At 39.7% G+C, this 144,179-nt stretch overlaps 6 protein-coding genes and 3 long non-coding RNA genes across 13 annotated transcripts in view; 8 read left to right on the top strand and 1 right to left on the bottom strand.

Moving 5' to 3' along the window:
- Positions 1 to 7,272, top strand: part of LOC117482065 (stress-induced-phosphoprotein 1-like) — a 26,775-nt gene extending 19,503 nt beyond the window's left edge. For both annotated transcript variants that reach the window (XM_034130054.1, XM_034130053.1), the window contains exons 8-16: positions 626 to 716; positions 831 to 972; positions 1,407 to 1,511; positions 1,865 to 1,952; positions 2,363 to 2,396; positions 2,560 to 2,634; positions 4,056 to 4,158; positions 4,241 to 4,380; positions 6,716 to 7,272. In XM_034130054.1, coding sequence (XP_033985945.1) covers positions 626 to 716; positions 831 to 972; positions 1,407 to 1,511; positions 1,865 to 1,952; positions 2,363 to 2,396; positions 2,560 to 2,634; positions 4,056 to 4,158; positions 4,241 to 4,380; positions 6,716 to 6,851 — 914 coding nt within the window. In that variant the 3' untranslated portion in view covers positions 6,852 to 7,272. The remainder of the gene's footprint in view (positions 1 to 625; positions 717 to 830; positions 973 to 1,406; positions 1,512 to 1,864; positions 1,953 to 2,362; positions 2,397 to 2,559; positions 2,635 to 4,055; positions 4,159 to 4,240; positions 4,381 to 6,715) is intronic.
- Positions 7,273 to 18,366: 11,094 nt separating this feature from the next.
- On the top strand, positions 18,367 to 35,441 carry LOC117482098 (B-cell receptor CD22-like). 3 transcript variants are annotated; one of them, XM_034130102.1, is made up of 6 exons: positions 18,367 to 18,742; positions 18,841 to 19,101; positions 33,923 to 34,010; positions 34,107 to 34,164; positions 34,400 to 34,497; positions 35,235 to 35,441. In XM_034130102.1, exons 1-5 carry the CDS (start codon positions 18,544 to 18,546, stop codon positions 34,493 to 34,495), a joined length of 702 nt encoding a protein of 233 aa, XP_033985993.1. In that variant the 5' UTR covers positions 18,367 to 18,543; the 3' UTR covers positions 34,496 to 34,497; positions 35,235 to 35,441. The 3 variants fall into 3 exon arrangements, with proteins under 3 accessions (XP_033985993.1, XP_033985992.1, XP_033985991.1); XM_034130101.1 differs by lacking the exons at positions 33,923 to 34,010; positions 34,107 to 34,164; positions 34,400 to 34,497; positions 35,235 to 35,441 and adding exons at positions 19,722 to 19,809; positions 19,909 to 19,966; positions 20,482 to 20,668 and having other exon boundaries at positions 18,506 to 18,742; XM_034130100.1 differs by lacking the exons at positions 33,923 to 34,010; positions 34,107 to 34,164; positions 34,400 to 34,497; positions 35,235 to 35,441 and adding exons at positions 19,722 to 19,809; positions 19,906 to 19,966; positions 20,482 to 20,668 and having other exon boundaries at positions 18,508 to 18,742.
- LOC117482124 lies at positions 21,764 to 23,518 on the top strand. Its single transcript, XR_004555835.1, has 3 exons — positions 21,764 to 22,256; positions 22,416 to 22,473; positions 22,586 to 23,518. It is a non-coding gene; the product is annotated as an uncharacterized LOC117482124 (long non-coding RNA).
- Positions 35,442 to 38,805: 3,364 nt separating the features above from the next.
- On the top strand, positions 38,806 to 53,278 carry LOC117482061 (B-cell receptor CD22-like). Of its 2 annotated transcripts, XR_004555821.1 has the most exons (11): positions 38,806 to 38,961; positions 40,246 to 40,602; positions 40,693 to 40,905; positions 41,035 to 41,388; positions 41,915 to 42,139; positions 50,088 to 50,354; positions 51,212 to 51,299; positions 51,396 to 51,453; positions 51,688 to 51,785; positions 52,516 to 52,607; positions 52,849 to 53,278. XR_004555821.1 is itself a non-coding variant. In XM_034130048.1 (10 exons), the coding sequence occupies exons 1-9, from the start codon at positions 38,907 to 38,909 to the stop codon at positions 51,781 to 51,783; spliced, it is 1,713 nt and encodes a 570-aa protein (XP_033985939.1). In that variant the 5' UTR covers positions 38,806 to 38,906; the 3' UTR covers positions 51,784 to 51,785; positions 52,516 to 53,278. The 2 variants fall into 2 exon arrangements, 1 of the variants encoding a protein (XP_033985939.1); XM_034130048.1 differs by having other exon boundaries at positions 52,516 to 53,278.
- Positions 53,279 to 62,511: 9,233 nt separating this feature from the next.
- On the top strand, positions 62,512 to 80,921 carry LOC117481990 (B-cell receptor CD22-like). Its single transcript, XM_034129935.1, has 13 exons — positions 62,512 to 62,566; positions 64,133 to 64,480; positions 64,607 to 64,834; positions 64,978 to 65,307; positions 66,071 to 66,295; positions 67,741 to 68,007; positions 69,164 to 69,433; positions 74,297 to 74,557; positions 76,172 to 76,432; positions 77,309 to 77,390; positions 77,485 to 77,545; positions 79,996 to 80,219; positions 80,337 to 80,921. Exons 1-13 carry the CDS (start codon positions 62,512 to 62,514, stop codon positions 80,413 to 80,415), a joined length of 2,691 nt encoding a protein of 896 aa, XP_033985826.1. The 3' UTR covers positions 80,416 to 80,921.
- An 8,513-nt stretch (positions 80,922 to 89,434) lies between these two features.
- On the bottom strand, positions 89,435 to 92,542 carry LOC117482115. Its single transcript, XR_004555827.1, has 4 exons — positions 92,458 to 92,542; positions 91,199 to 91,278; positions 90,780 to 90,818; positions 89,435 to 89,693 (listed from the first exon to the last, which is right to left on the bottom strand). It is a non-coding gene; the product is annotated as an uncharacterized LOC117482115 (long non-coding RNA).
- A 3,055-nt stretch (positions 92,543 to 95,597) lies between these two features.
- Positions 95,598 to 112,603, top strand: LOC117481989 (cell adhesion molecule 3-like). Its single transcript, XM_034129934.1, has 11 exons — positions 95,598 to 95,712; positions 104,355 to 104,482; positions 104,619 to 104,709; positions 104,850 to 105,062; positions 105,192 to 105,545; positions 106,045 to 106,269; positions 108,712 to 108,978; positions 110,677 to 110,764; positions 110,861 to 110,918; positions 111,154 to 111,251; positions 111,758 to 112,603. The coding sequence occupies exons 1-10, from the start codon at positions 95,598 to 95,600 to the stop codon at positions 111,247 to 111,249; spliced, it is 1,635 nt and encodes a 544-aa protein (XP_033985825.1). The 3' UTR covers positions 111,250 to 111,251; positions 111,758 to 112,603.
- A 6,174-nt stretch (positions 112,604 to 118,777) lies between these two features.
- On the top strand, positions 118,778 to 131,163 carry LOC117482046 (basement membrane-specific heparan sulfate proteoglycan core protein-like). The gene is made up of 12 exons (XM_034130020.1): positions 118,778 to 118,882; positions 120,167 to 120,523; positions 120,664 to 120,876; positions 121,006 to 121,359; positions 122,262 to 122,486; positions 124,119 to 124,382; positions 125,177 to 125,437; positions 126,307 to 126,567; positions 127,500 to 127,581; positions 127,676 to 127,736; positions 130,185 to 130,408; positions 130,526 to 131,163. The coding sequence occupies exons 1-12, from the start codon at positions 118,828 to 118,830 to the stop codon at positions 130,602 to 130,604; spliced, it is 2,436 nt and encodes an 811-aa protein (XP_033985911.1). The 5' UTR covers positions 118,778 to 118,827; the 3' UTR covers positions 130,605 to 131,163.
- A 3,390-nt stretch (positions 131,164 to 134,553) lies between these two features.
- Positions 134,554 to 136,746, top strand: LOC117482117. Its single transcript, XR_004555829.1, has 4 exons — positions 134,554 to 135,270; positions 135,392 to 135,449; positions 136,214 to 136,311; positions 136,406 to 136,746. It is a non-coding gene; the product is annotated as an uncharacterized LOC117482117 (long non-coding RNA).
- Positions 136,747 to 144,179: the final 7,433 nt, after the last annotated feature.

Here is a 144,179-nt window from a genome sequence, read left to right as displayed (position 1 = left end):
ATGCCAGTGAAAGACCCTCATAGTTTAGAGCACATGTGTCAAACTCAAGGCCCGGGGGCCAAATCCGGCCCTTGGTGGATTTAATTTCGGCCCGCAGGATAATTTCTAATTACTATTAGATCTGGCCCGCCGGTATATTGCACGCACACCTTCACTCAATCCTGAGGGTCTCCTCAGCTCAGAGCCTGACCCCAAACATTGATGAACTTGCACCCAAGATGAGATGCCAAGTATCTGGCTTGAGCTAGCATCACAGAGCAGCACACTGAGTTTACATGGATGTTTCCTTCTGCACTTTCTTTCTCACGACAACAGGGCATGTTTGGTTTTTTCTTTGAGGGGAATAGTTTTTTTGAAGCTGTTGTTGGCCTGTGGAGAAATGTAATCATAAGAAATGACTCTGGAAAAGCTGATTATTTAATGTTGTTTTTATAGGCAATAATTTAAGCTTTGTTAGTTCCAGGTTTAATATATGCAATAAGTTCATTTCAATACGTTTTGCAATAAACATTGAACCAGTCCGGCCCTCGACTAGTACCCATTTTTAAATGTTGGCCCACTGTGTATTTGAGTTTGACACCCCTGGTTTAGAGTGTAAATGTGTACCTGTGTGTACTCTCTCCAGTGCAGGGCATCCAGATGTTTGGACAGGCTCTGTACAGCCGGGCGGTGGACATGTTTACAGAAGCCATCTACTGTGACCCCAACGACCACAGGTCTGACCTTTGAACTCAAACACACTAAACCCTATCACGTCTCTGTCCTCTGTCCCCTTCAGATTCACTTTGCTTTTAACAAACATCTCGTCTGTCTGTCTGTATCTGGCTCAGGTTCTATGGAAACCGCTCGTACTGTTACTGGTGTCAGGAGCAGTTCTACTCCGCCCTCTCAGACGCTTGGAGGTCCATTCAGCTGGCTCCTGATTGGCCGAAGGGGTACTTCCGTAAGGGGTGTGCTCTGATGGGGTTAAAGGTCAGCACCTGCTGTTTAACACACATATAAGTTTCAACAAAAAACTTAAAATTGAATTTCTGTGATTTAGCATTTGGACCTAAATTGTATTTTAGTAGGTCGTCCAAGGAGGTTTTGTTTTTGTTTGTTTCATTGTCTTGTTTGTCAGCAGTATTACATCAAAACTACTCTCCTGTTTGTGTCGTAAAAACCGAATACATTTTGGACATCATTTGAATCATGGCAAAGATAAACCCATTACAGTATATTTCGCTTTTGTTTACATTGGCAGATAAGGCATCTGGCCTTGACCGAGGTCTGAGTGACCCTTACATTTTTCTTTTATAAACAAACCTGGGTATAAATACAGCACACTGTAATCCTTTCCGATGTGGTGTATGTCGTTAGTTTTGTCACATTTCTAGACGCTGATGTGTGTATATGTGTGTTTGCAGAGGTACATTGAGGCAGAGGCGGCCATGGAGCAGGTGTTGAAGTTGGATCAGAACTGCAAGGAAGCTTCCAGTAAACTGTTCACCTGTCGAGTCCTGCAGCTCATGGTGAGGAGGCCCAACAATCAGCCCTGTAGTTATTGTGTGTGTGGTATTGAGATGAGTGATGTAAGAACACTATCAAAACAACATTATGTCAAGAGCATAGATTGTTTTGTAGCTTTGATAACTAGTATCAGGCTGTTTAGTTTAGATCTACAGATTAGTGCACCATTGCTGGGTGTTTCGCGAGGAGTTGATTTCTTTTCACAATCTCATACCGGTTACATTACCAATTAGTGAGAGCCGAGTTGTCCAAATTTTGATTAAGTATCTGTTTTCAGGTCATTTGAAAACATGAGGAAACTTCAATGCACTGACTATGTGAGATTTTAATGTATTATTTGATTGTTTTACTCTAGGAGTTGGGTTTTGAGGAAGATCAGAGTAAAGAGCTGCTGGAGAAGTTCACCACAGTTCAGGCCGTCACCACCTCACCTGAGGCCCAGAGTAAGAGCTACAGTACCGCATCTGTCCACACCTGGGCAGCATTGCTCTGTTTCACTCATATCAAGATTTAATAATCAAAGATTCAAAGGTTTTATTGTTATATGCACATAAACTACAGTGTAGAAATGGCAATGAAGCTCCTCCAACGATGCAACATATATTTTTATATAATAAAAATAAAAATAGTGTAAGAAGTCTATATATCAGACAGAAATAGCAGGAACACATTGACAGTACATAGTGACAGCAAGACTTTAAGTTATTTACTTTAACCACAAAATAATAATGTCTGTTTAAATGTCCCACCCTGAATTACCATGAACTCTTAAAGAAATGTTTTTGTTGCATGCTTCCAAGTAGTCTTGATGAATAATTACATGATTTCTACTTCCTGTTTCTCTTAAATTCAGCTCTGAAGCAACAATCACAGCAGGACCAGAGTGGGTATGTTGTGTGGCTTTCTGTTAAAAGGACATATAAATAGCATCGATAATCTTTTAGTATAACATGCCATTTTGAAAATAAAAAACGATGTATTTTGAACTTGTCTCATATTATCCTCTCTGTTTAACGTCCTGTTCTCTCTGCTGCCTTCCCTTCCCTCCAGGAGCTGTCACTCTCTGTGGGTCGGGAACGTAACGGTGGAAGTAACAGAGAAAGACCTCTTGGATCTCTTCAAAATGTAAAACACTGTGTGCAAATGAAGGAATTCAGCTTTTAGGACTATTGAACAACACATTCAGGCAGTCAACTAAAGTCATAATAATAATAGTAATCAATTGTATTTATTATGCACACTTTTCTTTTGAAAAACAGTGCTATCTAGTTAAATCAGTTCAGCTACACTAACATGCGTGACTCATGTACCCATGTTTCATTAATGGTAAAATAGCACAAACTGTAAGAGCAGCAGTAGATGCAGCTACTAATGTTTCTACTCCAACTGTTTTCATACTCTGTGTTTCAGAAACAGTACATCTTAATAATCAGAACAAAGGACATCTGAATGATGCATCACAGCTGTACAGTCACTAGGGAAGATAGAACTGTATTTAATAGTAGTAGTAGGAGTAGTAGTAGTAGGAGGAGGAGGAGGAGGAGGAGTAGGAGTAGTAGTAGTAGTGTAGTAGTAGTAGTAGGAGTAGTAGTAGGAGTAGTAGTAGTAGTAGTAGTAGGAGTAGTAGTAGGAGTAGTAGTAGGAGTAGTAGTAGTAGTAGGAGGAGTAGTAGTAGTAGTAGGAGGAGGAGGAGGAGTAGGAGTAGTAGTAGGAGTAGTAGTAGGAGTAGTAGTAGGAGTAGTAGTAGGAGTAGTAGGAGGTAGTAGTAGTAGTAGTATAATAAGGAGTATAAGGAGTAGTAGTAGTGGGAGTAGTAGTAGTACTAGTAGGAGTAGTAGTAGTAGTAGGAGTAGTAGGAGGAGGAGTAGTAGTAGTAGTAGTAGTAGGAGTAGTAGGAGCAGTAGTAGTAGTAAGAGTAGTAGGAGTAGTAGTAGTAATAGGAGTAGTAATAGTAGGAGTAGGAGTAGGAGTAGGAGTAGTAGTAGTAGTAGGAGTAGGAGTAATAGGAGTAGTAGTAGTAATAGTAGTAGGAGTAGGAGTAGTAGTAATAGGAGTAGGAGTAGTAGGAGTAGGAGTAGTAGTAGTAATAGGAGTAGTAATAGTAGGAGTAGGAGTAGTAGTAGGAGTAATAGGAGTAGGAGTAGTAGTAGTAATAGTAGTAGTAGTAATAGGAGTAGGAGTAGTAGGAGTAGTAGTAATAGGAGTAGTAGGAGTAGTAGGAGTAGTAGTAATAGGAGTAGTAGGAGTAGGAGTAGTAGTAGTAGTAGTACTAGGAGTAGTAGGAGTAGTAATAGTAATAGGAGTAGTAGGAGTATTAATAGTAGTAGGAGTAGTAGGAGTAGTAATAGGAGTAGTAATAGGAGTAGTAGGAGTAGTAGTAGTAGTAGTAGTAGTAATAGTAATAGTAATAGTAATAGGAGTAGTAGTAGTAGTAGTAGGAGTAGGAGTAGTAGTAATAGTAATAGGAGTAGTAGGAGTAGTAGTAGTAGTAGTAGGAGTAGGAGTAATAGTAATAGGTTTGATGCTCTCTGTTTGCATGGTGGCAGGTTTGGAGAGGTAGAGAGCATCCGAGTTCTTCACGAGCGTTTCTGTGCCTTCGTTAACTTCAAGAATGCGAACATGGCCACCAGAGCTCTGGAGAAGCTGCAGGTGAGAGACGGCTCTTCTTCAGAAGGACACACTCATTATGGTGATGTGTCTGTGTCCTAACGGTCTGTTTCCTCCCGTTCAGGGGGTGGAGATGGGGGGCAGCCGGCTGGTGATGAGGTACCCCGACCGCTGGATCCAGCGCACCCTGCCCCCCCCACAGAGGACCAACAGCAGCCTCAGCTCCAACTCGTCAGAACCTCAGCTGAGCGTAGCCGCCACAGGGTAACAAACAACTGACTCATAGCATGTAGCAAGGGACCCCCACTCTGATTCCAAAGATTCAAGATTTTTGAATTTTCTTTTTCCAAATCAAAAATATTTTTATTTAGTTTCGACAATCCATAAGCAGTGTTTGTCATATAGTAATGGTAAACATAATATATACCAATACAAATGAGCCATTGGTCTGTGCTGATTGTATGTACAAAAGAAAAAAAAACAACAACAAGAAAAACACAAACAATAACAACGACTAAAGTAATCCCCTACGTTCACTGCCAGTGATCCTTAAGCAGGGTGTCCGCGGGGTCTTAAAAAGTATTAAAAATTGATAAATCAATTTAGCGAAAATGAAGGCTATTAAAAAGTATGAACCGGCATTTTCCAAGGTATCACATTTTGTAGCTTGTTTTCAATAAGTATATAAATTGTCCAAAGAGGTTGTATTCTACAGTCTGCCTGAATGTAATCATTGCGTAGGTGTGTAGTGTGATTCTGTGTAGTTTATTTATGGCATCCCGTTGGATTTGACGTCATCTGAACAGGACATCGCACGCTCACTGCTTGATAGCGCGCGATGGTCCGTTTACGCCGGTTGTTAAACAACATCGTTATGGGGAAATGCAAGTCTGCGTCCAAATGGTTGGAAGATAAGGAGGAAGGACAATCAATACTGTATATAGTAAATGTGAGGTAAAGTGTGTCGCCAATGTAACCGGTTAAAACTCCAAGTGGCGATGAGGTCTTAAAATGTATGGAAAGGGTCTTAAAAAAGGTCTTAAAAGGTATTACATTTGACTTCAGGATTCCTGCATATACCCTGTTAAAGTCCCTTACACACCAAGCCGATTTCGGCCGTCGATAGATGTCGATAGATGTCTGGCCGTCGATGAGCGTCGTGTCGCCCTACTCAGATTGGTGTGTGTCGCCCCGTCGTGTCTTTTCGGCTGTGCCGACACCTTCCGCCGCCGATTCGACATGTTGAATCAGGAGGCCGTCGGCCAAAGAAATCACTCTGATTGGCTGTTCAGCTTAGCGAATCAGTGCATGAGAAGCGAAACGGAAGTGAGGGACCCAAACAAACTATTAAGAAGGCAAATCTGAGATAAATTTAACTCCAGCTCTCGACACAGGTTCAGGAAAGCCCCATGAGCTTCTCGCTGTAGAGTGAAAATGGAACGCACACGCTATTTGTTGTTTGTTTATATCACGCAGTCTGTTCTTCTTCTCTCGGTGTATCACGCAGTCTGTCTTCCGGTTGTTGCCTCTTTTGAATGACGAATACACACTCCCGCCGCCTGCTGGTAAGGAGAGTTATTGCCACTCACGCATGCGCAGTTCGTACGTGCTACTTAGCCGTCGGCTGAAGTCTTTGCGGTGTGTTCCAGTGCGACTGTTGGCCAAGACGCAGGAGACGTGAGGCGACACAACAATCGTGTTCCGTCGGGACGTGTTCTGTGGTGTCAGTTTGGTGTATAGGCCCCTTTAGAGTCGTTTAGAGGTTCAGAGAAAAGAGATGACGTCCTGGTTAACGTGAGGGTAAAGATTATTGTTGACAGGTCTGTGTGAGGTACAGAAGGTGACGTTTAGGAAATGTATTGTGATCATTGATGGTCTTCACAAGATAGATATCCAAAGAGGATCAGGTCCAATTCAATAAAACACGAAACTGACTCTAAACAGAAGGACAGCACTAAACTGTTTAAGATAAGATAAGAAGATACTTTATTGATCCCAATTTGGGAAATTGTTGCGTCGCAGCAGCATAAAAAGACAAGGCATTGTACATTGGAGAAATTAAAAGACTAGAAATAAACAATCCAAAATGTAAACGTCTCAAATTGAAATAAAATAGCATTAAAAAGTAAAAAATATACATTCCTCAAGTCTTTCCTACATTCAAGGAGCCTGAATGTTAATCAGAATCATTCGAGGGACATTAACATTGTCACAACATATTAACCCTCCTATTGTCTTCGTTTCCCCCCCCTTACTTTTGGTGTACCGGGAACACCATGGGTGTTACAAAGTTGACTAAATCATCCAAAATTCAATGAAAGTGGTGATCAGCAATTTTATATGTTCAAATGTCTACTGTGAAGGATATCATAAAGCCTTAATGCATCGAATGTAAAACAAAAAAGTTATGATTGATGAAAGTAGTAAATCGGTCAGATTTGACCCGAAGACAACAGGAGGGATAAATAAAGAGGCAAGCTAATACAATACAAACTCACTCTGAGGGAACATTGAGATTGTAGCCTTTGCCGACCATTCACATGCTCAAAACCCCCAAAAGCATTATAATAAATGTAATTTTTCTGTGACCGTGATGCAGGTCCAGACAGTGTGTCCCTATCGCCGGAGACGAGTGCTTCTACTGGCGGACCATGGGCTGTTTCTATGGCGACAAGTGCCGCTTAAAACACATACCAGACCATCAAGGTCGAGACAAAAAGACATGGCAACCGTAACTGTCCCAACACAACCCGAAACCAAAGAAGGAAGAGGATCACGGAGGAGAAGGAGGAGAACACTGACAGCTGAATGTGTGAGGAAGAGAGACATTATGGTATGTTCAGGGACATGTGACTCTGAAGAATTTCACAGAGACAAACCTGCTGAAATTCAACACAACACTTTTGAACTCTTTGAAGGGATTAAACGCGATGATGAACACGAAGACCCTGCTCTGTGAGGAATATTTCATCCAGAGGATCTTCAAAAGGACAACTGAGTTTGGTTGGAGCATTTTGGAAACACTATCAACACAAAGCTCAGTGACTTTATCTCCTCACTGTTGAATTGCTTTAAGGTCAAGACAGGTATTTTCTTAGCTTTTCAATAAATGGTTTTAAATATGTGGACAAAACAATAAACAAATGAAAAAATGAATTATATGTTTTTCGTGTTCACTCAACATCTTCAATAGTTTAAAAGTAGTTTCAATCTAACTTCTACATCAGGAATTGCAAGAATCTCGCAGCTGTTGTTATAATTCTTGCAATGAATGTGGAACAAAATGAGTAACTAACGCTAACTAATGCAGAGTCGCATACTAATCTGTTGGTGCTTGTCAAAGTATTAAGTTACCCTCCAACAGGAAGTTACCCTCCAAAAGGAATTTACCCTCCAAAAGGAAGTTACCCTCCAAAAGGAATTACCTTCCAACTGAAGTTACCCTCCAAAGGAAGTTACCTTCCAACTGAAGTTACCCTCCAACAGGAAGTTACCCTCCAACAGGAAGTTACCCTCCAACAGGAAGGAGTTTTTCTTAAAGCATATTCAAGTATAAAGCGTAATTGACCTACATTTGATTGATTTTGCTGACTTATAACTGAACTTACGAGGCAATATACCTCTAGTGAGCGGCCCAGCCCTTCGTATATTTTTCTGTATGCGGCCCTCAGTGAAAAAAGTTTGGACCCCCCTGATCTAACTGTTTGAGGGGAATTTGTCCCAAAACGTGTCGCTTCCCTTAAAGAAGGAGCTTCAATCGGCTGAGAGTGAGACGGAGTTATCGTTCAGTCTGAGGATCAAGAGAAGTTAAATGCCGCAATGAGCAGCTGCTGGATCATTTATTAAGTCCTGGCTTCCATTTTTCTTTCAGTTTTCTTGTTGATTTGTCAAAGAGTTTACAATAACACCTGATCCAGTGGTACTTGCAGACATTGTATTCTCCCCCGTCCTTTTGTTGTGTTTTATCATTTGATGCTTTGCTATTCTACGGATAAATAGTTACAACCTATAGGAATCGTTCTACATTTAATCTGAAACTCCTCAACAGGAACAGGATTGACTAAAAACACGTCCTTCAAATAGTATTTTATATTCAGTTTGAGCATTGCAGGTGCCTTCAGACCAAGACAGATCTCTTAAGTTGTGTTTTCTTGAAGCGGAAAGCCGTGCCAGGTTTGAAAACACTGCCAACCACAATCAACACACCCCGACCACATCCTTCATAAGTTGATGCACATTATTCGCTTCCCTCCACACGATATACCTGATAATGTGTTTTAACAGACATGAGAGCAGCAGCTATGGGACCATCAGCAGCAACCGGTGGATTTGTTGTCTTCTTTCTCTCCGTGTCAGGTACTGTACATCTACTCTAACACTTTAGAGCCTTTATCACACTAACTCTGATCATTTGAAGATGTCTAGAGGAAGATTGGTTTGAAATCAGTGTACAAACGTTCTAGATTGAATGTGCAATGAGATGAAGTGTGTTGCACTTGTCCTTCTGTTTCAGTGTTGTACACCTCACTGTATCCTTTCACCTGGAAAAGGCACATTTATCTAATTCCAATGCCGGCGCAGTGACCTAAATCCTATTCTATGGATGTATCAATCTACACATTTTGACTATAGACAACTAAAAAAGTAGATTTTGTGATCCTTTCTGATCCATAAAGAAAAAGGCCTCTTTTCAAGTGTTATGTAACATATGTTAGAGCAACTTCCATACGATGTGAAAGCAGCAGCATGACTGCATAATGTAAACCAATTTGATGACTGGATTAAGAACACATGCAGTGTCTTCCTCCAAATGTTATGTTGGAAACCAAACTATTCAAAGACAGAACCAATCTATGAAAAATATTCAATCTCTCTGCTTTAAAAGTTGCCTTATCTGTAAGGTATGCAGCATATGGTATTGCACTTTTAGTATTGGGTAAACTAGGTTTAACTTACTGATTAAAATGTAACTATATAGTCTGAAAGGTCTGACCTTCAGCCCAAAGTCGCCAACAACAAGCTTTACACTTTTTTCACCTCATTAGTTATAAGGATCTAAGAATGTCAGTGCTTCATCCTCCAAGAAAACAATTATATCCGGTGTTAAATGATGAATAGAGCTTATAAATATTTAGATGTCGTCATCACAGCTCAACCTGAGACAATTCCTTGTAGAATATAGTCACTGACGTGTGAAGTGAGAACATTTTAAGAAACAAAATATAGTTTGTGCTATAATATATGTTTTAATTCGACAACGTAAATCCCCGTTTTGCTTTCTAGCTACAGTTCAGCAGAAATCAAAGTGACGTCAAGTCTGCAAACCACACACACACTGTCTGAGTCTACGCTGAGGAACAGACAGGAAACAGGCTGTGGTGCAAAAAGATTATTTGCATGCTAAGATATTTCTTTGTTTTTGTTGTGATAAGTGTTGACGTAAGAGGGTATAAACAAGCATCATTTAGATCAGTGATCCCAACCCGTTATCCTATCACTGAGAAAACTGTCCACCCTTGACTAAGTGATGCATTTTATGAAAATGTCCCTTATTTATTCAATGCATAACCATAACAGTGTAGACAACCGAATGATCTGTACAACCCAACTATGAGCAGAATAAAGGCAAGTCTGTGAAGTGTAGTTAAATATTTCCTGTCAATATTGTATCATGTATTAAGTATTATGCAAAATCCACTTTCTCATGTCTCTTCTACATCAACATGTGTCCCCTCTTCTCCATGTCTCTTATACATCAACATGTGTCCCCTCTTCTTCATGTCTCTTCTACATCAACATGTGTCCCCTCTTCTTCATGTCTCTTCTACATCAACATGTGTCCCCTCTTCTTCATGTCTCTTCTACATCAACATGTGTCCCCTCTTCTTCATGTCTCTTCTTCATCAACATGTGTCCCCTCTTCTTCATGTCTCTTCTCATCAACATGTGTCCCCTCTTCTTCATGTCTCTTCTACATCAACATGTGTCCCCCCTCTTCTTCATGTCTCTTCTACATGCAGCATGTGTCCCTCTTCTTCATGCTTCTCTTTCTACATCACCATGTGTCCCCTCTGTGGAAAGAGACTCTGAAAGTTTTCAGGAAATAAGATTCTCTCTCTTTTTTGTCCTGATCCATTTATATAAAAACCTGTCTGAAAATGAGCTGATCATATTTTGGCCACTTAATGATGTCATTACGATGTGTTGGCTTGTGTAACCATTAGCCAATCACCAGCCAAGTTGTCTTAATGTACATTATTTAATTTCATATATTCTGTTCTTTGTACATATCTATTTCTATTTACATGTATATAGACTTCTGCCACTACTTTTTAATTTTGTTATTTTGGGCGAGATGGGAAAGGGCGATGTGGCAATTGGGTGGAATTGGGAAGGGGCGAGATGGGAAAGGGACGATGTGGCAATGGGGGCAATTGGGGAAGGGGCGAGATGGGAAAAGGGGCGAATTTGGGGAAGGGACGAGATGGGAAAGGGCGAATTGGGAAGGGGCCGAGATGGAAAGGGGGCGAATTGGGAAGGGACGAGATGGGAAAGGGGGCGATGTGGCAATGGGGCGAATTGGGAAGGGGCGAGATAGGGAAAGGGGTGATGTGGCAATCGGACGAATTGGGAAGGGGCGAGATGGGAAGGGGGCGATGTGGCAATGGGGCGAATTGGGAAGGGGCGGATGGGAAAGGGGCGATGTGCAATGGGGCGAATTGGGAAGGGACGAGAGGGAAAGGGGCGAATTGGGAAAGGGACGAGATGGGAAAGGGGCGAATTGGCAAGGGGACGAGATGGGAAAGGGGCGAAATGGGAATAATTTAGGGCCGAATTGGGAAGGGGCGAAAATGGGAGACACCGTAGCTTTGTGCATATACAATAAAAACCTTGAATCTGTTTGCTTTGGTCTGTGTTGCAGTGGTACAAAGCAGGAAGGGTTACATTTCTGTTGAGATGTGTGCAGTGAGAGGATCAACAGTGGACATACGCTGCAGCTACAGAGCTCCGTCCACAGGGAAGAGAAGCTCCGTCTCAGTGAAGAACGTCCTCTGGTTTACTGACACTCAGGAGGAGGGACCTGTGGACCTGAGCTCAGACTCTGAGTACGCAGGGCGAGTGAAGTATTACTGCGACAAGACCACCTGCACCTTAAGGATCTCAGACCTGAGGGAGAGCGACTCAGCTGAGTACAAGTTCAAATTCAAGGACAAACCCAGCAGGAGATTCACCCAATCAGGAGTCACTTTATCTGTCACAGGTAACACTTTTTGTATTTGTAAAATGTGCGCCATCTAGGAAACATTTTAGGAAACCTCAACTTTAGTTTCAAGTTTCAAGGCTTTTATTGTCATGTGTACATAGCTACAGTGTAGTTATGACAATGAAAATCGTAGGTCACAGGCTCCTCCAACAGTGCAACACAATAAAACAGATAAGATAGTGCAAGTAAGATTTTCATTGTCATAACTACACTGTAGCTATGTACACATGACAATAAAAGCCTTGCATCTTGAATCATTGAAATTGTGTTAATTATTGTGTGTTTATCCTGCTCCACAGGGCCAGATGTGCAGGTGCAGGTGAGCAGATTGTATTTTTCCTGGGTAGAGCTGCAGTGCAGAAGCTCCTGTCATCTACCTGATCGTCCTTCATTCATCTGGTACAAGAACGGACAGAAGATTCAGGAGGAAACATCTTCCTCTTATTCAGACTACTTTCATGCTGCAGACAGTTATTCCTGTGCTGTAAGAGGACATGAGGAATTCCCTGCTCCTTCAGTGTGTGAGTTTACTGCAGTCTTTAATCAACATGACGCCACCTGGTGGAGCTTTTTCACAGTTTTTACTGATTAAAAATCACTTTATATTTCAGGTATCAACAGTCAAACCTGCAACAGAGTGACTTACACTGAGAGAAGCATCTGCGCCCCCAAAGGATCCTCAGTGGATATTTCCTGCACGTACAGCAGTAATAAAGATGATGTTAAATCTAAATTCTGGTTCAGTCCTGAGCGTAGTCATCAGGGACAGAATCCCTCTCAACCTGAGGACCTTAGTGAAGACCCCCAGTATGCAGGTCGTGTTCAAATCACTGAAACATGGAGAGGACGCTCCACTCTGAGGATCTCTGACCTGAGAGACTCAGATTCAGCTCAGTATCTCTTCACATTCAAAACACCAAGCTTTGAATGGAGGAGTGATTTACCTGGAACAACTCTGACTGTCACAGGTACTGATCAACACACACTGATTCAGAAAACCACTGTTCATTTAAAACATGTTTGAAAAATGAGACCTTATGATGATGTTCGGTTAAATATGAGTTGGTGTTTGAATTAAATTATTAAGGCTTTTGTTTCCATTTTGGGTTAGGTTTTTATTTTATTATGATATGTTTATTGGCATTATAGTTGTATTACAAAGCATCCTACAGTATTTATTAAAGAGTTACTTAACTTTAATGTATTATTATTAGTGCTATACGGTATTTATAAATGGGTTTTATAAATTGAATGCGTTATTTTTATTTATTTTGTTATCTATTATTATTATTATTACTATGATCAATATTGTACTTTATTACTATTATTTCTATTATTATTATTTATTTTTTTAGTATTATTTTTACAATTCTTTGCTATTTATTTTGATTATCTTCCTCAGCTCTGCAGGTGCAGGTGATCAGAGTGACAGAGTACCAGTTCTCCACCTATGCAGAGCTGCAGTGTCGCAGCAGCTGCAGTCCGGCTGCCGGTCTCTACGTCTGGTTCAAGAACCTTCAGAGAAACACGATGGAGGAAACTTCTAATTATGCAGATTTCTTTTATTCCGGAGACAACATCTCCTGTGCTTTCAAAGGACACGAGGCTTCCCGCTCTCCATCACTGTGTGAGTTTAAACACAGAGTCATTAAAGTTCTCCTATCATGCAAAATGTACTTTTTGATGTCTTTTATACATAAATATGTGGGCCTGGTGTGTCAGGGAACTCACAAAGTGTCAGAAAACAAAGGCCTCTCTCTTTTCCTCCGTACCCACATCTCTAAAAACGGGGGTAGAACGGAGCTGATCCAGATTTGCGTCCGATATGACGTAATATCAGCAGCTACTGACCCAGAATCAGCAGTTCTCTAACAGGGCTGAAATAGAGGGATATGAGGGATGTCTAAAATGCATGATCTGTTTGGTATTTTGAGCAAAACACATCATAGACATGTTTTTTTATATATTTGAGACTCATAATATATGCCCAAAAATAGCATGATAGGAGATCTTTAAAGTAGATGTTTTGAAGTGGGGTTGTATCAAAATCAGAAATCCTTTACTTGTCCCACAGCAAGGAAATTGTGTGTGTGTGTGTGTTGGGTGTGTGTGTGTGTGGTGTGTGTGTGTGTGTGTGTGTGTGTGTGTGTGTGTGTGTGTGTGTGTGTGTGTGTGTGTGTGTGTGTGTGTGTGTGTGTGTGTGTGTGTGTGTGTGGTGTGTGTGTGTGTGTGTGTGTGTGTGTGTGTGTGTGTGTGTGTGTGTGTGTGTGTGTGTGTGTGTGTGTTAAAGTGAAAGTGAAAGTGAAAGATAAAGATAAAGAAGTACTTTATTGATCCCAATTTGGGATAATTAAAATTTCAAAGACAAGAAATAAACAATCCAAAATGTAAACATCTCACATATTATTAAAATAGCATTACAAAAGTAGAAAATAGACAAGTTGAAAAAAATTATATGTACAGTAACAAAATATAAAGCATGATATTATAAATACATTAAGTGTGTAAAGAATGGAATATTAAATATTAATTGGAATATAAATGTAAAATCATAGAAATAGATGGCGACTCGGCATGCCCCCAATTTAGAAAAACGGACAAATCAGTGCAATGCTATGGACAGAGACAGCATGCCTTTATATGAACACTTTAGAAAGATGTTCCTGCTGATATTCAACTTGAACACTTCCTACAGATGGAGCATCTTATTTCAGACAGTTTGAAACGCGAGGGTCGTGATTGGGTCGTGATTGGTCCGTGATCGGCCCGTGATCGGTTCGTGATGAAGAGCCGGCCCCCAGTCTGACTTGATACCGCCCCTGTGATAAATACATTTAATTATTGTGAAGCCAGCTGCAATGGATCATTGATCCACCAGGGGGTGCAGTGGGGTTCCACACTGGAGCTCATGTGAAATCAACTTCGATACAGTAAACTGGATGTACAGTATGTCTGGTACTAATGTATAGCGGATCTTTGTTAAGATCCATATGTCACGGATAGGATCATAGTCTGTGCTAAATAAGACATGTAATCATTTACAAAACATCACCATGTTGTTATTTAACAAAATAATGTTGTTTAGTCGAAAAAAACGAACGAGAGGAAATGCAGCCGGCTCTCCCGATTTTTAATCCTAATTTAATCATCATCTTCACCACGATCATTTATGTTTATGTTCGCCGAATTGACAAGAAATCACTGACAAATATGAATATTCTGTATTCAACTTCATTAAAACGATCAGGATCCCTGGGTGTTATTTTTCCCCACAATGAGAAATAGTCAGAAAAGCAGAAAAAGAACACTCAAACCGAGAGATGAGTTATTATTACAACGTGACTTCACTATTATTTAACAACTGTTTTTATTGGGTTCTTTTATTTGGGGTTAAGTATAGGTGAATTGCACTAATGTGGGAAGATCGTGATGTCTCCTCCGATCTGCTTCATGATCTTCGTTCTCCCGCTGTGTAGATTGGGGGACCGCCGTCCTCTGTCTTCAATGTTCGACATCGCGGGAACAGAGGATTTCGACATTCTGTATTCCTTGTTTACTTCCTTAAACCTTTTCTCCTCCTTATCTCTTTCATGACTTTTTATTTAATGCTTTATAACAGCTGTAATAGTTTGTTTAGAAATCCTAGAAACACTTTTACGGCAGCTCTCATTTACGGTAACTCCTTCTGACGTCATAGCTACCCACGTATAATATATAAACAAAGTCTTGGCTTTCAGAATATGAAACTTTTATTTCCAAAATCACACGATAAATACATTTGTGAAGCTTGTAAAGGGAAGATGACAGGCACCTCACTCGCAATCTGCTCCTCCGCAGCGCCGCCCACCTCCCTCCGGCTGAAATTATGAATGTACAGTAAGGCATAGTAATCATAGATAACACGGCAGGGTCCGTTACAGTTTGTTTTCATCTGATTTCAAATAAACAAAGTCTTGGCTTTCAGAATATTAAACTTGTTTCGGCAAATTTAGATGATAAATACAACTATGAAGCTTGTAACGGCATAATTACTTAAGCGGAGAACGGAGTAATTTAACGTTACAGCAGGCATAACAACAGCCGGTGTTTATTTTATTATTATATATAGTCGTTATTCATTTGTTTTAAAGCTCAATAAGGAAGATTTAAACTTTCACACACGTTGACCGGTGAAAAACTCTGCCCGGTTCCCTCGGCCCCCACCACGTTGAATAAACAGAAGGCTGCTTTTGTGGAGGAAGTTACAGCGCTACGTACAGGCTCGGCATATGTACTGCAGCTTTTTCCAGCGGTATCCATAAATCTCTTAATTTTGACCTCAAAGTGCACCAGATTGATGCATTTAACTTCAATATAAAGAAAAACATCTTCTGTTGTAACAACAATAACATTATAAATAGTAACATAGCTGATCATGGTATTGCACATTTAGCTTTCAGTGTTACTGACCTGAGATGTTTTTATTACATGAATTAAGGTGACTGAGGCTTTTTAACATAGACTTTGTTTGCCTACATGTAAATGGGTGGCATTTAGTACCTACCCCCCTCTGAGTGAATACCTGTTAACTTCACATCTTGTCACAAACTTTTTGGAAGAAAAGACTGACCCAAGATATCTTGGTTTGATTTGGAGAAGGCTTTTAAAGCCTATTGTATACTAACTCTTCCCGTCAAGAATATGAATAGAACTTAGATAGATCACTTTACATTTCTGCTAATGAATAGCTTAGCTACTTGGCACTAAGAGTACAGATATGTCTACCCTTTCTTTTCAGAGTGTAATATCTGCATTTTCTCTTTTGGTTTGAATAGGAGAAGGGCAATGGTTATCAATGGTGCTTTTAAAGCCTATTGTATACTAACTGTGTGATTTATATTGCTTTTCAAATGCATATAGGCCCCCCCATTTACACTGCACTTCCCGTCAAGAATATGAATAGCACTTAGTTAGATCACTTTACAGATCAGGTTGGACCAGCCCTTCTCTGTCGCTACTCTCTGCAGGTCCGCTCCATTTCCTACTTACTGCAGATCAAAAAAAGCTAAAAATATGTATTTCTTAATAAACTAAATAGGCCACCATTGGTAGCAGTTCTCATTATATACTTCTCAGTAACTGCTCCCCTTAAATGAAATGTATTCTGTAGATTTTGGGGATTCATTAATGCATTTATTGCCATCACCATGCTTTTTCAAGACTCTTTTAAATTCTATCATTTTATAAGGACTTTTCAATGTTCGACATCGCGTGAAACAGAGTATTTCGACATTCTGTATTCCTTGCTTACTTCCTTAAACCTTTTCTCCTCCTTATCTCTTTCATGACTTTTTATTTAATGCCGGTGTTTATTTTATTATTATATATAGTCGTTATTCATTTGTTTTAAAGCTCAATAAGGAAGATTTAAACTTTCACACACGTTGACCGGCGAAAAACTCTGTCCCCACCACGTTGAATAAACAGAAGGCTGCTTTTGTGGAGGAAGTTACAGCGCTACGTACAGGCTCGGCATATGCAGCTTTTTCCAGCGGTATCCATAAATCTCTTAATTTTGACCTCAAAGTGCACCAGATTGATGCATTTAACTTCAATATAAAGAAAAACATCTTCTGTTGTAACAACAATAACATTATAAATAGTAACATAGCTGAACATGGTATTGCACATTTAGCTTTCAGTGTTACTGACCTGAGATGTTTTTATTACATGAATTAAGGTGACTGAGGCTTTTTAACATAGACTTTTCCAATGTCTGAGTGTAATATCTGCATTTTCTATTTTGGTTTGATAAGGACACATCCTGGGGATTGTGTTTACAAACATTGACCATACCGTTCACCATCCCCCACCCCCCTACTGTATGTTGATTTTTGACTGTTTGCCTACATGTAAATGGGTGGCATTTAGTACCTACCCCCCTCTGAGTGAATACCTGTTGTACCTGTCCGGGGCTAAGCCCATAGGACGATGCTCTGATGTCATCACCCTCGCACATTTGTCATATGTTTACAAAAAACGATGTTAACACTTTCTCGTTCTAAATATATGCTATATTTAGGGTCGATATGTGTTGAATTTACTTTAAAATAGCAGATCACTGTGACTGGATATAGTTTGGCTTAGTGAACGTGTGTCTCTTCCTCCGCGGCTCCTCCGTGCAGAGAGTTTGCAGCGGTGTGTGTCAGCAACGTGCAGTCAGGGGAGGCACGGATTGGCCGTCGGGAGAGTCGGGACTTATCCCTGGCCAGCTGTGAGTTCCACAGAACGGCCGGACGCCAACGACCCGGTTTGCTTACGGCCGACAACAAAATATTGATGTGTTCAAATGCTCTTCTAAACAAAACTGAAAGTCCATGAAAAGCTGTCTTCCTGTTTCTGTGAAGGAAGCGCCATCTCCTGGTTAAATCCTGAAATTGAAAATCTGGCAACGCCCTCTTGGAAAATAGTGGGAGGGCTTAACATTCCCAGATACTGGTCTTTGGCAGGTCTTAGGCAGGTAACTGGCAGGTAGTAGGCAGGAAGCAGTAAGCTGGAGTCTGAAATAAGATGCTCCATCTGTATGTGAAGTGAAATGATCCCAGAGTTTCAGGATCAGAACTCTGGACTGCGACTACTGGGAACGATCAGGCCATGATAACGTTTTATCCACAAATTATGAACTAATCATTGAACTAATGTTCAAATATATTTTGTTCATTACATGACAGTGTTTATGTTAGTTAATGTTAACTTCTTCTCCTCCAGATGCTCCAAAGCTCCCCTCTGTGAGTCCCTCTGCTGAGATAGAGGAGGGCAGTTCAGTGACTCTGACCTGTAGCAGTGATGCTAACCCAGCAGCTAACTACACCTGGTACAAGGAGAATGGAAACTTTATATCTCTGAATAAAGGACCACAGCTTGTCTTCAGCTCCATCCAGTCCTCTGACTCTGCAGAGTATTTCTGTACAGCTGAGAACGAGCTGGGGAGGATATCTAAAAAACGTCTTTATCAATGTAAAATGTGAGAGAAACAGCACCTTTTTTAAATGTAAAACAGAACTACTGAGTGTCTTAAAACAGTTGAATTTCTGTAATAACATTTAAACATTTATCTTCCAGATGTTCCAAAGCTCCCCTCTGTGTCAGTGAGTGCCTCTGCTGAGATAGAGGAGGGCAGTTCAATGACTCTGACCTGTAGCACTGATGCTAACCCAACAGCTAACTACACCTGGTACAAGGAGAATGGAAACTTTATATCTCTGAATAAAGGACCACAGCTTGTCTTCAGCTCCATCCAGTCCTCTGACTCTGCAGAGTATTTCTGTACAGCTGAGAACGAGCTGGGGAGGATATCTAAAAACGTCTTTATCAATGTAAAATGTGAGAGAAACAGCACCTTTTTTAAATGTAAAACAGAACTACTGAGTGTCTTAAAACAGTTGAATTTCTGTAATAACATTTAAACATTTATCTTCCAGACGCTCCAAAGCTCCCCTCTGTGTCAGTGAGTCCCTCTGCTGAGATAGAGGAGGGCAGTTCAGTGACTCTGACCTGTAGCAGTGATGCTAACCCAGCAGCTAAATACACCTGGTACAAGAAGAATGAAGACTCTCCAAAAGCTTCAGGACAGATCTACAACATCACTGACTTCAGAGCTGAACACAGTGGGAGTTATTACTGTGGAGCCCAGAACAAGTTAGGACGTAGTAACTCCACCTTACATCTGAGTGTTGTGGCAGGTAAGTCATACTCATGGGAGTCATGTACATGACTTAAAGGTCACATATTATGCAAAATCCACTTCTTCCTGTCTCTTCTACATCAACATGTGTCCCCTCTTCTTCATGTCTATTCTACATCAACATGTGTCCCCTCTTCTTCATGTCTCTTCTACATCAACATGTGTCCCCTCTTCTTCATGTCTCTTCTACATCAACATGTGTCCCCTCTTCTTCATGTCTCTTCTACATCAACATGTGTCCCCTCTTCTTCATGTCTCTTCTACATCAGCATGTGTCCCCCTCTTCTTCATGTCTCTTCTACATCAACATGTGTCCCCTCTTCTTCATGTCTCTTCTACATCAACATGTGTCCCCTCTTCTTCATGTCTCTTCTACATCAACATGTGTCCCCTCTTCTTCATGTCTCTTCTACATCAACATGTGTCCCCTCTTCTTCATGTCTCTCTTACATCAACATGTGTCCCCTCTGTGGAAAGAGATTCTGAAAGTTTCAGGAACAAAGATTCTCTCTCTTTTTGTCCTGATCCATTTATATAAAAACCTGTCTGAAAATGAGCTGATCAGATTTTGGCCACTTTATGATGTCATAATGTTTTTTTGGCTTGTGTAACCATTAGCCAATCACCAACCAAGGTCACACATTGGGATAACACTGGGTTTCCTCCTGTTCATCATCATCATCCTCTCTGCCTATCTGCGGACTATGTGAGCTTTACTATGACTATACTAACTAACACTAACAATTCAGCAATTATAATAAAATGTTTTAATTGTATTTGTTTTTTCACCACCACTATCAAGAAGATACAGTTTGACCAATCAATGGCGCAAGCTCAGACAGAGACTGAACAGCATAGCACAGGTGAGAGGAAGAGTTGAAAGATGTATGCTATGCTATGCTAGCTCAATGGCTGTAAGGATGGAACATTTACTGGGTTGGTCTGAGTCGGAAAATATATTATTTTAAATGTTCTGTCGCGCTATCATAAGGTTCTTGTTTTAATCACATATCTCAGCAATGAATTGTAATATGTTTGATCTTCTGAGACCTTACTCTAGCTATTTAATTGAACTGTTCATATCTTACACTGCACTGTAACTTTTATTCATGTATTTTATTATCTTTGATTTTTAATGACTGTTTTTAAATGCCATTTTCTTAATGTCTTTCATTTTTGTAAAGCACTTTGAATTGCCTTGTGTTGACAGGTGCTATATAAATAAACTTGCCTTGCCTTATCAATTGTATTTATATAGCACTATATTGTAATTTACACATTTATCTCAGGGGGATTTACATGCATGCTAGCACGCTAAACTGTGATGGTAGACACTGTGAACATTATACCTGATAACATGTTACCTCTCTTGTTTCAGACCCTGCGGCCCCTCACCTGCCCTCAGTTTGTCCACACAGTGTTTTCTGCTCTGACCAATCACCTGACCCGTATCATTCGTACACGCTGGAGTGCTGAATGCTCAAAGATTTGATTTGAGAAAAGTTTTTATTCCCACAGCAACATTGGAAATAAAATCATTGTTATGAAAACAAATATTTTTGCAAATCTTTGAGCCTGTCTTCATTTTTTCAAGAGAGGCTTGTCGGTGTGTTGCACAAAGTCTAACTTCGTCATACTTCCTGCTTTCTTACAGTGAAGACACTTTTCTGCCTGCTCTCGCCTCTGCTTCATTTTTCTGCAGAAATTCTTATTTATCTTCTCCGAAAACTTCAAGCGCCGGCTCCTGAACATTTATTAATACATTTTTGTTGATGTGGCATATTTAAACACTTTTACGATCACCTCAGTCCAATTAACTATTTGTGTCTTACACAGCACTGTAACTTTATAACTGTATTTTATCTGTCTAATTTAAGCATATTTTTTAAGAATGACAAATAGTCCAAATTTGAGGAAAAAGTCAGAATTTTGATAAAAATTTCCCAAAAGAAAATATTCTGACTTCCAAACTGAGCTAAAAATCTGAATTCTCTTTTGTAAAAATGAATAACAGAGCTGGATAAAAAATAAAAAATTCAACCTGAAACAACTTTTGATGTACTTATTTTTAGTTAGCAAAGAAATAAACGTAATACTTCATTCAAATTGTATGGGAGAGGATAAGGACATCATGTGAACATTTTTGGTTGACAAAAAACGTTCTGATATAGAGAACCGCAGTGACGCGTCCTAAAACCCGGAAGTAAGTTAGCATTTTTACCACTTCCGGTTCCTTCGCCAAAAAGCAATGCAGTTTCTCCATAGGATTTTGGAAAATAGCTGGAAATAAGGTCTGTGGTTGAGACACATTGAAGAGACGGATCACCTTTTGTTCTACGACATTAAATACATCAGCAGTGACCCCACTGGTGATTTTTGAAGAGTTTACGTGTCTGACGATGACGAAACGATGGTTGTTACCAAGTGGCTGAATAGGACTACAGAAGTTGTGGAGGTCGTTGTACGTCATTACACCGAACACGTAAAACACTCCCGCTAAGGGTAGACATGTGGAGATTATCCGGCTGAACAAAACGTGATCCGTCTCTTCAATGTGTGTCAACCACAGACCTTATTTCCAGCTATTTTCCAAAATCCTATGGAGAAATCGCATTGCATTTTTGTCGAAGGAACCGGAAGGAGTTTACTTCCGGGTTTTAGGACGCGTGGCACTCTATTGAAAAAAGTCAGAATTCTGAGAAAATGTTAAGAAAATTCAGAATTCATCTGAGAAAAAGTCAGACTTTGTGAAAGAAGTCGGATTTCTGAGAAAAAGTCTGACTTTTTAGAAAAATGTGATTCTGAGAAAAAGTCATAATTCTCAGAAAAAGTCAGAATCTTAACGGTTAGAAACTCTGAAATGCTTCTTTATACCTTCAGTGGTCCAGTTTTTTTTAATGCATTATTTCTGCAGGGCATTACAAACACCAATGATGTTTATACCGATCTGAAAATGAATAAGAAGATTTAACATTTTCTGTCAGAATCTTAAGGGTTTACTGAAAAAATGATTTATTAAGGCAACCATTAAACTAATGCATGTCTTTCTGCATTTCTAGGTAAACCTATAATAATAATAATTATTGTAGTCATAATTGTGACGCTGCTGGCTCTGATCCTGATAGCTGTTCTTCTTCTGTGCTGTTGCAGGAGGTAAACAATTTCACCTTTTAAACAATTTGTCTTTGTGGACATAATGTAAGACCTACCTTACATCTCTCAGTTCTGTCTTTTTTGTAAGGCTATTAATAGCGTTGTAAGACTGTAAGATTTCTAAATCATAAATTGTTTTGCTTGACAAATTAAATCCAGGAAGAAGAAAACTCTGGACTCCCCCAATGAAGCGAATGACCCTGTGCACAGTGTGAAGGTTAGAGAATCATGAAAGAAATGTGGTTTATTAAACTTATAATACATTTTTAGATAAAATCTAACAGAAAGCCTGTTTTAAATTGAGTCATTTTGTTGTTTCTCCCCATCAGCTGGACTCTGGTCCTGAGTACCAACATGTCTCAGGCTTCAAGTCCATCTCAGCAGCACAGACTGAAGACTCTGAGCAACAGGAAGAGCTAATGTGAAGCATCACATTTTACACCATGCACTGTTTATTGTAAACATTTCAAAGACACCTCACCAGATGGCACACTTTAGATGTTGCAGTGGCTGATTAGAAGAAACAGAGAGCTTCCCTAATAACTTTTGTTAGTTTGAACATCATTTCAGTCCCCTCTCACTCCCGCAGGAGGCGCCACTGTGCAGAAAGTTTTAGACAAAATGTTTCTGAACAGGTAAATATATTTGTCAAGCCGAAAGCACTGAGAGTGAACAACACAGCTTTCACAGGTTGGAGAGGAAAGAGCAGAATATGTGTTAGGAGATGGAGAAAAATCATCTTCAGAGTCACAGTATGACTCAACAACGTTTACAGTGCTGTGGAGTTAGCTGAATACTAGTCTTGCCATGAGACTAATATTTGAAAGCTTTTATATTGTCCATAATGGTAATTTGATGCAACCTAGGTCTGGTCTGCACTGTAAGCCAGTTTTTATAAATAACATTGCATATGTGAATATTTCTGTCGCCCTTGGCTGAATGTATTGTCTGTATGAATTATGATGCTATCAGTACTGTATAGAATAAATCATCCATGTGATGTTTTAACACTCTGTAAATCATCTTAAAAAATACATTCAATTTGATTGCAAATTGATGTGCTGATGATCAGTAATATCTTTCCCACTTACAGTTCCTTAAAATCAGAACCTGAATCCTTCAATGTTGAATAATTACCCATCTCTATTATTCCCTTTATATTTAGAAAGCTGATGTAAATAAACTCAATAACTTTTGAGCATAAATGACATTTTATACATGTAATAATCTGGCTTCAGACTGCGTCATGGTTCTGAAGTGAAGACTCCTGTGAAACTAGCACATCATTATTTACTGTTTATTAAAGGGGACCTATCATGCAAAATGCACTTTTGTACGTCTTTTATACATGAATATGTGTCCCCGGTGTTCCAGGGAACTCACCAAGTGTCAGAAAACACAACTCTCTCTATTTTCCTCCATACCCAAATCTCTAAAAAAGGGGCTGCAACGGATCTGATAAAAACTGATCCAGATTTGAACACTTCACTGACGTCACAGAAGTGGCGCTACGGCTATTGGGCCAACTCTACCAATCAGGGGAATGTGGGGTTGGGCCACGGCCGGCCATTGCCGCTCGAAAGCGCTGGAGACGTTGTAGTACATATGCCAGGCCTGTAAGTGGCGCTGTAGTCTGCCACAAAAGCAGTGAAGAAGACTTCCCGCCCATAGTTACCATGGTTACCCTTCTGTTTATTCTCCGCTGTGACTTTCTTTCTCCCTCCCCGAGGCAAGCGTTTGCTCCCGCTGCTTTAATTCAATGCAATCCCTCCCCGTCGAGGCAAGCACTGTAATTCTCTCCGGTTAGTCCACCAGCAGATGACAAACACCCACCTCTCCGCCTCTTCCAAGGAACGAGGGGACCGTGCGGCAGAGTTTCAGTTTCAGTTTCTTTCGCCGGTCAAGATGTCCGTTAAAGTTTAAATCTTCCGAACAAAATTAGAAAAGTGCCGGTCAAAGGTCTTCTTTGTTATTTATTGAGCTTTAAAACAAATGAATAACAACTCTATATAATAAAACACGGAGGACGGAGATCTCTTTTTCTCCCCCTCTTCTGACAGCCCAGCAGCTGATCAGAGCACGCCTCCCCTCTCCTGCAGGGGGGCGTGGTCAGCAGAATCAGACCCGTAGACAGCAAACAGCACATAGAGCGAAATGAGGCATGGCTAAAATGCATGATCTGTTTGGTATTTTGAAAACATATAAATATACCTTATATAGGTATGGCCCTACAATATATCATTTAAATATAGCATGATAGGTGTCCTTTAAATCTGTGTTTAACTCATGCCTAATCCCTGCACCTTGTATGTGTATACATGTACATCTAAATCTGCACCCAATTATCCAAAGTTACTTAATTATATTTAAACATGTATGTCCATTACTTCAACACTGTTTGTTATGTGAATTTACTGTAACCTCATTCACTCGATGCAAACTGCATTTTGTTGTACTATAACGTTGACTATAGTCTAATCTAATTATCTGTAAGTGGACGGCATCTTCACATTCAGTGAGGCACCAGGAGTTTGTTATTTGCCAATGATTAAAATACAGGATTACTCTCACATCTGGACATTTCCATCACAGAACATTACAAAGGTTTGACTGTAGAGGGCAGGGGTACATCTTTACAAAACATAATCTGAATATAGTTTCTCATGTGCTCTGTGTTTGTGAAAAAGGACCCAATGTGATAAATTAGTGTTCGAGATTACTGTTATTCTTTCAATCAGGAGAGACCTATTTTTGTCCGTAAAGAACATATATTGACCCATGCACGATATGATAGAAATGTTAAAAGTCTTTGGTGATAAGACCCCAATCCTAAAATCGTATATCTTGAGGGCATAGTGCAGCCGTGAGTATAATAGGAGTAGGCATTGGTGGTGATGTTGAAGATCTTTATTGATGAGGATGTGGATGAAGAGGATGCTAAATATCTGGATTGATGAGGTGTGGTTTTTGGATTGGCTCAACCTGGGCACTGGATATGATGACTTGATGTCTGAAACACCTGAAATCACACCTGACTGCAGGAGAGGGGAGAGCAGATGTAAAGTTTGACTGCAGCACAATGATTGGCTGCTGGAAATTGTGGTAAAATGTAATTAAAAGTGGACGCCCATAATTAGCTGATTATATGCAGTAGGATGAATACTACGGATGAAAAACAAATTCTTACTTTAATGATGATTTTTAACAATAAACCAACCATTCAGCGTGTTTGTCCATGTTTTTACACACATTGTGGCTTTAAGGATGGCAATGTTGAGCTGTCAGTCAGCCATTTTCATACTGTATATGTTTACAAGTTAATGCATTGTTTGCAAAACCACAGAGTTCTTCATTTTAACTATGTTTACCGTCTCTTGTATCTTGTAACTGTTAAGAGGAAGGAAGCAAGGGCAGTTTTTAACACGTTGACCTCTTTTTAACACAGCTGTACGAGTGACAGAGAAAACACCCTGCTCGATGTACAAACGTTTTTTGGTGACTCACTGACAAACAGTATTTCTCCTGCATTTGATCGACCTGATGGTTTATCAGAGACGTGAGGAGCAGCTATGAGTCTACCAGCAGCAGCGAGAGGATTTCTCGTCTTCCTTCTCGTTGTACAAGGTACTGTACATCTACATTTATATTGTAAGATAGTTGATGCAGCTCAGAAATACAGAGTGTTTGCACCATTTGGCATGGTAAAACCATGTCTGTGTTGATGGAAATAATGACTGTAAATATTACAAAACAACACTTTTTTTTTATTTAAATAATTGTTAATTAAAATGAATCGCTCTGTTGAACTTCCTCTTTCCTCCTGCAGTCCTCACCACTTAACTTTAGCAAGTGTTTCTCAGCATTATACATTCAGCAGCTGTATTTGATAATGTAATTCATATAAGAAACTTACGGTAGGAGTTGCAACGTGGATAAAAGTCACTAATGAATAATCATCTGACTTCAATCTGCCTGCGCCCATCAACGGATCGCTCTTTCTCTCTTTATGGCGGCCACAGTTTTGGCCCTAGGAGGCCGACAATTTGCATGAAGGTCAAGTGTGTGTGAAGGTGTGTGTCCGTGAATGCATGAACGTCTGTTTGCATGCATGTACATGATCGTAGCTTTTGCATTTTCTTCATGTTTGGCCTCCATTGGACGGTGAAAAGTGTAAAGACTAACTGGAAACAGGAAGAGAGATCTGGGTATGACATGCAACAAAGGCACCGGGGCGATCACAGTAACAAGTTAGTGCTGTAACTCCCTATCAACGCAAGGTGCTACATGCAGCTTTCTTCAATGATAAGATCTCTCAAAACTCTACACTTCAGGCATCACCAACATAAGGATACACAAAGTTACTGCATCGTAAAGATGGGGACATAGTAATATTTATCTGACAAAACAAGACTGAACATTGGATTTATGTTAAGAGTCATTTAGAAACATGACTTTAAATAAATACTCATGTGGTTTAGTGGATATTGTAGCTTTGATAAATATCTCATTTCTGCAGAGAAGCCAGATGCTTTCTTTTACCTGACAATGAGGAGACCTAGGTGCAACATGCAACATTTGTGTCGACTTTTGCAAGCAATTAGCAGTCCAACACTTAGAAATAACCTCTCTGTCAGTCATTTGTTATCTTAATATCACACGCCTCAATGTTCTGCTTTTCTTTGAAGTTTCCATTCACGCCCTGCAGCAGCCTGATCACTGAGAGAAAAGCAAGCCAGGAAAGAAGACTCTTTGTTCTGATCCACACCCTCTAATATGTTATTCTCATCTTTTTCTAAGGTTCAAATTCAAAAAAGTATTTATCTGAGTATTTATCAGGTAAATAATGCGTTAAAGGTTAAATACACTGCAGCATGATGTCCAACGTCAACATTATATATGTTTTTGATGCCTCTGTTCACTGGAAACAATATTAAGACTTTTTAAGTATAAACCCAGTTAGAAACAAACATCAGAACATTCCTGTCTATTTAAATTAATATAATATGAAATGATAAAAAGATGTGTTTGATAAAGCTAAGAAAGTCTGACGAGTCTGATGAATGTTTCTGATGTGCTCTGTGTTTCAGTGGTTCAGGGTCAGGGTGGCTGGGGAGTGACTTACTCTTCTACTGAGATCTGTGCAGTGAAAGGATCAACAGTGGAGATAAGATGCATCTTCACATACCCATATAGATGGAGAGGCAGAGTTACCACAGTGGAGAAAACATTCTGGTTTACTAAACAGAAAGGTGGTGAACCTGTAGATCTGACCACAGACTCAGAGTATGCAGGTCGTGTAGAGGATCTCTGTGAAAACAACATCTGCACTCTGAGAATCAGAAACCTGAGAGAGAGCGACTCAGCTGAGTACTGGTTCAGGTTCACAACAAACCAAGCAGGTGGAACATATTTTGGTTCACCTGGAGTCACTTTGTCTGTCACAGGTAATATTTTCATTCATGCCAATCAGTTCCAAATGTTCAACTTTAAGAAAACAATAATATAACCATCATGTTCCTTCTTCACAAATACAGATCTCTCGGTGCAGGTGGAAAGCAAAGATTCTAGCAGAGCTAACCTGACGTGTCAGAGCAGTTGTGATTTACCTGATAATGATTACGTCTGGTACAAGAACCGTGAAAAGATTCAAACAGGGACATCTTCTTATCTTCAAGTCGACTTGAGTTTTCTAGACAGCTATTCCTGTGCTTTGAAAGGATATGAGGACTCTCCCTCCCCTTCAGTGTGTGAGTTCACTTCACTACCTTATTCTAACATAACACCATCTGGAAGCCATAGCTAACTGTATGGGTATGTGACTTCTCATCAACTCTGGTAAAACAATGGTTTAAAAATCAGTTTGAATGTTTCAGGTGTCACTGGTCGAGACAGCAACACGGTGACTTCCATTCAAGGTAGTATCTGCGCCCCCAAAGGATCATCAGTGGACATTTCCTGCACGTACAGCAGTAATGAATGCATTACATCAAAGTTCTGGTTCAGTCCTGAGCGTAGTCATCAGTGGCAGAATCCCTCTCAACCTGAGGACCTTAGTAAAGACTCCCAGTATGCAGGTCGTGTTCAGATCCTTGAAACAGAGAGAGGACGCTCCACTCTGAGGATCTCTGACCTGAGAGACTCAGATTCAGCTCAGTATCTCTTCAAATTCAAAACACCAAGCTTTGAATGGAGGAGTGATTTACCTGTAACAACTCTGACTGTCACAGGTACTGATCAACACACACTGATAAAAATACACCTACACGTTATACCTTCAAATACAGTCCTCGCTCTCACGTCATCAGCCTCGCAGCTATTCAACAATGAATATGTTTACGAAACAAAAGTTAACATTGGCACAACATGGAAGTCAGAGAAGTGCATCGTTACTTAATGTTTATGTCACAATAATTGTGATATATAATTGTGATTATCACTTTCCCCATGGTCCTGCTTGATAAGGTGTATTCAGTCACTTGTAGTTGCATTTCACTTTCCTTTAGCTTGATTACACGGAAATGGGAATTGAAAATGGCACTTAGAGAAGTAAAGGGAAAGTTTTGATATCGGAAAAGGTGTTTATATTCCAATATTTTAAGATGTAAACAGTTTAATGTGACTATTAAAAAAGATTGTTCTCTTCATCTATCAGCCCCCCACCCCTTACATAACAAATCCTGAGTAAACTGCTGGACCAAGTGATGTAATATTGTGTCATTTCAAATGTTTCTTTTTCTCATATCCAGCTCTGCAGGTGCAGGTGATCACAGCAACAGTCCAGCAGTCTGATACCTATGCAGAGCTGGAGTGTCACAGCAGCTGCAGTCCAGCTGGTGTTTCCTACATCTGGTTCAAGAACAGAAAGAAAATCCCCAAAACAACGATTTCTTCTTATAAAGGCTTGCTTCACCACGCAGACAGGATCTCATGTGCTCTGAAAGGTCATGAAGTCTTCCCCTCTCCTGCAGTGTGTGAGTTTACTCATAAACACACACACTGACATTACAATGACAATTTCAGAGGATTCTTCTGAATCTGAATGCAGATGCCGCAGTTATATATATCGAAAAAGAAAGCTTAACTACAGCCAGTAAATAAGCCATCTTAGGTAAAGAGACACACAGAAGACATAGATTTAGGTGGAGACCTCATTTTGAATAAAGAAGAGTTACAAACAAAACTAAATATCAACAATAACAGTAAATCCTTTAGGCACCAAGATACCCCACAAAGAAAGATATCATAAATGAGGTTAGCTTTAAATTGTTCTTCATGTCATTCAAGGTTGCAGGTGCAAGATGAGAATATGTTGATTTTTGCAAGCTCTGTAAAAACAGCCAGCTCCTGCAACGTAATGTAATCATGATGAGAGCCCACAAGATAATTTAAGGAGGTGAAATAATAAAAGCAGCAGCTATGAGTTGAACTGCAGTGGATTTGTTGTCTTCCTCCTCTCTGTGAGACGTACTGTATCTACATTTATATTGTAAGATAGTTTAAACACTTTAGAAATACAGCACCATTTAGCATGGTAACACTATGTCTGTATGGATGGAAATAATGACTGTACATACAGTACCTACATTAACAAACTACTCATGCTTTAAATAATTGCCAATTCATCGCTGTGTTGAACTTCCTCTATCGTCCTGCAGTCCTCAACATAACTTTAAATACATGTTGTTCAGTTGCTGTTGTAGCTTTGATAAATATCTAGACATTTCTGCAGAGATGATGCTTTCCTTCTGTCAATGAGGAGAGATATAGCAGGTGCAACATACAGGAAGTAATCAATGTTTTTGTCGACTTTTGAAAGCAATTAGTCCAATGCTTAAAAATAAACTCTCTCAGTAATTTGTTATCTTAGTTTTACACGCGTCAATGTTCTGCTTTTCTTTAAAGTTTCCATTCACACCCTGCAGCAGCCTTTCCACAGAGAAATACTCAACATAGCAAAGAAGACTCTTTTTATGTACCACACCCTCTAATATTTATTCATTTATTTTGTCTAAGAAATAATGTGTTAAAGTTTACAGTTTCAACACGTGGTGCATGTTGTCCTGCCTCAGTGCACTAACATCACTGACTCATAACTCTATACCTCAGTTCACTATGGCATCAAATGGAAACAACACTAAAACTATATTCACAATATATTTAACCCATTAAGGTAAATTATTATAGTATGAACAATGTAAGAAAAACCTTTAATACTGAGTTTTGTAGCGTTTCCCCCAAGCTCCTCAACCCAACAACAGGTTAAGGAGGTGAACAAACAATAAGGTAATTAAAAATAAGTAAAACAAGGTTCTCATACAGAGAGATGTACAACATTATAATAATCTTCAGTAATACATTTTAGTTCGTAGTGATTACTGTAACATCACAGTCTTCATTCGTTGCCCTGTATCGACTACAAATCAAGTGTACCTTATTGTGGTGTAAAGTTTAAATGTTGTGCACCTTTTGGACAAAGGTTAAATCCGTCCAACAAACATGCATTTTGCCAAACCATGTTCGAAGTCCTAAATGCAGCTACAGTTCATTCAGCATTCAATAATGTAGATACCCTTTGTGCTAATCTAGTGAGAAACACATTTTTTATATTTCTCTTTCAGATGCTCCGAGGCTTCCTTCTTCGTCAAGACCCTCTGGTGAGATAAAGGAGGGCCGTTCAGTGACTCTGACCTGTAGCAGTGATGCTAACCCAGCAGCTAACTACACCTGGTACAAGAGGAATAGCAATGCAGACGTTCCTCTTCTCAGTGAAGGACCACAGCTTGTCTTCAGCTCCATCCAGGCCTCTGACTCTGGAGAGTATTTCTGTAGAGCTGAGAACAAGCTGGGGAGCAGCACATCTGCAAACATCCTTATTGATGTGAAATGTGAGTAAGACAGTTTATTAAAAGTTAACAAGCTTATATCTGTCTAGTTGTTTCAAGAGAAGATGTTACTTATCATCACTACTTTCTTCAGCTCAGCTTGCTTTACATTACATGGGATCCAGGGAACAAGTGGGTAACAAAAAGTGAACTGGCCGTAACTTCTAATCACATTTTATAGAGTTGCTAATGATGACATCATTGAGGAACGACTGTTCAATATTGTTATATTTAACTAATATTTACTGTTATTAACTTTACGAGGCTATCTCTAAATCCTTAAATTCCATGACTCAATTAATAGTTGTGACTTGATTAAGTGATGCACTAAACGGCATTTAACCAATGACAAATCATTACTTTATTATGACTAAAGAATTCAGAAATACCCATGAACAATTATTTACAGTACATATTAATTCATGTACATAATATTTAACAGTTGTTTCTCTATAATGTAATCATTAGCTACACTGAAAAATGTGATTAGGAAATACTCAACAACTGTCTGTCAAGTAGTGATTAAATTCAAGTGTACCTTATTGTTTACCCTTTTTGCTATCTAGTGAGCAACACATTCTTAACTTTGAATATATAAATTTGTGGCCAAATTTCATGATCAGGTCTATCAGGAAATATTTTAATCTGCCATCTTTGCAGATGTGATAACACCCTCTCTCATGGAGCAGGGTTTCTATTGTAGATGGAAGTGAAGTGAGCTTAATCATTGTGTTGCTGCTTCTGGTTTGTTGGAGCCATATGCCCAAAAAAACTGGTTTCTCTCTTTTGTCCTCCAGATGCTCCAAAGACTTCCTCTGTGTTAGCGAGTCCCTCTGCTGAGATAGAGATTGGCAAATCATTGCAGCTGACCTGTAAAGGTAGCGCTAATCCAGCAGCTAACTACACCTGGTACAAGGACAACCAAACACTGCCTGGGGGGTCAAAAGACATTTATCAACTTGCCTCTATCACCTTAGATGACAAAGGGAACTACCACTGCCAGTCTAAGAATAAGTACGGCCAGATCAACTCTACATCAGTACACATAGATGTCCAATGTAAGTACAAAACATCAACAACTCAGTCAATATACATGTGTTGAGTAGAGATAGTGATTGTTAACCTGTGATGATCTTTCCCTGGTAGAAACATTTCCTAAAATAAATTCATGAAGGACGTCTATCACCTTTTGATGTCTAACATATTCACATGCCATGTGTACGTTACAAGAAGGTTTGTGATCCCTTGAGTCATTCCTCTAGTCCATGCCAGCTTGGAAGCAATACCTCTAAAAAGAGTTGGATTTCATGTAATGCTAATATGTTACTGTTACTTCAAAGGTTTCATTTGATTTAGTACAAAATGCCTCTGTGTTTGATAAAGGAATTACACTTTATTGGCTGCAGCTGAAGGATTTGCGCCATTCGTGACATGAGCTCTCCATACGTTACTCCGTGATTTGCCTACTTGGCTTTCTTTATGTAAAAACATTTTTCATTTTTCTCGTTTCATTTGTTTGGTCCACTTATGTCTGCTGAGAGAGTAAACCAACGTTTCAATCAAATAAACTGTGGCTTTAAACTAAGGATACGACTCGAGCTAAGTGGCACAATCTTTGCAGGAACAAAGTACACATCGTAGGATCAAGAACATGTGTTTGCTGCTAATAGATTGATTAACTAACGATTTTATCAATCTCCTAAAATATTGCATGGTACAGAATCTAGATTGCAGTGCTCAGGTCAAAAACAAGGCCTCAAGTGGATATATCCTGCAGTATGTAGGCTTTTTTGCCGTAGATGGTAGTTTCCACTGCCAAGTTGGGCCCCTTCCGCACACCTTGATGATATCAAGTGGGGAATTAGTAAAATACACTTCTACACATCTCCTCCAGATGCTCCAAAGCTCCCCTCTGTGTCAGTGAGTCCCTCTGCTGAGATAAAGGAGGGCAGTTCAGTGACTCTGACCTGTAGCAGTGATGCTAACCCAGCAGCTAACTACACCTGGTACAAGGAGAATGAAGACTCTCCAAAAGCTTCAGGACAGATCTTCACCATCACTGACTTCAGAGCTGAACACAGTGGGAGTTATTCCTGTGAAGCCCAGAACAAGTTAGGACGTCGTAACTCCACCTTACATCAGATTGTTGTGGCAGGTAAGTCATTTCGCACCACAGGACATCCCAAGAGGCACAGCAACTTCCAAGTTCATATCATACATGTGGAAAAGTCTCCGAACAACTACAGTTCTTTGAAGAGCCAAGATGCAATTTACTGTTACTATCTCTGGACAGAATTTCTACAACACTCCCTCCTTCACATTCACAACCTACTGCAGCTTTAGGAGATTTTTAGCAGTTTTAATGCAGCTTTTGGACCCAGATTCAAACCTTAAAACATCCATTTGTATATAGATAGTCAAGAGAGGAGGCAAAAACACAAGGGTCTCGGGTTCAAAAATCAGGATGGGGCGGACAAACACAAAGTCAGGAAGTAAAAAGAGATTTAACACAAAGTGGCGAAGACCTTTTAAAATAAAACACAAAACTAAAAAAGGTGACCGAAATGGGAAGTTGAAAGAATGTAATGTCCTAGGTTCAGTGGACACAGATTTGGTTTTCAGTCTATGACACACGATGTGTAGACTTTCTGCTGTTCTGATAGCAATGGGGAACTCCTTCTACCAGTGTGGAGCCAGGATAGCAAACAGGCGTGTGTTTGTTGAGGGGTTCCTGGATCCCACTCACAGTTAAAGTATCTGACAACTGTTTACCTCCTTTTCTAGATACATCCCCAATGATCGTGAACATCACCAGGTTCTCTGTGGTGGTTCTGGGGCTGATTCCTCTGCTCCTTGTCTGTCTCTGGATGAGGTGAGACTTTTAAACTTCTGCATTGACATTTATCATTTGGGGTACTTAGAGTAACACTTTTACTTATTTATCTGACTATGTTTGAACACAATTCAGGAAGAAGAAGACTGTGAGCTCCACCTCTGAAGCGAATGAACCCATAGAGACTGTGGAGGTGAGACAGTGACAGATCCAACTCCAGCAAAGTGATATTACAGAATTGTTAATAATTGTGTTCACAAGGAGAATGTAAATATGCCTTGCTTCTTGATATACAATTACCAATATGTATTAATCCTCCTGTCATTCGTATCAAAAGAGAAATATATAAAACAGTCTTTCCTTTATTCAAAGGTGTAATTGTATCCAAAGGACTTGAACGTTCATCTTTTCTTGTCTCTACTCTTCAGTTGGAGTCTGGTCCTGATTATACTAACCTCTCAGACCTAAACATGGTCTCTGCAGAACAGGATGAAGAACCAGAGGAGCAGGAGGACCTGGTCTGAAGGTCAGCCAGCTATCAGTCAGCAGCATGTGCTGTTGAGTCATCTTTTAGTTAATTCCTATCTATTTGTGTAGACATATATGTTCAAATTTTAGACGTTATAGGTCTTTCAAAACTCCTTAATGCGTAATAACGTTTTCTGACGGGGGAAAACATGTACTTTTTGTCCATTGCTGACATTGAATTGACCGGACTTCCATCGGTGGATTGATTTGACGGCACTGAGTCCCTTGATCAGAGCGACCAAAGCAAAAAAAGAGCAGACCTCAGAATGTTTAAAATTGTCCAATCAGCATAGAGTATTCAACAAAGACAGTTTATTTATATAGCACCTTTCAACACAAGGCTATTCGGAGTGCTTTACAAAAATTAAAAACATAAAGAGCATTCAGAAATAGTGAATCAGCAACACATTAAAAATAGTCATTAAAAAGCAAAGAGAATAAAATAAACATGCTTATATAGAAGAAGACAGGTATACAAAACATAAATAAAAGTCACAGTGCAGTGTGAGTCTTCAGTCTGGATTTAAAAATAGCAGTTTAGTCACATTACCAAGTTTGACCAAACATGCCTCCTGTAATTTCAGCAAGGACTTTAACACAAATTGAATGGCAGTAAAAAGGCCAATAAGAAGCTACATGTGTCGTAAAACAAACTCAAAACAACTACTCAGGTCCATTACTGAGAAATAACTCACTAACGTTTGCTCATGCTTTTCTTCTGCTGCTTTAAACCAGAGGGAGACTGACCTGGATGGAAACAGAAGGAAGTGAAACTTTGAAGAGGAAACATTTACCTTCAAATATAAGAGTTTCATTGTTAGTGGCAGGTAGGAGTCAGCAGTCACAGACAGCAGGAGATTTACAGGCATGAGTAGATTGCAACTTGTTATACTGTAAATATAAACACATTTTACTAAAGTAATGTGCATGTGCTAACATCCATCATCAAGAATGCCTATCATATTTATAGCATTCCTTCATTTTGTATACATGTTGTAGTCAAAAGGTTATAATATTAGTAAAGTTGGGATAAATGAGGAAAAAATGAAATAAAGAAGGCTTATACATATTAGGTATATATGTTGATATACATATAGGCATACATCTGCACAAACCTACACACACACACACACACACACACACACACACACACACACACACACACACACACACACACACACACACACACACACACACACACACACACACACACACACACACACACACACACACACACACACTTCCTCTTTCAACAGAGTCTTAACCTCAGCATCTTGTCCTTCAGCGTAGCACAAGCCTTATTTTATGTGTTTTTGGAAATATTATTATTATTTGTCCTTATGAAATATGTTTAGTCATAGATCTTGTAAAGGGGTATGCTCTTGGTTGCTTTCTCTTTTTTAAAGTGGACCTATCATGCTATACTTGAATAATATATTGTAGGGCCATACCTATATAAGGTATATTTATACGTTTTATTTTTCAAAATACCAAACAGATCATGCATTTTAGCCATGCCTCATTTCGCTCTATTTTGCTTTCCTCCACCCTGTCTTTGCATGCGCTGCAGCTGACCACGCCCCCCTGCAAAGGAGGGGGCCGAGTTACGAGCGTTGTGTTACCATGCTGTTACCATGCCACGGCAACCTCTCATTCCCCTGATAGGTCAGCTCCGTCGTCCTGACGTCAGAGAAGTGTTCAAATCTGGATCAGTCTGTATCAGATCCGTTGCAGCCCCGTGTTTAGAGATTTGGGTATGGAGGAAAATAGAGAGGGTTGTGTTTTCTGACACTTGGTGAGTTCCCTGGAACACCGGGGACACATATTCATGTATAAAAGACGTACACAAGTGCATTTTGCATGATAGGTCCCATTTAAATTGATAAAGTATTTTTTAAGTTGTGAATTGTCTTTAAATTCTGAATGAGTATTTGTAAATACTTTTGCAGTCCTTTTGACCAAACCTTTGTCACATTGTCCATATTATACATATATGTTTTCATATTGAGTTGTATAGAGTATGTCTAATCCATCTGTTTTGCCCTTTCGAGTGTGCAGTGTCTGTTCTCTCAAAGAGCACTTAGCTGTTGTGTTATCATTAGTCCATTGTATTGCCTATGTGTTTTGTTTACAAAAAAAGGGTGTGAAATAAAGAAGTTAAATGAAAAACCTTTTTAAAGTGTATTTATTTATAAACCATCAAACCTTTTCACTGGTAACCCCCAAAGTGTCAGACTCTACCAACCATCATTAGTCTCAGTTAACTCCAGGTCCCAATGAGGCGTGTAGTAAAATGTGAATATTATTGACCTCTGCTGGTGACCAGTAGGTGTTACAACAACAAACAGACTAGTTAGTCTAATAAACTCTGGTTTAGGCCTTCAAGTCCCTATTAGAATAACCACATAATTAAACATTTGTTCTACTGATGTCTTACCTTTGAAACAAAGCAGTGTTGGGAGAAGTACTCAGATCCTCTACTTAAGAAAAACTAGAAATACTATGAACTTGATCACAAGTTAAAGTTAGGAATTGAAAATGTGACTTGAGTAGAAGTACAGAAGAATCAGTCAATTGTAATTCCAATATCAAACTAAAAGTACTCATATTGCAGAATTGTCCTTTAACAGGATTGAATTAGCAAAGTATTTTAGAATATTATAATTGGGTTTTTATCCCCAGTGTACTATTTCAATGTTAAGCAATTTTTCAAGTACTCTTGTCGTCAAGTAGCACAGTACTGTATCATGTCATATCAAGTGTTTATATGTAAATAGTAGCTAAAACTGATAATAAATGTAGTGGAGTAAAAATTTAGCTTTAAAGGTCTCCTATTATACTATTTTTAGGCATATATATTATAGGTCTCATATATATAATAACATGTCTATGAAGTGTTTTACTCAAGATACCAAACAGATCACCCATTCTAGTCATGCCTCAAACCCCTCTATTTCAGCCCTGTTACTAAAGTGCTGATTCTGTGTCTGTAGTTTTAAAAAATAAAAATAAAGAGAGGAGAGCTCATGCAGGAGAGTTCTACTCAGATTCTCAGCTAAATGCTGCCGTGATTTAACGCCATATTATGATCCAAACCACATCAAAGATTATTTCTGAAACAGTATGGAGCTCAAATGCTTTTTCTCTCTCAGGTTTACCACAAGGTGAGTTCCTTTAACATCCTGCTTCTTTACACATACTCTCTCCAGTACAGGTTAGCTCTGAGTGCTAGCTATGCTAATGTCAACAAAGACCATATTACTTCCAAAACAGGCCGCGCATTGTTTCTGATAGGAACGTTTCTGATAGGGCCGTGGGCACATTTTTAGTAATGTCGTCATGACGCAGCAAATCTGGATCAGCTCCGTTGTACCCCCGTTTTTAGAGATGTGGGTAAGGAGGAAAAGAGAGAGTGTTGTATTTTCAGACACTTTGTGAGTCTCCTGACACACCAGCGCCGCGGCACATATTTATGTATAAAAGACATCAAAACGTGCATTTTGCATGATAGGTGACCTTTAAGCTCTACTGTTGAGTAACCCCACAGAGCACATTTTTATCAGGTGGTTTGTTTAATACTACTGGATCATCTATCAACAAGGATGTGTCATGTTGACAGATAGTACGTTTCTCACTTTGCAACTTCTTTCTTTCACCTTATTCAGTCGTTTTATCTCAGTATCTATACAACGATGCAACTATTTTTATGGCGTTGTTCTCATGCAAAATGCACTTTTGTACGTCTTTTATACATGAATATGTGTCCCCGGTGTTCCAGGGAACTCACCAAGTGTCAGAAAACACAACCCTCTCTATTTTCCTCCATACCCAAATCTCTAAAAAAGGGGCTGCAACGGATCTGATAAAAACTGATCCAGATTTGAACACTGTCCTGACGTCAGGACAGTGGCGCTACGGCTATTGGGCCAACTCCACCAATCAGGAGGAGACAGCCACGGCCATAGCCGTTCGAAAACGCTGGAGACGCTGTAGTACATATGCCAGGCCTCTAGATGGTGCTGTTGCTCACAGAATCAACCCTTGCAAAAACAGAGCTAACATTTTTCAAATTGAGCGAAATGAGGCATGGCTAAAATGCATGATCTGTTTGGTATTTTGAAAAAAAAAAAAGTATAAATATGCCTTATATAGGTATGGTCCTACACTATATTATTCAAATATAGCATGATAGGTCCACTTTAATTTTTATTTTGGGGATTTACAGTAATTCATGTTCTCATGCATAGTGATAATGTAAAGAGGAAGGAAACCAGCCGCAGAAGGAACACACTGCCTTCAAATACCATATCCTCCTTATTTCTGTAGAGATGTTTTTGGTGATATACTGATAGAGTATTTCTCATGTGTGATCTACCTGCAAATCTAACAGAGACGTGAGGAGCAGCTATGAAGTTAAAAGCAGCAGCGAGTGGATTGGTGGTCTTCCTTCTCTCTGTGCAAGGTACAGTACATCTACATTTATATTGTAAGTCAGTTAATGCACCTCAGAGTGAAAAACAGAGTGTTTGTCTATGTGGATAGAAATGATGACTGTACATAATTGCATTAGCAAACAAAACATGCTTTGAATAATTGCAAATTAGAATTCATCGCTCTGTTGAACTTCCTCTGTCGTCCTGGAGTCCTCAACACTTAACTTTAGCGAGTCTTTTTCCGCCTTAGAATACATTTAGAAGTATTTGATAATGTAATAAATCAATAACATAACATGAGCTTGTGTCATATCTTTAGTGTTTTAAGAGATAACTTATGGTAGGAGTTGCAACGTGGATAAAAAGCGTCACTAATGAATACTTTTTTAATGAACAATGAGTCAAAGGAACGAGGGGTTGCTTGTAGAAATGAAAAGACAATAATAATCACCTCACTAAAGTTTAAGCTTCTTTTAGATTATTGTTTTGCTTTTATGGCAAAAAAACAACTTTACTGTTTTTCAGCTGCGCCCTGCAACTGAACGCTCTTTCTCTCTTTTATGGCGGCCACAGTTTTGTTCCTGCAGGTCAAGTGTTTGTGAAGGTGTGTGTACGTGAATGCATGAACGTCTGTTTGCATGCATGTACATGATCGTAGCTTTTGCATTTTCTTCATTTTTGGCCTCCATTGGACGGTGAAAAGTGTAAAGACTAACTGGAAACAGGAAGAGAGATCTGTGTATGACATGCAAAAAAGGAACCGGGGCGATCACAGTAACAAGTTAGTGCAGTAAGTCACTATCAACGCAAGGTGCTATATGCAGCTTTCTTCAATGATAAGACCTCTTAAAACTCTACACTTCAGGCATTACCAACATAAGGATACACAAAGTTACTGCAGCATGAAGATGGGGACATAGTAGTATTTATCTGACAAAACAAGACTGAACATTGGATTTATGTTAAGAGTCATTTAGAAACATGACTTTAAATAAATACTCATGTGGTTTAGTGGATATTGTAGCTTTATAAATATCAAATTTCTGCAGAGAAGTCAGATGCTTTCTTTCACCTGACAATGAGGAGACCTAGGTGCAACATGCAACATTTGTGTCGACTTTTGTAAGCAATTAGCAGTACAATACTTTGCTATCTTAATATCACACGCCTCAATGTTCTGCTTTTCTTTGAAGTTTCCATTCACGCCATGCAGCAGCCTGATCACTGAGAGAAACAGAGACTGTTTGATAAAGCTAAGAAAGTCTGCCTACTGACGAGACTGATGATTGTTTCTGATGTGCTCTGTGTTTCAGTGGTTCAGGGTCAGGATGGCTGGAGAGTGACTTACTCTTCTACTGAGATCTGTGCAGTGAAAGGATCAACAGTGGAGATAAGATACAGCTACGCATACCCATCCAGATGGAGAGGCAGAGTTAACACAGTTAAGAAAACATTCTGGTTTACTAAATGGAAAGATCTTAAACCTGTAGATCTGACCACAGAATCAGAGTATTCAGGTCGTGTAGAGGATCTCTGTGAAAACAACATCTGCACTCTGAGAATCAAAAACCTGAGAGAGAGCGACTCAGCTGAGTACTGGTTCAGGATCACAACAAACCAAGAAGGTGGAAGATATTATGGTACACCTGGAGTCACTTTGTCTCTCACAGGTAATATTTTCATTCATGCCAATCATTTCCAAATGTTCAACTTTAAGAAAACAATAAAATAACCATCATGTTCCTTCTTCACAAATACAGATCTCTCGGTGCAGGTGGAAAGCAAAGATCCTAGCAGAGCTAACCTGAAGTGTCAGAGCAGTTGTGATTTACCTGATAATGATTACGTCTGGTACAAGAACCGTGAAAAGATTCAAACAGCAACATCTTCTTCTCATCAAGTCGACTTGAGTTTTCCAGACAGCTATTCCTGTGCTTTGAAAGGATATGAGGACTCTCCCTCCCCTTCAGTGTGTGAGTTCACTTCACTACATTATTCTAACATAAGACCCTCTAGTGGAAGCCATAGCTAACTCAATAGGTATGTGACTTCTCATCAACTCTGGTCAAAATATGGTTTAAAAATGAGTTTGAATGTTTCAGGTGTCACTGGTCGAGACAGCAACACGGTGACTTCCATTCAAGGTAGTATCTGCGCCCCCAAAGGATCATCAGTGGACATTTCCTGCACGTACACCAGTAATGAATGTATTACATCAAAGTTCTGGTTCAGTCCTGAGCGTAGTCATCAGGGACAGAATCCCTCTCAACCTGAGGACCTTAGTGAAGACTCCCAGTATGCAGGTCGTGTTCAGATCCTTGAAACAGAGAGAGGACGCTCCACTCTGAGGATCTCTGACCTGAGAGACTCAGATTCAGCTCAGTATCTCTTTACATTCAAAACACCAAGCTTTGAATGGAGGAGTGATTTACCTGTAACAACTCTGACTGTCACAGGTACTGATCAACACTCACTGATGAAAATACACCTACACTTTATACCTTCAAATACAGTCCTCGCTCTCACGTCATCAGCCTCGCAGCTATTCAACAATGAATATGTTTACGAAACAAAAGTTAACATTGGCACAACATGGAAGTCAGAACAGTGCACCGTTACTTAATGTTTATGTCACAATAATTGTGATATATAATTGTGATTATCACTTTCCCCATGGTCCTGCTTGATAAGGTGTATTCAGTCACTTGTAGTTGCATTTCACTTTCCTTTAGCTTGATTACATGGAAATGGGAATTGAAAATGGCACTTAGAGAAGTTAAGGGAATGTTTTGATATCGGAAAAGGTGTGTATATTGCAATATTTTAAGATGTAAACGAATAACAGTTTAATGTGACTATTAAAAAAGATTGTTCTCTTCATCTATCAGCCCCCCACCCCTTATATAAGAAATCCTGAGTAAACTGCTGGACCAAGTGATGTAATATTGTGTCATTTCAAATGTTTCTTTTTCTCATATCCAGCTCTGCAGGTGCAGGTGATCGCAGCAACAGTCCAGCAGTCTAATACCTATGCAGAGCTGAAGTGTCACAGCAGCTGCAGTCCAGCTGGTGTTTCCTACTTCTGGTTCAAGAACAACAAGAAAATCCCCAAAACAACGAGATCTTCTTATAAAGGCTTGTTTCAACTCACAGACAGGATCTCTTGTGCTCTGGAAGGACATGAAGTCTTCCCCTCGCCTGCAGTGTGTGAGTTTACTCATACACACACACACTGACATTACAATGACAATTTCAGAGGATTCTTCTGAATCTGAATGCAGATGCCGCAGTTATATATATCGAAAATGAAAGCTTAACTACAGCCAGTAAATAAGCCATTTTAGGTAAAGAGACATACAGAAGACATAGATTATAGTGGAGACTTCATTTTAAATAAAGAAGAGTTAAAACGATAGTTACGTATGTAACTACGGTTCTATGAATACTGGATGACCGCCAGAGGCGGTGCTTTAGCACTGGATATCTTCTGTCTCGTGCATGCGTAGGTCGAATATTTATATCAATAAAGTCACGTGTGACCCCGTATGACCCCGGAAGGTATAAGTTCCGGTGCTGTCAACGGGCTCAGTCCTATGGAATCTTCTCGCAGAAACACGAAATTCCGAGTGACCAAGAACTCTGGCGGTCATCCAGTATTCATAGAACCGTAGTTACATACGTAACTATCGTTCTATTTCATACTTACTGACCGCCAGAGGCGGTGCTTTAGCACTGGATGACCTATATCAACAGAGTCACGAGGAAGTCTGAATACTCACCTATAAGGATGGCCTAGACGGACTCTGCAGGAGGACCACACCCAGCGGGTGAGGGGCGGCAACATTCACCCTGTAATATCTGGCGAATGTGCTCGGAGATGCCCATGTGGCCGCAGCACATATGTCCTCCAGGGGCACACCTCTCCAGGTCGCCCATGATGTGGAGACACTCCTGGTAGAGTGGCACTTTACTCTAGGTGGCAAGGGACGGTCATTCGCCTTGTATGCCTGGGCAATGACGTCCACGATCCAGTGGGACAAGCGCTGTTTTGAGAGCGCACAGCCCCTTCTAGGACCACCGTAACACAAAAAGAGCTGCTCAGACTGACGCATGTCAGCAGTAGTCTGGACATAAGCTCTAAGGGCCCGCACCGGGCATAGGAGTCTCGACCTCTCTTCCCCCTCTCCTGATGGGGGGTCAAACCGTGCCAGCTGGATAGGCCGATTAAAATGAGAGCGTGCCAGCACCTTAGGGAGGAACGCTGTGTTCGGCCATAAGGTGACACCTGAGCCATCTGAGTTCCACCTCAGACACGAGCTGTTCACAGACAAGGCCTGAAGCTCGCTTACACGTTTTGCTGAGGTGATGGCAAGAAGGAAAGCAGTCTTGACTGAGAGCCACCTCAGTTCTGCCTGTAACAAGGGTTCAAAGGGAGGCGAGCATAGGGCATCCAGCACCAAGGGCAGATCCCATGTAGGAGCCCTTGGGATGTTCGGGGGGCGAAGCCTCAGTGCTCCCCTTACAAAGAGGGATACCAGCCTATGGCTCCCCACTGTGCTGTTGTCAACCCTTGAGTGTTGAGCTGATATAGCAGCCACATACACTCTGACGGTAGCGGGACACCGGCCGTCGTCCAGGAGGGACTGCAGGAACTCAAGGATAGTAGGCACCGAGCAATGTACTGGGTCCTCATTCCGCCCTTGGCACCAGTTAGAGAACAGTTTCCACCTGTTCTCGTACTGCTTACGAGTAGATGGTGCCCTAGCATTGAGGATAGTCCTCCTGACAGGCTCTACGCAGTCGCTCAGCAGTGGGTCGGGCCCTCCAGTGGCCAGACCCACAGCTGGAGGCGGCCGGGGTCGGGGTGCCATATCCGACCCTCCAGCTGAGACAAGAGGTCCCCCCTGTTGGGGAGACGCCAAGGTGTCCCGCAACAGAGTCTGTGCAGCAGGGAGAACCAAGTCCTGGCTGGCCAGAAGGGGGCCACCAGAAGAAGCCTGTGGCCCTGATGAAGCACTCTGAGGAATGTTGGTAGGATCAGGGGAAGGGGTGGATAGGCATAGAGAAGGCACCCTGGCCATGAATGAGCCAGGGCGTCCTGACCCAAAGGGCTGGTCTTCTCCATCAAGGAGAACCATAGGAGGCAGTGGGTCGAAATCCTCGAGGCAAAGAGATCTACCTCTGCCCTGCCGAAGAGACCCCAGATGTTGGCCACCACCTCTGGATGAAGCCGCCACTCCCCTGGTGGAGGCTTGTGACGGGAGAGGAAGTCTGCGACTTGGTTCCTCTCTCCGGGCAGATACATTGACCGTAGGCTGGCCAGGCAAGGGGCTGCCCAGGTCAGGAGAGTCTGGGACACCTCTAGCAAGCGTGCAGATTTGGTGCCCCCTTGATGGTTTATATGATAAACCGTTGTAGTGTTGTCCGAGCGGACAAGCACATGCCTCCCCCTCAGGTATGGCAGGAAGTGCCTGAGTGCTAGGTGCACAGCTCGTAGCTCTAGCACATTGATATGCTCTGTGCAGTCCAGAGCAGACCACAGCTGTCCTGTTTTGCCACACCGCACCCCATCCCGAGAGGCTGGCATCCGTCGTAACGGTCTCTCTGCGGAAAGGGACGGAGCCCATGGCCACGCCCCTTGACATATACGACCTCCTCCTCCATGGGGATAGAGTGGAGAGGCACTGTTGTGACACCCTGATTTTTCTGTGCCTGTGCCACTTGGGGTCTAAGTGGAGGCCGTTCAGCCATCTCTGAAGGGGGCGCAGTGACAACAAGCCCAAGGGAACGACAGTTGAGGCAGCTGCCAGCTTGCCCAAGAGGCGGAGAAACAGGATATATGCCAGAGACCTGCCCCCTTTGAAGAGGGGAAGAAGCTGGAGGATGTCGTCCAGGCGCTGAGCAGATGGACAGGCCCGCATAGTGACTGAGTCCAGAGCCACCCCAATGAAGGTTAGGCTCTGAGAGGGGTTCAGACAACTCTTCGCCATGTTCACCTTGAGGCCTAGCCGGGCGACATGAGAGAGAAGGAGAGCCGTGTCCTGGGTCGACTGCAACCGGGATGGTGCACAGATTAGCCAGTCGTCTAAGTATGGCAGAATCTTCATACCCTGAGACTGCAGGGGCGAGAGAGCTGCCGCGACACACCTGGTGAACACCCTTGGGGAGAGGGAGAGTCCGAATGGAAGCACCCTGAACTGGAAATGACGGCCTCTGAAGGCAAATCGAAGAAACTGCCTGTGATGAGGCACAATAGGCACATGAAAATAAGCGTCCTTCAAGTCGATGGACGTGAACCATTCCCCCCTGGCAACGGTACGAAGAACGTCCGCTGTGCTCAGCATATGGAAAGGTAAGATCTTCAGGAATTTGTTGAGTTCCCTCAGATCGAGGATTGGGCGAAGTCCCCCGCCTTTCTTCCTTATCAGGAAGTAGGTCGAGTAGAAGCCCCCAGGTTCTAAGATGGGGTCCACAGGCTCGATTGCACCCTTGGCCAGGAGGACTGACAGCTCCTGGTTTAGGGCGACTTCTTTTGTCGGGTCGTTTATGGTGGTCATTTTGACCCGGCTGAAGACTGGGGGGCGGCATCGGAACTGAAGCTTGTACCCTTGGGTTAAAGTGGAAACCACCCAGGGGTCTGAAGCTTGAGCTACCCAGTAGTTGAGCTGCTGCTGGGAGAAATAACCGACAGCCGGCCCCAGACCCTCAGTACCTTGCCCCCCGGCCTCTGGAGGCCCTGGGGGGGGCGACGGTTAGGCACCGGATACCGCGGCTGCCTTGGGGGCGAGTTAACAGGACCGTAGCGGGCCGGCCCCCCCCGTGGGATACTGAGGCCCAAGGTGGGCACCGGGGTAAGTCGGTGGATGGGATCTGCCTCGGGAGGCAGATGCGGAGCCTCTAGGCCTACCGGGGGGGGGCATGTCTCTGCGAAGAGCTGAGAACTGTTGCCTGGTCTGACTAGCTTGAACAGTCCGTTCGAGCAGCTGTACGGCCGCTGAACCAAACAGCTCCCCCGGTTCCACTGGGACCGCACGGAGAGTTCTCCTACATGCCTCTGATAAGGGTGACTGTGCCAGCCAAACCTGGCGACGAGTCTGGACGAGAGTGGACATCAGGCGCCCAAGCTCTCTGGACATCAGAGCAAACGCCTGTAATGAGGCGTCACTGAGGCTGGTAGAGGAAGCGCCAAGAGCCTCCTGCTGCAGGGAGGCTGAGAGGGCGAGCATGAGGTGAGAGAGGGAATTGCCTATACGGCCCATGCGCGCCGCTGCATCGTAAGCCTTAGTGAGCAGTTCATCAGTGACCCGACATTGGGGTCGAGGGCACCTGGCCTCCGACCTCAGAGCTTCATCAGGGGAAACTATGAGGGAAGCAATAGTAGGCTCAACAGCCGGCATGTGGTCAAGGCCAACTCTTGCCGCATCTTGCATGGCTGCCAGGGCTCGGCCATCAGACGTAAGACGGGAAAGAGTCCTAGGGTCCCTCCAGCATGCATGTAACTCCTTCAGATACTCATCAGAGGGAGGAACTGCAAAGGTGGCTGGTGCCACGGTGCGCCTGAAGAACGCACTGGCAGGCACTGTCTCGGGCTGCTGTACATCCAGCTGCTGGCGAGCCAGTGCCATGCGAATGACGGCACCCATGGAGCCGTCACCTGTCCCTGAGGATGCCTGAGCTGAGGTACAGAAGCCAGGCCCAGAAGCCTGGGACGGGCCCTCCCCATCATACTCATTAAATTGAGTGGCTGAAGCTGCCATTGAGAACACATCGTCATCTGGAATCAGCTCCGCCATGGGTGGACTGGGTGCAGTGGCGTGCTCTGTACGGGCACCAGAATGGAGATCCAAGAGGAGTGACTTCATCTGGGCTAGCTCAGTAGCTAGTAGGTCTACCCTAGAGGACAGCCTATCAGGCTTAGTCCTCTTCTTGGGCGGGGCACCCGCAGCCTCTGCTGCCCGGACGGGTAGGTTGGGCTGTAGTCGACTGTGCAGGGGGAAGGCCACCCTCAGTCAGTAGTTCAACCTCGGCTAGTCTAGCAGTTCTTACCGCCCGAGGCATGATGATGCAATTCATGCACGGGTCATCCGACAGGCCCTCCCTCAGATGCTCGAGGCCAAGACAAGAGGGGCAAAGGTCATGGCCATCCTCTGGTTGCAGAGAAGCCATACAGGTATTACAGCCGTTAAACATAGCGCCAAGGGGGCTTTAGAGCACTCAGCTAACTGTATTTAACTGGCCAGAAAACAAACTCCGCAGTGGAGGGGAGTGAGCACAATAATAGTAGCGTGAGCGTGAGCACTCTGCTAACTGGAGATGGAACAGGTATTTAAACCAACTGTGTGTAGTAGGGCTGTGCGATTATGGCAAAAATCATAATCATGATTATTTGGGTCAATAATTGATATCACGATTATTAAATACGATTATTCATTGACTTTGAAAAAATCCATTTATTGAACTTTAAAACAAATACAAATAATAATTTGAACAGTATCTTTTCTGTATCTAACTGTTGATTACCCTGAACGTATAATTCAACTGAAAAACCAATACAAAAATAAATAAAATAAATGATACATTTATATAAATAATATCAAAATAATAAATACCAATAAACAAGATCAACAAATATTTTGGAGCGCACTTCAACAAGCTACTAAACATATGTAAATATGATAAATACAAATAAATTAGACTAAAATTAATTAGATCAAATATGTTGCAGTGCACTGTCACAACCTAGCAAAGCTAAATAATTGTCTTTTTCGATTATGTTGTTTTCGTAATTGTGGCAGGCCAAAATCGTAATTGCGATTAAAATACGATTAATTGCACAGCCCTAGTGTGTAGTGAGAGGGGAGCGGAAACACTCTCTTCACTAGTACTGTAGAAAATTAGCTTTCAGCGTGAGCACTCTGCTAACTGGAGATGGAACGGGTATTTAAACCAACTGTGTGTAGTGAGAGGGGAGCGGAAACACTCTCTTCACTAGTACTGTAGCAAGTTAGCTTGAGCGAGAGCACTCAGCTAACTGGAGGATAAAACAGAAACCAACTGTGTGCAGGGAGAAGGGAGCGGAAACACTCTCTTCACTAGCACTGTAGAAATTAGCTTTCAGCGGGAGCACTCAGCTAACTGGATGATAGTACAGGTAAGAACCAAATGTATATAGTGAGAGGAGGGCGGAGACGCTCTCTTCACTAGCGCAGTAACAAATTTAGCGAGAACCCTCGGCTAATTTGTACACAATTATCTCATTAGTTTGAGAGTATATAGGATATAGCACAAACAGCAATGAATGGTAGCGATCTCACCGGCTGTGTGCAGGAGCGTCCGCTCTTTACCGGTCCGGAGCTCCTAGGGTCTGAGCGGTGAACACCGCGGTCCCCTCCCTTGGGAGGGCGGACAGCTCGTCGCAGCCTTTGGAGGGCGAGCGTTTTTCCTAGCCCGCAGCTCCGATCAAACGATCGCAAGGCTACAGGTAGCGATGAGCTATAATCCCAATTTTCAGTAAGCTTGGCTTCTACTCATAAGTAGTAACCTGCGCAGCGAGAAGATGAAAAAGGACTGAGCCCGTTGACAGCACCGGAACTTATACCTTCCGGGGTCATACGGGGTCACACGTGACTTTGTTGATATAAATATTCGACCTACGCATGCGCGAGACAGAAGATATCCAGTGCTAAAGCACTGCCTCTGGCGGTCAGTAAGTATGAAATAGAAACAAAACTAAATATCAACAATAACAGAAAATCCTTTAGGCACCAAGATACCCCACAAAGAAAGATATCACTAATGAGGTTAGCTTTAAATTGTTCTTCATGTCATTCAAGGTTGCAGGTGCAAGATGAGAATATGTTGATTTTTGCAAGCTCTGTAAAAACAGCCAGCACCTGCAACGTAATGTAATCATGATGAGAGCCCACAAGATAATTTAAGGAGGTGAAATAATAAAAGCAGCAGCTATGAGTTGAACTGCAGCAGCGAGTGGATTTGTTGTGTTCCTCCTCTTTTATATTGTAAGATAGTTTAAACACTTTAGAAATACAGCACCATTTAGCATGGTAACACTATGTCTGTATGGATGGAAATAATGACTGTACATACAGTACCTACATTAACAAACTACTCATGCTTTAAATAATTGCCAATTCATCGCTGTGTTGAACTTCCTCTATCGTCCTGCAGTCCTCAACATAACTTTAAATACATGTTGTTCAGTTGCTGTTGTAGCTTTGATAAATATCTAGACATTTCTGCAGAGATGATGCTTTCCTTCTGTCAATGAGGAGAGATATAGCAGGTGCAGCATACAGGAAGCAATCAATGTTTTTGACGACTTTTGAAAGCAATTAGAAGTCCAATGCTTAAAAATAAACTCTCTTTCAGTAATTTGTTATCTTAGTTTTACACGCGTCAATGTTCTGCTTTTCTTTCAAGTTTCCATTCACACCCTGCAGCAGCCTTTCCACAGAGAAATACTCAACATAGCAAAGAAGACTCTTTTTATGTACCACACCCTCTAATATTTATTCATTTATTTTGTCTAAGAAATAATGTGTTAAAGTTTACAGTTTCAACACGTGGTGCATGTTGTCCTGCCTCAGTGCACTAACATCACTGACTCATAACTCTATACCTCAGTTCACTATGGCATCAGATGGAAACAACACTAAAACTATATTCACAATATATTTAACCCATTAAGGAAAATTATTATAATATGAACAATGTAAGAAAAACCTTTAATACTGAGTTTTGTAGCGTTTCCCCCAAGCTCCTCAACCCAACAACAGGTTAAGGAGGTGAACAAACAATAAGATAATTAAAAATAAATAAAACAAGGTTCTCATACAGAGAGATGTACAACATTATAATAATCTTCAGTAATACATTTTAGTTCGTAGTGGTTAACATCACAGTCTTCATTCGTTGCCCTGTATCGACTACAAATGAAGTGTACCTTATTGTAGTGTAAAGTTTAAATGTTGTGCACCTTTTGGATAAAGGTTTAATCCGTCCAACATGCATTTTGTCAAACCATGTTCGAAGTCCAAAATGCAGCTACATTCAGCGTTCAATAATGTAGATACCCTTTGTGCTAATCTAGTGAGAAACACATTCTTAATATTTTCTGTTCACACTTCTCCTCCAGATGCTCCGAGGCTCCCTTCTTTGTCAAGACCCTCTGGTGAGATAAAGGCGGGCCGTTCAGTGACTCTGACCTGTAGCAGTGATGCTAACCCAGCAGCTACATACACCTGGTACAAGAAGAATAGCAATGCAGACGTTCCTCTTCTCAGTGAAGGACCCCAGCTTGTCTTCAGATCCATCCAGTCCTCTGACTCTGGACAGTATTACTGTTCAGCTGAGAACGAGCTGGGGAGCAGCACATCTGAAAAAGTCTTTATTAATGTAAAATGTGAGTGAAATTGTTTATTTAAAGCTAACATGTGCCCAGTACCTGGATGGGCAACGTTTACTGATCTTAATTTCTACAACACTCCCTCCTTCACATTCACCATCTGCTGCAGATTTAGGAGATTTTTTGCAGTTTTAATGCAGGTTTTGGACCCAGATTCAAACCTTAAAACATCCATTTGTCCGGACATCTTCAAAGTCTAAAATACAGCTTCACAAAGCCATAACCAATTTGTTATTTAAATTAGTAGAGATTAAATAGGGCAAGATAAACTCCACATCCATACATATCAACACAAATGTGCAAATCACTTCAACATACAGTGAGTTTAACTAGAGATTGAATCGAGGGAAACTGTTAGAAATATTTTCTTTATATTTCATTACGTTTAGCTCACACTTTGTCCAAAGTGATTATAAGTGCAATCAACCCTGAGGATATAACAACATGCAAGGATCTGACAAAGACTAACAGGAGACCAGGACTTAAATACTAACAGAAATCACATAGACAATAGATAGTCGAGAGAGGAGGCAAACACACAAGGGTCTCGGGTTCAAAAATCAGGATGGGGCGAACAAACACACAGGCGGGAAACCACAAAACCAGGAAGTGAAAACTAAAAAAGGTGACCGAAATGGGAAGTTTAAAGAATGTAATGTCCTAGGTTCAGTGGACACAGATTTGGTTTTCAGTCTATGACGCACGATGTGTAGACTTTCTGCTGTTCTGATAGCAATGGGGAACTCCTTCTACCAGTGTGGAGCCAGGATAGCAAACAGGCGTGTGTTTGTTGAGGGGTTCCTGGATCCCACTCACAGTTAAAGTATCTGACAACTGTTTACCTCCTTTTCTAGATACATCCCCAATGATCGTGAACATCACCAGGTTCTCTGTGGTGGTTCTGGTGCTGATTCCTCTGCTCCTTGTCTGTCTCTGGATGAGGTGAGACTATTCAACTTCTGCATTGACATTTATCATTTGGGGTACTTAGAGTAACACTTTTACTTATTGATCTGACTATGGTTGAACACAATTCAGGAAGAAGAAGACTGTGAACTCCACCTCTGAAGCGAATGAACCCATAGAGACTGTGGAGGTGAGACAGTGACAGATCCAACTCCAGCAAAGTGATATTACAGAATTGTTAATAATTGTGTTCACAAGGAGAATGTAAATATGCCTTGCTTCTTGATATACAATTACCAATATGTATTAATCTTCCTGTCATTCGAATCAAAAGAGAAATATATAAAACAGTCTTTCCTTTATTCAAAGGTGTAATTGTATCAAAGGACTTGAACGTTCATCTTTTCTTGTCTCTACTCTTCAGTTGGAGTCTGGTCCTGATTATACTAACCTCTCAGACCTGAACATGGTCTCTGCAGAACAGGATGAAGAACCAGAGGAGCAGGAGGACCTGGTCTGAAGGTCAGCCAGCTATCAGTCAGCAGCATGTGCTGTTGAGTCATCTTTTAGTTAATTCCTATCTATTTGTGTAGACATATATGTTCAAATTTTAGACGTTATAGGTCTTTCAAAACGCCTTAATGCTTAATAACGTTTTCTGACGGAGGAAAACATGTACTTTTTGTCCATTGCTGACGTTAAATTGACCGGACTTCCATCGGCGGATTGATTTGACGGCACTTAGTCCCTTGATCAGAGCGACCAAAGCAAAAAAAGAGCAGACCTCAGAATGTTTAAAATTGTCCAATCAGCATAGAGTATTCAACAAAGACAGTTTATTTATATAGCACCTTTCAACACAAGGCTATTCGGAGTGCTTTACAAAAATTAAAAACATTAAGAGCATTCAGAAATAGTGAATCAGCAACACATTAAAAATAGTCATTAAAAAGCAAAGAGAATAAAATAAACATGCTTATATAGAAGAAGACAGGTATACAAAACATAAATAAAAGTCACAGTGAGTCTTCAGTCTGGATTTAAAAATAGCAGTTTAGTCACATTACCAAGTTTGACCAAATACGCCTCCTGTAATTTCAGCAAGGACTTTAACACAAATTGAATGGCAGTAAAAAGGCCAATAAGAAGCTACATGTGTCGTAAAACAAACTCAAAACAACTACTCAGGTCCATTACTGAGAAATAACTCACTAACGTTTGCTCATGCTTTTCTTCTGCTGCTTTAAACCAGAGGGAGACTGACCTGGATGGAAACAGAAGGAAGTGAAACATTGAAGAGGAAACATTTACCTTCAAATATGAGAGTTTCATTGTTAGCGGCAGGTAGGAGTCAGCAGTCACAGACAGCAGGAGATTTACAGGCATGAGTAGATTGCAACTTGTTCAAATATAATTTTTCTTGATTTTTGTATATGTTATTGTGTCTGGTTCTAAAATGATGCTCACATTTGACCTCTAGTTGTTAAATGAAGGTTGAGTTTTAATCAGTTCCTCATTTCTCTTAGCTCTACTTCTAAGTATTCTTTATAAATAACTGTAACATGTTTTCTTCCTCTTTCAACAGAGTCTTAACCTCAGCATCTTGTCCTTCAGCGTAGCATAAGCCTTATTTGATGTGTTTTTGGAAATATTATTATTATTTGTCCTTATGAAATATGTTTAGTCATAGATCTTGTAAAGGGATATGCTCTTGGTTGCTTTCTCTTTTTTAAATTGTTAAAGTATTTTTTAAGTTGTGAATTGTCTTTTAATTCTGAATGAGTATTTGTAAATACATTTGCAGTCCTTTTGACCAAACCTTTGTCACATTGTCCATATTATACATGTATGTTTTCATATTGAGTTGTATAGAGTATGTCTAATCCATCTGTTTTGCCCTTTCGAGTGTGCAGTGTCTTTTCTATCAAAGGCACTTAGCTGTTGTGTTATCATTAGTCCATTGTATTGCCTATGTGTTTTGTTTACAAAAAAAGGGTGTGAAATAAAGAAGTTAAAGGAAAAACCTTTTTAAAGTGTATTTATTTATAAACCATCAAACTTTTTCACTGGTAACCCCCAGAGTGTCAGACTCTACCAACCATCATTAGTCTCAGGCCCCGCTCACACGGGACCGTTTGCGTTTATGCACAGTATGCGTATTCAAAAAAGTCTTCCGTTCACATGCATTTGTTTCATTTAACGTGTCTGTTCAAACGAGGCCGCTGGAAACGCTGTAGTACATATGCCGGGACTGTAAGTGGCGCTGTAACTTCCGCCAAAATACACCAAAAGCAGCGAAGAAGAGCAGCCCCAGCAGCCCCCGCCGCAATGTTGCCATGGCTACCCTTCTGTTCATGCCCCGCCGTGTATTTAGCAACATGTAGTTCATGTAATTCTCCATGTCCACTTGTTGCTGATGGTTGTGGTAGAGGAGCTGTATATTTTTGCACTAATATCTGTAGCATGGTCAGTAGCAGTAGCACTAGCAGTAGCTACTGACAGGAGGAAGTGTGTGTGGTGATTGCTGGTATTCAGCGGGATATAGTAATTTCCTCAGCATATGGATAAATGCTACGGGGAAGTTAACTGAAAGAAACCGAATCTGTGGATATTGCATCGACCGACGTCTCCGTGGAGAGGACCCGCTCAGAAAAGAGAGATATTCTCTACAAACACCGGGTGAGATCCTCCTTTGTCAATATAATGGATCAATGCATGAAATCTGACTCTGTTTATTTTGTTTAAGGAGTATATTGGGCGTTAACTATTCTGGTTTTCCTTTTATAATATTATTTCATTCAAGAACCCCTTGTGCGTTTAATTAACACAGCTATTTTTGATAGTTGCTACAGCAATGAGCAGGAGAGGTGCTATTTTTTTTTTTTTCCGCTATTTTTTCAGGAAATATTCGTATAGAGGTGATTACACGGACTCGGTTGACCCCTGAAGTAAGAAGATATGATTCTACACTGTATTGAAGTAAACATATATTGTTTGAACGGGTTTTGATAATCACTTAGAAAAAGAATGTTATTCTCACTTTTAAATTCACTGACTTAGAGATTCTGTGTTTCACACACCAACATTGATCCTTATCACCACTAAGAGCCAGATGCTGTTTCTAAGTCGTTAAAGACATCGTAAAATAGGAAAAGATCCCCTGGAAAAGGTAGGGAGGGGAGATCGGGACGGAGATAAGAATTGACTTTTGACCTTAGGGGACTTTGGAATTTCAAGTCCTGGAGAGAACTATTGAACCCGGCCAGAAGCGAATCCAGCCAGTCAGGGCACTTGGGGGAGGTGGTCAGTTTAAACAGCTCCTCCCCAGGGGTTCTCTGATTCGCTTGGGAGAAAAGTGGGAAGGAAGAATCGACAAATCTCCGCCCCAAAGACAGATAGAAATACTGACGTTTGTGTGTGTAAAATTGCTTTTGGGTTTGGTGAGTTGGTTTGATCCCGATATCTGTGTCCGAATCGCATCACAGACCTGAAGTCCAATTTCTTTTTGGTTTGATGAGTTGGTTTGATCCCGATGCATTTATCCGAATCGCATCACAAATCTAAAAGCCCGGGGTACCCGGAGTACTCTGTATAACTTGTATATGTGTTTGGTTTCCTACTAGAAGTAAACTCAGATAATTTGTTATAACTTTGATTCCGGTGTTTTCAATTCCTTTCTTAATTTAATAGAGATCCAGCCTCATCCAACGAACGGCGCGTAGCAGAGGTATTCTACTCCTACACCCCCCAGAGCGTTTCGTTTGCAAATCTATCCACCTTGGGACCCGTTATCGTTTGTGGGGTCAGTTTCTATCGGCCTCGTGTAAATAATAGGGCTATACGCACGCGAAACTATGCAGATACAAGCAGTTTTCTCCTCGTGTAAACAGCGCCTCAGTTAACTCCAGGTCCCAATGAGGCGTGTAGTAAAATGTGAATATTATTGACCTCTGCTGGTGACCAGTAGGTGTTACAACGTCAAACAGACTTGTTAGTCTAAGCAACTGTGGTTTAGGCCTTCAAGTCCCTATTAGAATAACCAAATAATTAAACATTTGTATAATTTTGTAAAATATAATTGGGTTTTTATCCCCACTATTTCAATGTTAAGCACTCAAGTACTCTTGTCGTCCAAATAGCACAGTACTGTATCATGTCATATCAAGTGTTTATATGTAAATAGAAGCTAAAACTGATAAATAAATGTACAGTAGTGGAGTAAAGGTTTAGGTAGCATAAAATGGATGCTCTCAAAATAAAGAAAATCATTTCAACATAGTGCTTGAGTACAATACTTCAATAAATGTATTTAACTACTTTCCACCGCCGGAACAATGTTATTTTAACATTTGGTTAGCTGAGATGTCCCTGTTTTGCCCTATGTTAGCGTGTGAAATTCAACATTCAACAGGCCTATACTTTTCTTTAGCTATTAATTTGTGGTAACTGCTAATTACCAAATGCTAGCCAGCCAGCTAACACGTTAAATCTAACTGTTACACGTGGTAAACAATAAACCTGCTAACCACCAGGATGGTAGCATTGTCATTGTGAGCATGTTAGCATGCTGATGTTAGCATTTAGCTTTAAAGGTCTACTGTTATACTATTGTTAGGCATATATTATAGGTCTCAGATATAATAACATGTCTATGAAGTGTTTTACTCAAGATACCAAACAGATCACCCATTCTAGCCTCAAACCCCTCTATTTCAGCCCTGTTGGAGAACGGCTGATTCTGTGTCTGTAGCTTTAAAAAAAATAAAAAAAATAAAGAGAGGAGAGCTCATGAGAGTTCTACCCAGATTCTTAGCTAAATACTGCCGTGATTTAACGCCATATTATGTTCCAAACCACATTAAAGATTATTTCTGAAACAGCATGGAGCTCAAATGCTTTTTCTCTCTCAGGTTTACCACAAGGTGAGTTCCTTTAACATCCTGCTTCTTTACACATGCTCTCTCCAGTACAGGTTAGCTCTGAGTGTTAGCTATGCTAATGTCAACAAAGACCATATTACTTCCAAAACAGGCCGCACATTGTTTCTGATAGCAACGTTTCTGATAGGGCATTTTAGTAATGTCGTCATGACGCAGAAAATCTGGATCAGCTCCGTTGTACCCCCGTTTTTAGAGATGTGGGTAAGGAGGAAAAGAGAGGGGGTTGTATTTTCAGACACTTTGTGAGTCTCCTGACACACCAGCTGCACATATTTATGTATAAAAGACATCAAAAGGTGCATTTTGCATGATAGGTGACCTTTAAGCTCTACTGTTAAGTAACCCCACAGAGCACATTTTTATCAGGTGGTTTGTTTAATACTACTGGATCATCTATCAACAAGGATGTGTAATGTTGACAGATAGTACGTTTCTCACTTTGCAACTTCTTTCTTTCTCCTTATTCAGTCCTTTTATTTCATTTCATTTCATTTCACACCTTTATTTATCCAGGTTGTATCCCATTGAGATCATTGATCTCTTTTTCAAGGGAGACCTGCTCAAGTAGGTTCCACATGAAACATTAAAAACATAAACAGAACAACAAAAGGACATCATACAGTAGCATTACAGGGATTACATTACAGCATTTATCTCAGTATCTATACAACGATGCAACTATTTGCATGGCGTTGTTCTCAAGGGACACGTCTGTCTGTAGTAATGATGGTAGCAGGTGAGTTGTTAGTTCAAGTACACCTCCCACCTCAGCTGTGACCTCCCACCTCAGCTGTACACCTCCCACCTCAGCTGTACACCTCCCACCTCAGCTGTGACCTCCCACCTCAGCTGTACACCTCCCACCTCAGCTGTACACCTCCCACCTCAGCCGTGACCTCCCACCTCAGCTGTGACCTCCCACCTCAGCTGTACACGTCCCACCTCAGCTGTTCCTTTTATAAAACCACAACCACAAGTCTTTCTGAAACTCTAACAGGAAGCTCTGATGATGTACAGTGTAGACGCAAACCACATCTAAACGTCTGGTCTCAAACATTCTCTCTACAACGTGCACTCTGTCTACCGCCTTAATGTTAACATTTAGAAAGCCATGAGGTACAAATAAAGTAAATGTGGTTGTCTTTTACTTTACACGTACACTCAGACTACAATGGCCGTCACGGTGCATGTTTATGGCACAAATATCTTTTGTACCTGGGTTTTAAATACACTGATCCTTACTTGTAATATAAGGTAAAAAGAGATCAAATGAGGGGTTAACCTTGTTTTTTGATATCCTTAAGATAATTGTGAGATGCACTTTCGGGGACAAAAGGAGTCCCTGCTTGTCATTTCCATTAACTTAAAGGGGACCTATCATGCAAAATGCACTTTTGTACGTCTTTTATACATGAATACAGATGGAGCATCTTATTTCAGACTCCAGCTTACTGCTTCCTGCCTACTACCTGCCAGTTACCTGCCTAAGACCTGCCAAAGACCAGTATCTGGGAATGTTAAGCCCTCCCACTATTTTCCAAGAGGGCGTTGCCAGATTTTCAATTTCAGGATTTAACCAGGAGATGGCGCTTCCTTCACAAAAACAGGAAGACAACTTTCATGGACTTTCAGTTTTGTTTAGAAGAGCATTTGAACATATCAATATTTTAGATAAAATGAAGTATATCTAATCTTGTAATTCAATAATATATAGTCTTTATATATTAAATAACTATGGCCAAACTAAGACTTAGTTTTTCACAAGAGAAAATGCAGATATTATATAAAAAACTAAAGTTAAAATCTTGTTTTTAATGCCCCAAGAGCAATAAAAACACTTGGTAAAAAAATCATGAGTGAGGCTTTCATAAATTGCATTTAGCTGACGCTTTTATCCAAAGCGACTTACTATTTAATAAATGATAAATGATTATTCATAACAAATATGAGTGATGTGTGATTATTATTCATGCTATATACTGATATAGGGCTAAGTAAGCAATCAATCCTGCAAATTAACCCTTAGTTGTTCACTATATTTATTCAGACAATGTGAGTTGAAATACAGAAATTCTGCTCCCACCTAAGGCCAACGTTGCAATATTACAACATTTCCCTAAAAACTTACCAAAACGTAAACATTTTTAAAACTCTTTCATTTCTGCTCCGGAGGCCAGGGGTAAAATTGGGATTTGATATGGGGGGGGGCTCTGTTAGAAGGTGCGACGGGGGGGACGGGGGGGAGAGTTAGACGCTCGTGAATTGTCAACGGGGGGGGGGGGGGGGGGGGGGGGGTTGTTGTCGGCCGTAAGCGAACCGGGCCGTTGGCGTCCGGCCGTTCTGTGATTCACAGCACAGGGACTCTCCCGACGGCCAATCCGTGCCTCCCCTGACTGCACGTTGCTGACACACACCGCTGCAAACTCTCTGCACGGAGGAGCCGCGGAGGAAGAGACACACGTTCACTAAGCCGAAAAAACTATATCCGGTCACAGTGATCTGCTATTTTAAAGTAAATTCATCACATATCGACCCTAAATATAGCATATATATACACTGTGCCACTACAGTTGATCTGTGTGTCTACAAAGAAAGCTTTTCATTTGCTAGATGCTGATGTAGCTATTTGGATTACTTTTGAAGATGCAGTTGGGAATATTTCCTCAACCCTGCTTTGTTATTTTCAGAAAAGTGATACTTAAATAGGCCTATAAAATGATAGAATTTAAAAGAGTCTTGAAAAAGCATGGTGATGGCAATAAATGCATTAATGAATCCCCAAAATCTACAGAATACATTTAATTTAAGGGGAGCAGTTACTGAGAAGTATATAATGAGAACTGCTACCAATGGTGGCCTATTTAGTTTATTAAGAAATACATATTTTTAGCTTATTTCAGACTCCAGCTTACATACATTTCCCGCCTAAGGATAATATTCCCACAGTGCAGCATAATGTACAGTATCACACTGTATTACAAATTCAAAGTAAATGACTGTGGGTAATACAGCAATTTACTGCCTAGATTACAGATTTTGTTTACGGTGTATGTTGCATATTTTAAATGTATTGTATGTACTTGTTTAAAATGAAATGTGTTTTAGATTGACTTTTAAAATCTAACTAACTACAGATGAAAAATAGCGTCTTGGCTAACTCTAAGAAGAAAGGGTAGACATATCTGTACTTAGTGCCAAGTAGCTAAGCAGGTATTCACTCAGAGGGGGGTAGGTACTAAATGCCACCCATTTACATGTAGGCAAACAAAGTCAAAAATCAACATACAGTAGGGGGGTGGGGGATGGTGAACGGTATGGTCAATGTTTGTAAACACAATCCCCAGGATGTGTCCTTATCAAACCAAAATAGAAAATGCAGATATTACACTCAGACATCTGAAAAGTCCTTATAAAATGATAGAATTTAAAAGAGTCTTGAAAAAGCATGGTGATGGCAATAAATGCATTAATGAATCCCCAAAATCTACAGAATACATTTAATTTAAGGGGAGCAGTTACTGAGAAGTATATAATGAGAACTGCTACCAATGGTGGCCTATTTAGTTTATTAAGAAATACATATTTGTAGCTTATTTCAGACTCCAGTTTACATACATTTCCCGCCTAAGGATAATATTCCCACAGTGCAGCATAATGTACAGTATCACACTGTATTACAAATTCAAACAGATGAAAAATAGCCTCTTGGCTAACTCTAAGAAGAAAGGGTAGACATATCTGTACTTAGTGCCAAGTAGCTAAGCAGGTATTCACTCAGAGGGGGGTAGGTACTAAATGCCACCCATTTACATGTAGGCAAACCAAGTCAAAAATCAACATACAGTAGGGGGGTGCGGGATGGTGAACGGTATGTGGGACACTGAAAAGTCTATGTTAAAAAGCCTCAGTCACCTTAATTCATGTAATAAAAACATCTCAGGTCAGTAACACTGAAAGCTAAATGTGCAATACCATGTTCAGCTATGTTACTATTTATAATGTTATTGTTGTTACAACAGAAGATGTTTTTCTTAGTTAAATGTATCAATCTGGTGCACTTTGAGGTCAAAATTAAGAGATTTATGGATACCGCTGGAAAAAGCTGCAGTACATATGCCGAGCCTGTACGTAGCACTGTAACTTCCTCCACAAAAGCAGCCTTCTGTTTATTCAACGTGGTGGGGGCCGAGGGAACCGGGCAGAGTTTTTCGCCGGTCAACGTGTGTGAAAGTTTAAATCTTCCTTATTGAGCTTTAAAACAAATGAATAACGACTATATATAATAATAAAATAAACACCGGCTGTTGTTATGCCTGCTGTAACGTTAAATTACTCCGTTCTCCGCTTGTAATTATGCCGTTACAAGCTTCATAGTTGTATTTATCGTCTAAATTTGCCGAAACAAGTTTAATATTCTGAAAGCCAAGACTTTGTTTATTTGAAATCAGATGAAAACAAACTGTAACGGACCCTGCCGTGTTATCTATGATTACTATATGCCTTACTGTACATTCATAATTTCAGCCGGAGGGAGGGGGGTGACACTGCGGAGGAGCAGATTGCGAGTGAGAGGTGCCTGTCATCTTCCCTTTACAAGCTTCACAAATGTATTTATCGTGTGATTTTGGAAATAACAGGTTTCATATTCTGAAAGCCAAGACTTTGTTTATATATTATACGTGGGTAGCTATGACGTCAGAAGGAGTTACCGTAAATGAGAGCTGCCGTAAAAGTGTTTCTAGGATTTCTAAACGAACTATTACAGCTGTTATAAAGCATTAAATAAAAAGTCATGAAAGAGATAAGGAGGAGAAAAGGTTTAAGGAAGTAAGCAATGAATACAGAATGTCGAAATCCTCTGTTTCACGCGATGTCGAACATTGAAGACAGAGGACTAGTGACTATTTCTCTTAGCGGATGCATGTCAATTTAAATCAATACATACAACTATTTTTTAAATCAATAAAAACATTTTCTAAATCCATAAAAGCATTTCAATTAAGATTGGGAGTCATGTCGTTACTTTGTTGAGAATGTGGCCATGTAATAAACGGGATAATTTGCAGCGACTTGGTCATTGTGGGGAAAAATAACACCCAAGGATCCTGATCGTTTCAATGAAGTTGAATACAGAATATTCATATTTGTCAGTGATTTCATGTCAATTCGGCGAACATAAACATAAATGATCGTGGTGAAGATGATGATTAAATTAGGATTAAAAATCGGGAGAGCCGGTTGCATTTCCTCTCGTTCGTTTTTTTCGACTAAACAACATTATTTTGTTAAATAACAACATGGTGATGTTTTGTAAATGATTACATGCCTTATTTAGCACAGACTATGATCCTATCCGTGACATGGATCTTAACGAAGATCTGCTATACATTAGTACCAGACATACTGTACATCCAGCTTACTGTATCGAAGTTGATTTCACATGAGCTCCAGTGTGGAACCCCACTGCACCCCCTGGTGGATCAATGATCCATTGCAGCTGGCTTCACAATAATTACATTTATTTATCACGGGGGCGGTATCAAGTCAAACTGGGGGCAGGCTCTTCATCACGAACCGATCACGGGCCGATCACGGACCGTGCACGAGCCAATCACGACCCTCGCGTTTCAAACTGTCTGAAATAAGATGCTCCATCTGTATGTATCCCCGGTGTTCCAGGGAACTCACCAAGTGTCAGAAAACACAACCCTCTCTATTTTCCTCCATACCCAAATCTCTAAAAAAGGGGCTGCAACGGATCTGATAAAAACTGATCCAGATTTGAACACTTTCCTGACGTCAGGACGGTGGCGCTACGGCTATTGGGCCAACTCCACCAATCAGGAGGAGACAGCCACGGCCATTGCCGTTCGAAAGCGCTGGAGACGCTGTAGTACATATGCCAGGCCTCTAGATGGTGCTGTTGCTCACAGAATCAACCCTTGCAAAAACAGAGCTAACATTTTTCAAATTGAGCGAAATGAGGCATGGCCAAAAATGCATGATCTGTTTGGTATTTTGAAAAAAAAAAAGTATAAATATGCCTTATATAGGTATGGACCTACACTATATTATTCAAATATAGCATGATAGGTCCACTTTAATTTTTATTTTGGGGATTTACAGTAATTCATGTTCTCAAGCATAGTAATAATGTAAAGAGGAAGGAAACCAGCCGCAGAAGGAACACACTGCCTTCAAAGACCATATCCTCCTTATTTCTGTAGAGCTGTTTTTGGTGATATACTGATAGAGTATTTCTCATGTGTGATCTACCTGCAAATCTAACAGAGACGTGAGGAGCAGCTATGAAGTTAAAAGCAGCGGCGAGTGGATTGGTGGTCTTCCTTCTCTCTGTGCAAGGTACAGTACATCTACATTTATATTGTAAGTCAGTTAATGCACCTCAGAGTGAAAAACAGAGTGTTTGTCTGTGTGGATAGAAATGATGACTGTACATAATTGCATTAGCAAACAAAACATGCTTTGAATAATTGCAAATTAGAATTCATCGCTCTGTTGAACTTCCTCTGTCGTCCTGCAGTCCTCAACACTTAACTTTAGCGAGTCTTTTTCCGCCTTAGAATACATTTAGAAGTATTTGATAATGTAATAAATCAATAACATAACATGAGCTTGTGTCATGTCTTTAGTGTTTTAAGAGATAACCTATGGTAGGAGTTGCAACGTGGATAAAAAGCGTCACTAATGAATACTTTTTTAATGAACAATGAGTCAAAGGAATGAGGGGTTGCTTGTAGAAATGAAAAGACAATAATAATCACCTCACTAAAGTTTAAGCTTCTTTTAGATTATTGTTTTGCTTTTATGGCAAAAAAACAACTTTACTGTTTTTCAGCTGCGCCCTGCAACTGAACGCTCTTTCTCTCTTTTATGGCGGCCACAGTTTTGTTCCTGCAGGTCAAGTGTTTGTGAAGGTGTGTGTACGTGAATGCATGAACGTCTGTTTGCATGCATGTACATGATCGTAGCTTTTGCATTTTCTTCATTTTTTGCCTCCATTGGACGGTGAAAAGTGTAAAGACTAACTGGAAACAGGAAGAGAGATCTGGGTATGACATGCAAAAAAGGAACCGGGGCGATCACAGTAACAAGTTAGTGCAGTAAGTAACTATCAACGCAAGGTGCTATATGCAGCTTTCTTCAATGATAAGACCTCTTAAAACTCTACACTTCAGGCATCACCAACATAAGGATACACAAAGTTACTGCAGCATGAAGATGGGGACATAGTAGTATTTATCTGACAAAACAAGACTGAACATTGGATTTATGTTAAGAGTCATTTAGAAACATGACTTTAAATAAATACTCATGTGGTTTAGTGGATATTGTAGCTTTGATAAATATCAAATTTCTGCAGAGAAGTCAGATGCTTTCTTTCACCTGACAATGAGGAGACCTAGGTGCAACGTGAAACATTTGTGTAGACTTTTGCAAGCAATTAGGAGTACAATACTTTGTTATCTTAATATCACACGCCTCAATGTTCTGCTTTTCTTTGAAGTTTCCATTCACGCCCTGCAGCAGCCTGATCACTGAGAGAAAAGCAAGCCAGGAAAGAAGACTCTTTGTTCTGATCCACACCCTCTAATATGTTATTCTTATCTTTTTCTAAGGTTTGAAATCTAAGTATTTATCTTAGTATTTATCAGGTAAATAATGCGTTAAAGGTTAAATACACTGCAGCATGATGTCCTACGTCAACATTATATATGTTGTTGATGCCTCTGTTCACTGGAAACAACATTAAAACATTTTAAAAGTATAAACCCAGTTAGAAACAAACATCAGAACATTCCCGTCTATGTAAATTAATATAATATAAAATAGTAAAAAGATGTGTTTGATAAAGCTAAGAAAGTCTAATGAGTCTGATGAATGTTTCTGATGTGCTCTGTGTTACAGCGGTTCAGGGTCAGGATGACTGGGGAGTGACTTACTCTTCTACTGAGATCTGTGCCGTGAAAGGATCAACAGTGGAGATAAGATGCAGCTACACATACCCATCCAGATGGAAAGGAAGTGATAACACAGTACAGAAAACATTCTGGTTCACTCAGAAGAAAGGTGGTGAACCTGTAGATCTGACCACAGAGTCCGAGTATGCAGGTCGTGTAGAGGATCTCTGTGAAAACAACATCTGCACTCTGAGAATCAGAAACCTGAGAGAGAGCGACTCAGCTGAGTACAGGTTCAGGATCATAACAAACCAAGACGTTTATGCTAGTGAACCAGTCACTCTGTCTGTCACAGGTAACACTTTGTTTGTAACTTTGTAAGTTAGCTCAACATTTGGTCAACGCTGCAGTGAATGTCAGTGCCTCTACTACACGTACAATGACAGTTCAGTTTAACCTGATTGTTTCCTCACAAATCCAGGTCTCCAGGTGAAGGTGACCAAAACAAGTTCCTGTGCAGGAAGCTGTATATATGCAACCCTGAAGTGTCTCAGCAGTTGTCCTCGAGCTTACCATCGTTCCTACATCTGGTACGAGAATGGACTGAAATCACCAAAACAAGGAGAATCTTTTTATGACTATTTCTATCCTAAAGAAAGCTATGCCTGTGCTGTTAAAGGATATGAGAATTCCCCCTCTCCTTCAGTGTGTGAGTTCACTTACAGTCTTCCACCAACATGATGCTATACCTTATTACATAAAAGGGAGACACTGTCCACATCAATACATTCAGCCTTGAGTTAAGGCAATTACATTTTCATAATAATTAACTAAAGATATTTCATTTTTCAGGTGTTAATGGTCAAGACTGCAATACAGTGGCTTACAGTGAAAGAAGCATCTGTGCCTTCAACGGATCTTCAGTGGACATTTCCTGCACATACAGCAGTAATGAATATGTTCAATCTACATTCTGGTTCAGTCCTGAGCGTAGTCATCAGGACCTTAGTGAAGACTCCCAGTATGCAGGTCGTGTTCAGATCCTTGAAACAGAGAGAGGACGCTCCACTCTGAGGATCTCTGACCTGAGAGACTCAGATTCAGCTCAGTATCTCTTCAAATTCAAAACACCAAGCTTTGCATGGAGGAGTGATTTATCTGGAACAACTCTGACTGTCACAGGTACTGATCATCACTCACTGATGAAAATACACATATACGTTATACCTTCAAATACAGTCCTCGCTCTCACGTCATCAGCCTCGCAGCTATTCAACAATTAATATGTTTACGAAAAAAAAGTTAACATTGCTGAATATCAAATTCTTCCTAAACCACCAGCCAGCGTTAGAGATCTTTGGACCTCACATTTCTTTACATTTCAAGTTTTAAGAGATGCATTTGACTTCAGAATGCAACATTTGGGTTGAAGTTTTCTGTAATTCTTAATTATTGCAATAAAAAGTGAAATTGCAATTTCAGTTTGTTCTAATAAGGTGCATCCCTAGTTTTTAAGTTAGCACAATTGTGGCTAACATTGGAAGTCAGAGCAGTGCGCTGTTTCTTAATGTTTATGTCACAATAATTATGATATATAATTGTGATTATCACTTTCCCCATGGTCCTGCTTGATAAGGTATATTCAGTCACTTGTAGTTGCATTTCACTTTCCTTTAGCTTGATTACACGGAAATGGTAATTGAAAATGGCACTTAGAGAAGTAAAGGGAACGTTTTGATATCGGTAAAAGTGTGTATATTGCAATATTTTAAGATGTAAATGAATAACAGTTTAATGTGACTATTAAAAAGACTGTGCTCTTCATCTGTCAGCCCCCTACCCCTGACGACAAAGAGCCCCCCTTACATAACAAATCCTGAATAAACCGCTGGACCAAGTGATGTAATATTGTGTCATTTCAAATGTTTATTTTTCTCATATCCAGCTCTGCAGGTGCAGGTGATCACAGCAACAGTCCAGCAGTCTAATACCTTAGCAGAGCTGAAGTGTCACAGCAGCTGCAGTCCAGCCGGTGTTTCCTACGTCTGGTTCAAGAACGACGAGAAAATCATGAAGACGGTGACATTTTCTTATAAAGGCTTGCTTCACCACGCAGACAGGATCTCATGTGCTCTGGAAGGACATGAAGGCTTCCCCTCTCCTGCAGTGTGTGAGTTTACTCATAAACACACACACTGACAATACAATGACAATTTCACAGGATTCTTCTGAATCTGAATGCAGATGCCGCAGTTATATATATCGAAAAAGAAAGCTTAACTACAGCCAGTAAATAAGCCATTTTAGGTAAAGAGACATACAGAAGACATAGATTATAGTGGAAACCTCATTTTGAATAAAGAAGAGTTACAAACAAAACTAAATATCAACAATAACAGAAAATCCTTTAGGCACCAAGATACCCCACAAAGAAAGATATCACAAATGACTGTAGGTCATGCAAGGTTGCAGGTGATAGATGAGAACATTTAGATTTTGGAAGCACCTGCAACGTAATGTAATCATGTTGAGAGCCCACAAGATAATTTAAGGAGGTGAAATAATAAAAGCAGCAGCTATGAGTTGAACTGCAGCAGCGAGTGGATTTGTTGTGTTCCTCCTCTCTGTGAGACGTACTGTACATCTACATTTAAATTGTAAGATAGTTTAAACACTTTAGAAATACAGCACCATTTAGCATGGTAACACTATGTCTGTATGGATGGAAATAATGACTGTACATACAGTACCTACATTAACAAACAACTCATGCTTTAAATAATTGCCAATTCATCGCTGTGTTGAACTTCCTCTATCGTCCTGCAGTCCTCAACATAACTTTAAATACATGTTGTTCAGTTGCTGTTGTAGCTTTGATAAATATCTAGACATTTCTGCAGAGATGATGCTTTCCTTCTGTCAATGAGGAGAGATATAGCAGGTGCAGCATACAGGAAGTAATCAATGTTTTTGGTTTTTGTCGACTTTTGAAAGCAATTAGCAGTCCAATACTTAAAAATAAACTCTCTGTCAGTAATTTGTTATCTTAGTTTTACACGCGTCAATGTTCTGCTTTTCTTTAAAGTTTCCATTCACACCCTGCAGCAGCCTTTCCACAGAGAAATACTCAACATAGCAAAGAAGACTCTTTTTTATGTACCACACCCTCTAATATTTATTCATTTATATTTAACCCATTAAGGTAAATTATTATAATATGAACAATGTAAGAAAAACATTTAATACTGAGTTTTGTAGCGTTTTCCCAAGCTCCTCAACCCAACAACAGGTTAAGGAGGTGAACAAACAATAAGATAATTATAATAATCTTCAATAATACATTTTAGTTCATAGTGATTAACAGGTTAACATCACAGTCTTCATTCGTTGCCCTGTATCGACTAAAAATCAGGTGTACCTTATTGTAGTGTAAAGTTTCAATGTTGTGCACCTTTTGGACAAATGTTAAATCCGTCAAACATGCATTTTGTCAAACCATGTTCGAAGTCCAAAATGCAGCTACAGTTCATTCAGCATTCAATAATGTAGATACCCTTTGTGCTAATCTAGTGAGAAACACATTCTTAATATTTTCTGTTCACACATCTCCTCCAGATGCTCCGAGGCACCCTTCTTTGTCAAGACCCTCTGCTGAGATAAAGGAGGGCAGTTCAGTGACTCTGACCTGTAGCAGTGATGCTAACCCAGCAGCTAACTACACCTGGTACAAGAGGAATAGCAATGCAGACGTTCCTCCTCTCAGTGAAGGACCACAGCTTGTCTTTAACTCCATCCAGGTTTCTGACTCTGGGCAGTATTTCTGTTCAGCTGAGAACGAGCTGGGGAGGGGGACATCTAATTACATCTCTATTGATGTGAAATGTGAGTATTGGTTATTATCGATGTAATTTACAGTCAGTTGTAACTCAGCTTAAATCTGTCTAGTTCTGCATGAGAAGATTGTAATGGTCATAAATACTCTCTTCAACTCTACCTGCTTCACATTGCATGGAATCCAGATAACAAATAGGTAACAAATGATGTACAGGCAGTAACTTCTAATCACATTTTATAGAGTAGGTAATGTTTACTTAAAGGTGGGTATAGGTAATTTTGGAGAAACCAGCTTGAGTGCGCTAGAATTTGAAAATACACAGGCGGAAAAAATCTGCCACTTCCTTACAGAGCCCCTCCTCCAACACACACAAACGCGCACATGACCAATGAGGGCACGAGATAAGTTTGTGCACAGATGGAAGGCTGACAGGCAGGTAGGCCAACTAATCATTTTAGCCGGCCCGGCTAAAATGATTCGTCGTGCTTTTTACAGTATTACGGCTTCCACAGATGACATTTTTTTATGGATTTTTTGTCAAAGCACTTAAGATATTCATTGCTATCGGGATGTTAAGAGCATTCCATGGAATATAACAAAAAGTGTATCTCGAGCCGGTTTCTCAAACTTACCTACCCCACCTTTAATTGCGAAACACCTACTGAATATTTTGTAAATTAACTAATATTTACTTTAATTAATGTCAATAGGTATCTCAAAATCCTTCCTTAATAACCTGCTTTCACCGTTATATTTTTTTATGACCTACCATTTGTTTATATATTTGTGTTATTGGTGGTAACATATTCAGTAACAACCAACAAGTCAGTACTGTGCACCATTTGACTGGAGGAGAGAGAAATAAAAACGAATATGTGGTTCATCATAAAGTCAGGATTTGTTATTGGTTAGTTGCTGTTTAGTGCAGTACACGGAAGCAATTGAGAACTATGCATTTCTCAGGAGATACTCAACAACTGTCCGTTAAGATACGGATATCTTAGTGCAATGTATCGTGGTTTAAGGGTGACATTTTATGCAGATTTGGGACCCAGATTCAAACCGTCAAACATGCATTTTGTAGGACCACCTTCAATCCAAAATGCAGCTTCACTCAGCAGTTTAAACTTTTAATAACAATTTTGCTAATCTAGTAAACAACACATTGTCTTGGAATAATCTCTGTTATCACATCTCCTCCAGATGCTCCGAGGGTTCCTTCTGTGTCAGTGAGTCCCTCAGAGGACATAAAGGAAGACAGTTCAGTGACTTTGACCTGTAGCAGTGATGCTAACCCAGCAGCTAACTACACCTGGTACAAAGGGAGGAGAAATCCCGACCTTCCTCCTCTCAGTGAAGGACCACAGCTTGTCTTCAGCTCCATCAGTTCCTCTGACTCTGGACAGTATTGCTGTACAGCTGGGAACAAGCTGGGGACGAAGGCATCTAAAGACAACTCTATTGATGTGCATTGTGAGTGATTGTAGTTAGTTTCTTATTTCTACTTGCTTTACATTAACAGTCTGGTGTAATCACTGAGAAGCTTCAGGGGATTATAGAAGCTTTGTTGGGTTTAAAGTCCCAGAATAAAAAAATGACCCATCCATTTGTCACTCCACCTTCAAAGTCTAAAATGCATCTACACAGAGCTATTCACATGTTGTGATTTAAATACTCTGTACAACATGTACTACATGAGAAACAATATAGGGTCATCTTTGTTAACACATTTCTCCTCAAGAACTGGAGCAGAACTTTCCCATAACTGGGCAAAAGTGTAAATCCAAGAAAAATTCATGCACAGTACTGCCAACATGGAAGAAAGGCTGAATATATTGTTAGCAGAAGAAAGTCAGAATGAGCAGCTGCAGTGGGGCAAGCCTCAGTAACATCAGTAATCATAGGAGTGCTTCTCATCCTCTTTTGACCTTAGGTTTCAGTAAAAGTCTGGTCTGTATTTAAGGATAGCTCTGTCGGATGCCTTATTATGGTGTCAGAAGTTTAGCTTTCAATATCTTTTATTTTCAAAAAACACAGCGTGTTCACCAGGGGCGTCGCCTGGACCTGAAAACATTCGGGGCTTAGCCCACAGTGGCGGCGGCACTAGTGGCATTTTTCACTGCAACACTCCCCACACGCACACACACAGTACACTGTTACAATGAAGGCTCGATAATCAGCTCACGGCATATAGGCAGGGGTAAAGTGGTATTTTTTATGAGTGGGGGGCTCACCTCCTCTAGGGGGGTCCGGGGGGACGCTCCCCCGGGAAGATTTTTTTTAAAATATTGAAGTTAAATGCATCAATCTGGTGCACTTTGAGAGCAAATGAAGAGATCTATGGATACCTCTCTCAACACCCATATGAAGCAGAACTGTAAACAGATGTACTTTTTCTTTATGGATATTTTACTAATCACTCCCCTTTTAAACTCTATTCTTGTTTTACTGCCATATAGTATTTCATAACTGTTTTTCCTTTATTCTCTTTTTTTTTTTATAACTATAATGATCATATGAAGGTGTGCCGCGGAAATAATCTTTTGAATAATTTGTGACCAAACTGTTTGAGACCCACTGAGATAACTTAGACTAAAGTTATGTATCTAAACACTCAGAGAGTCCTTTAGCTCACCTGAGTCTCTCAGTCTGAGAGGAGAGGACTCACCTCCAGCTTCTTGTGGAACAAACAGCTCCTTATGTCCGTTAGTGCAGCTAGCTAACCAGATGCTAACAACACGGTCCATGCTGGCACCGGGCCCTCCCTCCCCCTCTCTCCCCTCTCTCTCTCTATCACACTATGTGATAAATGCGCTATTGCCACACACACACAGAGCCGAGTTTGAATGACACAAGCACACGTTTATTTCCATGCAACTCTCTGATTGGTCTGGTGTCATGCCTCTGTTGCATTCACTGAACACGGGAAATTACAGTGCTGCCGTCCTCTCTTGTGTCATGATGAGGTTCACGTAAAGCACGGTTAATGTATTATATTATTGAGGGAGAATTGTCCGGGGCTACAGAAAAAACATTCGGGGCTAAAGCCCCGGATGCCCAGGCCAGGCGACGCCACTGGTGTTCACAGACACGATAGACATGCTCAAAAAACGATTGCCCTCCCAGTCACAATCAATGCACCTGTGAGATCACTTATATGCTGTCGCCCCATTACGCCATCTAGTGTTCAAATAGCAAAACATATAAACCATTCTAATGGGCGCAACACATTATGTGAATCAGTCATGTCTGATAAATATCCAAGCATACAGTATACTAATACTACAAATGCAAATACTGTGACACTGGCATAAAATGGGACTAGTGCTTACATTTTAAATGTGCTATAGATGAATATTCATCCTGACCGTGGCCACTCAACAACTCATTATTTCAATGTACATTTGGAAATGTGTCTTTCTTATATCTTTCCAGTCGTGTGTATAAAACCGCAGGAGGTCAGTCTCCTAACTGACCAAGCTTGAAACCATGTTGACACATTTAATGCCACTGGTGCGGTATTAAAACCATAGACTGTATATATAAATGGACGTAGGGTCCGTGACGTCACCCATAGGATTCTGCAGAGTTGCCGAGAAGCCCTTAGTAGGCGGAGTCGGCCACTAACGGCTCGACAGTGACGTCTGAGTCTAACTCCCGCCTGCTCCAGCCTGCTCCAAATAAGGGCAAAGAGGCGGAGCCGAGGCGGGACCTTCTGCCTCCAGCTGGGAAGTAACAGAGCTAGCTCAAGCTAAGAAGCTAAGCTAACATGCTTCCCCATCAGCACACTGCCGTCACATTTTACGTTTCTAAGGTAAGCGGACATGAAACTATTCAGCAAAACTATAAATAATAATCTAAGTTATTGAGTTTTTAGCATAATACTTCAGAATCTTAAAATCCCTTAACGTTTGTATGCAATGTGCTAAATGCAACACTGGAATCAAGCAAATATTAATATGTTTGCCTGACATTAGTTATTTATATTTTGCTATCACTTAATTATACGTTTAATACATTTAAGTTAAGCTAAGGTGCATGTGATGGTAGCTAGTTAGTGCTCTTACCTGTGAGGCCTCCTCCAAACAGCATTATAACCAGACTGTATCATTAAAACTACAAGTACCAGTTCTAGATCCTTGACTTTAGACAAACAATTCAAAAGACAAAATGTATTTAAAGACCAATCTTTATTTGAAGGTGCCTCTTAACCTGGGATATTAGTTATACAGTAATAGTATTGACAATCTAAAAAAACTGAGCAACTCAACAGTCAACTTTATATTTCTTATTGTCTAAAGCATTTATTATTTTCATTTTCCCCTCTCATATTCAGTGTGGACGGATTGAGACAGCGTGGTGTCCAGAGAGCTGCAGAGACTTCAGGGAGAAACCTCCGTGTGATGGACGTCCAGTCTGTTGGTTTGGAGAGGACTGAGGGTCGTTCCTCTGCTAGAAGGACCAGGCCTGATGGAGGAGCCCATGCTGGGCATAGCTGATACCAACTGCACAGGCCTTGTCTGTCACTTTATTTGACTAAATGTGTTTACTTATACATTTAATAGGTTTACACCTTCTGTCCATATGTGCTTTTTTATTTAAAACATGTTTGATTAACTTTTGGTTCAGATTTCAATAAATTGAATTTGTATTTGCACTCCTTTTGTCCATTATTCTTACTGAAAATGTTAGATTACACATTCACATCCGACTGAAGATTGGCCCCATTTATTTGCGTTGCAAACTCTGCGGTACAAGGTACATGTTGTGAAGCTCATAAAGTGAGGCAAATAGAATTAATCAGCTGATGGAGTGTAGATGTGGAAATAGGTGCATTCGATCAGCTGACTTCACAATAAAAGTAGTTTCTTAGTGAATGTCCTGTACTGGTCTTAAAATCTCATAACATCAGCTTTTAATTTTCCTCTTGGATGTTCTTCTTGACCCTCAGAGAAGGAGAAAATGTTGAGTCGTGTCTTTCAGGCATGTCCTTTCCTAACAAAAATTACAGGAAACATAAAACATTATTGCAGAACAAGTGTGTTATTTATGAAAGAGGTGTGCTTGTGTTTAGGGGCTGTAGATATAATTATTTTGTAATTGTAATGTTTTATTTTATTTCAACAGTGAGCTACAAAGACAATCAGATTATGAATGAACAGTATGACATTCATCAACATTGAAATATATTTTATTATCAAAATAATATTTAACTGTTATCAAAACTTAGTGCAACTGTAGAAGCTTGCTCTGTTCTCTCACTGAAATCATAACTTTTACCACATTTTTTACAGACAATATTGAGAGATAAATAGCAGTTGTTAACATTCATTACGTAGCTGATTAAAATCATAAACACATAAATAAAGTACTCAAATTTCACTTACCGCAAAACAGCATTCATGCACCGTCTGTTTTAACCGCAGAGCGAGTCACAATAGTCCGATATATAAGCATGAAGAACAAACAAACACGGCCGGGATCAAGTTGTGTTCCCTGGATGAACTGACCAGGCAGAGTCCCTGTAGCTTCACGGACGGAGCAGCTAGCAGAGAGACAAAAAGCTAACAGCAGCAGTCACCTGACAGAGCTGTCACTCAATGTGACCACGCCCTAATTTATGCAAAAACTTTAAGACCTAATATAAATAAAAGGGTCGTGTTAGAAAACAATTCACTCACAGATCCATAATCATGAAGGTGGAATCTAACTATATTCATAATAATATTTATTGGATCCATAGGTAGAAACATGTTTTTTTAGGCTGTGAAATTGGGCATTTTAACATGGGGCTCTATGGAAATTGCTCCTTTCTGCAGTCAGCGCCTATCGGCCAATATATGAACTGCAGTTTGTGGCACTTCCGTATTGGCGTCCCGGCTCTTCCCCTGAGTTTGCCGCTTGGTTAAAACATGTAAAGTACATGCAGCGTCTTTCTAAGTAAAGCCATAACAAATTGCAGTCACTTTTGTTATTGCAACATTTGAGGTCCCAGAGGCACATTGCTACACAAACTGTGGAGAAACGTTGTTTGTCTACAGTGTGAGAAGATTTTGAGTCACTTAACATTGTTGTGATGCATCTTCCTCAAAAAGAAGAGGCCATGAAGAGAAAACTTGCGGCCAAATTTCATGATCAGGTCTATCAGGAAATATTTTAATCTGCCATCTTTGCAGATGTGATAACACCCTGTCTCATGGAGCAGGGTTTCTATTGTAGATGGAAGTGAAGTGAGCTTAATCATTGTGTTGCTGCTTCTGGTTTGTTGTAGCCATATGCCCAAAAAACTGTCCTGTAAACAAATATTCAACAAGTTGTCTCTCTTTTGTCCTCCAGATGCTCCAAAGATTTCCTCTGTGTCAGCGAGACCCTCTACTGAGATAGAGATTGGCAAATCATTGCAGCTGACCTGTAAAGGTAGCGCTAATCCAGCAGCTAACTACACCTGGTACAAGGACAACCAAACACTGCCTGGGGGGTCAAAAGACATTTATCAACTCGCCTCTATCACCTTAGAGGACAAAGGGAACTACCACTGCGAGTCTAAGAATAAGTACGGCCAGATCAACTCTACATCAGTACACATAGATGTCCAATGTAAGTACAAAACATCAACAACTCACTCAATGCAAATGTGTTGAGTAGAGATAGTGATTGTTAACCTGTGATGATCATTCCCTGGTAGAAACATTATCTAAAATAAATTCATAAAGGACGTCTATCAGCTTTTGATGTCTAACATATTCACATGCCATGTGTACAGTACGTAAAAAGAAGGTTTGTGATCCCTTGACTCATTCCTCTAGTCCATGCCAGCTTGGAAGCAATACCTCTAAAAAAGAGTTGGATTTCATGTAATGCTAATATGTCACTGTTACTTCTAAGGTTTCATTTGATTTAGTACAAAATGCCTCTGTGTTTGATAAAGGGATGACTCTTTATTGGCTGCAGCTGAAGGATTTGCGTTATTCGTGACATGAGCTCTCCATACGTTACTCCGTGATTTGCCTACTTGGCTTTCTTTATGTAAATCTTAAGGATGAAAACATTTTTCATGTTTCCAGTTTTATTTGTTTGGTCCACTTATGTCTGCTGAGAGAGTAAACCAACGTTTCATTCAAATAAACTGTTGCTTTCAACTAAAGGCCCTGACACACCAGGCAGTCACCAGAGAACTCGCCGACACCCGACACCCGACACCGACAGTTCCATCGACGAGTTCTCCTACGTATTGGCCGTGTGTCGCACTGGAAATCACCGCAAAGACTTCAGCCGAGCACGTACGAACTGCGCATGCGTGAGTGGCAATAACTCTCCTTACCAGCAGGCGGCGGTAGTGTGTATTCGTCATTCAAAATAGGCAACAACCGGAAGACAGAGAAGAAGAACAGACTGATATAAACAAACAAATAGCATGTGCGTTCCATTTTCACTCTCGTCCATCGAAAACATGTTTTAGAATATAAAAATACATGAATGATGAAATGAGCACATAAAGTGCAGACATACTATAAAATCACAGTTAATAGACCTGCATCTGATGATCGCAGTGTTCTGGCGGGTGTGTAGTTTATTGAGTCAGCAATGTAATAATGGCCACTTCTTGCTAAATTTACGATGAGATGAAAAACCGGACTTGACCAAACAAATCACGGAGCTCTCAGCAGAGGACAGCCGGGGACGCTCCCGCCGATATCAGAGATGTCCCTGCTATGTGTGGGAGGTAAGAGAGGACATTTAAGGGCTATGTTTGATGTCTTTAAGTATCACCTGCTGGTGTTTAGCTGCTGTCTTGTGCCTTAAATCGTTTGTTTACGTCCCTCACTTCCGTTTCGCTTCTCATTTGCTAGCTGAACAGCTGATCAGAGTGGTTTCTTGGCCCGATAGCTTGTGTCCGACACCCGGCCGATTCAACATGTTGAATCGGCCGGGTGTCGACCGTGAAAGGCCAAATAAGGCGTGTCATGGCCGAGGGTTCGGGACACACCAAATTGACTTTGGGCGACAAGGAACCCGTTTTCGCCCAACAACGCAAGACGGCCGATATCGGCCTGGTGTGTAGGGGCCTTAAGGATACGACTCGAGCTAAGTGGCACAATCTTTGCAGGAACAAAGTACACATCGTAGGATCAAGAACATGTGTGTGCTGCGAATAGATTGATTGACTAACGATCTTATCAATTTCCTAAAATATGTCATGGTAACAATCAGATGGTCCAAAGCTCCCCTCTGTGTCAGTGAGTCCCTCTGCTGAGATAGAGGAGGGCAGTTCAGTGACTCTGACCTGTAGCAGTGATGCTAACCCAGCAGCTAACTACACCTGGTACAAGAAGAATGAGGACTCTCCGAAAGCTTCAGGACAGATCTTCAACATCACTGATTTCAGAGCTGAACACAGTGGGAGTTATTACTGTGGAGCCCAGAACAAGTTAGGACGTCTTAACTCCACCTTAAATCTGAGTGTTGTGGCAGGTAAGTCATTTCGCACCACAGGACATCCCAAGAGGCACATCAACTTTAGCACTACAGTTCTTTGAAGAGCTAAGATACAATTTACTGTTACACTCTCTGGACAGAATTTTTATTTTTAATTCTAAATCTGAGGTTTGCTGCTCAAAGTTGCCAGACTTTTTGTCATACCCCAATAATTTCAAGGACAGACATAATCTACCTCCCCTCTCTGCTAGGCCACAGGCGTTAATCTGCATTGGGTTGTCAACCATTACAACCAATCAATATTTATGTTTGCCTTACCATTGGTCATCTTGCTAAAGTGAGGCTTTTTGACTACTTGCAAGTCTTCCAACACTCTCTGCTCTCCCAGTCGAGGTCAGCACTTCTTCACTTTTGACGAGATGCTAGGAAAGGTCTTGCCTCCCTTTTTTTTCAGTCACCTGACAGATTGCCAGAATATCTTCAAGTCCTTCTCTTTGGCATCGAAAACTATAGTTTCCCAAACTTTCCATTAAGTATTTCTTTGGAGTGGGCAGCATTCCTGATTAACCTCATCACTAAGTTGGGATCAGTTGACTGCTCTGCTAAAGAATCTAAGACAGAGATTTGATCATTTAAGTCAACGATGATTCTTTAGTCTGAGGAGCAAGGTTGGCCACAATCAGACCCTCAATTGTCAAAGCATTAGGGACCACCAAATACCAATGGTTGTTCCCGGTTTAAAAACGCCCTTGTGCTGTTGAGCATTTATTGGACGCAAAAGCAAAATAAACCTGTGATGAGTTACTATTTTAAATGCTTCTCTCTTAAGATCTAAGATTTAATAACTAATTATTACCTGTTAAGGAACTCAAAAATACCTGTAATAAAAAACTAATTGCCACTGTTTCCCAGGTTCAATGAAAACAATAGCTGCTGGATCAATAACTGCTGTTATTGTGTGTATCATATTCCTCATTGCCTTTCTGTTGATTAGGTAAGCAGTTCAGTTTTACTTTGATTACGTTCAGTAAGGCCACAGTTATTTAATTTTAAGATTCATTTCTTTGTTAATTCACTTTCTTTTCCAGAAGAAAGAGGTCCTCGAAACCATCCACGGAAGCTGGAGAGAGACCAGACAACGACGCTCAGGTGAGAAAGAAGATTTCAGGTATCACTAAGGGTCAACCCTCACCTGCAACTCATTTGAACAATTCATCATGTCCCAGTTTGGTAACGTCCTTATCCCAAACTAAATATTTTACCTTAGGGAAACGTGACTTAGGAGGTAGAGTGAGTCATCCATTAATCACAGCGTTGGGGCTTTGATCCCTGTCTGTATGTTTAAAGACCAAAATAAACGTAATCAAGATGCTCTTCATGGGCCATGTAGGACTTTTTCGGTGAAGCTTTGTCGCCATCTGTGTGTGAGTTTGGTGAATGAGAGGCCTTTTTGCAGTGCTTACTAGTGTGCAGGCGATTACCATTCCAGTCCCTATCATACTTTATTTTTTCCTCCTGTTAAATTCAATTTGATAAATCCATAGCTATGCTTTTGTCATACCTTAGTTTGCCTTTCCTCAGTCATTCTGTGTCATACGGTTATCAACATTATGTGTATGGTGTCTTTGGTCTTTCCATTGCTTGGGATGTAAACCTTTGCATACATGTAAGCATTTTTTAAATATTGGGGGATACAATGACAATAACAGAAGTGATCTCAAAGCAAGCAGCCACTTCAGGTCTGAAAAATGAAGCCAATGCCGAAGTGCCTTAAGGGTGCATTCTTTCCAATGGCCAGCAGAGAGCGAATCCACTGGCTATAACACAGAATCTGATTGTGTAGAATTCTATGAGAAAATGGCCCTACTTTTAACATGATTTATGACCTCAGTATACATTTTCCTGATGAGTTTATTGCTGGTTTTAGGTCTTCTTTAATGCAGCACAAAGTCTTTTGTTGGGCAACTTGTTGTCAAAAAACATGTTGTCCACAGTTTCTTTTTTACAACTTGAACCCATTTGCAGTCCTAAATATAGTTTTTGTTACATATTTTTTGTTCTTTGCTAAACCTTTTCATGTCACTAACAGAACATTGAGGTGGCAGTGGGCAAAATACCAAATTCAAGGCTTCAAAACCATAATTAGCTAAATTCATATTGATCATATCAACTTCTTAAATACAGTCTATGCCTCAAACCTTTTAATCACTTTTAGGCTTTGAAAATTGCGCTTGACCCTAAAAGATGAGGACATTTAATAAATCGAGCAGTCTTTGGTGCCTGATTTGGAATTTTTAAATGTACTGAAATTGCAAAGAAGCCTCATTGCAAAAGTAATGGTCATTTTGTCTTAAACTGTTAACCTGTTCCACTCTGAGCCTGTTTTTCAGGTCTCAGGCTCGAAAATGACATTCCCAGAACAAATGACCATATCTTCCCTTCTAAAAGGGTTAAATTAATAATCTTTTTTCTCAAAGTAATGATAAACCTGTGAGTTGGATGTAGAAAAGTCAGAATCAATATAGATGTTTTTTATTTTAAAGAAAATTCAGATTTTACATAGTAAAAAACTGTAAATTATAGTGTCCGTCCAAAAATTATTTTTGACTTATAGTGAAAACCACCCTTGGATGATGTGTTAGTAGACTAAAAGCTTTAGGAATCCAAAGTACAACATATAATAAGTACCCTGTATCAAGATTGATGCAAAACATGTGACATTTGACCTTTTTAGAGAGATTTAGCAAAAAGAAACCACTTCTGGGGTCATTTGGGTGGATTTTCCATATCTCTGGCCCCCCTTGCTCGATTTTGATGGTTGACACCTCTTTCTGACCGTTAGAGCCAATAGAATCGAAGGGGCAGTCCCCCATACACACACGTTGTGAAGAGAAAATGTGGGGGCTTCGCGCATGTAATTTTCCATCAGAGTGAACCTATCTCTAGCTTTGACATCTGGAAACGGAAAAGCAGTTTTAATGCTTATGGATTATCAGAAATCATTTCAAAGGGACACAGACACATTAGATTAACCTATGGATTAACTTCAGCAGCGTTTTTATCGTTTTAATGCCATTGAAGACCACTTTGGAGAGACTACAGAGCCAAGGTAAGAATGTTAGCATTTTTAGCTACCTAGCGTCACCTGTTTTGATGTCCGTTTTTGCTTATAACGTCGCAAATACGTATAACTCAGTGGTAATGTCGGTGTCAATAGATTCTGTGTCACCTCACGATGTGAATCGATGTGTTGGATGTCGTGAAAAGATAAATAATAAGGTTTTGTGAGTGATGTTCGATGCAGTAAGGTGTTAGCATTTTTCGCTCATTGCTAATTCAGAGGCTCAGTGTTAGCATTGTGGGTTTTCTTTAAAAAAAAAAAAAAAAAAGATCAGTTAGATGAGTTTCTTCCCGTTACATGGATATAAAACATTCATAGTTTTATTAAATGAACATGCCCTCACACACTGTTTCCTGCAAGATGTTGCGGCAGTGCCCCGGTACCGGGGTCTCTCGGGCTTAACAGGCTAAAGGCCAATCTATGAGACACTAACCACTACAAATATATGTTGTGTTTGTCTTTGTGATTTTTCCTTCAGGTACGCATGTATGACAGCCCTTCAGCTGCAGTACAGAATACAACACCAGAGCAGGAGGCCGAGGTTTGCTATGCCAGCGTGAGATTCATTAAAAACCAGGAAGAGGCTCTCTACTCCAACATCAAGCCCGCTCATCTCCGCAGACACAAGAAGGACGAGAAGGACATGGAGGATGATGTTGACTACTCTACTGTCACATCTAAAAGTCACAGTGCTACTGCAGAGTGAGTAAAAGATCATTTTGCTTTGCTACATAACGTTATTCTTGCTGTTTCATCGTTCTTTACAAAAACATGTACTATTAGTCATTAATGTGAGTTTATAATTTGCTTCATCAACAGATCAGAGCGTCATGAGGCTGCGGAGGATCCATCTGCATTGTACAGCATAGTCAACAAAAAACCAAGAGTATTGACATAACATCTATGTTCTCTTAAACAGTGTTCAAACAGTTTAAACATACATGTATAAATATAAGGTCTGAGTTATGACATTCACTGCTAGATTACTAGTATCATGTAGCTAACGTATGCTGAAGCTTGTAATTTATAAATACCAATACAGAAAAACTATTTTTAAGCTTGTCAAAGTAGCCTACATTTCTCTATGTACAATATATATTTACCACAATCTTTTTCTGCTCTGCTGTTCAGTTTAATTGCCTTTTTATTGTTTTACATTTTGATAATATTCATTTTATTCATATTTAACTTATCCTTCATTATCATCTTTGGATAAAAGTGTCAGCTAAATTACATTTAACGTAAGTAATACTAACAGTATTAGCATCACAGTATACTTGAAGAACTAAATGAAAAGTACTGTACTTACTGTACTGTAGGGGAGAGTGGGGTAATATGAGCCAATTGTTTACTTATATTGTCCTCTAGGCAAGGAACAATTTGATTAAAGTAAAATGAAAACAACTACCGTTATTCTGTCTTCTGTCAATCCAAATGATAAAAAAAATGGGCCATGAAAATATGACTTGTCTGATTAATTGCTAATATTTTTTTCCTGATAAGTAACTAGCCCTTTCATACATGAATTATGACAACCTCAGTCAGGAATGTTTTATTACGTATTTGTATTGCTCTTTAGGCAGAAAAAACAAGATTTAAACTTTTTTTAAATGTCCATTGTGATTTTTCACAACATAACCACCATGCAAATTGTTAGTCCCTCTTTTTAGGATCCGTGGGGTTTCACGGATTGCAATGTTGAATTGTGAGTCACCCAGTTTCATCCAAAAGTAAATGCATCGTTTGCAAAACCATAGCAGGAATAAGTTCTTAATTTGAACCTAAAGCCTTATTTTAGGCATCTCTATTTTCAAACTGAAAAGAGGAAGGAAACCCCTGCAGTGTTTTTAGCACATTGACATACAGTAGTAACAGAGGAAACGTCCTATTTCTCCTGTATGTGATACCTGATTTATCAGAGACGAGAGGAGCAGCTATGAGTTTACCAGCGAGAGGATTTGTCGTCTACCTTCTCTCTACACAAGGTACTGTACATCTCTTTATATTTGAAGGCAGTGAATGCACCTCAGAAATGCAGAAGAAGCTACGTTTATGAAAAGTATCGGTGCACAAGTATTGTCCCCAGCTGTGTCTTGTCATCTTGATTGGTCATGTATGTATTTAAGTTCTGGTTTGGTGGGTTCTTTTTGCGATTAGAGGGAATGAGAGTACTTGTCGGTTTTGCATTTATCCAGTTGCCCTAAATAAAGTTTATTTTCAGTTAAAACATTCGTCTGTATGCACTTGGGTCCACCCTGCACTGCTCAACCTTAACAATAGGACCTGATTTTTTATGACAATTCAACCTCAAGCCTTAGCTCAGTTTAGTCAAATAAAACAACAAGGGGCACTCATGTGGCTCACCTGTTAGAGAAAGCCATGTACAAAAAGGGGGTCCATCCAATGAAGGCAAAAAGGTAGAAATAATATAAATCTGCAGTAAAACAGTCAGAGTTTACCCTAAAAAAGGTTGACGCTATAACATTAGTTTACTTTGATGGCGTTGGAGAATATGTAGCTGTGAGAAATGTGGACTAAGCAGCTTCACCAATGAAAATGTGTCTCCTGATGTTGATATGAGTCTGATAATAGTTTCTGATGTGCTCTGTGTTTCAGTGGTTCAGGGTCAGGATTACTGGGGAGTGACTTACTCCTCTACTGAGATCTGTGCAGTGAAAGGATCAACAGTGGAGATAAAATGCATCTTCACAGGCAGTGTTAACACAGTTGAGAAAACATTCTGGTTTACTAAACAGAACGGTGGTAAACCTGTAGATCTGAAAACAGTCTCAGAGTATGCAGGTCGTGTAGAGGATCTCTGTGAAAACAACATCTGCACTCTGAGAATCAAAAACCTGACAGAGAGCGACTCAGCTGAGTACATGTTCGGGTTTGAAACCATCCAAGGTGGATCATATACTGGTTTAAGTGGAGTCACTTTGTCTGTCACAGGTAACACTCATGTTTTATATTTCCAAATGTTCAGTAGCTCAAAATAATATAATTGTACGGTGTGGTTTTTGCACGTATGTTGAGAGTTTTGTTCCTCTATCTTCTTCACAAATCCAGATCTCCAGTTGAAGGTGAGCAACTGAACTGTTGAATTTAATTAAATGTATTATGTCAACAAAGGTCACATAACTGTATTAGGTTAGTTGAAAGCAATAACAAAAAGTTTTAATACGAAATATTACGTTCTACTTAAAGGTGGGGTAGGTAATTTCGGAGAAACCAGCTCGAGTGCGCTAAAATTTGAAAATACACAGCCGGAAAAAATCTGCCACTTCCTTACAGAGCCCCTCCTCCAACACACACGAACGCGCACATGACCAATGAGGGCACGAGATAAGTTTGTGCACAGATGGAAGGCTGACAGGCAGGTAGGCCATCCAGTTATTTTAGCCGGGCCGGCTAAAATGATTGGTCGTGCTTTTTACAGTACTACGACTTCCACAGATGACATTTTTTTATGGATTTTTTGTCAAAGCACTTCAGATATTCATTGCTATCTGGATGTTAAGAGCATTCCATGTAATATAACAAAAAGTGTATCTCGAGCCGGTTTCTCAAACTTACCTACCCCACCTTTAATATTATTGCTTATCAGTGCCGATCAATGTCAACACTGAAAAAACTAAAATGTTGGCTTTAATTAAATGCATTATGTCAACAGATTTCACAGAACTGTGTTAGGTTAGTTGGAACCAAATATATTAAGTTTAACCTAATGTTTAGAATTTCAACGTAATATTATTGCATTAAATTTACCGATACAGTTATGTGATGTTTGTTGACATAATACATTAATGCCATCGTGCTGTCGAAACAGATTTGGTTTTCAGTCTAAGACGCAAGTTGTGTAATCTTTCAGCTGTTCTAGTGTCGATGGGCAGCTCGTTCTAACATTTTTGAACCAGGAAAGCAGACAGGTGTGTTTTTGTTCGAGGGTCCCTGGATCCCACTCACAGACATAGTAAGTTAACTTACTATGTAAATATCTCAACTGTTTACCTCCATTTCTAGATGAATCTACAACGTACATTAACATCAACATGTTGGTTCTGGTGGTTCTGGTGGTTCTGGTGGTTCTGTTGCTGATTCTTCTGCTCCTTTTCTGTCTCTGGATGAGGTAACTCTGCAAATACTGTACATAATCATATCCAGCATTGATATGTTCCCCTGTGTACTGACTCTCATGATTTATAAATCTGTTTGTTTTTGGATTAAATTCAGGAAGAAGAAGGCTTCGAGCTCTACCACTGAAGTGAATGAACCCATAGAGACTGTGGAGGTGAGACAGTGACAGATTGTACTCTAGCAACTGGTTATTACGTGTAGGGGGTAGTGGTGGTCTAATGGTTAGTGGGCTGAAGATCGGAAGGTTGTGAGTTCAAATCCCGCCTGGAACACCACCACTAGTGTGCCCTTGAGTAAGGCACTTAGCCCTTAGTTACTCCAGGGAGAATGTCCCTGTAATTGGTAATTGTCGCTTTGGATAAAAGCATCAGCTAAATGAAATGTAATGTAATGTTTAATAGGGTCATCTTGAAAATGTGCATTTACCTTAGTAACTACTTTCTTAATGGAACTACCAATGTGCATTTACACAGTGACAGATCCTACTCTAGAAACTGGTTATTACCTGCTGTTAATAAATGAGGTCACACATCACATATACATTACTTGGTTTCATAATTTTAGTTTAATATAAAATATAATTGTATTTCTCTCAAATGATGGCCTCTGACTCGGCTCTTGTTCTCTCTCCATCAGTTAGAGCCTTTTTCTGTGTATGAGAACGTCTCAGACCTGAACATGGTCTCTGCAGAACAGACAGAAGAACCAGAGGAGCAGGAGGACCTGGTGTGAAGGTCAACAAGCTCTCACTCAGCTGTATTTATGAAAACAAACCCAAAACGGTGGGTTACGTATTGTAACCCTTGTTATATAAGCACAGGCGGAGCCCTCTACTGGACTCTATGGGTACTACCTTATCATGCAAGCATTCACCTACTGAGATTTCTATTGACGTAGCCGGCCCCGGGGCGGGCCTACCTGAATGCGCGCGCATCTCACCGCCGTATAAAAGGAGGCCTCGCCTCCTGACCATCATCCTACACCTCTCTTCAGCGAGCGGTATAGGACAGACAGTGCCCCTGAGTAGAGGGCTCCGCCTGTGCTTATATAACAAGGGTTACAATACGTAACCCACCGTTATATCTCTCACAGGCTCCGCCCTCTACTGGACTCTATGGGTACAGTGGGCGGAGCCCCGATGTATACACGCACTGTCGTCCAGCACACCGTTCCACCTCACTGTCCCTGACCGGCTTTAGCAGCCGCTGCGCCTCACTCACCTCTCCCTCGGTTGTAACCGTGGAGAAGTCCGGGCTGCGGCTGACAGAGCACACCCTGACGCGCTTGCCTCGCAAAAAAGTGTGCCCGAAAACAGTGCTCGAACTCGAATCGAGCGACAGGCAATGCAGGCCGGTGTCTGGCCCATTCCCTGCTCGGCATGGTCCGGCCCCAGGCACTGGAAGCACTGGCGGTGCGGGTCAGCCCCTGCAATCAGGCCAGGGCACGACGGACAGGTTCGGTGTTCCAGGAGTGGCTCCATTTAAAATAAATCTTCTCTGCTTTCTCTCATACGTCAGTATAGCTCTCAGTGTCACTTCCGCTCGCTGAAGAGAAAGGGAAGATGGTCAGGAGGCGATGCGAGCGCATTCAGGTAGGCCCGCCCCGGGGCCGGCTACATCTATAGAAATCTCAGTAGGTGAATGCTTGCATGATAAGGTAGTATCCATAGAGTCCAGTAGAGGGCGGAGCCTGTGAGAGATATAACAACTTCCTGAGAAATAACTCACCAGAACTTTACATGATTTATTTTAGATGCATCAAACCAGAGGGAGACTCACCTGGATGAAACAGAAAGAAGTGAAACATTGAAGAGGAAATATTTACCCTCAAGTTCTCATGGTGTTAAGTAACAGTAGGTAGGAGTGAAAGCAGTCAGAAACAACATGTAGCAGGAGATGGAGTAAAATGTTTATTTTAATGAACAGTATATACACACACTTTACTGGAAGAGTGGGGGTGTAAACAGAAATGTGCATCAGCTTACATTTAGCATCCTAACTAGTTATCATATGTTCAGCATTCCTTCAATGTGTATATATTTTATAGTGAAAATGTCATGATAAAAGTGAAATTGGGGAAAAGAGAAAGAAAGAAGGTATTAGTAAAGTAACACATGCATCTTTACAGACCTACACACGCACACACACACACACACACACACACACACACACACACACACACACACACACACGCACGCACACACGCGCACACACACACACACACACACACACACACACACACACACACACACACACACACACACATACGTGTTTTGCTATACTTTTGAGGACCATGACCCAAGGGTAGGGTGTGAGGACCCCCCTTTCTGCTATAGCCACAAAGATGAAAAAAATATCTCTAACACAAGATGGGGGTAGTGAGTCAGAAAGTCACTTAAAATGTTAAAACACACTTGTGTTTTCACACAAGTGGTGAATTTGGTCGGTGTTGTGAGGACCGGCCAGTTGCTAGGCAGATTTAAGTGTGTGTTTTTCCCAGCAGTTTTGACAAGTTTTCTTCTCAAAAACCTTTTATGAGCCCTATGGCCCACAGCATTAAAGATTGGCATTGCACATAAGAGAAATGAAAAGACTAGAAATAAACAATTCTAAAATGTAAACATCACAAATAGAAATAAAACAGCATTCAAAAAGTAGAAAATATACATGTTGAAATACCAATTTACAGTAAACAAAATAAATATAAAGCAGGATATTATATACATTAAGTGTGTAGGAATGGAATATTAAATTAAGTATACATGTAAAATGTAGTGTGAGTTTAAGTCCAGTTATCCAAAGAGATAAGAGATTGTTGAATCCTAAAACCTTATTTATGTAATATTCTATAATGATATGTTTCAGTCCCTGCCTGCAGGCCCCTGTATTTAATTTAAAGTCTATGCCGGTGTATATGTCTCTCTCAGTTTCTTAAATCCTCACCTTCTTCTCTTCTCCCATGTTTTGTTACTAACCCTTTCTCCTCTGTCTGTGTGAGTGGTTGGTGTTTCTTTCTTGCTGTATGGATGTGGCTCCCATCTTTAGGCCTCCCAATGCTGTCCCTGGTCCTGCTGTCCCTGCATGGCCCTGCTCCTCCTGCATCCCTCACAGCCATTCCCATTGTTTCATGCATTTACATACCATATTCTGTCTTTGCTTTCTAGTCTTGATACCTCCCTTGTGTATTAAACAGTATTATAAGCCATACTGTGTTATGTCCTAAGTATTCACTCAGGTCTTTCAGGAAACTAAGGTTGCATTCACACCTAATAGTCCTCTTCTTTGGTGTGTTAAAACATTATAAACACATATAATGACAGACTGCAGTAAGGAGGGCTCTGATCAGATTGTACCACAGCCTTTTGTTGTACACAGGGGACCAGTGAGGTGAGCAGTCACAAGCAAATATAGCCTAGCTTATAGGCCAAACCGCACCAAGCGGTTGAACGCACCAGGGTTCGATTCAACCAGACTAAACAAGGCTGGTGTGAACATGACCTAAGACAAGGTATTACTTCCTTCACAAAACAAACAATGCAAGAACTATAATCACAGATTGATTTATTTGACAGGTGTGTTGAACTACAGTTACAAAAACACTCACCTACTGTCCATTGACTCTAACTCTACATTAACATTTCTCTCTTCTAACTCTACATTGACTCTACTAACTACTTGTGTCACAGAGTGAACCACTTGTTTTTGGTGAGATTTCGTGGAAACAACACACTATTGGAAAAATGTCACGTTTGCTTAATTAAGCCATTATGTGTGGAAATTCTATGTGATAAATGTATCTTTCAAATACGTTTTCTGTCTGTGTAACAATCCCAAAGGTATGATTGAGTGCCAGCGTGCATTATTGAGCCAAATTGTCCATTGTCCTGGGTTGCCAGTGTCAGACATTTGAACACATTTTCCTTTAAATCTGAAACGTATATGTAGTTTTGTAAAATTTGCTACTGATTACGATTTTACAAAATAACTTCACTGCTGAGATCAAGGGACAAGGCAACACTGTCCCAACAGGCAGAGGAACAATAGTGAATGATAAACAAACCATCTGTTTTACTTGGGAGAGAAAACTAAGGCAAATTCAAGAAATCTTACACAATCTGTTCAACTAGTCCTTCCGCCCAAATAACAGATTTGTTAAATGAGAATTCTACAATCTGGCAAACCAATCTTCAGGATGGCATCATTTGACAGTGCTCTCCAAAACTTTCACAAATGATTTGTAAAGCCATATTCACACAGGATTATCATTACGGGACCTTATGTCATTTAGAAAGAACAGTCATGGCAGACTCATATTGGATTTAAGATCACAGTCAATAACTGTAATAATAACAAATAACTAGAGGCCTCCACGTAATACTAGTAACTTAAGAATTCAACTTATGAACGTTTTCTGATTGGCCACTGGTAAAGGTTGGGCAACTCGTATTTGACCCTGAAGATTTTTGTCCTGTTTGGGGCAGTGAGAACAAGATGTGACACAACACTGACATCTACGGTGGCCCTGAAGTGCAAGTCAAAACAACATTTCACAAAACGCTACAGCATTTCAGGAAACACCACAGCATTTCAGGAAACACCACAGCATTTCAGGAACCACCACAGCATTTCAGAAAACACCACAGCATTTAAACTTATACGGAAAGGGTATTCCTTTAGGGAGAACACTTCTTGTTTGTGATTGGACAGAGCCAGCCAGAGAAGCACTGCTGTGATTGGTTGTTTTTACTGCCAGTCAAGAAATGACGCTTCGTGATTGGTCAGCACCCGACAGCGCAACATGCCCCAAAACATCAGCCGTTAGCTGTTAGCACACAGAGCTCACAGCTCCTCATATCTGTTCAGAAACTGGACAAAAGTTAAACATGTACAAACCACAGACTGTCTGTGTCATGGTGAATACAGTCGCAGCTTTATTTATGTCTGTATGCCGTTGTTCTGAGTGTGGACGGAGCAGCTACAGGTTAGTTTATCCTGATCGATCCGATCTCCATTCAGAAAACACGCATTTTAAAAGGTTTTCGCCTGCCGTCTGTCTGCAGACTTGTCAAAGCATTAATTCATGGTTTTTACTAACCGGTATCAGTATGTTGTTACTTCATCATTTTGAAACGTGTATTACAATTAAATCACGGTAAAATATGTTCATTTTGTTGTAGTCTACCATAGTATTTACAGGGAGATAAGCCCCGAATATTCGCATCGCTCTAATCGTGATTTAATTGTAATACACGTTTCAAAATGATGCCGAAGTAACAACATACTGATACCGGTTAGTAAAAACCATGAATTTATGCTTTGACAAGTCTGCAGACAGACGGCAGGCGAAAAACCTTTTAAAATGCGTGTTTTCTGAATGGAGATCGGATCGATCAGGATAAACTAACCTGTAGCTGCTCCGTCCAAACTCACAACGGCCTATACAGACAGAAATAAAGCAGCGACTGTATTCACCATGACACAGGCAGTCTGTGGTTTGTACATGTTTAACTTTTGTCTAGTTTCTGAACAGATATGAGGAGCTGTGAGCTCTGTGTGCTAACAGCTAACGGCTGATGTGTTGGGACATGTTGCGCTGTCGGGTGCTGACCAATCACGAAGTGTCATTTCTTGACTGGCAGCAAAAACAACCAATCACAGCAGTGCTTCTCTGGCTGGCTCTGTCCAATCACAAACAAGAAGTGTTCTCCCTAAAGGAATACCCTTTCCGTATAAGTTGAAATGCTGTGGTGTTTTAGTGAAATGCTGTGGTGGTTCCTGAAATGTTGTTTTGACTTGCACTTCAGGGCCACCGTAGACATCACCATATTTCACACGGTGAACATGCTAGCACACAGCTGCTTATCTACACTCGGAAATACGGCGCGACATTAGCATTCATTTAGAGTCATGTATCTCTCAGTGCACTTTTTTTTACCAGGGACTTTCATCAGCGTAATCCAATTGCCAAGTTGACTCCACACAGCCTTTTTTTCTGCCTCACTCCAGGGCCTTCTTTGGTTTCCCTTCTGTACAGCAGAACCTTAATGAACAGTAAACAAAAAGACGATCACTCAATGAAAGTCAACAAAAGTAAACTGCGAGCAGTCATCAACAGGGCTGACTCGTGGGTTAAAAAAATGCAGTTAGTGAGTAAAAGTAAGTAAGTAAATGAGTAGGTTCAAGGAAGTTAGAAAGTATATGCAATGTAAGATTGTACAATGTGATGTTATGCAAGAATGTTAGAAAGCAAATAAGTATAAAGTAGTAAAGCCTATATTTTAGTAATTAGTAAAGGTGTAGTAACACTAAAAAGTGGTACTTATTTAAATGCCAACAGCAAATACCCTAATATGATATATATTATAGACCTTATTGTATTGTGTGAAAGCCTCCAAATGTTTGTAGGATAAATCGCGAACAATTGTGGATGCCTTCCAGCTGGACACCTGATCTCCAGGGCGGGGTAGTGATGTATGAAAACGGCCCAGTCACAGGGCTTTCACCTGGGGCTGACTGGAGATGATTTTCCTCGGTCCAGAGCATGGAGTGAGCCCTACTTGCCCGCTCCAAGTGCAATCTTTTTGGGGAGAGTATGGATGTCTCCCTGCAGGAAAGGAGTGGTGAAGTGATGTAACTAATGTATTTAGCCCAGTAACAGGGCTTTCATCAGGGGCTGCCTTAAGAGACAGGTGTACCGCCCCATTCAAACTCCCCACTGCCACCCTGTCCCCGGAGCGGGTCTCTCCAGTCAGCCCCAGGTGACTGGGCCGTATTCATACATCACTACCCCGCCCTGGAGATCAGGTGTCCAGCTGGAAGGCATCCACAATTGTTCGCGACTTATCCTACAAACATTCGGAGGCTTTCACACAATACAATAAAGTCTATATTGTATATTTTATTAGGGTATTTAGGGTACAGCAATGTGTTGTATGTGTGTGTGTAAGTGTATTTCCGCGACACACATATCACACAAATTAAATATCAAACTTTAATTCTGCCCGTGACTCGTTATTTAATTGTGGTTATAAAAATGTGGTTATAACATTTTTTTTCTATAAAGATTTATTGTCACAGCTACTAAAAGTGTGTTATAATTTTAAGTGTACATTCATTTGATACATACCAGTTGATCGTTTTGCTTTCTTCTTCTTCTTTCCATTATCTGTGAAAACAACAAATTACCTTTGAGAAAATCCTCAATGAATTAAAATGGTACACAGCAGTCTAAATGCACACCATTAAATACTGAAACTCATAATTATTAAAGGCATTTAAGTGCAATAAAGTCACAAATTGATAGCCTACTTTAAGCTTCAAATAAATATCAGTGGCCATTATTAACAATCCAGCTAGACCCTCTTGCACGATACAGGTGACGATTAATAGTGCCTTTACGGTAATAGCCTAGTACAAGGGTACAATAATGCATGTTTTTCTGATATCTTTGAGTAATATTTAACATAAGTCCTTAATAAGGCTGACACTGTTGGACTCAGTACTAGTTTGACTGCTACCAGAAATAAAATGAAGTACTTCTCTTACTCTTTTAACTCTATTTCTCCCTCTCTCGTCTGTATCAGCAGGTTCTGGATGAAGCCTCTTGTGCTCGGGTCGTGAGAGCTCTGTTAAGAGAGAAACGAACATCAGACATTAAGAGTTACTTTAACATTAGAATGATCTTTCATGCCATTTGCAATCAATAATGAAAGCAATCAGTATTTATTTCCTGTACAAACTTATAACACTTCACAATAACAACATATCAACTACATAGTAATACAAAAGCAACCACCTGATAAACATATTGTCATGTCCTTTTAATTGGTTGGCTCTCTCTCTCTCTCCCTCCCTCTCTCCTTCTCTCCCTCTCTCCTTCTCTCCCTCTCTCCTGACAGCCTCTCAGTATCTCATGCAGCTCACTGATCCAGTAATGAGTGAAGAATAAATATATGTATAACTAGTTTAACTTGTTCCAGAGGTAGATAAAATAGCTAAGTGTGTTAGGTCTAACTCTTAGTGTGTGTTTTGCTCCGCTCACCAGTCCCTCACAGCGGGTGGAGCTGCAGGATTTCTGCTTCACACACGTACCGCTATTTTATTGTCATTTTCGGACACCTTAAAATACTGCCAGACTGGTGGTGAACTTATTTTGGCGAGCTTGTTTTGCTGCGCACAGAGAAAAGTGTCATGTATTTAACGTCATGCGATCGGAGGGGGGCTGCGGGCTGTGACTCCTGATCGGAGCAGAGACACATGCTCACTAAACCGAAAAACTATATCCGGTCACAGAGATCTGCTATTTTAAAGTAAAGTCAACACATATCGACCCGAACGAACGAAATTAGTTTGAACATAGCCTATAGTTTTTTGTATATGACAAATTTGCGAGGGTGATGACGTCAGAGCATCATCCATTTTAACAAACAAAATATATTATAAAAGGCATAATATATTTTATAAATGTAAGTGTATGTAGTTTGAGATGGTAGAGATTACATATGTATTAGTTAGATAAAAATATACAAATGTATCAGGCAACATTTTAGATGTTACAGTCTTGCCTTAATTATTTTAGATGTCAGGTTAAAAACGCATGCATTTTTGCATTCATATTTTATATATTTGACATGCAACACCATACATTAAAATAAATGTGAGACTTACGCTTTGTGTTCTGCTCTCTTACATGCTAACGTTAGCTTAATTTAGAGTTTAGCCTAGCCTCAGCAGTTCCACTCATGCCGGAGAATGCTAAAACATTAAACAACCTAACATAGTTAAATATATAAAATATCACTTACCTGGAGCAGTTGTGTGTGTTTTTCCTGCTGTAATTCGTTACTCATTGCTGTGTTGCTTCTTTCACACATCATGTGGAGCTGCTTCTCAGTCTCAGTAATCTTCTTCTGTGCCGATTATATACAGTCTATGGTGCCGATCCATGTTTGTAATGATGCGTTCAGGTGCAGATGTAAAGTACATTGCGTCTTCATGTTGGAGTTTGCAAAATGTTTCAAAACCAAAATATTTCTTATGAAGTGAATTGCTCTCACTTGAAATAACTATCCCTAATAAGATTTGTAAGGAGAGATTACTTAACATAGTGTAGAAACTGTAATAGGGACTTCTTACTGAGTCGGGGACAGTAAAACTGTAATTGTTGTATTGCATGAATGCAGCATTAGCTGCTTTGAAGTTTTAGCGGCAAATGTGGTATTCAATTGCTCTGCAGGTTTGCAGGTTCATAATGTGCATGAACTTCTTGATTAACCACTCCCCTCCCCCACCCTGACCTGGACTTCACACCCCTGAAACACAGAGGCACAGAGGAACATGCAGTATGGTTTAAATGCATTCTGAGCAATATCTCAACAGAACTTAAAATCTATTTTACTCTCTATCTTTTGTTTAATAAAAATGAGTGCACAATTATATACACACATATATATATATTTCCATTTACCATTTATACAATTTTCTAGACATTTTAAATTAAAATATTATTTAATAACTATATATATATTAAGAATGAACAGGGTCAGTAAAACTGTATCTATCTATCTATCTATCTAAGATAGATGGATAATCATCTATCTATCTATCTATCCATCTATCCATCAATCAATCTATCTATCCATCTATCTATCCATCAATCAATCAATCAATCAATCAATCTATCCATCTATCCATCTATCCATCTATCCATCTATCCATCAATCTATCTATCTATCTATCTATCCATCTATATATTGACAATGCATTTAATGATTAATATCTTGTTATTATTCTATTAACCTTGCAGGACAATTTTATGTTATTTGAATTTTCACAATTTCTATGATTTTATCTTCAGATGATTGCCTCATTCGATTATTGAAAATATTAGAGCTATCTCTGAAAACAAACCCCTTTTACTAATGTATAACAAGTAATACCTAACTATCTAATATGCTTCCTTAATACAGGTCCAAATGTTCAATGGCTCTTTGCCCAACAATACAATGACAGCAGTTTCACACTGACATAGTGTTGGCTACCCTTGATAAATGAAAAAAGTGTGTTTAACCCTTGTAGTGAGAACTGCTGCTGGTCTAATATGAAACTACATTGATATAGTTCAAATCAGACCAGCAGTAATTTCCTTGAGAATTGATCCAGACCAATTTCAAGTACATACATCATTTTATGATGGTTATAACTTATCAGAGATAAGAGGTCCAACTTGAGCCTTTGGAATCTGAGGCAATGCTAGTTGATGGTCAAATGCAAAGAGAAAGAGAAAGAGGGAGAGAGTGTTATGAAAGTGTGAGAGAGGGAGAATCGGAGCAAAAGGTTACAATAGCCACGATTCAGAAGCGGTGAATTAAGCAAGCAAATATTTTAGCCAACACAACCAAGTACATAAAATCGAGTAACAGAGCCATTAGTGTATATTTAATAGTTCAACACAACTGTAAGCACAACGAAATGTAGGTTATTTAAAGTAGAATATGAAACGAATGGGGCCTTTTTGAGTGACACTTGGAGACGTGGACGTGCAGGGAAAGCGCGCAGAGAAATGTAGGTTATTTAAAGTAAAGTAGCCTACGTCTAGATGAAGCATAGTGAAGATTGTGCACGTGAATCATTTTGTTGAATTTCTGAATGGAGATCTGATCGATTAGACTAAGTTAACATATCTGCTCCGTCAACACTCACAACACCGTCCTACAGACATAAATACTGTAAAGCAGTGACTGTATCCACCATACCTCAGACAGTCTTTGGTTTGTACATTTATAACTTTTCTCCAGTTTCTGAACAGATATGAGGAGCTGTGATCTCTGTGTGCTAACAGCTAACAGCTAACGGCTAACAGTTAATGGCTACTGTTTTAGTTTTTTGGTGTCAAGTTCCTTGTCTGGATGGAATATCTGTGAACGACTCAGGTGTGAATGCCATGTCAGACTTGGACAAGTCCTTCCTGAATTGTGTTAATTGATGAAATCTGCTTATCTAAAAAACGGCTTGGATCATCTCCACCATCCATTACCAACATAGATAATATGTATTCATAAAGTAACCTAGTTGTCTTTCCATTTTCTTTAGCAAGTTTGCAAGGAACTGGGAATTGAAACCAAGTCTTTAAGAAGTAATTGAAAGGTTTGGATATGTTGTACATATATATACACAGATCTTGTACTTGAGTAAATGTAGAAGTACTCAGATCTTGTACTTGAGTAAATGTAGAAGTACTCAGATCTTGTACTTGAGTAAATGTAAAAATAGCATCAGGATTCAGGGAGTCAACAACGGGAGAAATGGCAATATTGCTGTGGCTCGTTTCACTGTGCATCTTCAAAGCTTCCATTTGCAAAGCATGCTTCTGCAGCTGCAGGTGCACCTGATAGCCCTCCCCTCCCCCACTCTGACCAAGCTGTGACCTCTGCAACAAGAAAGAGGCAGGACAGAGCAGTATGAGGCTTATTCAGCTTAACTCTATGATATACAGTAATATATATATATATATATATATATATATATATATATATATATATATATATATATACAGGGTTTGGAGGGTTACTTTGTAAATGTAGTTAGTTCCTGAATACTGAATACATGGCTCTGAAAGTAATCCGAATCCGAATAGTTACGTGTCTTAAAAAAGTAACGTATTCAGATTACTTTTAGAATACTTTTGGAATACTTTATTTTTCCATAACAGATGGGTATGTTTTGGTGAACAGGAGACACTTATTTTACTGTTGTAATGGCTTATCAAGAGCACAACTCAAACACAACATCTTTGTGTCATTCTGGACAGCTCCCTCTCATTTGCACCCCACATAAAAAAACATCACTCGGACTGCATTCTTCTCCAGACTTCGCCCTGTCTCAATCCAGCACTGAAGTCCTGGTTCATGCATTCGTCACATCCCATATTGACTATTGTAATACCATGCTCTCAGGCCTTCCCATCAAACTCCTCAATAAACTTCAAATCATTCATAACTCTGCTGCCCGGATCATCACCCGCACCAAGTCCTCTGACCACATCACCCCCATCCTCATCCGTCTGCATTGGCTACCTGTAAAATACTGGATAGACTTCAGTCACGTCACGCAGCTTTCCCCTGAGAGATTTCTACGGGGAGAAGCTCAGCTAAAATATTACATGTACAGCACTTTGGCCCGACCAAAAATCGCTTTTAAATGTGCTTTATAAATAAACCTTGATTTGATTTGATTAAACGCTGCGGTGATTAAATGCAATGTTATGCTCCTAACCACTTCAAGCTTTATTTCTGAAACAGTATGGAGCTCAAACCTTTCTCTTTACCACAAGGGCATTATGTTACACATATTCTCTCCAGTAGCCTACAGCGTTAGCTCCATGGTTAGCTCTGAGTGTTAGCATGCTTGCTAATGTAAACACACAGCGTATTACTCCCAAAACACGCTGCGCATTGTTTCTGATACAGCACATAGCTTGACATGTTCTTTCTTAAGTGTTTACCGCTAGAACAGTGCCATTATATGTATTATATATAACAACTTTACTCTAAGCCTCCAGCAGACATCCTGCTGAATACACAGACACACAGCGCTGTGACTGTATACAGAGACGATAGGTTGGGTCGTGTCACGTGTGCCGGAGAATATAGGTTGGGACGTGTTACGTGTGCCGGAGATGATAGGTTGGGACGTGTCACGTCGGCCGGATGTCGCCAATGACGTTATAGGAGCGAAAATTCTGGATCTGCTTGTTAGCACCCTCCTTTTTTAGAGAGAGGTGTGGGTACGAAGGAAAAGAGAGAGGGTTTTGTTTACTGACACTTTGCGAGTTCCCTGACACACCGGGGACACATATTTATGTATAACAGACATCAAAAAGTGCATTTTGCATAGTATTGTAGGTCCCCTTTCAATTAATCATCATACTAAAGTGGATACTAAAGTAATGATAATGATAACTTTAGATAATGTCTAAAAGAATACTCTGTTACAGTAAAAGTCCTGCATTCAAAATGTTTCTCAAGTAAAAGTAGAAAAGTATTATCATCAAAATATAGTTAAAGCAGCAACAGTAAAAGTAGTCATTGTTCAGATTGTCCATTTCAGAATAATATATATGATATGTTTTATAATGATTGATCATGAAAGTGTTGTCAAAGGCTGGTATATATATATTTATATTTGCTTATGACTGCTCACCTCACTGGTCCCCTGTGTACAACAAAAGGCTGTGGTACAATCTGATCAGAGCCCTCCTTACTGCAGTCTGTCATTATATGTGTTTATAATGTTTTAACACACCAAAGAAGAGGACTATTAGGTGTGAATGCAACCTTAGTTTCCTGAAAGAGTGAATACTTAGGACATAACACAGTATGGCTTATAATACTGTTTAATACACAAGGGAGGTATCAAGACTAGAAAGCAAAGACAGAATATGGTATGTAAATGCATGAAACAATGGGAATGGCTGTGAGGGATGCAGGAGGAGCAGGGCCATGCAGGGACAGCAGGACCAGGGACAGCATTGGGAGGCCTAAAGATGGGAGCCACATCCATACAGCAAGAAAGAAACACCAACCACTCACACAGACAGAGGGCAAAAGGGTTAGTAACAAAACAACATGGGAGAAGAGAAGAAGGTGAGGATTTAAGGAACTGAGAGAGACATCTTATTGTTTTCAACTTGATAAATAGTTACATTACAAGGCTCGATGTAGACAATGCTCCTTTTCATAAGTTTATCGCGATCTGTCCAAACATTCGGCCAAAAGGCTTCATATTTTCCACTGCCAAAACTCATAGCTCTGTTGCCACAATTACGAGTAACGTCAGGTGTGCAGTGGTGGGAAAAGTACTCAGATGTTGTACTTTAGTAAAAGTAGAAGTACTCAGATCTTGTACTTGAGTAAAAGTAGAAGTACTCAGATGTTGTTCTTTAGTAAAAGTAGAAGTACTCAGATGTTGTACTTGAGTAAAAGTAGAAGGACTCAGATCTTGTACTTGAGTAAAAGTACTCAGATTTTCTACTTCTTCGTAAACTCTTTAAAGTAGCGACAGTAAAAGTAGTCATTGTGCAGATTGGTCCATTTCAGAATAATATATATGATATGTTTTATAATGATTGATCATTAAAGTGTTCTCAAAGCTGGTAAAGGTGCAGCTAGTTTTAATTACTTTGTATACTGCAGGGTAGCTTGTGAATTTACTCCAGGTGGAACTAAAGTCTGATTTAAGACTTGATTATATTTCCATTTACCTCTGAAATGCAGTGGGGTAGGAGTACAAATTATCATAACTGGAAATACCCAAGTAAAGTATAAGTACCTCAAAATTGTACATAAGTACAGTACTTGAGTAGATGTACTTAGTTACTTCCCACCTCTTGAGATGCTTCTCACAGCAAATATTGCTATATCTGATTTATTAACATGAATTTAGATTAATTAATCACAAAGCATATAATTCATTAGATTAATATTTGTAATTGCTTGACAGCCATAGTTTTAACACACTTCCAGAAAATAAACTAGAACAATATGTTCCAGCAATTATCTTATATTAAACTTTAATTTTTAAACTCAACATTTACCAATAATATATTTTACAGTAAGGTTAGGGGAAAAATACTATTGCGTATTTTATAATAAAGACTCCATTTTGTATAATAGCGGACATTTTAATTTTTAATAAACTTAAGCACATCACTACTATGCTTTGGGAGGCATATATCTTCTTAAATCTTCAGAAAATAATTAGTGATTAATAATTCTTAACTGATAATGCACAGTATGCAAGTATTTTATATCATGAATTGTGTTGATTTGTCATTTATATTTAATTTGTAACCTCTACATGGTTGACATGTAGCTGGTAACAGGCTTCTGTCAGGTCACCTGCAACTATATTTCCACCTCCTTCCTTACCCCTCCCTAGTTAAGCAATGTGACTGCAGTGACCAATCAATCAGAAAATGTGCAGTACAAGTAGATGCAGTACATGTGTGTGTCCTCTAGTTGGAGCCCAAGAGCACAGGAGAAAACGACCATTTCCATAGTTACTATTCTTGTTGGGACTTTTGCTGAAAATTACACAGCATGTTGTTCAGGCCTTCAGGGGAGTATTTCAGCATTGTTTTAGTGAGGACCACCCAAAAGGTCCTCACAACCAAAAATGTCCTCACAGAACGAGTTGTTTCTCAATAAGTGGTCCTCACAAGTATAGCAAACCAAACGCACACACACACACACACACACACACACACACACACACACACACACACACACACACACACACACACCATGTTTCCATCACTTCAGGGGACATTCAATTGACTTACATGCAATTCCTGGAGACCTATCCTAACCTTAACCATAACCAACACATGCCTAACCCTGACCAAGTCTTCACCCTAAAATGAATGATTCCCCTTATGGGGACCTTCCTTATGTCCCCATAAGGGAGGTGATTACCCACACGTGAGTGTGTACACAGATGTAGGTCCCCACAAGGATAGTAATGCTAGGTCACACACACACACACACACACACACACACACACACACACACACACACACACACACACACACACACACACACACACACACACACACACACACACACACACACACACACACACACAGGTTGATTCTTCAAACGCCTTACTTATTGTTGAATTGTGATCCTCATATTAATCCATTCATTCCACCTTTCCAAATATGTATATACGTATAGATATGTGTTATTTTTGTATTTCTAAAATGATGCTTGCATTTGACCTCTAGTTGTTAAATGAAGGTTAAACCAATTCCTCATTCTCTTTCTCACAGCTGTTCTTCTAAGTATCCTTTATACATATCTGTAACTTGCTTCTTCCTCTTTAAAAAAAAGTTTAAGTTCTTCTTTAAACCTCATCATAGATTGTGCTTCAATGTTTAATCAGACAGTACATCTTGAAAATGGGACTGCTATTGGTTTCCTTCTCTTTTTTTTAAATTGTTATGGAGTCTAGAGTGTAAACAACTATACAAATGTAACTGAGCTTAATTTTAATCCTTATTTTAGCTTTTGGAAAAGTAATCTTGCTGTTTTCCATGAGACCAATATGTTAGGTTGTCCTTCTTGTTAGTTTGTAGCCTTTATTTAACCAGGTGAAAGCCCCTTGAGATCAAAATATCTCTTTTTGTTGAGTAAATAACAGTGTGTTATTTAGAAAAGAATAACAAATTAGAAGGAAAAAAAGATTTAAAAAATACAGATTTCAGTATTTTGAGGCTCTGAGCCCCATTTCTTTTCCTCACAGACGGCAAAGAAAGTCCGACATTATACGATTTAAAATAAAAACAATAATCGTGGCTTGATATTGAGTAAGAACATGTTTTTATGAACCACACAGCTTCCGGTCTTCCGAGACCCGACCGGACAAAAAGACAAGTTGCAGGCACGAAACACACTACCAATAGAAATACATTGCTTTTAAAATCGTTCTGTGTGACACAAAAAAAAGGGGAAAATCGTGATGGTGAACACGAATCAATAGATTACATGTCGTGACTATAACACGAAATGCCGTGAGACTGGGTTGTCATCCCACCACTGTACCATCCTTGAAAAACACAATTTCTTGTGCTTAGACAATTTTAAGTCTTTTAAAAGTATGTGCTTTTTTTATAAATGTTTACATGGACTGGCCCCCCTCCCTCCCTTAGGGGAATTCATCCACAAAAAACACACTGGACGCTGCACTAGGTCAGAAACCAGAGGAGACTGTGAAGTCCACCGTAGAAGGACCACTTTTGGACAAAATGTCCTCTCCATTAAAGGCAGCTCTTTGTGGAATAGCCTCCCAACTGAGATACGGGATTGTCCCGCTCTCAATAACTTCAAAGGTCAACTCAAAGAATGGTTGAGAAACAAACAGACGTGCAATCACCGCTAAATGCACTTTAACACGGTATAGCTCTTGTATCCTCTCTTGCACTTTATATGTCGTAGCTGCTATATTGTATTGACATGTCATAAATACTTGTGTATGCTGCTCTTGCTCTTTTGCACTTTTTGCATATCATGTATTTATTTGTTGCTATGTTTGTAAAATGTAATTTTCTTAAATGTTTTATGTGAGGGACTGCGGATGGAAATGAGCTTAAAGCTAAATCTGGCACTGTTACGCTTGATACATTTGAATGTTTTAAGTGTTCATTGCTGTGCATTGTCCCTGTCAAATAAACGATTAAATAAAATAAAATAAAATGAAAATATTATTATCCCAATTATCCAAAGTTACTTATTAATATTAAACATTTATGTATATTACTTCAACACTGTTTGTTATGTGAATGTACTGTAACCTCATTCACTGAATGCAAACATGTTGTTGTACTCATGTGCAATGACAATAACGTTGAATATAATAAAATAATATAATCTAATTATCTGTAAGTGGACGGCATCTTCACATTCAGTGAGGCACCAGGAGATGTGAGATTTCTCTCACATCTGGACATTTCCATCACAGAACATTACAAAGGTTTGACTGTAGAGGGCAGGGGTACATCTTTGAAAAAATATATTCTGAATATAGTTTCTCATGTGCTCTGTGTTTGTGAAAAAGGACCCAAAGTGATAAATTAGTGTTCTGTATTACTGTTATTCTTTCAATCAGGAGAGATTATAGTGTCCGTCCAAAAAAAAAAATTACTTATAGTGAAAACCACCCTTGAATGATGGGATAGTAGACTAAAAGCTTTAGGAATCTATAACATATAATAAGTACCCTGTATCAAGATTGATGCAAAACAAGTGAAATTTGACCTATTTAGAGAGATTTAGCTAAATAAACCCACTTCTGGGGTCATTTGGGTGGATTTTCCATATCTCTGGCCCCCCTTGGTCGATTTTGATGATTGACACCTCTTTTTAACCGCTAGAACCAATGGAATCGAGGGGAAGTTCCACATACACACACACGTTACCAAATAAGGAGTGAGAGTGACGCGTAGCCAAAACCGGAAGCTGCAATACACTCTGGTGGCTACCATTAGCAGCTAATATTTATTCTCCGATTTTTACATAAAAATTGAATTATGGATTACGTGTTGTGATGTCTGTGTTTGCTTCCCCTATCGCGAGTTCTGATCGCTCAGTGATGATACTAATACCTATATAATCTGTGGAACCTCAGCTTTAATTGGATATCTTGTATGTGCAGTTACGATAAGTAATAAGGGTATCTTTACCTTGAGTTCTGTGCCAAGTGCGTTAGCATTTTTCGCTCGGGGGTCATTTAGACGTTTCTTATGAGATTTTTGTTTTGGTAAAAATGGTTCCTATCGTCAGTTAGCTGAGTTTCTTCCCGTTAATCTGGTGCTACACATTAATAGGTTTTTAAATATTAAGAAGCCCTGAGACACAGTTTCGTGAAAAAAAAATTCCCGCCAGACCCGGATTAGGGTCCTCTCGGGTTTAACAGGTTTTAACCTGGGCACTGGATATGATGACTTGATGTTTGAAACACCTGAAATCACACCTGACTGCAGGAGAGGGGAGAGCAGATGTAAAGTTTGACTGCAGCACAATGATTGGCTGCTGGAAATTGTGGTAAAATGTAATTAAAAGTGGACGCCCATAATTAGCTGATTATATGCAGTAGGATGAATACTACGGATGAAAAACAAATTCTTACTTTAATGATGATTTTTAACAATAAACCAACCATTCAGCGTGTTCGTTCCTGTTTTTACACACATTGTGGCTTTAAGGATGGCAATGTTGAGCTGTCAGTCAGCCATTTTCATACTGTATATGTTTACAAGTTAATGCATTGTTTGCAAAACCACAGAGTTCTTCATTTTAACTATGTTTACCGTCTCTTGTATCTTGTAACTGTTAAGAGGAAGGAAGCAAGGGCAGTTTTTAACACGTTGACCTCTTTTTAACACAGCTGTACGAGTGACAGAGAAAACACCCTGCTCGATGTACAAACGTTTTTTGGTGATTCACTGACAAACAGTATTTCTCCTGCATTTGATCGACCTGATGGTTTATCAGAGACGTGAGGAGCAGCTATGAGTCTACCAGCAGCAGCGAGAGGATTTGTCGTCTTCCTTCTCGTTGTACAAGGTACTGTTCATCTACATTTATATTGTAAGATAGTTGATGCAGCTCAGAAATACAGAGTGTTTGCACCATTTGGCATGGTAAAACTATGTCTGTGTTGATGGAAATAATGACTGTAAATATTACAAAACAACACTTTTTTTAAATTTAAATAATTGTTAATTAAAATGAATCGCTCTGTTGAACTTCCTCTTTCCTCCTGCAGTCCTCACCACTTAACTTTAGCAAGTGTTTCTCAGCATTATACATTCAGCAGCTGTATTTGATAATGTAATTAATATAAGAAACTTACGGTAGGAGTTGCAACGTGGATAAAAAGTCACTAATGAATAATCATCTGCCTTCAATCTGCCTGCGCCCATCAACGGATCGCTCTTTCTCTCTTTATGGCGGCCACAGTTTTGGCCCTAGGAGGCCGACATTTTGCATGAAAGTCAAGTGTTTGTGAAGGTGTGTGTACGTGAATGCATGAACATCTGTTTGCATGCATGTACATGATCGTAGCTTTTGCAGTTTCTTCATTGTTTGCCTCCATTGGACGGTGAAAAGTGTAAAGACTTACTGGAAACAGGAAGAGAGATCTGGGTATGACATGCAACAAAGGCACCGGGGCGATCACAGTAACAAGTTAGCGCAGTTACTCCCTATCAACGCTGCTATATGCAGCTTTCTTCAATGATAAGACCTCTCAAAACTCTACACTTCAGGCATCACCAACATAAGGATAGACAAACTTACTGCAGCATGAAGTAGAACTGCATGAACTGCTCCTAATACTAGACTCCTTGTACTAGGATGGGTTAAAAGCAGAGGCCAAATTTCACTGTGTGTGCTGTGTGCTCTGCATGTGTGACCATTAAAGAGGGTTTCATCCCTCCCTATTCTAGATGGGGACATAGTAATATTTATCTGACAAAACAAGACTGAACATTGAATTTATGTTAAGAGTCATTCAGAAACATGACTTTACATAAATACTCATGTGGTTTAGTGGATATTGTAGCTTTGATAAATATCTAATTTCTGCAGAGAAGTCAGATGCTTTCTTTAACCTGACAATGAGGAGACCTAGGTGCAACATGCAACATTTGTGTCGACTTTTGCAAGCAATTAGCAGTCCAACACTTAGAAATAACCTCTCTGTCAGTCATTTGTTATCTTAATATCACACGCCTCAATGTTCTGCTTTTCTTTGAAGTTTCCATTCACGCTCTGCAGCAGCCTGATCACTGAGAGAAAAGCAAGCCAGGAAAGAAGACTCTTTGTTCTAATATTATATTCTTATCTTTTTCTAAGGTTCAAAATCTAAGTATTTATCTGAGTATTTATCAAGTAAATACTGCGTTAAAGGTTAAATACACTGCAGCATGATGTCCTACGTCAACATTATATATGTTTTAGATCCCTCTGTTCACTGGAAACAATATTAAAACTTTAAAAGTATAAACCCAGTTAGAAACAAACATCAGAACATTCCCGTCTATGTAAATTAATATAATATGAAATAGTAAAAAGATGTGTTTGATGAAGCTAAGAAAGTCTAATGAGTCTGATGAATGTTTCTGATGTGCTCTGTGTTTCAGTGGTTCAGGGTCAGGGTGGCTGGGGAGTGACTTACTCTTCTACTGAGATCTGTGCAGAGAAAGGATCAACAGTGGAGATAAGATGCAGCTACACATACCCATCCAGATGGAAAGGAAGTGATAACACAGTACAGAAAACATTCTGGTTCACTAAAAAGAAAGATGGTGAACCTGTAGATCTGACCACAGTCTCAGAGTATGCAGGTCGTGTAGAGGATCTCTGTGAAAACAACATCTGCACTCTGAGAATCAAAAACCTGACAGAGAGCGACTCTGAAGTACTGGTTCAGGATCGAAACAAACCAAGAAGGTGGAAGATATTTTGGTTCACCTGGAGTCACTTTGTCTCTCACAGGTAATATTTTCATTCATGCCAATCATTTCCAAATGTTCAACTTTAAGAAAACAATAATATAAATGTGATGTGTTTTTATATACATGAATGTTGAGAGTTTATTCTTAAATAACCATCCTGATCCTTCTTCACAAATACAGATCTCTCGGTGCAGGTGGAAAGCAAAGATCCTAGCAGGGCAAACCTGACGTGTCAGAGCAGTTGTGATTTACCTGATAATGATTACGTCTGGTACAAGAACCGTGAAAAGATTCAAACAGCAACATCTTCTTCTCATCAAGTCGACTTGAGTTTTTTGGACAGCTATTCCTGTGCTTTGAAAGGATATGAGAACTCTCCCTCCCCTTCAGTGTGTGAGTTCACTTCACTACCTTATTCTAACATAACACCATCTAGTGGAAGCCATAGCTAACTGTATGGGTTTGTGACTTCTCATCAACTCTGGTAAAACAATGGTTTAAAAATCAGTTTGAATGTTTCAGGTGTCACTGGTCGACACAGCAACACGGTGACTTCCATTCAAGGAAGTATCTGCGCCCCCAAAGGATCATCAGTTGACATTTCCTGCACGTACAGCAGTAATGAATGTATTACATCAAAGTTCTGGTTTAGACCTGAGGGTAGTCATCAGGGACAGAATCCCTCTCAACCTGAGGACCTTATTAAAGACTCCCAGTATGCAGGTCGTGTTCAGATCCTTGAAACAGAGAGAGGACGCTCCACTCTGAGGATCTCTGACCTGAGAGACTCAGATTCAGCTCAGTATCTCTTCAAATTCAAAACATCAAGCTTTGAATGGAGGAGTGATTTACCTGGAACAACTCTGACTGTCACAGGTACTGATCAACACACACTGATAAAAATACACCTACACGTTATACCTTCAAATACAGTCCTCGCTCTCACGTCATCAGCCTCGCAGCTATTCAACAATGAATATGTTTACGAAACAAAATGGAAGTCAGAGAAGTGCACCGTTACTTAATGTTTAAGTCACAATAATTATGATATATAATTATGATTATCACTTTCCCCATGGTCCTGCTTGATAAGGTGTATTCAGTCACTTGTAGTTGCATTTCACTTTCCTTTAGCTCGATTACAAGGAAATGGTAATTGAAAATGGCACTTAGAGAAGTAGAGGAAACATTTTGATATCGGAAAAGGTGTTTATATTCCAATATTTTAATGTAAACAGTTTAATGTGACTATTAAAAAAGATTGTTCTCTTCATCTATGAGCCCCCCTCCCCTTACATAACAAATCCAGAGTAAACCGCTGGACCAAGTGATATAATATTGTGTCATTTCAAATGTTTATTTTTCTCATATCCAGCTCTGCAGGTGCAGGTGATCACAGCAACAGTCCAGCAATCTTATACCTTAGCAGAGCTGAAGTGTCACGGCAGCTGCAGTCCAGCTGGTGTTTCCTACATCTGGTTCAAGAACAACAAGAAAATCCCCACAACAACGATATCTTCTTATAAAGACTGGTTTCAACACAGAGACATGATCTCATGTGCTTTTGAAGGACATGAAGGCTTCCACTCTCCTGCAGTGTGTGAGTTTACTCATAAACACACACTGACATTACAATACAATTTCAGAGGATTCTGCTGAATCTGAATGCAGATGCCGCAGTTATATATATCGAAAAAGAAAGCTTAACTACAGCCAGTAAATAATCCACTTTAGGTAAAGAGACATACAGAAGACATAGATTATAGTGGAGACCTCATTTTGAATAAAGAAGAATTAAAAACAAAACTAAATATCAACAATAACAGTAAATCCTCTAGGCACCAAGACACCTCACAAACAAAGATATCATAAATGAGGTTAGCTTTAAATTGTTCTTCATGTCATTCAAGGTTGCAGGTGCAAAATGAGATTATGTAGATTTTTGCAAGCTCTGTAAAAACAGCCACCTCCTGCAACGTAATGTAATCATGATGAGAGCCCACAAGATAATTTAAGGAGGTGAAAAAATAAAAGCAGCAGCTATGAGTTGAACTGCAGCAGCGAGTGGATTTGTTGTCTTCCTCCTCTCTGTGAGACGTACTGTACATCTACATTTATATTGTAAGATAGTTTAAACACTTAAGAAATACAGCACCATTTAGCATGGTAACACTATGTCTGTATGGATGGAAATAATGACTGTACATACAGTACCTACATTAACAAACAACACATGCTTTAAATAATTGCCAATTCATCGCTGTGTTGAACTTCCTCTATCGTCCTGCAGTCCTCAACATAACTTTAAATGAATGTTGTTCAGTTGCTGTTGTAGCTTTGATAAATATCTAGACATTTCTGCAGAGATGATGCTTTCCTTCTGTCAATGAGGAGAGTCGGACTCGAGTGCCGATTTTCGGGACTCGTGACTCGACTCGGACTCGCGCATTGATTGACGCGACTCGGACTTGGACTCGTCAATTCTCGCGCACGATGACTTGGACTCGGACTCATGAATTCTCGCTTACAATGACTTGGACTCGGACTCGTGAATGTTCCCCCCCACGATGACTCGGACTCGTACATTGACGCTCCGACTTGGACTCGGACTCGAGCAAGTTTTCTCTGGAGTCTGATGTCCTCTATCCCTGCGTGTGCACCTGCGAGGCGAGTTCATGTACTGGGCCCCGCTATTCCAGTCTAAAGATGTCTAGAGACACACCCCGCATCGTGCTGTATGCTTTCACACATTCTGCTTCCACATTGGAAAAGAGCAGCGCAAAATGCTCGTTATATGGAAAAAATATTGAAGAGAAGAGAAGGCTCCATAACACATTACTCTAAGGATCGAGTTCAGACATATAGGCTGATAGAACACTATCATCAGAGTAACGTGATCTAATCAATAAATAAAGATTCAGCCGATAACATGAAAGCACATGGCTACTTAACATACAGAATGACGTCATTTTGCATGCTAAGTAGCCATGTGCTTTCTGGGGCTCAATCTTTATCGGTAAACCGATTTAATCGGTAAAATTCCTTCAAAATAAGAGTCCCGATCTTATTACTATCAAAATAAAAGTGCAAAACGAAAACTTTACCATAGAAAAATATTGGATTACAAATATAATCACTTCTCTAAAAGGTAACTCATTTTAAATATAGTTAGACATATTATGGGTCATTTACAATAATAATAATAATAATATTAATATTGGTAATAAGCTTTATATTTGTATAGCACCTATTACAAAAATTGTAGCCAAACTGGCTTCACAGCAGTTCAATAGACAGATTAGTATAACATGACAGGATAAAAGCAATGTAGAGGAGCAGCTACATTTCAACACATATATCCACAAAGATTAATACATGAAGACTTGTGACTCGGACTTGACTTGGACTCTTCTTAGGTGACTCGGACTTGGACTCGGACTCGAACACAGGTAATGATGACTCGGACTCGGACTCGACTCGGACACTCCTTGGGTGACTCGGACTTGGACTCGGACTCGAACACAGGTAATGATGACTGAGACTCGGACTCGACTCTGACACTCCTTGGGTGACTCGGACTTGGACTCTGACTCGACTACGACTCTCCCTTGGTGACTCGGACTTGGACTCGGACTCGAAGAGTGGTGACTCGAGAGTGACTTGGACTCGTGAATTGGTGACTTGACTACAACACTGCAATAAGGTAATTAAAAATAAATAAAACAAGGTTCTCATACAGAGAGACGTACAACATTATAATAATCGTCAATAATACATTTGAGTTCGTAGTGATTAGCATCACAGTCTTCATTCGTTGCCCTCTATCGACTACAAATGAAGTGTACCTTATTGTAGTGTAAAGTTTCAATGTTGTGCACCTTTTGGACAAAGGTTAAATCCGTCCAACATGCATTTTGTCAAACCGTGTTCGAAGTCCAAAATGCAGCTACAGTTCATTCAGCATTCAATAATGTAGATACCCTTTGTGCTAATCTAGTGAGAAACACATTCTTAATATTTTCTGTTAACACTTCTCCTCCAGATGCTCCGAGACGCCCTTCTTTGTCAAGACCCTCTGGTGAGATAAAGGAGGGCCGTTCAGTGACTCTGACCTGTAGCAGTGATGCTAACCCAGAAGCTAAATACACCTGGAACAAGAAGAATGGAAATGCAGACGTTCCTCTTCTCAGTGAAGGACCCCAGCTTGTCTTCGGATCCATCCAGTCCTCTGACTCTGGACAGTATTTCTGTTCAGCTGAGAACGAGCTGGGGAGAAGCACATCTGAAAAAGTCTTTATTAATGTAAAATGTGAGTGAAATTGTTTATTTAAAGCTAAAATGTGCCCAGTACCTGGATGGGCAACGTTTACTGATCTTAATTTCTAAAACAGTCCCTCCTTCATATTCACCATCTGCTGCAGCTTTAGGAGTTTTTTAGCAGTTTTAATGCAGCTTTTGGACCCAGATTCAAACCTTAAACATCCATTTGTCCGGACATCTTCAAAGTCTAAAATACAGCTTCACAAAGCCATAACCAATTTGTTATTTAAATTAGTAGAGATTAAATAGGACAAGATAAACTCCACATCCATACATGTCAACACTGAGTGAGTTTAACTAGAGATTGAATCGAGGGAAACTGTTAGAAATATGTTCTTTATATTTCATTACGTTTAGCTCACACTTTGTCCAAAGCAACTTACTATAAGTGCAATCAACCCTGAGGATATAGCAACATACAAGGATCTGACAAAGACTAACAGGAGACCAGGACTTAAATACTATCATAATGTTGATTCTTCTTCAAAAACACAAGGGTAGCAGGTTAAATAATCAGGATGGGGCGGACAAACACACAGGCGGGAAAACACAAAGCCAGGAAGTAAAAACTAAAAAAGTTGACTGAAATGGGAAGTTTAAAGAATTTAATGTCCATAGGTTCAGTCAGAGTTGCGTTACTTTTATAATTCAGTAATCACACTACAGTTACTAACATTGTCCCGACACGCGTTACTTCGTTACTTTTATAAAATTAGTCATAATCACACTGAGAGACAAGAGGGGTTTCCGCCGCAGGTTTATATGTACGTAATCTGCGCGACTTGCGCGTCGACATCTCCACGTGCAGTGCTGCATAAACATGGCTGAGTCAGCGATAACTTTCGAGGGGTGGAGGTATGCCCATTATTTTGAGTTCGTCCGAAGAATAGACAGGAATGTGACGGTGAGGTGCAAACTGTGTCCAGGCCAGAAGCTGTTATCCACTGCTGCAAACACCACGTCAAACCTCAACAAACACCTGCAAAGAACACATGCTAAGGTGAAGCTAAAAGCTAAGGACCCCCGAACCCAGAGTGAGGATGTTGTGAGTCGCCGCTGCCGACTCCGAAGCAGCACAAATTAGAATTTGGAGGACCGGTAACCAAAGCAGAGATGGACAGGCTTGTAGCATCCTTCATAGTAGAGGTAATGTTGCCCATTTGCACAGTGGAATCACCATCGCATCGTTCAGAGATATACTGCGCAAAATACAGATAGCAGGAGACAGAGGACAGCCATAATCAGAGCTATCTGGATCAGTCTTATGTGACAATGGAAACTGAACTAAAGAGAACATTTTAAACTTTAGCAGTCTGCGTGATCTGCCTGTAGGGAGGGGCGGGCCGGCCCTGCGAGTAAAGTAACGAGTAAAGTAACGAGTAAAGTAACGAGTTACTTTATGTAGAGAGTAACGAAGTAGTGTAATATGTTACTTTTTTTAAAGTAATATGTAATATGTAATATATTACTTTTTTTTAGTAACGACCCCATCTCTGGGTTCAGTGGACACAGATTTGGTTTTCAGTCTATGACGCACGATGTGTAGACTTTCTGCTGTTCTGATAGCAATGGGGAACTCCTTCTACCAGTGTGGAGCCAGGATAGCAAACAGGCGTGTGTTTGTTGAGGGGTTCCTGGATCCCACTCACAGTTAAAGTATCTGACAACTGTTTACCTCCTGTTCTAGATACATCCCCAATGATCGTGAACATCACCAGGTTCTCTGTGGTGGTTCTGGTGCTGATTCCTCTGCTCCTTGTCTGTCTCTGGATGAGGTGAGACTATTCAACTTCTGCATTGACATTTATCATTTGGGGTACTTAGAGTAACACTTTTACTTATTTATCTGACTATGTTTGAACACAATTCAGGAAGAAGAAGACTGTGAGCTCCACCTCTGAAGCGAATGAACCCATAGAGACTGTGGAGGTGAGACAGTGACAGATCCAACTCCAGCAAAGTGATATTACAGAATTGTTAATAATTGTGTTCACAAGGAGAATGTAAATATGCCTTGCTTCTTGATATACAATTACCAATATGTACTAATCCTCCTGTCATTCGAATCAAAAGAGAAATATATTAAACAGTCTTTCTTTTATTAAAAGGTGTAATTGTATCCAAAGGACTTGAACGTTCATCTTTTCTTGTCTCTACTCTTCAGTTGGAGTCTGGTCCTGATTATACTAACGTCTCAGACCTGAACATGGTCTCTGCAGAACAGACAGAAGAACCAGAGGAGCAGGAGGACCTGGTCTGAAGGTCAGCCAGCTATCAGTCAGCAGCATGTGCTCTAAAGTCATCTTTTAGTTAATTCCTATCTATTTGTGTAGACATATATGTTCAAACCTTAGACGTTATAGGTCTTTCAAAACGCCTTAATGCTTAATAACGTTTTCTGACGGAGGAAAACATGTACTTTTTGTCCATTGCTGACGTTAAATTGACCGGACTTCCATCGGCGGGTTGATTTGACGGCACTGAGTCCCTTGATCAGAGCGACCAAAGCAAAAAAATAAATAAAATCACAGTGCAGTGTAAAACTTCATCCTGGATTTAAAAATAGCAGTTTAGTCACATTACCAAGTTTGACCCAATACGCCTCCTGTAATTTCAGCAAGGACTTTAACACAAATTGAATGGCAGTAAAAAGGCCAATAAGAAGCTACATGTGTCGAAAAACAAACTCAAAACAACTACTCAGGTCCATTACTGAGAAATAACTCACTAACGTTTGCTCATGCTTTTCTTCTGCTGCTTTAAACCAGAGGGAGACTGACCTGGATGGAAACAGAAGGAAGTGAAGCATTGAAGAGGAAACATTTACCTTCAAATATAAGAGTTTCATTGTTAGCGGCAGGTAGGAGTCAGCAGTCACAGACAGCAGGAGATATACAGGCATGAGTAGATTGCAACTTGTTATACTGTAAATATAAACACATTTTACTACAGTAATGTGCATGTGCTAACATCCATCATCAAGAATGCCTATCATATTTATAGCATTCCTTCATTTTGTATACATGTTGTAGTCAAAAGGTTATAATAGTAGTGAAGTTGGGATAAATTAGGAAAAAATGAAATAAAGAAGGCTTATACATATTAGGTATATATGTTGATATACATATAGGCATACATCTGCACAAACCTACACACACACACACACACACACACACACACACCCTCATATTTAATCAATATTTTCAACTTGTTCAAATATTATCTTTCTTGATTCGTCTTTTTTTATATGTTATTGTGTCTGGTTCTAAAATGATGTTCACATTTGACCTCTGGTTGTTAAATGAAGGTTGAGTTGTAATCAGTTCCTCATTTCTCTTAGCTCTACTTCTAAGTATTCTTTATAAATAACTGTAACATGTTTTCTTCCTCTTTCAACAGAGTCTTAACCTCAGCATCTTGTCCTTCAGCGTAGCACAAGCCTTATTTTATGTGTTTTTGGAAATATTATTATTATTTGTCCTTATGAAATATGTTTAGTCATAGATCTTGTGAAGGGGTATGCTCTTGGTTGCTTTCTCTTTTTTAAAGTGGACCTATCATGCTATATTTGAATAATATATTGTAGGGCCATACCTATACAAGGTATATTTATACGTTTTGTTTTTCAAAATACCAAACAGATCATGCATTTTAGCCATGCCTCATTTCGCTCTATTTTGCTTTCCTCCACCCTGTCTTTGCATGCGCTGCAGCTGACCACGCCCCCCTGCAAAGGAGGGGGCCGAGTTACGAGCGTCGTGTTACCATGCTGTTACCATGCCACGGCAACCTCTCATTCCCCTGATAGGTCAGCTCCGCCGTCCTGACGTCAGAGGAATGTTCAAATCTGGATCAGTCTGTATCAGATCCGTTGCAGCCCCGTGTTTAGAGATTTGGGTATGGAGGAAAAGAGAGAGGGTTGTGTTTTCTGACACTTGGTGAGTTCCCTGGAACACCGGGGACACATATTCATGTATAAAAGACGTACAAAAGTGCATTTTGCATGATAGGTCCCCTTTAACCTGTTCCACTCTGAGCCTGTTTTTCAGGTCTCAGGCTCGAAAATGACATTCCCAGAACAAATGACCATATCTTCCCTTCTAAAAGGGTTAAATTAATAATCTTTTCTCAAAGTAATGATAAACCTGTGAGTTGGATGTAGAAGTGTCAGAATCAATATAAATGTTTTTTATTTTAAAGAAAATTCAGATTTTACATAGTAAAAAACTGTAAATTATAGTGTCCGTCCAAAAATTATTTTTTACAGATAGTGAAAACTACCCTTGGATGATGGGTTAGTAGACTAAAAGCTTTAGGAATCCAAAGTACAACATATAATAAGTACCCTGTATCAAGATTGATGCAAAACAAGTGAAATTTGACCTTTTTAGAGAGATTTAGCCAAAAACTGGGCCATCTGGGGTCATTTGGGTGGATTTGACCTATCTCTGGCCCCCCTTGCTCGATCTGGTTGGTTGACATACCCTTGTGACCGTTAGAGCCAATAGAATCGAAGGAGGAGACTCACATAGACACACATTATAAAGAAAAAATGTTGCCGCTTCGCGTGTGGAAAGCGAAACTAAACTGGAGGAATGTCTCCTTCTGGAGTTTGGAAACTAAAACGCAGTTGTATTGCTTATGGATTATCAGAAATAATTTCAAAGAAGGCACAGACACATAGGATGAACCTATGGATTAACTGCAGCATCGTTTTTTTTATCGTTTTAATGCCATTGAAGACCACTTTTGACCAAGGTGAGCCATATTTACATGTTTAGCTTCTTGGCTCCACATGTGATGATGTACGCTTTCGTTGATAGCGTCGCGAATGTTTATCACTGAGTGTTGAGGTGGGCACCGTTAGATTCAGTGTCTCCAGGACACCAAAAAATAGTGTTTGGTTGTGCATCTAGGATAAGTAATAAGGGAGTTCTGAGTGAGTTTATGTGCCTTTGTCGGTCCCGTTTTTTTGATCGAGGCTAATTCAGAGGCTGAGTGCTAGCATTGTGGGTTTTTTTTGAAAAAAAAAATTAAAAAGATCAGTTAGCTGAGTTTCTTCCCGTTACATGGATATAACACATTCATAGTTTTATTCAATATTAAGATTCCTTAGACGTTGTTTCCTGCAAATGACGCGTTTATCCGCCCGGTACCGGGGGGGAAGGCGTGAAACAGGTTAAATTGATAAAGTATTTTTTAAGTTGTAAATTGTCTTTTAATTCTGAATGAGTATTTGTAAATACATTTGCAGTCCTTTTGACCAAACCTTTGTCACATTGTCCATATTATACATTTATGTTTTCATATTGAGTTATATAGAGCAGTGGTTCCCAAACGGTGTGCCGCGGCACACTGGTGTGCCGTGAGGCAAGTCCGGGTGTGCCGTGGGATTTTGTGACAACCATACGTTATTATTGCAATATACAACTACACAAAAATAATTATTTTTTAATTTACTATATCAGTACTTTGTATGCACTCATTTCATAATACAGAGGCAAACTCTATACCTAAAAACAATTCTTTAAAAAAAAAATCCTCACAGAACCCCATATTTCGCTGTTAACGCAGTTGCAGGTGGGAATTATAAGACCGTGACACATCGAAGGCTGAAGGACAACATTAAAACAGAGAAACACGCAAGAGGGAAAATGGAGCGCTTTCTTGTGCGGAGCAAACCACCAACCACCAGTGCAGAGACTGCCGACAACCCACCACCGAAAGAAAAGAGGAAAAAAACTGTCAGCAGACAGTATCATGAAAGTTACCTGTCTTATGGCTTCAGTGGCGAGCGGCAGATTTTCCCTACAAATAGACGAACCTACTGACATAAGTGGGGCTGCCAAACTTCTGGCAAACGTCAGATATGTTGATGCTGACTAGGGATGCCAGAAACTGAAATTCAAATTTTCAAATTCGAAAATCGGACAGCCCTGGCGAATATTACTCGATTATTCGCCGCGGGAGAGAAAAAAAAGTCTTTTCGCAGAGGTTGCATTTTACTTCATTTGCACTAGTCACTTCGCTTCTTTGAACGTGCCGCTTTGTTCACCTTTAGTTGTGTTGTTCTCACTGTTCTGTATATCGCCAATTGCACGTGTGACGGAGAGAGAGGGGGGGGGGGGGGGGGGTCGGTGTGTAGCAGGCTGCAGCAGGCAGCAGCAGTCTGCACTCTTCCTCCAAGTTTACAGTAAAACAAACTGGTGGTGTGACCAATGGCCATTTACAATTATTAATACTATTACTATTAGCATTAGTTTATATTTTGGTTGAAACTAAGCCAGAAAAAAGAAAAGAAAGACATAAATAATAATAAAAATATATATAAATAAAATCGAATTTTAAAAATAATTTTCGATTATGGAGACTGTAACGAATATTCGAAAAATCGAATAATCGCTGGCATCCCTAATGCTGACTCTATCAAAGAGACGTTTTTCTTTTGCAAAGAAATGGAAAGCCATACTACGGGAGAAGAAATATTCAGGGTAACTAATAACTATTTAAAAGAGAACAGTCTGACCTGGAATATGTGCGTCAGTCTTTGCACAGATGGTGCGGCAAGCATGACGGGGAGAGTGAAAGGATGTATTGCTAAGGTGAGAGCACAAAACCCACATATCGTGACAAACCACTGCATTTTGCATAGAGAGGCATTAGTTGCCAAAACCATGCCCCCGGAGTTGACTGAGGTGCTGAATCAGGCTGTGCAGATGGTGAATTACATCAAATCAAGGCCCCTGAAATCTCGCCTCTTCTCCCAGCTGTGCGCCGAGATGGGAGCCGACCACCAAAGCCTGATCCTCCACAATTTTTTATTTTGTGACCTCACTGGTTTAAATGAGTGTGTTGCTGCTTTGATGAAGCCTAATTTGATAAAGTTTCAAATTAATTTCTGAAATATTTCGTTAATAAATATTTCATGAGTAATATAGTTGTCTTTGTCACATTTTATTTGGCATTAGTAAATAATTATGCACATTTACAGATATTTTACATGATATGAGTGATAACACGTGTTTTAGGGCTATTTTGCACAATAGGTGTGCCTTGAGATTTTTACTTGTCCTTTGGTGTGCCTTGGGCACAAAAAGTTTGGGAACCACTGATATAGAGTATGTCTTATCCATCTGTGTTGCCCTTTCGAGTGTGCAGTGTCTTTTCTATCAAAGGCACTTAGCTGTTGTGTTATCATTAGTCCATTGTATTGCCTATGTGTTTCAAATACAAAAAAAGTGTGTGAAATAAAGAAGTTAAAAGAAAAACCTTTTTAAAGTGTATTTATTTATAAACCATCAAACCTTTTCACTGGTAACCCCCAAAGTGTCAGACTCTACCAACCAGCATTAGTCTCAGTTAACTCCAGGTCCCAATGAGGCGTGTAGTAAAATGTGAATATTATTGACCTCTGCTGGTGACCAGTAGGTGTTACAACAACAAACAGACTAGTTAGTCTAATAAACTCTGGTTTAGTCCTTCAAGTCCCTATTAGAATAACCACATAATTAAACATTTGTTCTACTAATGTCTTACCTTTGAAACAAAGCAGTGTTGGGAGAAGTACTCAGATCCTCTACTTAAGAAAAACTAGAAATACTATGAACTTGATCACAAATTAAAGCTAGGAATTGAAAATGTGACTTGAGTAGAAGTACAGAAGAATCAGTCAATTGTAATTCAAATATTAAACTAAAAGTACTCATATTGCAGAATTGTCCTTTAACAGGATTGAATTAGCAAAGTATTTTAGAATATTATAATTGGGTTTTTATCCCCACTATTTCAATGTTAAGCAATTTTTCAAGTACTCTTGTCGTCCAAATAGCACAGTACTGTATCATGTCATATCAAGTGTTTATATGTAAATGGAAGCTAAAACTGATAAATAAATGGAGTGGAGTAAAAGTTTAGGTAGCATAAAATGGATGCTCTCAAAATAAAGAAAATAATTTCAACATAGTGCTTGAGTACAATACTTTAGTAAATGTATTTAATTACTTTCCACCGCTGGGAAAATGTTATTTTAACGTTTGGTTAGCCGAGACGTCCTTGTTTTGCCACATGTTAGCGTGTGAAATTCAACATACAACAGGCCTATACTTTTCTTTAGCTATTCATTTGTGGTAACTGCTAATTACCAAATGCTAGCCAGCCAGCTAACACGTTAAATCTAACTGTTAAACGTGGTAAACAATAAACCTGCTAATCACCTGGATGGCAGCATTGTCATTGTGAGCATGTTAGCATGCTGATGTTAGCATTTAGCTTTAAAGGTCTATTGTTATACTATTTTTAGGCATATATTATAGGTCTCAGATATAATAACATGTCTATGAAGTGTTTTACTCAAGATACCAAACAGATCACCCATTCTTCCCTCAAACCCTTCTATTTCAGCCCTGTTACTAAAGTGCTGATTCTGTGTCCATAGCTTTAAAAAATAAACAAAAAATAAAGAGAGGAGAGCTCATGCAGAAGAGTTCTACCCAGATTCTCAGCTAAATGCTGCCGTGATTAAACGCCATATTATGTTCCAAACCACATCAAAGATCATTTCTGAAAACAGTATGGAGCTCAAATGCTTTTTCTCTCTCAGGTTTACCACAAGGTGAGTTCCTTTTTATATCCTGCTTCTTTACACATACTCTCTCCAGTACAGGTTAGCTCTGAGTAATAGCTATGCTAATGTAAACAAAGACCATATTTTATTCCCAAAACAGGCCGCGCATTGTTTCTGATAGCGACGTTTCTGATAGGACCGTGGGCACATTTGAGTAATGTCGTCATGACGCAGCAAATCTGGATCAGCTCCGTTGTACCCCCGTTTTTAGAGATGTGGGTAAGGAGGAAAAGAGAGGGGGTTGTATTTTCAGACACTTTGTGAGTCTCCTGACACACCAGCTGCACATATTTATGTATAAAAGACATCAAAACGTGCATTTTGCATGATAGGTGACCTTTAAGCTCTGCTGTTGAGTAACCCCACAGAGCACATTTTTATCAGGTGGTTTGTTTAAGACTACTGGATCATCTATCAACAAGGATTTGTCATGTTGACAGATAGTACGTTTCTCACTTTGCAACTTCTTTCTTTCTCCTTATTCAGTCGTTTTATCTCAGTATCTATACAACGATGAAACTATTTTCATGGCGTTGTTCTCAAGGGACACGTCTGTCTGTAGTAATGATGGTAGCAGGTGAGTTGTTAAGAGTACACCTCCCACTTCAGCTGTGACCTCCCACCTCAGCTGTGACCTCCCACCTCAGCTGTACACCTCCCACCTCAGCTGTGACCTCCCACCTCAGCCGTGACCTCCCACCTCAGCTGTACACCTCCCACCTCAGCTGTGACCTCCCACCTCAGCTGTTCCTTTTATAAAACCACAACCACAAGTCTTTCTGAAACTCTAACAGGAAGCTCTGATGATGTACAGTACAGATGCAAACCACGTCTGCTCTCAAACATTCTCTCTACAACGTGCACTCTGTCTACCAGCTTAATGTGAACATTTAGAAAGCCAAATAAATAAAGAAAATGTGGTTGTCTTTTACTTATCATTTTAAGATAATTGTGAGATGCACTTTCGGGGACAAAAGGAGTCCCTGCTTGTCATTTCCATTAACTATATTTTTATTTGGGGGATTTACAGTAATTCATTTTGCTCATGCATATTAATAATGTAAAGAGGAAGGAAACCAGCCGCAGAAGGAACACACTGCCTTCAAAGACCACATCCTCCTTATTTCTGTAGAGATGTTTTTGGTGATATACTGATGATGAGTATTTCTCATGTGTGATCTACCTGCAAATCTAACAGAGACGTGAGGAGCAGCTATGAGTTTAAAAGCAGCAGCGAGTGGATTGGTGGTCTTCCTTCTCTCTGTGCAAGGTACAGTACATCTACATTTATATTGTAAGCATCACTAATGAATCATTTTTAAATGAACAATGAGTCAAAGGAATGAATGGTTGCTTGTAGAAATGAAAACATAATAATAATCACCTCACTAAAGTTTAAGCTTATTTTAGATTATTGTTTTGCTTTATGGCAAAAAAACTACTTTACTTTTTTTCAGCTGCGCCCTGCAACTGAACGCTCTTTCTCTCTTTTATGGCGGCCACAGTTTTGTTCCTGCAGGTCAAGTGTTTGTGAAGGTGTGTGTCCGTGAATGCATGAACGTCTGTTTGCATGCATGTACATGATCGTAGCTTTTGCATTTTCTTCATTTTTTGCCTCCATTGGACGGTGAAAAGTGTAAAGACTTACTGGAAACAGGAAGAGAGATCTGGGTATGACATGCAAAAAAGGCACTGGGGCGATCACAGTAACAAGTTAGTGCAGTAAGTAACTATCAACGCTGCTATATGCAGCTTTCTTCAATGATAAGACCTCTTAAAACTCTACACTTCAGGCATCACCAACATAAGGATAGACAAAGTTACTGCAGCATGAAGATGGGGACATAGTAATATTTATCTGACAAAACAAGACTGAAGATTGGATTTATGTTAAGAGTCATTTAGAAACATGACTTTACATAAATACTCATGTGGTTTAGTGGATATTGTAGCTTTTATAAATATCTCATTTCTGCAGAGAAGCCAGATGCTTTCTTTTACCTGACAATGAGGAGACCTAGGTGCAACATGCAACATGTGTGTCGACTTTTGCAAGCAATTAGCAGTCCAACACTTAAAAATAACCTCTCTGTCAGTCATTTGTTATCTTTATCATCATTTATCAATGTTCTGCTTTTCTTTGAAGTTTCCATTCACGCCCTGCAGCAGCCTGATCACTGAGAGAAAAGCAAGCCAGGAAAGAAGACTCTTTGTTCTGATCCACACCCTCTAATATGTTATTCTCATCTTTTTCTAAGGTTCAAAATCTAAGTATTTATCTAAGTATTTATCAGGTAAATAATGCGTTAAAGGTTAAATACACTGCAGCATGATGTCCTACGTCAACATTATATATGTTTTTGATCCCTCTGTTCACTGGAAACAATATTAAGACTTTTTAAAAGTATAAACTCAGTTAGAAACAAACATCAGAACATTCCCGTCTATGTAAATTAATATAATATGAAATAGTAAAAAGATGTGTTTGATAAAGCTAAGAAAGGCTGCCTACTGACGAGACTGATGAATGTTTCTGTTGTGCTCTGTGTTTCAGTGGTTCAGGGTCAGGATGGCTGGGGAGTGACTTACACTTCTACTAAGATCTGTGCAGTGACAGGATCATCAGTGGAGATAAGATGCAGCTACAAATACCCATCTCCATGGGGAGGCAGAGTTAACACAGTGGAGAAAACATTCTGGTTCACTAAATGGAACAATAAGAAACCTGTAGATCTGAAAACAGTCTCAGAGTATGCAGGTCGTGTAGAGAATCTCTGTGAAAAGAACATCTGCACCCTGAGAATCAGAAACCTGAGAGAGAGCGACTCAGATGAGTACAAGTTCAGGATCGAAACAAACCAAGAAGGTGGAAGATATTTTGGTACACCTGGAGTCACTTTGTCTCTCACAGGTAATACTTTCATTCATGCCAATCATTTCCAAATGTTCAACTTTAAGAAAACAATAATATAAATGCGATTTGTTTTTATATACATGAATGTTGAGAGTTTATTCTTAAATAACCATCCTGTTCCTTCTTCACAAATACAGATCTCTCGGTGCAGGTGGAAAGCAAAGATCCTAGCAGTGCAAACCTGAAGTGTCAGAGCAGTTGTGTTGTACCTGATAATGATTACGTCTGGTACAAGAACGGTGAAAAGATTCAAACAGCAACATCTTCTTATCTTCAAGTCAAATTTAATTATCCAGAGAGCTATTCCTGTGCTTTGAAAGGATATGAGGACTCTCTCTCCCCTTCAGTGTGTGAGTTCACTTCACTATCTTATTCTAACATAACACCATCAAGTGGAAGCCATAGCTAACTGTATGGGTATGTGACTTCTCATCAACTCTGGTAAAACAATGGTTTAAAAATCAGTTTGAATGTTTCAGGTGTCACTGGTCGACACAGCAACACGGTGACTTCCATTCAAGGAAGTATCTGCGCCCCCAAAGGATCATCAGTGGACATTTCCTGCACGTACAGCAGTAATGAATGTATTACATCAAAGTTCTGGTTCATTCCTGAGCGTAGTCATCAGGGACAGAATCCCTCTCAACCTGAGGACCTTAGTAAAGACTCCCAGTATGCAGGTCGTGTTCAAATCACTGAAACATGGAGAGGGTATTCCACTCTGAGGATCTCTGACCTGAGAGACTCAGATTCAGCTCAGTATCTCTTCAAATTCAAAACACCAAGCTTTGAATGGAGCAGTGATTTACCTGGAACAACTCTGACTGTCACAGGTACTGATCAACACACTGATGAAAATACACCTACACGTTATACCTTCAAATACAGTCCTCGCTCTCACGTCATCAGCCTTGCAGCTATTCAACAATGAATATGTTTACAAAAAAAAGTTAACATTGGCACAACATGGAAATCAGAGAAGTGCGCCGTTACTTAAAGGTAGGGTAGGTAAGTTTGAGAAACCGGCTCGAGATCGCTAGAATTTGAAAATACACAACCGGAGAAAATCTGCCACTTCCTTACAGAGCCCCTCCTCCAACACACACGAACGCGCACATGACCAATGAGGGCACGAGATAAGTTTGTGCACAGATGGAAGGCTGACAGGCAGGTAGGCCATCCAGTTATTTTAGCCGGGCCGGCTAAAATGATTGGTCGTGCTTTTTACAGTATTACGGCTTCCACAGATGACATTTTTGTATGGATTTTTTGTCAAAGCACTTAAGATATTCATTGCTATCGGGATGTTAAGAGCATTCCATGGAATATAACAAAAAGTGTATCTCGAGCCGGTTTCTCAAACTTACCTACCCCACCTTTAATGTTTATGTCACAATAATTATGATATATAATTATGATTATCACTTTCCCCATGGTCCTGCTTGATAAGGTGTATTCAGTCACTTTTAATTGCATTTCACTTTCCTTTAGCTTGATTACAAGGAAATGGTAATTGAAAAAGGCACTTAGAGAAGTAGAGGAAACATTTTGATATCGGAAAAGGTGTTTATATTGCAATATTTTAAGATGTAAACAGTTGAATGTGTGACTATTAAAAAGATTGTTCACTTCATCTATCAGCCCCCCACCCCTTATATAACAAATCCCAAATAAACCGCTGGACCAAGTGATATAATATTGTGTCATTTCAAATGTTTATTTTTCTCATATCCAGCTCTGCAGGTGCAGGTGATCACAGCAACAGTCCAGCAGTCTAATACCTATGCAGAGCTGAAGTGTCACAGCAGCTGCAGTCCAGCTGGTGTTTCCTACGTCTGGTTCAAGAACCGAGAGAAAATCATGACGACGGTGACATCTTCTTATAAAGGCTTGCTTCACCACGCAGACAGGATCTCATGTGCTCTGAAAGGTCATGAAGTCTTCCCCTCTCCTGCAGTGTGTGAGTTTACTCATACACACACACACTGACATTACAATGACAATTTCAGAGGATTCTTCTGAATCTGAATGCAGATGCCGCAGTTATATATCGAAAAAGAAAGCTTAACTACATCCAGTAAATAAGCCATCTTAGGTAAAGAGACACACAGAAGACATAGATTTAGGTGGAGACCTCATTTTGAATAAAGAAGAGTTACAAACAAAACTAAATATCAACAATAACAGTAAATCCTCTAGGCACCAAGATACCCCACAAAGAAAGATATCACAAATGAGGTTAGCTTTAAATTGTTCTTCATGTCATTCAAGGTTGCAGGTGATAGATGAGAACATTTAGATTTTGGAAGCTCCTGCAACGTAATGTAATCATGATGAGAGCCCACAAGATAATTTAAGGAGGTGAAATAATAAAAGCAGCAGCTTTGAGTTGAACTGCAGCAGCGAGTGGATTTGTTGTGTTCCTCCTCTCTGTGAGACGTACTGTACATCTACATTTATATTGTAAGATAGTTTAAACACTTTAGAAATACAGCACCATTTAGCATGGTAACACTATGTCTGTATGGATGGAAATAATGACTGTACATACAGTACCTACATTAACAAACTACTCATGCTTTAAATAATTGCCAATTCATCGCTGTGTTGAACTTCCTCTATCGTCCTGCAGTCCTCAACATAACTTTAAATACATGTTGTTCAGTTGCTGTTGTAGCTTTGATAAATATCTAGACATTTCTGCAGAGATGATGCTTTCCTTCTGTCAATGAGGAGAGATATAGCAGGTGCAGCATACAGGAAGTAATCAATGTTTTTGTCGACTTTTGAAAGCAATTAGTCCAATGCTTAAAAATAAACTCTCTGTCAGTAATTTGTTATCTTAGTTTTACACGCGTCAATGTTCTGCTTTTCTTTAAAGTTTCCATTCACGCCCTGCAGCAGCCTTTCCACAGAGAAATACTCAACATAGCAAAGAAGACTCTTTTTATGTACCACACCCTCTAATATTTATTCATTTATTTTGTCTAAGAAACAATGTGTTAAAGTTTACAGTTTCAACACGTGGTGCATGTTGTCCTGCCTCAGTGCACTAACATCACTGACTCATAACTCTATACCTCAGTTCACTATGGCATCAAATGGAAACAACACTAAAATTATATTCACAATATATTTAACCCATTAAGGAAAATTATTATAATATGAACAATGTAAGAAAAACCTTTAATACTGAGTTTTGTAGCGTTTCCCCCAAGCTCCTCAACCCAACAACAGGTTAAGGAGGTGAACAAACAATAAGGTAATTAAAAATAAATAAAACAAGGTTCTCATACAGAGAGATGTACAACATTATAATAATCTTCAATAATACATTTTAGTTCGTAGTGATTAACATCACAGTCTTCATTCGTTGCCCTGTATCGACTACAAATCAAGTGTACCTTATTGTGGTGTAAAGTTTAAATGTTGTGCACCTTTTGGACAAAGGTTAAATCCGTCAAACAAACATGCATTTTGTCAAACCATGTTTGAAGTCCTAAATGCAGCGACAGTTCATTCAGCATTCAATAATGTAGATACCCTTTGTGCTAATCTAGTGAGAAACACATTTTTAATATTTCTCTTTCAGATGCTCCGAGGATTCCTTCTTCGTCAAGACCCTCTGGTGAGATAAAGGAGGGCCGTTCAGTGACTCTGACCTGTAGCAGTGAAGCTAACCCAGCAGCTAACTACACCTGGTACAAGAGGAATAGCAATGCAGACGTTCCTCTTCTCAGTGAAGGACCACAGCTTGTCTTCAGCTCCATCCAGTCCTCTGACTCTGGGCAGTATTTCTGTACAGCTGAGAACAAGCTGGGGAGGACATCTGCAAACACCTTTATTGATGTGAAATGTGAGTAAGACAGTTTATTTAAAGATAACAAGCTTATATCTGTCTAGTTGTTTCAAGAGAAGATGTTACTTATCATCACTGCTTTCTTCAGCTCAGCTTGCTTTACATTACATGGGATCCAGGGAACAAGTGGGTAACGAAAAGTGAACTGGCAGTAACTTCTAATCACATTTTATAGAGTTGCTAATGATGACATCATTGAGAAACGACTGTTAAATATTGTTATATTTAACTAATATTTACTGTTATTAACTTTACGAGGCTATCTCTAAATCCTTAAATTCCATGACTATATTCATAGTTGTGACTTGATTAAGTGATGCACTAAACGGCATTTAACCAATGACAAATCATTACTTTATTATGACTAAAGAATTCAGAAATACCCATGAACAATTATTTACAGTACATATTAATTCATGTACATAATATTTAACAGTTGTTTCTCTATAATGTAATCATTAGCTACAGTGAAAAATGTGATTAGGAAATACTCAACAACTGTCTGTCAAGTAGTGATTAAATTCAAGTGTACCTTATTGTTTACCCTTTTTGCTATCTAGTGAGCAACACATTCTTAACTTTGAATATATAAACTTGTGGCCAAATTTCATGATCAGGTCTATCAGGAAATATTTTAATCTGCCATCTTTGCAGATGTGATAACACCCTGTCTCATGGAGCAGGGTTTCTATTGTAGATGGAAGTGAAGTGAGCTTAATCACTGTGTTGCTGCTTCTGGTTTGTTGGAGCCATATGCCCAAAAAAACTGGTTTCTCTCTTTTGTCCTCCAGATGCTCCAAAGACTTCCTCTGTGTTAGCGAGTCCCTCTGCTGAGATAGAGATTGGCAAATCATTGCAGCTGACCTGTAAAGGTGGCGCTAATCCAGCAGCTACACATACCTGGTACAAGGACAACCAAACACTGCCTTGGGGGTCAAAAGACATTTATCAACTTGCCTCTATCACCTTAGAGGACAAAGGGAACTACCACTGCGAGTCGAAGAATAAGTACGGCCAGATCAACTCTACATCAGTACACATAGATGTCCAATGTAAGTACAAAACATCAACAAGTCACCTAATATACATGTGTTGAGTATAGATAGTGATTGTTAACATGTGATAATCTTTCCCTGGTAAAAACATTATCTGAAATAAATTCATAGAGGACGTCTCTCAGCTTTTGATGTCTAACATATTCACATGCCATGTGTACAGTACGTTAAAAGAAGGTTTGTGATCCCTTGACTCATTCCTCCAGTCCATGCCAGCTTGGAAGCAATACCTCTAAAAAGAGTTGGATTTCATGTAATGCTAATATGTTACTGTTACTTCTAAGGTTTCATTTGATTTAGTACAAAATGCCTCTGTGTTTGATAAAGGAATTACACTTTATTGGCTGCAGCTGAAGGATTTGCGCCATTCGTGACATGAGCTCTCCATACGTTACTCCGTGATTTGCCTACTTGGCTTTCTTTATGTAAATCTTAAGGATAAAAACATTTTTCATTTTTCTCGTTTCATTTGTTTGGTCCTCTTATGTCTGCTGAGAGAGTAAACCAACGTTTCAATCAAATAAACTGTGGCTTTCAACTAAGGATACGACTCGAGCTAAGTGGCACAATCTTTGCAGGAACAAAGTACACATCGTAGGATCAAGAACATGTGTTTGCTGCTAATAGATTGATTAACTAACGATCTTATCAATCTCCTAAAATAATGCATGGTAACAATCCAAATTGCAGTGCTCGTGTCACAAGCAAGGCCTCAAGTGGATATATCCAACAATATGTAGGCTTTTTTGCCGTAGATGGTAGTTTCCACTGCCAAGTTGGGCCCCTTCCGCACACCTTGATGATATCAAGTGGGGAATTAGTAGATCTACTTTACTAAAGATACACTTCTACACATTCTCTTCCAGATGCTCCAAAGCTTCCCTCTGTGTCAGTGAGTCCCTCTGCTGAGATAGAGGAGGGCAGTTCAGTGACTCTGACCTGTAGCAGTGATGCTAACCCAGCAGCTAACTACACCTGGTACAAGGAGAATGATGACTCTCCAAAAGCTTCAGGACAGATCTTCACCATCACTTATTTAAAAGCTGAACACAGTGGGAATTATTCCTGTGGAGCCCAGAACAAGTTAGGACGTCTTAACTCTACCTTACATCTGAGTGTTGTGGCAGGTAAGTCATTTTGCACCACAGGACATCCCAAGAGGCACAGCAACTTTCAAGTTCATATCATACATGTAGAAAAGTACATAAAATCGGAACCACTACAGTTCTTTGTTGAGCCAAGATGCAATTTACTGTTACACTCTCTAGACAGAATTATGTTTTAAATTCTAAATCTGAGGTTTGCTGCTCAAAGTTGCCAGACTTTTTGTGATACCCCAATAATTTCAAGGACACACATAGTCTACTTCCCCTCTCTGCTAGGCCACAGTCATCGACCACAACCTCTGCATTACTCTGCAGTGGGTTGTCAACCAGTACAACCAATCAATAATGTGTTTTGCCTTACCCCTTGTCATCTGGCGTGAGGCTTTTTGACTACTTGCAAGTCTTCCAACACTCTCTGCTCTCCCAGTCGAGGTCAGCACTTCTTCACTTTTGACGAGATGCTAGGAAAGGTCTTGCCTCCCTTTTTTCAGTCACCTGACAGATTGCCAGAATATCTTCGAGTCCCTCTCTTTGGCATCGAAAACTATAGTTTCCCAAAGTATTTCTTTGGAGTGGGCAGCATTCCTGATAAGGTGATTAACCTCATCACTAAGTTGGGATCAGTTGACTGCTCTGCTAAAGAATCCAAGACAGAGATTTGATCATTTGAGTAGAAAGTCAACGATTAATCTTTAGTCTGAGGAGCAAGGTTGGCCACAATCAGACACTCAATTGTCAAAGCATTAGGGACCACCAAATACCAATGGTTGTTCCTGGTTTTAAAACACCCTTGTGCTGTTGAGCATTTATGGGACGCAAAAGCAAATAAAACTGTGATGAGTTACTATTTTAAATGCTTCTCTCTTAAGATCTAAGACTTAATAACTAATTATTACCTGTTAAGGAACTCAAAAATACCTGTAATAAAAAAGCTAATTGTCACTGTTTCCCAGGTTCAATGAAAACAGTCGCTGCTGGATCAATAACTGCTGTTATTGTGTGTATCATATTCCTCATTGCCTTTCTGTTGATTAGGTAAGCAGTTCTGTTTTACTTTGATTACGTTCAGTAAGGCCACAGTTGTTTAATTTTAAGATTCATTTCTTTGTTAATTCACTTTCTTTTCTAGAAGAAAGAGGTCCTCGAAACCAACCACGGAAGCTGGAGAGAGACCAGACAACGACGCTCAGGTGAGAAAGAAGATTTCAGGTAATCACTTAGGGTCAACCCTCACCTGCAAACTCATTTGAACAGTGCATCATGTCCCAGTTTGGAAACGTCCTTTTCCCAAACTAAATATTTTACCTTTGGGAAACGTGACTTAGGAGGTAGAGCGAGTCATCCATTAATCACAGCGTTGGGGCTTTGATCCCTGTCTGTATGTTTAAAGACCAAAATAAACGTAATCAAGATGCTCTTCATGGGCCATGTAGTACTTTTTCGGTGAAGCTTTGTCGCCATCTGTGTGTGAGTTTGGTGAATGAGAGGCCTTTTTGCAGTGCTTACTAGTGTGCAGTCGATTATCATTCCAGTCCCTATCATACTTTATTTTTTCCTCCTGTTAAATTCAATTTGATAAATCCATAGCTATGCTTTTGTCATACCTTAGTTTGCCTTTCCTCAGTCATTCTGTGTCATACGGTTATCAACATTATGTGTATGGTGTCTTTGGTCTTTCCATTGCTTGGGATGTAAACCTTTGCATACATGTAAGCATTTTTTAAATATTGGGGGATACAATGACAATAACAGAAGTGATCTCAAAGCAAGCAGCCACCTCAGGTCTGAAAAATGAAGCCAATGCCGAAGTGCCTTAAGGGTGCATTCTTTCCAATGGCCAGCAGAGAGCGAATCCACTGGCTATAACACAGAATCTGATTGTGTAGAATTCTATGAGAAAATGGCCCTACTTTTAACATGATTTATGACCTCAGTATACATTTTCCTGATGAGTTTATTGCTGGTTTAAGGTCTTCTTTAATGCAGCACAAAGTCTTTTTTTGTTGGGCAACTTGTTGTCAAAAAACATGTTGTCCACAGTTTCTTTTTTACAACTTGAACCCATTTGCAGTCCTAAATATAGTTTTTGTTACATATTTTTTGTTCTTTGCTAAACCTTTTCATGTCACTAACAGAACATTGAGGTGGCAGTGGGCAAAATACCAAATTCAAGGCTTCAAAACCATAATTAGCTAAATTCATATTGATCATGTCAACTTCTTAAATACAGTCTATGCCTCAAACCTTTTAATCACTTTTAGGCTTTGAAAATTGCGCTTGACCCTAAAAGATGAGGACATTTAATAAATCGAGGAGTCTTTGGTGCTTGATTTGGAATTTTTAAATGTACTGAAATTGCAAAGAAGCCTCATTGCAAAAGTAATGGTCATTTTGTCTTAAACTGTTAAGCCCTGAGCCTGTTTTTCAGGTCTCAGGCTCGAAAATGACATTCCCAGAACAAATGACCATATCTTCCCTTCTAAAAGGGTTAAATTAATAATCTTTTTTCTCAAAGTAATGATAAACCTGTGAGTTGGATGTAGAAAAGTCAGAATCAATATAGATGTTTTTTATTTTAAAGAAAATTCAGATTTTACATAGTAAAAAACTGTAAATTATAGTGTCAGTCCAAAAATTCTTTTTTACTTATAGTGAAAATCACCCTTGGATGATGGGTTAGTAGACTAAAAGCTTTAGGAATCCAAAGTACAACATATAATAAGTACCCTGTATCAAGATTGATGCAAAACAAGTGACATTTGACCTTTTTAGAGAGATTTAGCAAAAATAAACCACTTCTGGGGTCATTTGGGTGGATTTTCCATATCTCTGGCCCCCCTTACTCGATTTTGATGGTTGACACCTCTTTCTGACCGTTAGAGCCAATAGAATCGAAGGGGGAGTCCCCCATACACACACGTTGTGAAGAGAAAAGGTGGGGGCTTCGCGCATGTAATTTTCCATCAGAGTGAACCTATCTCTAGCTTTGACATCTGGAAACGGAAAAGCAGTTTTAATGCTTATGGATTATCAGAAATCATTTCAAAGGGACACAGACACATTAGATTAACCTATGGATTAACTTCAGCAGCGTTTTTATCGTTTTAATGCCATTGAAGACCACTTTGGAGAGACTACAGAGCCAAGGTAAAAATGTTAGCATTTTTAGCTACCTAGCGTCACCTGTTTTGATGTCCGTTTTTGCTTATAACGTCGCAAATACGTATAATTCAGTGGTAATGTCGGTGTCAATAGATTCTGTGTCACCTCACGATGTGAATCGATGTGTTGGATGTCGTGAAAAAGATAAATAATAAGGTTTTGTGAGTGATTTTCGATTCAGTAAGGTGTTAGCATTTTTCGCTCGTTGCTAATTCAGAGGCTCAGTGTTAGCATTGTGGGTTTTCTTTTGAAAAAAAAAAAAAAAAGATCAATTAGATGAGTTTCTTCCCGTTACATGGATATAAAACATTCATAGTTTTATTAAATGAACATGCCCTCAGACACTGTTTCCTGCAAGATGTTGCGGCAGTGCCCCGGTACCGGGGTCTCTCGGGTTTAACAGGCTAAAGGCCAATCTATGAGACACTAACCACTACAAATATATGTTGTGTTTGTCTTTGTGATTTTTCCTTCAGGTACGCATGTATGTCAGCCCTTCAGCTGCAGTACAGAATACAACACCAGAGCAGGAGGCCGAGGTTTGCTATGCCAGCGTGAGATTCATTAAAAACCAGGAAGAGGCTCTCTACTCCAACATCAAGCCCGCTCATCTCCGCAGACACAAGAAGGACGAGAAGGACATGGAGGATGATGTTGACCACTCTACTGTCACATTTAAAAGTCACAGTGCTACTGCAGAGTGAGTAAAAGATCATTTTGCTTTGCTACATAACGTTATTCTGGCTGTTTCATCCTTCTTTACAAAAACATGTACTATTAGTCAATAATGTGAGTTTATAATTTGCTTCATCAACAGATCAGAGCGTCATGAGGCTGCGGAGGATCCATCTGCATTGTACAGCATAGTCAACAAAAAACCAAGAGTATTGACATAACATCTATGTTCTCTTAAACAGTGTTCAAACAGTTTAAACATACATGTATAAATATAAGGTCTGAGTTATGACATTCACTGCTGTATTACTAGTATCATGTAGCTAACGTATGCTGAAGCTTGTAATTTATAAATACCAATACAGAAAAACTATTTTTAAGCTTGTCAAAGTAGCCTACATTTCTCTATGTACAATATATATTTACCACAATCTTTTTCTGCTCTGCTGTTCAGTTTAATTGCCTTTTTATTGTTTTACATTTTGATAATATTCATTTTATTCATATTTAACTTATCCTTCATTATCATCTTTGGATAAAAGTGTCAGCTAAATTACATTTAACGTAAGTAATACTAACAGTATTAGCATCACAGTATACTTGAAGAACTAACTGAAAAGTACTGTACTTACTGTACTGTAGGGGAGAGTGGGGTAATATGAGCCAATTGTTTACTTATATTGTCCTCTAGGCAAGGAACAATTTGATTAAAGTAAAATGAAAACAACTACCGTTATTTCCGGATGTCTTCTGTCAATCCAAATGATAATAAAGCATCTGTTAAAAAAGGGCCATGAAAATATGACTTGTCTGATTAATTGCTTATATTTTTTTCCTGATAAGTAACTAGCCCTTTCATACATGAATTATGACAACCTCAGTCAGGAATGTTTTATTACGTATTTGTATTGCTCTTTAAGCAGAAAAAACAAGATTTAAACTTTTTTTAGATATTTTTAAATGTCCATTGTGATTTTTCACAACATAACCACCATGCAAATTGTTAGTTCCTCTTTTTAGGATCCGTGGGGTTTCACGGATTGCAATGTTGAATTGTGAGTCACCCAGTTTCATCCAAAAGTAAATGCATCGTTTGCAAAACCATAGCAGGTATAAGTTCTTCATTTGAACCTAAAGCCTTATTTTAGGCATCTCTATTATCAAACTGAAAAGAGGAAGGAAACCCCTGCAGTGTTTTTAGCACATTGACATAGTAACAGAGCAAACGTCCTATTTCTCCTGTATGTGATACCTGATTTATCAGAGACGTGAGGAGCAACTATGAGTTTAACAGCGAGAGGATTTGTCGTCTTCCTTCTCTCTACACAAGGTACTGTACATCTCTTTATATTTTAAGGCAGTGAATGCACCTCAGAAATGCAGAAGAAGCTACGTTTATGAAAAGTATCGGTGCACAAGTATTGTCCCCAGCTGTGTCTTGTCGTCTTGATTGGTCATGTATGTATTTAAGTTCTGGTTTGGTGGGTTCTTTTTGCGATTAGAGGGAATGAGAGTACTTGTCGGTTTTGCATTTATCCATTTCCCTGAATAAAGTTTGTTTTCAGTTAAAATATTCGTCTGTATGCACTTGGGTCCACCCTGCGCTGCTCAACCTTAACAATAGGACCTGATTTTTTATGACAATTCAACCTCAAGCCTTGGCTCAGTTTAGTCAAATAAAACAACAAGGGGCACTCATGTAGCTCACCTGTTAGAGAAAGCCATGTACAAAAAGGGGGTCCATCCAATGAAGACAAAAAGGTAGAAATAATATAAATCTGCAATAAAACAGTCAGAGTTTTACCCTAAAAAAGGTTGACGCTATAACATTATTTTATTTCGATGGCGTTGGAGAATATGTAGCTGTGAGAAATGTGGACTAAGCAGCTTCACCAATGAAAATGTGTCTCCTGATGTTGATATGAGTCTAATAATAGTTTCTGATGTGCTCTGTGTTACAGTGGTTCAGGGTCAGGATGACTGGAGAATGACTTGCACTTCTACTGAGATCTCTGCAGTAAAAGGATCAACAGTGGCAATAAGATGCAGATACACATACACATCGATTTTGGAAGGCCATATTGAGATTACCACAGCTGAGGAAACATTCTGGTTTACTCAAAAGGAAGATGGTGAACCTGTAGATCTGACCACAGAATCAGAGTATGCAGATCGTGTAGAGCAGGGGTTCCCAACCCCCGGTCCGCGGACCGGTACCGGGCCGCGGAGGTGTTACTGCCGGGCCGCGAAATAGCTGTGAGTTTATCGTAATATTTGCAGAATTATAAATATATAAAAATATTTGATCATAATATTTTTTTCAAAAAGTGTTTAATTTTCGCACCTATGCCACCAGTCATATTATTTCATCCAGTAGCTAGTTAATCTTTCACCAGAAAACCGTTGAAAATGGCTTTTATGATGTTCCGAGGGATTCGGCGGCTCTTGTGCGCACGAGAATGTTACCGGTGCGCCAAGTAGGAAGAGGAGCGCACAGGAGACAACCGTTTGATTGCAGACTATTATGTTTATGTGGGGAAATGGTGGTGCATACATTATTTGAGATATATTTCAAACTCGGACTTCATTTTAAGGACATGTCGGCCAGGGGTGTAGAGGGAGCTATTTGTTTAAGCACCGGATTGGCAAAACAGGAGAGTAAACCAGTCTGCCTTGATCTATGAATTAATGTCCGGGACTCTCACGGTATCTGCTGCCCGCAGCTGTTTTATAGAAGGAAACCCTCCTTCACTTCATGAAATGGCTGCAGCATCAGGAGGCAGCGGGACGTATACTCCGCCTCTGAGAAGTGCAGCACCAGCGCGTAAAGAGCTGTGCCTTTTTACGCACCGCATTCGCTGTGTTTAACTTCATCAGAACAGTTTAAGAGTGACTGCAGGCTGCTACGTGTTAACCACACACACCTCTACACACACCTCTACACACACCTCTACACACACCTCTACACACATCTCTACACACATCTCTACACACACCTCTACACACATCTCTACACACACCTCTACACACATCTCTACACACATCGAACTGCCCGATTACTCCCCCTTTTATTAGTTTTATGAAGGAGATGTCCAGTCAGTCACCAAGGCGCATGATGTGTGTGTGTATGTGCTCTGCTCAGCTCAGCTCTGTGTGTTCGGTGTGTTTGTGTCTGTCCGACACCGGCATTTGTTTTCAAATGTTTATGAACAGTAATTTACACTCCATATATGCAGCTGTTCCCAAAATAAATTAGTTTAATCTTAATCTCGATGTAGTGCTATCGGAGTGCACCGGAACGAACGACACTATCATAATATCTTCTGAAAACAAATGCCAGTGTCACACACACACACCCACACAGACACACACACACACACACACACACACACACACACACACACACACACACACACACACCCACACACACACACACACACACACACACACACACACACACACACACACACACACACACACACACACACACACACACACACACACACACACACACACACACACTTTAAACTTTGTTAATATGTTTTGGATGCATATTGTTCTAGTATTTGTTCAGGCTGTTACATACAATTAGCCTCTGTTGCTACCTGCTGCTGGTGAGTAAATATTTAAATCAGTTAAAATTGACAACCGGTCCGCGATTTTTTTTTAATGTATCTGCCGGTCCTTGGCACAATAAAGGTTGGGAACCCCTGGTGTAGAGGATCTCTGTGAAAAAAACATCTGCACTCTGAGAATCAAAAAACTGACAAAGAGCGACTCAGCTGAGTACAAGTTCAGGATCCAAACAAACCTAGACATATTTCACCATCAATTCATATTCATATCCACAGGTACAGTAACACTCATGTTTTATATTTCCAAATGTTCAGTAGCTCAAAATAATATTTTTGTGCGGTGTGGTTTTTGCACGCATGTTGAGAGTTTTGTTCCTGTTTCTTCTTCACAAATCCAGATCTCCAGTTGAAGGTGAGCAACTGAACTGTTGAATTTAATTAAATGTATTATGTCAACAAAGGTCACATAACTGTATTAGGTTAGTTGAAAGCAATAACAAAAAGTTTAAATACGAAATATTACGTTCTACTTAATATTATTGCTTTCAACTAATCAAATACAGTTATACACAATACATTTGTGATAATAAACATTTTAATTAAAGTCAACGTTTCAGTTTTTTCAGTGCAGTTATGGGACCCAAACTGAAGTGTTAAACAATACAACCAATATGTAAGACCAGACCAAGTTTAAAATGCAGCTACACAGTAAAGATAAAACGATAAGTATGACCCGATGTTTAGGTAAAAAACATGAGCAGCGCAACCCGGTCGTATGCTTTCTCAAAAATCACAAAACACATGAAGACCGATTAGACATCCAGGATCCTTGCAAGAGTAGACAAATTGGTACTTTTCCAAAACCAGGCAAGAATCCACTTTGTTCTCCTCATCAGTTGAGTTCAACAGCGTAACATGCTTCCTTTATAACAGCTTTAATGGAGCCTTGCTTCTAATACACTGTCCAACCCTGGTTGAAAGTGGTATATAGAGGAAAATGAAGTTTTTACTTGTTTTTGGATTTTAATGGCCAACATAAAGTTAAAACCGGTGGGTTTTCAGTCTATGAAGCAAGTTGTGTGTCCTTTCTGCTGTTCTAGTGTTGATGGGCAGCTCGTTCTAACATTTTTGAACCAGGAAAGCAAACAGGCTTGTTTTTGTTCAAGGTTCCAGTTAAAGTATGTTACAGTAAAGTATCTCACAACTGTTTACCTCAATTTCTAGAGGGATTCTCAGATGTCAGGAACATCACCAGGTTGTTTCTGGTGGTTCTGGTGCTGATTCCTCTGCTCCTTGTCTTTCTCTGGATGAGGTAACTCTGCAAATATATAATCATATCCAGCATTGATATGTTCCCCTGTGTACTGACTCTCAAAGATGGATTTTTATGATCCTTTTATTCATAAATCTGTTTGTTTTTGGATTAAATTCAGGAAGAAGAAGGCTTCGAGCTCCACCACTGAAGCAAATGAACCCATAGAGACTGTGGAGGTGAGACAGTGACAGATCGAACTCTAGCAACTGGTCATTACCTGTTGTTAAATAGGGTCATCTGGAAAATGTGCGTTTACCTTAGTAACTACTTTGTTAAAGTGGACCTATCATGCTATATTTGAATAATATATTGTAGGGCCATACCTATATAAGGTATATTTATACGTTTTCTTTTTCAAAATACCAAACAGATCATGCATTTTAGCCATGCCTCATTTCGCTCTATTTTGCTCTCCTCCACCCTGTCTTTGCATGCGCTGCAGCTGACCACGCCCCCCTGCAAAGGAGGGGGCCGAGTTACGAGCGTCGTATTACCATGCTGTTACCATGCCATGGCAACCTCTCATTCCCCTGATAGGTCAGCTCCTCCGTCCTGACATCAGAGAAATGTTCAAATCTGGATCAGTCTGTATCAGATCCGTTGCAGCCCCGTTTTTAGAGATTTGGGTATGGAGGAAAAGAGAGAGGGTTGTGTTTTCTGACACTTGGTGAGTTCCCTGGAACACCGGGGACACATATTCATGTATAAAAGACGTACAAAAGTGCATTTTGCATGATAGGTCCCCTTTAAAGGAATTACCAATGTGTATTTACATAGTGACAGTTCCTACTCTAGAAACTGGTTATTACCTGTTGTTAATAAACGAGGTCACACATCACATATACATTACTTTGTTTCCTAATTTTAGTTTATTATAAAAAATAATTGTATTTCTCTCAAATGATGGCCTCTGACTCTCCTCTCGTTGTCTCTCCATCAGTTAGACCCTTTTTCTGATTATGAGGACGTCTCAGACCTGAACATGGTCTCTGCAGAACAGACAGAAGAACCAGAGGAGCAGGAGGACCTGGTGTGAAGGTCAGCAAGCTCTCACTCAGCTGTATTTATGAAAACAAACCCAAAACAACTTCCTGAGAAATAACTCACCAGAACTTTACATGATTTATTTTAGATGCATCAAACCAGAGGGAGACTCACCTGGATGAAACAGAAAGAAGTGAAACATTGAAGAGGAAACATTTACCCTCAAGTTCTCATGGTGTTAAGTAACAGTAGGTAGGAGTGAAAGCAGTCAGAAACAACATGTACAGGAGATGGAGTAAAATGTTTATTTTAATGTACAGTATATACACACACTTTACTGCAAGAGTGGGGGTGTAAACAGAAATGTGCATCAGCTTACATTTAGCACTCTAACTACTTATCATATTTGCAGCATTCCTTCAATGTGTATATATTTTATAATGAAAATATCATGATAAAAGTAAAATTGGGAAAAAAAGAAACACTCCCCTATGTCCCCACACGTGACTGTATAAACATATGTAGGTCCCCACAAGGATAGTAATGCTAGGTCACACACACACACACACACACACACACACACACACACACACACACACACCACACACACACACACACACACACACACACACACACACACACACACAAACACACACACACACACACACACACACACACACACACACACACACAGGTTGATTCTTCAAACGCCTTACTTATTGTTGAATTGTGATCCTCATATTAATCCATTCATTCCACTTTTCCAAATATGTATATACGTATAGATATGTGTTATTTTTGTATTTCTAAAATTATGCTTACATTTGACTCCTTGTTGTTAAATGAAGGTTAAACCAGTTCCTCATTCTCTTTCTCACAGCTGTTCTTCTCAGTATCGTTTATACATAACTGTAACATGTCTTCTTCCTCTTTTAAATGTTGTTTAAGTTCTTCTTTAAACCTCATCATAGATTGTGCTTCAATGTTTAATCAGACAGTACATCTTGAAAATGGGACTGCTATTGGTTTCCTTCTCATTTCTGAATTGTTATAGAGTCTAAAGTGTAAACAACTATAAAAATGTGACTGAGCTTAATTTGAATCCTTTTTTTTTAGCTTTTGGAAATATAATCTTGCTGTTTTCCATGAGACCAATATGTTAGGTTGTCCGTCTGTAATGTAACTGTCTACTGTGCTATTTCTATCAAGAGAGAGTTAATAAATACACATTTTAAAAAGTGAAAAATGTCTATGTTAAGCTTGGCTGAATATTCCCTGTATGAATTATATTGATATTAATACTAAAAATCAAACGTTAGCAGATCCAGTTCAGTCATCATCAGGCATCATTTATAAGACACCAGCAGTTTGTTATTTGCAAATGTTTAAAATACAGGATTTCTCACAGACATCTGGACATTTCCATCAGAGTGCGTTAAAAAATATGAACTGTAGAGGGCAGGGGTACATCTTTGATGTGATGGTTAGTCACACTTCTCCTGAGATCTGTGCACACCCTGCACCTCATACCATAATACTACAGGTGAAGAGCAAATCTAACATTAATGATGATGTTCACAACAAAACCACCATGCACTGTGTTCGTTCCTGTTTTTAGGATCAGTGGGGTTTCAGGGATTGCAATGTTGAATTGTGAGTCACCCATTTTCATCCAAAAGTAAATGCATCGTTTGCAAAACCGTAGCAGGAATAGGTTCTTCATTTGAACCTAAAGCCTTATTTTAGGCATCCCTATTATACAGATTTCAGTATTTTGAGGCTCTGAGCCCCATTTCTTTTCCTCACAGACGGCAAAGAAAGTCCGACATTATACGATTTAAAATAAAAACAATAATCGTGGCTTGATATTGAGTAAGAACATGTTTTTATGAACCACACAGCTTCTGGTCTTCCGAGACCCGACCGGACAAAAAAACGAGTTGCAGGCACGAAACACACTACCAATAGAAATACATTGCTTTTAAAAATCGTTCTGTGTGACACAAAAAAAAATCGTGATGGTGAACACGAATCAATAGATTACATGTCGTGACTATAACATGAAATGCCGTGAGACTGGGTTGTCATACCACCACTGTACCATCCTTGAAAAACACAATTTCTTGAGCTTAGACAATTTTAAGTCTTTTAAAAGTATGTGCTTTTTTTTATAAATGTTTACATAGACTGCCCCCCCCCCCCTCCCTTAGGGGGATTCATCCACAAAAAACACACTGGACGCTGCACTAGGTCAGAAACCAGAGGAGACTGTGAGGTCCACCGTAGAAGGACCACTTTTGGACAAAATGTCCTCTCCATTAAAGGCAGCTCTTTGTGGAATAGCCTCCCAACTGAGATACGGGATTGTTTCACTCTCAATAACAATAAGAATGGTTGAGAAACAAACAGACGTGCAATCACCGCTAAATGCACTCTAACACAGGGGTATCTCCTCTTGCACTTTAGGTAGCTCTTGTATCTTCTCTTGCACTTTATGTGTCGTTGCTGCTATATTGTATTGCCATGTCATAAATACTTGTGTATGCTGCTCTTGCTCTTTTGCACTTTTTGCATATCATGTATTTATTTGTTGCTATGTTTGTAAAATGTAATTTTCTTAAATGTTTTATGTGAGGGACTGACTTAATCTTTCAATCATGAAAGACCTATTTTTTGCCGTAAAGAACATATATGCATGCACGATATGATAGAAATGTTAAAAGTCTTTGGTGATAAGACCCAATCCTAAAATCGTATATCTTGAGGGCATAGTGCAGCCGTGAGTATAATAGGAGTAGGCATTGGTGGTGATGTTGAAGATCTTTATTGATGAAGAGGCGGGATGAAGAGGATGCTAAATATCTGGATTGATGAGGTGTGGTTTTTGGATTGGCTGTTAAGCCCTGAGCCTATTTTTCAGGTCTCAGGCTCGAAAATGACATTCCCAGAACAAATGACCATATCTTCACTAATGGCGCATTTCCACTACACGGTCGGCCTCGGCCACACTCGGTACGGCTCGGTACGGCTTGGCCGCGTTGGGCCTTAACAGGGCCGACTCACTTCATGCTGCGCTTCCATTACAGTTTAGGAACTGGGGTAGTTACTATAGTAACGCAGTGTAGGCGGAGCCGTGACGTCATCTTCAATGAGAAATCCAGAAACACAACACAGCCGTTAGCTGTGAGCACTCAGAGCTCACAGCTCCTTATATATGTTCAGAAACTCGACAAAAGTTAAACAAGTACACACCACAGACTGCCTGTGTCATGGTGAATACAGTCGCTGCTTTATTTATGTCTGTATAGGCCGTTGTTGTGAGTGTGGACGGTCGGGGCATATACTGCGTTAGCTTAGCCAATCTCCATCTAGAAAAACACGAATTTTAAAAGGTTTTTCGCCTGCCATCTGTCTGCAGACTTGACAAAGCATTAATTCATGGTTTTTACTAACCGGTATCAGTATGTTGTTACTTCGGCATCATTTTGAAACGTGTATTACAATTAAATCACGGTCAAATATGTCCATCTTGTTGTAGTTCTAGCGCTCTTGCCAGCGCTCCTCTCTCTAGTTTAGCATACTCAGCCCGACTCAGTCCTGTTTGTTGGCCCCGATAGAACCACAATTTTCTAGGGCCAGAAAAGAGGGGAAAAAGTGGCCCCGCGCCGTGCCGCGCCGGAACGAGGCCTAGTGGAAGCACAACCAAAAAAGGGGACGGCACGACACGGCACGCTTAAAGCGAGCTACGCGCTGCAATGGAAATGCGCCATTATAAAAGGGGTAAATTAATAATCTTTTTTCTCAAAGCAAGGTTACATCTGTGAGTTGGATGTATAAGTGTCAGAATCAATATAGATGTTTTCATTTTAAAGTAAATTCAGATTGAACATAGTAAAAAAAAAAGAATTATAGTGTCCGTCCAAAAAATTACTTATAGTGAAAACCACCCTTGAATGATGGGATGGTAGACTAAAAGCTTTAGGAATCCAAACTATAACATATAATAAGTACCCTGTATCAAGATTGATGCAAAACAAGTGACATTTGACCTTTTTATAGAGATTTAGCTAAATAAACCCACTTCTGGGGTCATTTGGGTGGATTTGACCTACAGATGTAGCACTCCAGATAGGACTCCAGCTTACAGCTTCCTGCCTGCTTCCTGCCTAAGACCTGCCTAAGACCAGCATCTGGGAATGTTAAGCCCTCCCACTATTTTCCAAGAGGGCGTTGCCAGATTTTCAATTTCAGGATTTAACCAGGAGATGGCGCTTCATTCACAAATACAGAAAGACAACTTTTCATGGACTTTCAGTTTTGTTTAGAAGAGCATTTGAACACATCAATATTTTAGATAAAATAAAGTATATCTAATCTTGTAATTCAATAATATATAGTCTTTATATATTAAATAATCATAATAATAATGTAAATGTTTACATTACACTTCTTTATTTGTCATGCGGTCTACCTACGCTGTAAAATGTATTATGTCTTAGATTTACACACGGCATCTATTGCACTTCTGTCCATCCTGGGAGAGAGATCCCTCCTCTGTTGCTCTCCCCGAGGTTTCTCCCATTTTTCCCTTTGAAATGTGGGTTTTTCTCCGGAAGTTTTTCCTTGTACGATGTGAGGGTCTAAGGACAGAGGGTGTCGTTTTCTCATACTGATATTCTGAACAAACTGTGCTGTTGTATTTGCTGTAAAGTGTCTTTACTGTAGGGTATTTTTATTATATGTACAGCACTTTGGCTCGACCAAAAATCGTTTAAAAATGTGTTATATAAATAAAACTTGATTTGATTTGATTTAATGCTCATACAGATGGAGCATCTTATTTCAGACTCCAGCTTACTGCTTCCTGCCAGTTACCTGCCTAAGACCTGCCAAAGACCAATATCTGGGAATGTTAAGCCCTCCCACTATTTTCCAAGAGGGTGTTGCCAGATTTTCAATTTCAGGATTTAACCAGGAGATGGCGCTTCCTTCACAAAAACCAGAAGACAACTTTTCATGGACTTTCAGTTTTGTTTAGAAGAGCATTTGAACACATCAATATTTTAGATCAAATAAAGTATATCTAATCTTGTAATTCAATAATATATAGTCTTTATATATTAAATAACTATGGCCAAACTAAGACTTAGTTTTTCATAAGAGAAAATGCAGATATTATATAAAAAACTAAAGTTAAAATCATGTTTTTAATGCCCCAAGAGCAATAAAAACACTTGGTAAAAAAATACAAGCTGTAAAAATACTTATATATATTTAATACTAATAACATAATGATTAATTTCAGATGATAATACTTTTCAGTGTCTGTCTCATGCAGCAGCTGACCCGGCCGACAGTAAAAATAAACATTTATAACTAGTTTAGGTTGTTTGAGAGGTAATTAAAATAGCTAAGGGTGATGATCTGACTTGAAGTGTGTGTTTTTGCTCCAAATTAAATGTGTACACGATGTGAAGTCAACAGGTATAGGAAAATATTCCTAAAACGTCCAAATAGTCACAGCAGGGATTTGCCACTGTGCCACTACAGTTGATCTATGTGTCTACAAAGAAAGCTTTTCATTTGCTAGATGCTGATGTAGCTATTTGGATTACTTTTGAAGATGCAGTTGGGAATATTTCCTCAACCCTGCTTTGTTATTTTCAGAAAAGTGAAACTTAAATAGGCCTATAAAATGATAGAATTTAAAAGAGTCTTGAAAAAGCATGGTGATGGCAATAAATGCATTAATGAATCCCCAAAATCTACAGAATACATTTAATTTAAGGGGAGCAGTTACTGAGAAGTATATAATGAGAACTGCTACCAATGGTGGCCTATTTAGTTTATTAAGAAATACATCTTTTTAGCTTATTTCAGACTCCAGCTTACATACATTTCCCACCTAAGGATAATATTCCCACAGTGCAGCATAATGTACAGTATCACACTGTATTACAAATTCAAAGTAAATGACTGTGGGTAATACAGCAATTTACTGCCTAGATTACAGATTTTGTTTACAGTGTATGTTGCATGTTTTAAATGTATTGTATTTACTTGTTTAAAATGAAATGTGTTTTAGATTGACTTTTAAAATCTAACTAACTACAGATGAAAAATAGCCTCTTGGCTAACTCTAAGAAGAAAGGGTAGACATATCTGTACTTAGTGCCAAGTAGCTAAGCAGGTATTCACTCAGAGGGGGGTAGGTACTAAATGCCACCCATTTACATGTAGGCAAACAAAGTCAAAAATCAACATACAGTAGGGGGGTGGGGGATGGTGAACGGTATGGTCAATGTTTGTAAACACAATCCCCAGGATGTGTTCTTATCAAACCAAAATAGAAAATGCAGATATTATACTCAGACATCTGAAAAGTCCTTATAAAATGATATAATTTAAAAGAATCTTGAAAAAGCATGGTGATGGCAATAAATGCATTAATGAATCCCCCAAATCTACAGAATACATTTAATTTAAGGGGAGCAGTTACTGAGAAGTATATAATGAGAACTGCTACCAATGGTGGCCTATTTAGTTTATTAAGAAATACATATTTTTAGCTTTTTTTGATCTGCAGTAGGAAATGGAGCGGACCTGAGAATTTATGTCCTCCTGATAGCGACAGAGAAGGGCTGGTCCAACCTGATCTGTAAAGTGATGGATAAAGAAAGTAATCCAAAAGTAATCTAAAAGTAATCTGATTACGTTACTTTTTTAAGACACGTAACTGTAACTGTATTCTGATTACTTTCAGAGCCATGTATTCAGTAATCAGTAACTGATTACATGTACAAAGTAACCCTCCCAACCCTGTTCATATCGCAATATATTCCAGAAGTCTGAAATGCAAAATGTTAGAAATTAAAATCAATGTTTAATAGCATTATTTAGTCTAAAACATACCGTCAGTTTAAAAGCTGTTTTATTGTGAAAAACCCGGAAGTTCTCATAAAATCTCAATGCCAAGCTTTTATTCTGAAAATCCTTCATATCCGGTTAGTATTGACAAGCATGTGGCTAATATTACGTTTTCTGAATGTGAAGTAAAAATGACACGGAATGTTGCACACCAAAACCTACTGACTTTAACATTACATCTATAGACGTCGAGATATTATTACTGATGAATATTAAATGAAGGTACCGTTGATCGTAAAGTGTTTTCACATACGTGGGTAGCTATGACGTCAGAAGGAGTTACCGTAAATGAGAGCTGCCGTAAAAGTGTTTCTAGGATTTCTAAACTAACTATTACAGCTGTTATAAAGCATTAAATAAAAAGTCATGAAAGAGATAAGGAGGAGAAAAGGTTTAAGGAAGTAAGCAAGGAATACAGAATGTCAAAATCTTCTGTTTCACGCGATGTCGAACATTGAAGACAGAGGACGGCGGTCCCCCAATCTACAGTGGGAGAAAGAAGATCATAAAGCAGATCGGAGGAGACATCACGATCTTTCCCACATTAGTGCAATTCACCTATACTTAACCCCAAATAAAAGAACCCAATAAAAACAGTTGTTAAATAATAGTGAAGTCACGTTGTAATAATAACTCATCTCTCGGTTTGAGTGTTCTTTTTCTGCTTTTCTGACTATTTCTCATTGTGGGGAAAAATAACACCCAGGGATCCTGATCGTTTTAATGAAGTTGAATACAGAATATTCATATTTGTCAGTGATTTCATGTCAATTCGGCGAACATAAACATAAATGATCGTGGTGAAGATGATTATTAAATTAGGATTAAAAATCGGGAGAGCCGGCTGCATTTCCTCTCGTTCGTTTTTTTCGACTAAACAACATTATTTTGTTAAATAACAACATGGTGATGTTTTGTAAATGATTATATGTCTTATTTAGCACAGACTATGATCCTATCCGTGACATATGGATCTTAACAAAGATCCGCTATAC

The sequence above is a fragment of the Trematomus bernacchii genome, unplaced genomic scaffold (genome assembly GCF_902827165.1).
Source record: "Trematomus bernacchii unplaced genomic scaffold, fTreBer1.1, whole genome shotgun sequence".
Taxonomy (NCBI): Eukaryota; Metazoa; Chordata; class Actinopteri; order Perciformes; family Nototheniidae; genus Trematomus; species Trematomus bernacchii.
The sequence above is the reverse complement of the archived record's forward strand: the minus strand, read 5'-3'. Positions and strand labels throughout refer to the sequence as shown.

What these genes read in the sequence shown, in the direction of transcription:
- LOC117482098 (XM_034130100.1), top strand. Translation starts at nt 18,544, where the DNA reads ATGACTCTGACCTGTAGCACTGATGCTAACCCAACAGCTAACTACACC. An exon ending in CGTCTTTATCAATGTAAAAT is followed by an intron (nt 18,743 to 18,840) that starts GTGAGAGAAACA and finishes TTTATCTTCCAG; the next exon opens with ACGCTCCAAAGCTCCCCTCT. An exon ending in ACATCTGAGTGTTGTGGCAG is followed by an intron (nt 19,102 to 19,721) that starts GTAAGTCATACT and finishes TGTAACCATTAG; the next exon opens with CCAATCACCAACCAAGGTCA.
- LOC117482061 (XM_034130048.1), top strand. Translation starts at nt 38,907, where the DNA reads ATGAAGTTAAAAGCAGCAGCGAGTGGATTGGTGGTCTTCCTTCTCTCT. An exon ending in CTTCCCCTCGCCTGCAGTGT is followed by an intron (nt 42,140 to 50,087) that starts GTGAGTTTACTC and finishes CTTCTCCTCCAG; the next exon opens with ATGCTCCGAGGCTCCCTTCT. An exon ending in AGTCTTTATTAATGTAAAAT is followed by an intron (nt 50,355 to 51,211) that starts GTGAGTGAAATT and finishes CTCCTTTTCTAG; the next exon opens with ATACATCCCCAATGATCGTG.
- LOC117481990 (XM_034129935.1), top strand. Translation starts at nt 62,512, where the DNA reads ATGAAGTTAAAAGCAGCGGCGAGTGGATTGGTGGTCTTCCTTCTCTCT. An exon ending in CATCTCTATTGATGTGAAAT is followed by an intron (nt 68,008 to 69,163) that starts GTGAGTATTGGT and finishes CATCTCCTCCAG; the next exon opens with ATGCTCCGAGGGTTCCTTCT. An exon ending in ATTGCCTTTCTGTTGATTAG is followed by an intron (nt 77,391 to 77,484) that starts GTAAGCAGTTCA and finishes TTTCTTTTCCAG; the next exon opens with AAGAAAGAGGTCCTCGAAAC.
- LOC117481989 (XM_034129934.1), top strand. Translation starts at nt 95,598, where the DNA reads ATGCTCTCAGGCCTTCCCATCAAACTCCTCAATAAACTTCAAATCATT. An exon ending in CTTGTCTGTCTCTGGATGAG is followed by an intron (nt 110,765 to 110,860) that starts GTGAGACTATTC and finishes AACACAATTCAG; the next exon opens with GAAGAAGAAGACTGTGAGCT. An exon ending in AACCCATAGAGACTGTGGAG is followed by an intron (nt 110,919 to 111,153) that starts GTGAGACAGTGA and finishes TCTACTCTTCAG; the next exon opens with TTGGAGTCTGGTCCTGATTA.
- LOC117482046 (XM_034130020.1), top strand. Translation starts at nt 118,828, where the DNA reads ATGAGTTTAAAAGCAGCAGCGAGTGGATTGGTGGTCTTCCTTCTCTCT. An exon ending in AGTACACATAGATGTCCAAT is followed by an intron (nt 125,438 to 126,306) that starts GTAAGTACAAAA and finishes ATTCTCTTCCAG; the next exon opens with ATGCTCCAAAGCTTCCCTCT. An exon ending in ATTGCCTTTCTGTTGATTAG is followed by an intron (nt 127,582 to 127,675) that starts GTAAGCAGTTCT and finishes TTTCTTTTCTAG; the next exon opens with AAGAAAGAGGTCCTCGAAAC.